General features: G+C 44.6%; 3 protein-coding genes across 4 annotated transcripts; 2 read left to right on the forward strand and 1 right to left on the reverse strand.

The window, feature by feature from the left end:
- The first annotated feature begins 1,336 nt into the window (after window positions 1-1,336).
- GPA33 (glycoprotein A33) lies at window positions 1,337-10,846 on the forward strand. The gene is made up of 7 exons (XM_059872221.1): window positions 1,337-1,506; window positions 4,894-5,045; window positions 5,920-6,130; window positions 6,665-6,823; window positions 9,095-9,208; window positions 9,659-9,782; window positions 10,213-10,846. Exons 1-7 carry the CDS (start codon window positions 1,458-1,460, stop codon window positions 10,295-10,297), a joined length of 894 nt encoding a protein of 297 aa, XP_059728204.1. The 5' UTR covers window positions 1,337-1,457; the 3' UTR covers window positions 10,298-10,846.
- A 6,273-nt stretch (window positions 10,847-17,119) lies between these two features.
- On the reverse strand, window positions 17,120-28,889 carry MAEL (maelstrom spermatogenic transposon silencer). Its single transcript, XM_059872208.1, has 12 exons — window positions 28,758-28,889; window positions 28,263-28,349; window positions 26,075-26,177; window positions 24,038-24,193; window positions 23,514-23,555; window positions 22,747-22,874; window positions 21,938-21,992; window positions 21,460-21,601; window positions 20,676-20,738; window positions 19,921-20,053; window positions 19,644-19,722; window positions 17,120-18,919 (listed from the first exon to the last, which is right to left on the reverse strand). The coding sequence occupies exons 1-12, from the start codon at window positions 28,887-28,889 to the stop codon at window positions 18,804-18,806; spliced, it is 1,236 nt and encodes a 411-aa protein (XP_059728191.1). The 3' UTR covers window positions 17,120-18,803.
- Window positions 28,890-39,881: 10,992 nt separating this feature from the next.
- Window positions 39,882-80,113, forward strand: ILDR2 (immunoglobulin like domain containing receptor 2). Of its 2 annotated transcripts, none has more exons than XM_059872239.1 (9): window positions 39,882-40,019; window positions 48,850-49,182; window positions 50,247-50,366; window positions 65,108-65,254; window positions 65,995-66,171; window positions 71,272-71,388; window positions 72,791-73,001; window positions 74,137-74,818; window positions 75,650-80,113. In XM_059872239.1, exons 1-9 carry the CDS (start codon window positions 39,974-39,976, stop codon window positions 75,683-75,685), a joined length of 1,869 nt encoding a protein of 622 aa, XP_059728222.1. In that variant the 5' UTR covers window positions 39,882-39,973; the 3' UTR covers window positions 75,686-80,113. The 2 variants fall into 2 exon arrangements, with proteins under 2 accessions (XP_059728222.1, XP_059728214.1); XM_059872231.1 differs by lacking the exon at window positions 75,650-80,113 and adding an exon at window positions 60,710-60,766 and having other exon boundaries at window positions 74,137-74,872.
- Window positions 80,114-102,962: the final 22,849 nt, after the last annotated feature.

Genomic DNA, 102,962 nt, shown 5'->3' on the forward strand with positions numbered 1-102,962 from the left:
CAAGAAGAATAAAATTTCTGTACTTTTACGTGCTATATTTTGCTTTCTGCTAACAGTCTGAAGAGAACTGAGGTTATACATCAAGCACAGAAGTACAGATAGAAGGTCCTTTCTATCAGAGGGATTGGATTTCCAGGTACTCTTAAGTTTCATTGTCTTGGAGGTATTTTGAACAACTGCCATATAGACCAAAAGGCAAATCTTCAGCATGGCTTCTGGCAGAATTACCACACAAGCCTGAGGTCAGCACAAGAGCAGGATACAGATCTGTGTTACTGCACTAAACACAGCTATCCAGTGTCAACAACTACTTTTGAGGAAGCCTCCTTCAAAATCCTCAACAAAGTTCATCAATAATATACTGCACTATATGATAATGTCATCTCAAAATGATGTCTAAGAACATGATGTCCCCATCTAGATGCCTGAAATGATCACTCACACCCTAAAAGTGACTTTCTCCCTCAAATGGCTAGAAATGGAGCATAGATGACTATCCCACATGGACACATCCCTCACTGCCTAGTGGCAGTGAAGTGTTTAGAACTGCCCTCAGTTAAACATAATGTCAGATGTTTGTCTCAGCTGCCATAAGTCCCCCTTTTACTCGTCAGTCAATTATAGCAGTGGTTATTTGTGACTTCCAAGTGCCCATCCAGAGCATGTGAGCAGTGCTGGCTGTGCAGTGCCCATGCCTTGACAGACCCATCACCAGAGTGCTGCAAGCCACGGGCCAGGTGATCTGTCCAGGCTTCTGCAGCAGACAGGGAGCAGTACCTTTGGTACCTGTGCCTGCTGTGCAAGCCACACACTGGGCAGTGGAACAGTGAGCATCAGAGAGTAAGAACCTGGCTGAGATACTTCTAAATAGAAAATCTTTAAGAGATTTTATATTTAGATAACTCATTAGTCATACAACTCCCATGTATTTGTATGAGTATTTAGAGTAAATGGAGTTAGGCCCCTCAGGTCCTTAAAGCCTGGATGTGGGCTGCTGCCTGCATTGCAAAACTCTTTAATACCTTTGTAACTCTGTTCCTTAATAAATATTTGAGAAAAATGAGCTTTATCCTCCCCTAGTTGCCTGTCATCACATGCATGACTTCAGCTGCACTGCACACTCCACTCCCAGTCCCACCACACCCTTCCCTTGCTCTGTGCACCTGTGTGTTGGGAGAAATGGGGAAAGGCCATTTAATTGCGGGAGAAAGTTCACAACTGGGGAAGGAGCTCACAAGTTTACAGTGAGCAGCAAGTGATGTCAAAGCCTACTGGTGATGTGGCTTGTCATTCTGGCTGGGAGGGGAGGGGCAGGCTGGGGCAGAAGCACTTTTAAAAGAGACTGAGGAAGTGAACCTGCGATGCCACCGCAACGCAGCCCTTCAGGGAAAGCCAATTACCTACCCAGCCTCCTGGAGATTACAAGGAAGAGCACCTTGAGGTGAAACAAAGGAGAGATGAGGGGGACGGCAATGAAAGGACTTGGGCTGTTCATTTTCAGTGCAAGTGAGTACTAATTTGGTTATGTCCTCAAGGGTTGGGGGGAAGGAAGCAGCACTACAAAGTATGAGGACTCCAGTGCACTTTGTATGTCTCTTTTTTGTTTAGTGAAGGTTCCTTTGTGCTTATGGCCAGACAAGTGTGTGTACCATCTCTGTGTTAAATGTCCACACACAGGCATCTCACAAACTGTTAGGAGTGGGAAAAAATGCTGTTGTTTATGAAGGTGGAAAGTATTTTTCATAAACAGTTTTCTTGGTTTCTGTTAATACAGTATTTATCTCTGAAGAAGGAACTTCCTCCTCTGGAAGTCTGAGTTCCACTGCTTTTTATCCTGTCTCATATTCTTCTATCAGTGTTCCTACACCTCATTCCAGGCTTCAGACCAAGCTACACACATGGGAATTGCTTGGGGTTTTTTAACTAAAAATCCTGAAAACCTCACTTCAACAATAAGACCCACAAAAAGGAAATTCACAAAGTTTAAAGTAACCAAAAAATTGGATGGGCTCCACATGCAACAAATGTGACTTGGGTCATGGTTTGATGATCATTATGTAACTTCTGCAAAGCCATTGATATTCACTCTTCTTTTTCATGGTTCTCACCTTTCATGCTATGTAAATTATGCTCCTTTTTTTTTGCTTGATCAGAATCTCAATTTATTTCAGCAAACAAAATATTCCTGTAATTGTATTAATTGCCCTTCAGTCTGTTAACAATTACTCAGTAAGGAATGTGAAAGTAGAAATGTCACTTTGATTTTCTTCTTCCTTTGTACAAATCTCTAAGCAGAGGGAGAGAAAACCATTCTCATTTTAAAAAATGTTATAAACAAACAAAATGTCTCTCGCATTTTTTAAAATGTCATAAACACACAAAGTGATAACACACAAAAAAGTAACTCTAGGGCTTAAATCTAGGTGACATTGTCTCTCATAGTATGTAGGCTATTTGTCCTATCTCCTTTTTTGGAGTTCTGTCAGAATTTGCTTCCCCTGCCTTCAGCCATAATTTGAATAGATTATGTTTCTGTTCAGAAAAAAATCCCCAACCTTTGAAGAATAAACCACAACTTTTGAACGTGCTGACTATGAAGTGAAACGTGGTGAGAAGTCAGAAGGAGGAAATGAGCCTGAGTCAGTGACATCCCAGAATGAAACTGCTCCTTCCCTGAGAGAGGGAAGGTCTTTCTGAGATGCAGAAAGAGATGTGGGTGACAAATGAAGAGCACCAGTGTTGGGTTCAGCTGCTCCCCAACTCTGCACCAAACACGTCTGGAAGAAAAGAAAGATCTCATTTATTGTAGGATTTGACTCATCCAATTGGAAGAAGGAAAAGAAGTCTGAGGGTTGGGTGGTTTCTTTGCCTCAGGGCTGTGTTTATAACCTGTCAGTGAACCCCAGCCCAGTGGAACCAGTTTCTGAGTGACAAAAAGATCAGGAAATGGGTTTTGCTCCATTTCCTAGTACAGACAGTGGTGCTTTTCACTTAAATGCAGGAAAGCATCTCTATCCAGTCACAACAAGCAAGGAGAAAGCTTTCACAGGTGTCTCTCATATGGAGAGCATATGAAAACAGCAGTCAGAAAGAGCCCAGGGGCTATGCAAACATGGGCCTTGCCCTGGGTGCTCCAGGGCAGGGAAAGATCTGGGAGTGGCTGCAATAAAAGCGTGCTAGAAATACTTTGCCCTGGTTTCCTTCTCATAACTGTCAGCAGTTGTAAATGAAATAATCCCCAAGAGAACAGAAGCCACTCCTGCCACATCACAGAGGAAGAGGTGAAAACACACCTCGCTAATGAACTGTGGGAGCCCACAGAACAACTCGGTCATTGAGAGCATGCAGAACCATGGGAATTTAAAAGCAGATCCCTGTGCCAGCCGTCCCATGGCACCTGTGTAATTACCTGAACTGTCACCCCAGGTTCTTAGTGCAGTGACAACACAACCTTTTGGGTCCTGACACTGTAATTTTCTAAGGGAATCTTGTTCTTTGCTAGTCAAGGATCTGGCAGCGCACAGCTTGCCAATGGCATTCACTTACTGACCTAGCGCAGAGGGCTGTGTGCTCTTCCTGTCTAAAAAAAATGGGTATTCACAACCAGTTTGCAACTCAGGGTACAGTCTAGAAATCCTTTGCTCTCCCCCATTACACTTCTAGACCTAACCTGGACAAAGATATGGCAGAATGAGGACCAAAAGTTTGCTAGGTGGCAACTTTTCAGATGAACCTCTCCAGGGAACAGTGACTCAGCTTTCTGAAGCAAACCTTCACCACCACATGCAGCATGCCCAGCATGGGGGAAGCCCTCCTCCTCTTTCCTCCTTACTGCACTACCTTCCTCTTTGCCATGGGAGCACCTCTGAGCAGCACTTCCTTCCTTGCCATTTACAGTTTTCCCAAATATTTTCCACAAATGACAGTGCCATTAAAAAAAGAAACAAAACCAAAACCTCAAAGCAACAAACCCAAACACAGAACTCACACAAACTGTTAGGAGAAAGCAAGTATTTTTAACCATGCATTCCCGCAGGCATGAAGGTCACCTATGGCAGGGCAGACATAAATGTCCAGCTCAATTCTGAGAATAACAAAGACCTGCCCACCAGGCAATGATCAGACATGATGAATTAAGAGCAAGTCAGAGGGAATTCAGTGTAAAAAAACCACCTGCCCTGTGCCCTACGTGCTTCCCCAGGGCACAGAGGGATTTCTGTTTTATTCAGCTCTCAGCTATTCCTGCGCTCCAGAGGCAGGAGCTAGAGTTTTTGAACAAAGGTGACTACTACCTTACTCATTTTTAGAAAAAACTAAGAGCTATTCTTCCCTTGTTTCTTTCAACAACTCTTTGCTTCTCTAGGTTTTTCTATTTTCAGGGATGAAAAACATGAACAGGTTTTGATTCCCTAGCACAAAATGTCACTTTTCTATGGATTTGGATCGAGGCAAGTTATTTGACAGTTTTCCTGATCCTTGAAGTTTGACAATATCAGTTTGTTAGTTTAGTCTGAATCCTTAAGACTGCTGATGCACTTGTAGTATCTGTTTATCTGTCTCCCTCTGTACATTCTGAACTGTCAAAGAGTGTCAGTCACACTGAAGGAGGGCTCAGGAAAAAAAATAAAGCATCTTTCTAAACTCCATGGCAATATACGAGTAGGTGAAGAAGAGGGAAGCAAGGAACAGAGAGCAGAGTTTAGCTCTAAGCCATACTGTGCAGCAGCTTCCCAGAGCCAATCAGCTGCAGCACACATCACCTCTTGCTCAGTGGGGAATGTCCAGGATGACAGGGAATTAGGGGCTATTGTGGCATCTAAGGAAGCCAAAGAGACTACCATGGAGTCCAGATGTTGTTGTTTTTGCTGAGTGCAGCATTTATTCTCTTCCTAGTTCTGGTATCTGCTCATGCCCTCACTGTGGAAGCGCCTGAGAAGCAAATTCAAGTGGCAAGAGGAAGAAATGCTACCCTGCGCTGTAATTTTAAAACAAACTCAGCTGTTGACAGAGGAGACCTGGTTGTCTGGAAGAAAATCAATAGCAAGGTAAACTGAGCTGCATAAAGAAACAGATGAGAGGGCATCCAAGAGAGGGGGGAGAGGGAAGCTGTTTGTGGGAATGGATGTTGGAAGAAAAAGACTTCTTCCAGACTTTTTTTTAATCCCAGAACTGCGCAAACAGAAATGCTGAGTCCAGATGCAATTTATTCCAAATTTATTCCATAACACTAGGCAAGCCCCCAACCCTCTTACTCCTCTCTCTTGGTCTTAAAACTGTTTTCTGGGGATACATCACTGTATGTACTGTGGGGTTTACATCTATTAAAACATGCGAAACATTCAGATAATTTCTAAAAATATATGCATATATATAAATGTGTATGTCTAATACACATATCTTTGATACAATATAATAAGTTTTAAGTTGATGACAACAGTACACAGAGAGATTCTTGAGGTCTCCTACATCCATTTGAAGTATTGGAAGGTTAAGAAACTAAATTTTAAAGTTCTTCTTGACTGCTTGGGAATTAGTGAGAGGGGAAGCAGCCTTTGGAAATCTCCTTGCAAGAACTGCCAAGGGTTTCTTCTCTGGACATCCCTGCTGGGAGAGTTTGTGCAACCATAGGGCAATCTGACTGACATGTGTCTCAGACAAGTCTCGGGTGTCCTCTCCTCATGGTGAGGAAAGGTGAATAAGCCCCAGCAAAAGAAATCAGATAAGGTGTGAGAAGGGGATTCCAGATGGAAACGGAGATCCTTTTGAATTTCTATGTTTTTCTTGGCCTTTTCTCTAAGTGCTGCAGTTTAAAGTCCTCTTTTCCAAGCTACTCCTTAAGAGTGGGCTGATTGATGGAGTTAGACGGCAGACTGACACAGAAGAAACAGGGAGTGACGCTGTGCCCTCGCTCTGTGCCAGGTTGACGCTGTGACGCGGTACTTCGACGGGCTCGTGCAGTATGGGGAGGGCTACGACCACCGCATCCAGTTCAGCGGTGACGTGGACAGCGGGGACATCAGCATCACCATCGGCGCCGTGACCATGGAGGACAACGGCACCTACGTCTGCAGCGTCCGCCTCCGGGCTGACCCGCCCCGCGAGTCCGCGCTCCTGGACCTCTTCGTCCTCGGTGCGGTGACACGGGCACTGCCACACTCCCGTCGCACACATCTGCCCTTCCTCTGATGTCCACATCTGTTTAAACAGATTTTCTAATAGCAAAAAAAACTGTCATTGCCAATTCCACCTCTGGTCTTTTCCTACTCCTGTGGAAGGACGCTGGCATGCGTAGAGCAGGCAACTCCCTCAGACACCCAGCTGTAGAAAACAGCCTTTAGAGCTGTACAGCTCACTCTCCTAATAACCCAGGCATCATTACAGGGCTTTCCTCATCCCCCCTGTGGCCTGTCATACTCCAGTTATCAAAGGATGGCTCACCTAGCACTATTAGGCATATCCCAGGAAGCATCTTGCAATTCCTTCTTAGCTTTCCAGTGCCAAAAAGGGAGAAACAAATTAGATCCAAATTCACTTTAAGTTCCTTTAAGAAGAAAGTGGCAGGTGCAAGACCAGCCTCTGCTTGCAAGAATAAAAACCACAGATGTAAATTGGCTGAAACAAGAAACTGCTTCTGATTAACACAATTCCTCTTTCCTTCCTTCAGTTGCACCATCCAAGCCCGAATGCAAGATTCTGGGGACACCAGAGTATGGACAGACAATCAACCTGACCTGTGCTTCTCACGAGGGCTCCCCAGTGCCCAAATACACCTGGAAAAGCTTCAATGTGCAAAATGAGCCCCGTCTGCTACCATACACAGAAGGTATGAGAAATCCAAAGACATCAAAGCATTGAGGTCTCTGCAGTTGAGGGCTGGAAAGATTCTAAAATGCAAATACAAAAACACTCTTGAGGCTTATTCTAGGATGTTCTCTGAACAGGAGTTTGAAAAGTTGTCCTTTTGATACAAGACATGCTCAGGAGTAACTTAGCAGGGGGAAAAGGACTCTTCCCTGAAGTAAGAATGGTCAGAAAGGCTTTAACTTCATCTCTCCCCTAGTGAGAAAGCTGGATGGCCCTGGAAGCAGCCAGAAATAATTATTTCTCAGTTGCTGGGAGTAAGACATAACATGAGGAACAACACTGAGTTTTCTGTCTTTACGTCCCAGCTTGCTTGACAATGAGCAGATCTCTTTCTAAACTGAAGGAAACAAAAGCTGACTCTGGAAGCTTTCTTCCAGAGATGACCCCTCACCTAGAGGAAGAGGATATGAGAAAGTTACACCATTGCTACTTTGAGCATGAAAAAGGCTTCTGATTCTTTAGGACTGACACACAGGCCCTAATATTTTATTTGCTTTCATTTTGAGTCAGAATCTGGAAGGAAAAAGGAGTTGAATTTCCACAACAGGACCTTGACAGAACTATTTATACAAAAATGAGGTTTTAATACTCTTCTAAGTGTATCAGTGACAGAGGACTCAGATTTACTTCATTAAACAACTTGGTTTTTTCCTGGCCTGTCTAGCTTCAGGAAGATTAGGTGTCTGTACCTACTGTTCCTGGTTTAAGGGAAGTAAACTAAAGATGATGAGACTCCACAGGATATTCCACACTCAGAGCCCATTCTTGCATAAAATATGTATCACCAGGGGCAGGAACTTTATTCATTTCACTGGCCACTAAGTGGTGCCAGTGCATCACACACAGCCCTGAGCACAGCCAGACTTGCAACAGCAGCAGCTTCCATTGTCACCCTGTTCTCCCCTGGGACAGGAGTCTCTGCTGGCCCATTCCCACCTCACTTCTGCTTTCATCAGAGCACCAACTGTCCCCAGGTGCCCCAGGCTGGCTGGGTGCCCTGTTGTCACTACAGGCAATTGCTTCTGTGCTAAGCAAGTCCCACTGCTGCAAAGCATGCAGAACCCCTTCAGGAGACACTTCAGAGCTCACAGTACCTGACCCACATTTTTCCCCATTTCACTCACTCAATCACTTTTGATTTATTAGGAGCATTTAAATTCCACTTCTAGACTGAGACTTTGAGAACTACAAACATTACACACACACACACAACCCTCCCACCAAACCACCACCAGGAGGGAGACAAGTAAACACAAGGAGTGTGTAGAGACTAAAAGAAACTAAAAATTAAAAATCAATCAAGCAAGCATATGGCCTGTCATTTCTCAGCTTGCATGCTCTTCTACTATCTGGCACTAGGTGCCAGCAAATCCTAAATATAAAAAAGTGAGATTCCCAGGGAAACAGCAAAGTCATTAAAAAGTATTCAGTCTTTTGCTTTCAGAGAAGGAATCTGGACCTCTCTCACAAGCCAAAAGCACGGACTACACATACCCATATCAGCTGGAGATGTAACAAACAAACTGACTTGCCTGAGCAGACAGAGCTAAGCTTCAGTCTGTGCTTCTGAGCTGTGAGGCTGGACAGAAAGAATCACCATCGCTGCAATCCTGTCACTAGAGTTCTTCTTTGTTTATTTACACAGCCTGTGTGGCTTCTCCCAGACTAGAAAACATTTCCCCCCACTGCTAAGTAATTCATATCTGAAATCCTAAGAGCTGCAGGACTGAAGAGGTTTTTCTTGTTGAACAAATTAATTCATCAAGACGGCCAGTTCTCAGAGCCAGGTCCTGATTTGGGCATCTGACATTTCTCAAAATCCAATGCCAAAAAAAACCAAAAAAACAAAAAACCCCAAAAAAACCACCACAAACAAACAAACAAACAAAAAACAAAACAAAAAAAACACACCAAAAAAAAAAACCAAAAAAGCTTTCTCTAAGCACAGACACTTCTCTACCCTCCACCTACAATTTTCTTTCTAAAAGGAATGTTCAAATACCACATGTTCCCTGTAATCAAAACAGTACACTTCTGTTTATCCTCCCACAAATCATTCTAAAACCTAGGGATGAGCATGGCAGCTCCTCAGCAAGACAGAGCAATCCATCAGCTTTAATAACCTCTCATCACTCCAACCACCCTGGGCTGGAACTGGAGCACTGCTGTTGCCACTTCCTTCCCTGCTTTTATTCTTATCTTTTTTGGCCTGATTTGTGTTTCACAACAGGGCAACAAATAACTCTGAAGAACATCTCAGCAGACACCTCTGGCTTTTACATCTGCACTTCAACGAACATCGTGGGAACGGAATTCTGCAACATGACAGTCAGCGTTGTACCACGTAAGAGATGGGGCTGCCTTGGGGAAGAGAAGTACCAGAGAGAACATCTCAGCTCAGAGTCAAAGCGTTAAAGGAGGGGAATGTTACCATTTGGTTTCTGAACACCTTTAAGAGAGACCCTCTCCCCTCGTTTACATGCTGGTAGAGCACTCACCAGCTCACTGGGTTAGTTCAAAAAGTGACAAAAGCTCTGTAGAGTCAGCACTGAATTTGCAATGTCTGAAACTAAACTTTATAGACAAAGAAGAGCAGGTGTTCAGATCCAGGGACCCCTCCCTGTCAGTAGCTAACTGCTCCTGTACTACCCAGTACAGAATTATTTCCAGTTGCTGTAGTCAAACATATGAGGCTTCCACTCAGTCTGGCTCTGGTGGGGGGGTTTGAAGTGCAGTGATTGTGCTGATCCCCTTTGACATCACTGCCCCTGCTAACTCCTCCCTTCCCACGCAGCATCCATGAACATAGCTCTGTATGCTGGCATCATTGGGGGAGTTGTTGCTGCCATTGTGGTGATCGGGATCATTGCCTATTGCTGCTGCTGCCGGGAAAGCAAGGACACTGACTACGAGATGACGTGAGTACCTCTCCCTACAGCAGTGAATGGAAGAGATGAAGGGTTCTCCTCCTCCCTTCAGCATCAACAGATGGAGTGGAAAACTGGGGAGAAAAGAAATCTGGGAAAGCATGCACTGCTTTCTCCTTTCAGTGTCCACCCCAGTGGCTCCCATCTCTCCTCATGGGAGATGCCCAGGAGTCCCAGACACTTTTGTGTCTCTGGGCAGAACCAAATTATTCAAACTTTGGATGTGAATTAGCACACATGCTATGAAAAATAAACAAGTAGCTCCCACACCTCCTGCATTACCAGCAAGACTGAAGTTGTGGACTTCAGCTGGGTGCAGTTCTAGATCAGCTTAGAGCAGTTTAAAAGTATCCTAACACAGAATCTCTTCAGCAAGGTTTCTGGCTGGTTTTAACATCTCTACTCCCAAACAATGTTTTAGGGCACAAGAAGACAGAAATGAACCCTCCAGGCAGATGCCTACAAGGCATGATGAGAGTGTAGGGGAGGATGTGGAGAATGAATGAAGAAACCACTGCCATCTCCAGGATCTGCTGAGGCACAGACATCACTGTAGAAAAGAAATCAATCCCTCTTTCTTACTGCAAGAAGTTGAATTATAAAATGAAAGCCAAGGGCTCTGCCTTCGAGTTCTGGGAGAGAACATTCTTGCTTCCCTGGAAATAAGTGCTTGATGAACAGTGAGCAGTAACACTCACTTTCATAGCAGAAAGATGCACATGGAACACTGCTGCACCCAGTCATCCAAAAATAACCAGTCTTCCAACTTTCTGAAAAAAGAAACTATCAGGTCTATTTGGAGAACAGAGGAACAGAGCTGCTGATGTATCCCCAGATCCACAAAAGGTCTGAAGGTCACCAACTGCATTTCATCAAGGAAAGGTGGTCTTGTTTACTGAGTCATGCAAATGTCACAGCTTTCACCACTGTTCAACACAGGAACTGTTTTTATGGAGGTTGAAGTAAGATGATTTTTAAAGACATTTTGTTAAATGTGTTTTTTGTATGTATTACACATACACATATAAATAAATATATGGAAAAAATAAAACCCATCAATGAACAGTGAGTCTCCTATTTGGGACAAGAGTGCATAATAACGTCACAGATAAGGTAAGAACTTAGATGGGCAGCTGAAGAGAACTGGAAACATTCTAGTAGCCTATTTACTGTCAGACTCCTGGATTTCTGAGTTCTAGCTCCCAGAGCTCCTAATTTTCATTACATTTCATTTCATTACTTTTTCCTGCTGATAGTTGCATGGGCAAGTCAGAAACAGTCCATTGCTCCTGCAGCTTCTGAAAAAATGACAATGTGAGAGCATGTACATGGCAAGTACATCCTTAATTTAAAAAAAAAAAGTGGGGGTGAGTGGAAGGAAAAAGGAAAAATAACTTTTTGTTCAAAACTGTAACAATTTAATCAGAGGCACTGCATTTTATGTGCAAGATGTGGAGGGAAATCCTACCACTGGTATCTTTGGAAGAGAATGGACTGTACCTCCCCCAAAGACTATCAACGGGTATTAAAGCTAATTGAAAGCTTTTTTTTTTAAGATACTTTTGCAGTAAAATATTTATCCTTTCAAAACTCCTTACTGCATCTCCAACTTTGGGAGTTTCAGCAATACCTCCCACATACCCTTTACCCCCAAACAGTTACTGTAATAAAAATCTAAAATTTAACTTCAAAGAAGAACCAGCCATCCTCCCACACAGGAGCAGTATTTTCTAGATTTCAAACTATGAAAACCGCCCTACCAGAACTGTAATTCTGGCTTGCTTTCTGACTACCTTTCTTTTACATAATACTTAAAATACAATTACTCATTTGTAGTAATAACAACTGCAAAGACCAACCACAGGAGTTCTTTACAAAGAACACACAAATTTCTCTGGCAAAGGATAACCTGAAATGCAAGACATTCTAAGGACCTTTTCTCATGATGCATGAGAAAACTTTGCAAAAACGGATGGCTAAAAAAGAACATTTCACAGGGAAGCTGAAGGCAGATAAAAATTGGTGCATAGCTCAGAAGCAGAGCTGGTATGTATTCCAATCTCATTGTAACAAGCAAGGATAGTGTGAATTATCTAATTACCATTGTAACACATTTCTACTGTGAAACAAAAGTTATTTCTTTTATAAATGTTACAGACATTAGTCAGCACAACCTGTTTCCTCCACCAGGAATAACAGTGAGGGATAACAGTGTGGATTCTCAAAGATCCTGACTGGAAAGTCCAGAGAAAGGACTTGAAAATTATCAGCAGAATAGTGCCAGAATATAGCCAGAAACTGGCAGTGGCCACTAAACCATTGTAACACTCTGCTACCTGTCCCACACTCTTCACTTTTAGGATAGGTGAAGCTTAATTGCTCTGTGTCACCTGAAGTCTTCAAGTAAGTAGCACAGTGGTCATTTTAGGCATGAAGGAAAATACAGATTAGCAGTAAGCAACTGCACTAAGTTGTCTAAAGAAACCAGCCACAGAATACAGAGGAGTTTACAAAATGACCCCCAAAACCAATTTAATTCTCTGCAAGCAGATTCCATAAGAACTAGCAGAAGAAAAGCAAGAGTCCAACTTGACAACATTTAAAACAGAACTACTTCAAGTTATGCAATGCTAAGCTCACTTCTGCACTGAGAAATCAAGTGATAGCACAAGGAGATATGGCTGAGATAATTCAGTGCCGCATCATTTTTTACCTTTTTAAAAATACCTTAGAAGTAGTGCATTTATTAGAATGCTTGATGTGTTTTTCCTCAACCACTTTGTTCTACTCCGCCAGCCAGAAATACACAAATACACATATTCAAATTCAGGCCTTATTCCAGGGTTTTCCTGTGACTGAATTAATTTTCTGCTTGTCGTGTATGTCTTTTGAAAAAGGAATAACTCCAAAAATTACCTCTAGTATAGCCACAACCTTATGCAAAATTAAATCAGCAATAATGAATCTGGAGGGAAGATAAATTAAGCTAGTGATACTTAACTAATTGAAAAGATTTAATGTGTGTATACCAAACTTCAATAATCACTTCCCTCAAAAGGCAGGAAGGAGGGAGAAAATGTATGACCAGGTAGCAAAGTAAATTCCCCCTTTATTCTTTACATAGCAATCAGTAAACTACTGTTTAGTTATCTTCATTCACAAACTTATCACAGAAAGCAGACAGGCTGGTCAGGCATGATTTAGCACTGGCAAATCCATGCTGACTCTTCCCAGTCCCCCACTTCTCTTTCCTGTACCCAAAAAACACATTCCAAGAGGGCTTGCTCCATGATTTTTCCAAAGAGTGCAGTGGAACTGAGCAGCCCAGGCTTTCCTAGATCACCCCTTTGACAGATGGGTGCAGTATTTGCCTCCCATTGCTCTGGATTTCCTGTGCTGACCTTCCAAAGGTGAGAGAACAGCCTCAAAAAGGCGTCAGTCAGCTTCCGCAGCATCCTGGGATGCAGCGCATCTGGCTGGAGGGACTGCATGGGTCTGGACTTTCCACTGCTGCTGTTCTAATCCCTGAACCCTTCCTGAGAACAGATCTACTTTCCCAGCATCCCTACAGCCCTGGCCAGTGTTTAGGGATTCTTCCTTTGTAGCCCACACCTGCTTCTCCCTCCCTTACACTGCACCAGGATGCAGCCACAAGATCCCTGTGAAGACAAGAGAGTCTTCCCAATGAATCTCCCTGCATTCCTGGATTGCTCTTGTGTTTGGGAGACACTGGCCTCAGTGAACTGCCAACCGTAATGCACACAGAGTTGGCACCAGGGATTCAACGCCTCCCCATTTCCCACACAACCACCAAGATCTGCTCTCACTGCCTTCCCCACTCTTCTCAGGATCTTGGGAAGTGTTTCCAGTATTACAGACACACAAAGGCTGGTGCTGCCACAGCCCACTTCAAGATTCAGTACAGTGCACGATTCACAACTTGTCAGGAAGACAGGAGTTAATTATCCCAGTATCCTTGTTGCTAGAGCAACTGCACTCCTTTTCTGTTTATTTGTACCAACTGTTCCAGGAAAGACACCGAGGCAATGTTCTGCCTGATGAAGTTCACAATACAATGATCAAACCTCCAAGATTAATTCTGGATATGTTAGAGCTCTACTAAAATTACTGCAGCCCAACATAAGGGAATTTGTAACTTCTGCTGCACTTCACCTGTTCACTAGGGATCAAAGGGAATAATTTGAAAATGGCAGAGAAGTTTAATGGGAATCTCTAAGACAGAACCACAGAAAAGTGAGGAAACAGAGATAATGCAGGGTTAGATTAACCGAAGTGTTTGGCAATTTTTTCATTTTACTAAATCATTGTAATAAAATTTATTGGCTGGCCACTCTGGGGTGACAGTGAGGGATGATAATCCTGCAGAAGTCATCAGGAGGGCCGAAACTAGATAACAAACTTGTTTTTTTCCTGCTCCGCCACAGAACATTTACTCAGCCAAAAGGAATGATGATGTTAAAGTCTTTGCAGTCAGCTGCAGCTACTTCTATCTAACAGCCAGAAAATAAACCCAGTTTCACACATATCCTTGAGTGACTTCGCTTTTGGGCAAAGTCTGAAATCCTTGCTAGCAGAAAGGATTAGAACTTTTTAATTCAAGTAACAGGTCCAAAAGCACAGCCCCTCTATGAGAATTGTGCAGGTTTTTTTAAAACTTAAAGAAAAATATAACTATTTTACAAGAAAATCAAAACAGGCTTTCCTAGAATAGAGGTTTTCATTCACCTACAAGAAGTACTTATTCAGAAGAATCTGACCTTCACCACCTGTGACAGCTCAAGAGCCAGAATCCCTGAAATGGCAGCAAGTTTCCTAATGGGGAATGACTCAGCATGGACCTCACTCTAGGCATGAGTACACATGGAATGAGTATCAGCTGTTGCTCTTACCCAGGATCACAGCACTGCTTCTTCCAGCCTGACACCTGACAGATCCTCCACACAGAAAATCCCCACCAAATTGCTGCCTTGTTTCTATCTTTTAGGATCTGGATGACTGACACATTGCTAAGGATGCAATAAAGATTAATCTTACCTTAGACACAGCAAACACTCTCTGATAACATAACAGCTGTAATGCAGACCTCCAGAACTGGCACAGGCATCAAGAGTCAAGAGTTAGTGTGGCTTCCCTTCCACAAATCACACGTTGTCCAGCTTCTTTTCTCACGCTTGGGAGGTGAGAGGGAGAGCTGCTGTCCATGTGAGAGAGCAGCTGGAATGCAGAGCTCCACCTGAGAACAGGCAATGAGCCAGCTGAAGCTCTTGGGTTGGACACAGAGGACAGGCAACAGAGGATGTCTGCTGCAGATAGTCCTGCCAGAGAGAAGCTCTCAAGGCCTTATTCAGACTCCTGTGAGAAACCTGATGCTCAGAAGTGGCAAAGGAGCCAAGGTGGTCCCTGCTGGACCTCATCCTTATGGACAAGAAATAACTGGTCAGGGATGTGAAGGCCAGGGGGCAAATTTAGCTTCAGTAACCATGAGATAGTGGAGTTGTGGATCCAAAGAGGGAGGAAAACAGCAAAAAGCAGCATCACAGCCCTGGAGCTCAGAACAGTCCTCGGCCTTGTTCATAGATCTGCTTAGAAGACTTCCGTGGCACCCAGTGCTGGAAAGAGGTCCAGGTGAGCCTGGTGATTTTTCAAGTATCACCTCCTCCAAGACAAAAAGCAAAACAAGCAGAGGCTGACCACAGAGCTCCTGACAGAACTCACCCCAAAAAGGAAACACACAGGAGACAGCAGCAGGGACAAGTGCCTGGGGAGAAACACAGAGGTGCTGTGTGTGTGTAGGTATGGGGATAGGAAAGCCAAAGCACAGCCAAAGCTGCATCTGGTGAAGCACATGGAGGGCAAAAAGGAGGATTGCTGTGGGTGCAGCTGAGTGGGAACGGGCAGCCGGTCATGAAAGACAAGGCTAAGGCCACATTCATCTTGAGCTTTAATGGTAAGATCAGCCTTCCAAAGCAAAATTCAAATAAAGATGTCAAAACCAGGTTTTGCTGTATCTACAGTACGTATGTGTGCTTCTGAGAGAATGCTGGAAGTTCCGACACGTCCCTGGTTCCTGCAGTTTCTTGGAAGGAGAATGTGGACAAGCCATCAATGCACGAGTAACAGTTAAATTAGAAGCAGCAGCAACTGCTGCTTACTCTATGTTAACACACTCTAAACAGAATGTAAAAGAACATGATTACAGGTCAGTGTACTGATGTAGACTAGATCAGCAGAGCTGTAGCTACAGCCATTGTTTTGATGATCCTCAGACAACTGTTCTGGCCAAAACCTTTAGAGCAGCAATGTACAATTAACCACTTGTCTACTACTATTATAACACGAGCAAAAATAGTAACTCTGCAATGTGTGTGTTAAACCAGGACAACTTCTTACTGATTCCTGTCATGGGAGAGAGTCAGTTGCTGCAACAGGAGGGCAGAAAGTCAGGTCTGATAGAATCTATCAGCTGTCTCCTTTACAAAACCAGCTCTTTAGTCACCAGATGTGCTACCGAACACTCACATGCAGAGAGTGTTGTCACCATTAGGTTTTATCCAGTGGAAGGTGCAGGTTTAGGGCTCCCAGGCTGCACCACTCCAACTCTGCTCAAGAGCCATCCTGCCCTGTCTTGGTTTTGTGTCCCCTTCAGAATTTTGTCATGCAAGTGGGGAGAATTTTGGCCTGATTTTGACACAGTTTGTGCCTTACCAGTACTACTTCTTGCACTTAAGAAGTGGGCTAAGGTTGCAATCCCTCATCTTTACTTTCCTTTACTTAAAGGAGAGAAGCATTATCTTATTGTGCTTGTTTTTCAGAATTTATTTTTGCAGAAATCAAGAGTTGCAAACTGCATATCAGTCAAGGACGCAGAGCTCCAAAATGAAAGAATTTTCTATCATCCTTCGGCAGCTGTTAGGGCTCTCCCTCAATAAATGCATAGTAACAATAGGAAATGGGCTACTTTAAGTTAGTGTACTCATTCTAATGGCACAGATCTTATGATTTTCACTACAAGAAAACCCCTCTAGAGTTGTTGGTTATTACACTAAGACAGTTACTGCTCCAGTTAACAGCCCACTGCCTACAGCATATAATTAGATCTTCTACATCTTATGTGCTATCTTAATTTACAGGTGGTAAGGTACAGATATACCACAAAATCTTAATGGCATTTTCCCACTTCTGCTCACATTCTTCATTTCAGTTTTGATATCTAATACATTAAGCTTCGTAAAAAAAAGTTCTTATGTTTATGTACTTAACACTGAATAAACGTTTTAACAACAATTTTTAATAAATTCTCTCCTGCCTAAGAACTGAAACAAACCTTTATTGCAACAGTGAACTCTGAAAATACTTCAAAAACAATAGTTCTGTACATTCTGAAATATCAATGCAGCAGTGGCTGTCAGTTAAGGAACCTGGACAAGTCTATACAAATGCAGAAAAGCCTTTAGCACTACTTGATAGACACTGTCAGTCACTGTCAGTTACAACATTCCCAGGTGCTTCATTGGTAAATTTCAGCCTTACAGCTTTAATGTCCCTTATTTGGTGAAAATCAGCAGGTAGGACAGCAGCCTCCAAGGAAGGAAATACAGAATCAATTGAGAAAATTCAGCGATAAAGGTGAACAGTTGAGTAAGAATAGAAATCCTTCAGTGATCCTAAAACACTGCAAGAAAGGGTTCAACTGGCCGTATAGCAACTGTAACAGCTTTCCAACTAAACCAGCACTTGGCCTTTTCTGACACACTGATCAGCATGCTCAAATAAACCTCTTATTTTGGCTGCATTTTGGGTTTTGCTCGCCTTTGTTTCGTTGGGTTTTTTCCTTATTCAAGGGAACAAACCACCTCATCTTGAGTTTCAGTACCTACAAGGAATGAAATCTTCACACAGTTAGTTACTATGGAAATAGTATTTCAAAACTGGACATCTGTTGGTACAAAATCTAGGAACAACTTAACAAAATAAGCTCTTATTTCTCAGAATCACTTGCTTAGGAGACACATGGACTAAGCACAAGCCTCAGACAGAAAACTTTTTGGGAATTAGTACAAGCACTACCTCCCTAAAAAGGAACATCTAACTTCCCTAGAAAATGTCAAGACACTTTTTATGTGCCCCCAAATAATTATGACTGGTATCTACCCAGCCTGACTAAACTCTTGTGAAATATATCAGTTTAAATTTGATACGCTTAAAAAAAAAAACTATCAAAAAACCAAAACCAAACCAACCCCATAACACCTACACTTCTCTTCAGTCTCTGAAGTTTGAGGGACACACATTTCTTAAAAAGAAAACTGATGCAAGCAAAAAAATCTATGCAGTACTTGTCTCTGATGTATATAATACAGCCTGTGCCTCTAAGAACATTAACAGATAGATAAATTGGCCACAGTATTTCTTTCAAGACATTTTACATAGAATCTGCTTTTTTACCTTGAAAGACCACTCAAATTTTTCATGGCTAAAACTGATCTATTACAGCAAACTTTGGAGACTACTGACTTTTAATTATTCCCCTAGGGTAGCCCTTCACACCTTCAATGCCCTCTCCCCTGCATCAGTTTTTGAAGCAAGACTGTTACACACTGAAATTCCATCTTCCACATGCAGGAGATGGGAAGGCTACTAAAAAAAGAAATAAAGCAAAAAGTTAAAGTTGTTTACACACTGGTCACTAAAGAATTCTTCTAGTTCAATTATATTGAATAATCAATCTTGAATTTGCACTCTGTTCATTAAGAAATACAACTAGTACAGCATGCAGTTTTAAAGACTGTTAGGTCCCTTCAAAATAAGTCTTCCTGTAGATAATGAACAAGATTCTTTAAATCCACTCAATGGTTTTATCATTCTAACAAGAACTTCAACTGTCAAGGTTTGCACAGAAGATGAAAAACTGCACTCTGGAGAAACTACTAGTTATCTTAGGGAAACAAAGAAAATTAGAATTTACAGCTGTCCTGGATGTGAAAGAGATTTTCAATTACTGGAAGACTTGGATAGATCAGACGCACTTCTCAGCAATCGAATAACTCCTCTTCCTTGTACAACACTTGTTCCACAAGGGGAGGTCTTCACACCACATGGAGAATCACCTAATAAATTAAATACAGTTTGCACATCAAATCATCCTTTAAAGTTTGCATAAACTAATGGGATTGTTCCTCATGCTGTGGAGCTGAACCTATCCAACAGCTCTGATACAAAAAGTCAGGCAGGTTGTGTCCTCCACAAACACTAAAACCATAAGATCATGATTTCCAGGTGGAACAGAGTTTAACTCAGCATGGATCTTATGCATAAGATACCAAACTGCAAACTCAGAATTCTTATTTATTTTGCAAACCTGTTCCTCTGAAGGTTAGCTATCAAATGCCCAAATAAACTGAGCTCAGAGGCCTTGTAGTAAAAAATCCTTTCTGCAAATAGAAACTTTAAAAGAGAAGTCTTTTAACTGAGTTGTGACAGAACACTTGGAGCAAGGACCAGCTCAGTCTGTACATAGAACAATTTAGGAACATGGAGAATACTTTAAACACAGCCCTGCCTCAAAGCACCTGGGCATGGGAATGGCTTCAGGTAACAGAAAAGCATAAATCAGAGGGCAACATTTCTAAGAAAAACTGAATTCTGAGAGATGTTTTTGACCCTAAGATTCTGTCCAGTCAGAAAAGGCCAGCTCTTCCTGCTTGAGTCTTCAGTGTGTGAGCTGTGCAACACTTTCAGGCAACATCTAAGCCCAGAAATTTGAAAAAGTAACTACTGGATTAAGCATAAAGAGCTCTTTCCACTAAAAAAACATGGAAGTTTCAAACTCACAATTAGAAGGAACAAACTCTTGATCCCATCTTGGAGAACCCAAAGGTTTGTTGTGTTCAGAACTCTCAGCTTTCTTTTTCTGTATGAAAATATAAATATTCAAAATAAGGTACATATACCTGTTAACATGAAACATACCCCACTATCTATAAAACCTATGGATCATGTTCAGAGGTCTGTCCAACATATGTCACAAAGGACAGCATCCAAAGACAAAACAGCTCGTGTGAAACTGGCAACTGGAAATATATCAGGGTATCAACTGAAAAAATCTGACCTGGGTATGTCCAGCATCCAGTTTTACAATCCTGGTATTTGTGCTTTGATCACAATTAGGGTCTTGCAGAGGGAGGTGAGCTGCTGTTAGTGGGACTCCATACACACTAGCAAAGGATTTACTGATGCAGTAACTTGACCAAGAAAAAAAAAGGAAAACAATAAAGGTCTAGTTAAGAGAGCTGGAACGCTGATGTGTGGAAGCACAGCATTTTATGTTCTTCAGCTGGCAAACAAAAGCAGCCAAAGCACAGAACAGATACCAGAGGGCAGAAGGACTTTCTGCCAGCATCCCTGCATCCTTCCAAGACCACCAGTCTGTTGTACAACTACACATGAAATAAAAACAAACTGTTTCCCCACATTATCAAATGCAGCACATAGAAGTGTGCGAAGCAACTTTTTTTTTTTTTTTCTTTGGGGCACAGCACTCCATTACGGGTTTTTTGAATGAAAGATTATTTATTATTGCCTACTTCTTCTGCCAACAGAGATCATAAATGGCATTTCCTCATTTCCAAACTATTTATTTTTCCTTTTTCCCCACCAAAAAGATTATAGGACCTTATGTATCTACATTATATGTCAGGCAGTATAGAAGTTTCCAAAGTAGAGATATGCCAGAGCATGAGAATACCACTGTTTGAATTAAAATTCAAACAGTGAATTCTAATGTAATTAACACTTTTCTCAGCACTGCAATGCTAACAAAATAAAAGGCATCATTCTGGAGTCAACTCCTCAAGCAATACTCACCTTATTTTCTTACAGGATGCCAGGGCACAGCAGATTATATCATTCTCCTCATGCCACTTGCACCTACATGAAATGAATTTCAGGCTTATTTCAGAAGCACCTACATTGTTTATCAACAAGAACAGTTGGTCTGGCCAGATGAAGAGGAACAAATATTAAAAATGGTATCTTTTTGTTGCAGTGATCATGCAGTACCTTTAAAATTTCACAGAGTTCAATAGCTTTGCCCTAAGTAGTTTATGCAGAGCTTAAAGGTCTGCTTTATCAGGCAATCTGCTTCATGCTGAGGTGGGGGGCAGGGAGAAAAGAGAACCCTAAGAGACAAATGGAATTTAAACCATTTGAACCATTTCAAGCTTCCCAATAATGTGAAATAGTTTCTCCCAGCATAAACACCCTCACTTTCCTCTCCAAACCTGTCTTTTAGAGTACATTCTTCCATCCTCCTCAAGGTCCCTCTCTAGGGTGAAGACACTCATGGGAACACAAAACTGCCTGACTATAAAAAGACAAAGTGATAACGATGAACCCAATGGATCTTAAAATCCATACTCCAAGCAGACTTCCAAGAATAATTTACATAGTTTTTTTAAATCTACTGAAATTTAAGATCATATTATTGGTTCTTTTCTTAAATTAGTAGCAGAGGAAGCACTAGAGTCTATTTCTAAATTAACTGCAGAATCACCCAATATGCTCCTGCAGCACTGCAAACATCACTTTTTGTACCAACATAGAAGAATCTGAAAGCAGGCACATTTACACAAAGAACCACCCAACACACCTGGTATTACTGGAGAAATCCCACAGGCAGACATCCAGTTTTCTATACACCCAGATCTTGGATGGCTCCTTTTGGTATTTCTTCTGGTACAGTTTCATTATCAGGTCTTCTACTGCAAAAAGCTCCCAGTGGCTCTCAATGCCTACAGTTCAGTGAAAATCCAAGCCAGGAGAACAAGAGTCACTGAATATCCTGCTCAGCTCATTTCTCATTCAGTCCCTGTTCACTGCCCAGCTCTTCATCACGGCATCAAAGCTCAAAGATATTCCACCAGTAGTTTTAATAAAACCTGGCTTCCTAGAAAGTGGTGGGAGAAAGGAAGAGGAAGGGCATGCAAAGGAGTTCTAGCCATCAGAGCCAGCTTTTATGAGAACTTTGAGACATGCTTTTCAGACAAATACAGCTGTCCATGGTTACCCAGCCCTTATTTCTGGGGATAAGAGGGGAAAAAGATGGACAGAAACAATCCATTCCCTACCTGTTATGCTGGCCATTCGACCAAGACACCAGTTAATTCGGAATCTGTCATTAAACTGGAGGAAAAAAGATTTCTGTCATCTCAAAGGAGTACAGCATAGAATTCTGACACTTCCATGACTTCTGTCCAGGTCTGAAAAAGCCACCTCCAAACCAAAATTGCTAGTGGCACTGAAGGCAATCTCCCTGATGACTATCTTGAAGAGGACCCAAATTTCATGCATACTTCTTCAGAGCCCTGTATCTGTGGATGGAACCCAGTATCTTGTCCCTCCCCACTTTTTAAGGACTAAGATTAGGTTTGAAATGAATTGAAATGTAATATACCTGTTATGAAACTTAAACACCTCTGAATCCTAACATTTTGTTCTGCTGCCTGGAAAAATGAAACTTGAGCAAAAATTTAAGACACGTGCTATTCTCATGGGGAAAAGAGTCACGAAAACGTAAAAATATCCTTTCAAAAAAGCAAGATTTATGACTATTATTGAGCACATCCAATTTAAGTCAAATCTTAGGAGCCCTTAACCAAAGTCATAACAATGTCAGAGAACAAAAGACCCTGTTCATCAGTAGATTAGAGCCAGAAGTGCAAGCTGAAAATAAAAAGGCAGAAAATTAGGTCTCTGCTTTATAAAAAGGTTGGCTTCTAGAGGCCATTTCTTCCTGCATGGAACTGGGACACTTTGGAAAAAGTGTCTTTCCCCACTTATATGCACACAGATTAGGTTTTAGAGTAAACTATCTCCTTAGTCATCCAACAGAAGTGGAAGCAGAAAGGGAGATTTAGAGCTTTGACCTTGGCCATACCCTGCAGAAGAAGCGAGGCTGAGCACCCCTGGCTGGCTGGGCAAACTCAACAAGTTCCCGCAGGACAACTGCGTAACAAGAACGAGGAAGGTGAAATCCAGATATAGGGATCTTATGGGTTTCATCACCTAATGCAGGGAGAAGGGGGACAGGGAAAAAAAAAACAAAAAAAAACAAAAACAAAAAAAACCACAAAATTGTGAGAAGTCCAGTTTCCTTAAGAGATACAGTTCCCTCCCTCCTTTTTATCTTTCTGTATACATATATATATATATGCACACAAACACACACACACTCCTCTCCACAGACAGAGTCTGTGTTTAAGCTACCAAAATCTTGCTTCTGTCAGCAGCCCTGGGCTGTGAGCAAACACTCACACTCCTGCCCCTTTTAAAAGGCTATTATCCAAGTATTAGACGTACACAGGCCAAGTTTGCTCCCTCTGTACACAAGGAGAGGAAGTGTCCTAATAAAAACAAACTGGAGTCTATAAACATTACTGAGAGTCACAAAGGAAACAGGCAGGCCAAGCCAGACACAACAATGGTGCAGATAATTTTAATTTTGTTAATATATGCCAAGCTGCTAAACATAAAGATACTACTTTATATTTAAAAGTTAAGTTACCCTGTTGTTAATTAGCACTTCGTGCTGAAGATACACACAAGGACTATTCAAGACTTAAAAAAATTTGGACAGAGGTCAGATAAGCTGAGTCTAAAACTGCACACCCTTGCACACCATTCTTTTTCTCCATTAATACTCACCAGCAGCCTGGCAGTGGTACCGAAAACCACGTGGTGGTACTTCTGCAAAAAAAAGAGGAGAAAGCACAATCATCATCTAACACCACCAAGGAGAGATCCTTAACTCTCCATTATACACCACAGCTTCACATACAGAAAAGAACAGCTTCATCTTCCCTTGTGGCCTTGAAAAAGTGCCACAACTATTTCTGGAAAAGCTATTTTCAGTTCTATGCATTTTAAAAAACAAAGCCCATTGCAGAGTGTGTTTCGGTCCAGCTAAGAAAACATTAATTGACATGAAATATTAAGCACGAACACATGCAGATCCTCCTGGGTTTAGCCTGCCCTCTTTGGAGTTACATGAAGTTCTGACACTAATTCTCTTCAGAAACAAGCTCAGCACTGCTCTGATATTTTAAGAAGTCTGACAATTTTTAAGCAAAGAAATAAACTTGTCTTAATACCAGAAGTCTAACCTGGGCAGCAGTGACTCTAGAAAACCTCCCTCTCACCTCAATACTTCTGACTTTCCTGGAACTCACCTGGATCTATGAAGTGGTGGAAATCAGCCATGATGCCATCTCGCAGGGAGTATCTGACACACCCAATCTCACAGGGAAGGAAGCGCTGCTCGCAGTGCGGAGGCAGCTTCCCATAGCTGTATATGTCCAGGAAGTAGAAGATGTCTGCAACCATATCTGAAAGAAAAAGAAAAAAACCATTTCAGACAAGCCACCAGAGGTTAGAGAAGCCATGCTGGTCTCCCCTCATCCAGGGAAAGCTTTGGTGAACTTTCTCCTATGACTGAGTGAAGAGTAACAACCAAGCAAAACACACAGCTCTTCCTCTGTATCCAAGATGACAAGATAACAACACTTATACAGAATTCAGGCACACTGAACACCTTCCAGAGATCCTACTGTGTGTAGAGATGGGGCAAAAACCACAACAAATATAAGCAACTAAAAAAAAAGCCAACCTCCAAACCCACATGATGTTAAGAGGCCTGCAATGTAACAGGAACCATTATGCTTTTTAAGGATAGTCTCTTTGCCCTTTCATAAAATAAGGTTAGGGAAAAACCAAATCAGTAGCTGCAAAACAGCCTCACAAGCTAAATTTGGCAGCTTACACCACTTAAACAAGTTGGTAGTAATCCTGTGGGGCAAGATGTGAAGTCTGCTAATTAAAAGGATTGCTTCTCCACCAAATGAGCTCCCAAAGAAAGTGGCAAGAATACCCAACACAAATGTTAAGGAACAGTTTTATCATTTACTAATTAAAAAGTATCCAACTATGACAAATATTTTACAATACACCTTAATCCTTCTCTTCACAACTGTCACAATGTTCTCAGTGAAGTTTAATACAGATATTTATTCCTTACTCTTAACTACTGCCCCTCATCAAAAAAGTCCTACTTGCTCTACTAGAGATGTGTAACTGTCTTCACACATAAATAATTCTGTATGCCAGTCTTTAGGACATTTAACACCAGTTGCCCTGAATAGTCAAGCTCCCTTATGCGGGTCTTAAACTGTACAAGCTCAGGGGTCATCGGAAAGACACCTCTCCTACCTTATGAAAAAATGGATATAGCTCCAGGGAACCATACAGAACTTTAACTGAGAAATTTTAAGAGCAGAATCATGAAATGTATCTCAATTATCCTTTATCATTATGCCTCTCATTCAGCTAAAAGACGAATTGTGCCAACTCAAGCCAGCCAGCATGATCAGCCCAATCAAATCTGCATTACAATGACAGGGGAGCATGACCCCTGGCACAGAGGGCACTAATAAGCATTTCACTTTTTATGGAGCTACTGTTTCTTGCTCCCCCATAACCATGACAACATGAAAACAGTTCAAGAGACTGAGGTAAAAAGCTGGAGCTGAGACTTAACCACACAGCAGATACAGCTTATATGAACAGGCTTCTTGACTTACCTTGTAAGCACTACCTTTTATCATTTTTCAGAATAATGTAATATTCATTGGGTAGAAGATTACAAACGTGTTCACTACAACCATCTGAAGACAGGTGCAGGTTAGAAAGGTTTAGTTTTTGAGAGTTCTTTCAATAAGGAAGCAAGTCAGGATGTTATAAAGGCACTGACAGAGTGCATATTCCCTCTTTTATTCTCCCAATGAGGCAAGGCCCCTGTTTAATATCTCTATCATACCAATTTTGAACATTGATATCTAGCAATTCTTAACCCTTTGAAATCAATACAAGCATTCTTTTATGCTGAACTTGGATTAGGTCTCATCAAATCATAAATGTAGGACTTGAAAACTTACCTTTTCCTTAAAAAACTTGAAATAACTGTTAAGAAACTGTTAGTGGCTATACTCCCATTGAGCTAAAAAACAGAGGATAGAATTCTTGGAGGTTGGAGGGGGGAACAGTATTTTCCTTGATGTCCCTCTACCTTTTAAAGCAGCAGCCCAGTAGTGTAAAATATCTGACACAGATGGCTTTTAGCAAAATGTAAAGTCTTTGTACAGGTACCACTGAGAATATCCTCAAAGGGAAACTCTCATCTACCAGGACCAAATGCTTTAAAATCACCATACCCTGATGATTCTTCCAAGAGAGAGCAGAGGCATCTGGCAAAGGAGTAACACTAGGCATCTTGGTGGTCAGAAGAGCAGGAACTGGATCAGGCACATTACAAGTCTGGAAAAGATGAGAAAGTTTAAAAAAAAAAAAAAAAAACAAAACCAAAAGTCTTCTCGCCCCAAATAAAATCCTTCAGCTCCTTATATCAGAGGAAAATGCAATATCCACTAATAGCTGTGGATAGGTGGAAAAGTTTTATATATAAAAGTGCCTGTATACTTGCAGGCCAGGAAAGCAAGATTTCTCTTCAGTACCCTTGTCAACCCCTTACTGCATGAAAGAACTACAGCTAAATTTACAAAACATAATACAAAATAAAAAGTATTTTCTTAAATTCAACCACTTGCCACAGGCAAGGAACTCTTCAAACTGGAATTTAAAACTTTTCTCCGTAAGTTTTATGAAAAAAGCACCTGGCACATGTGTTAGTTGTCTTTGACTAGGAAACAGGTTCATGAAAAGCTGATAAAGCCTCATTGGAAGTCATTTGATTGCTGTGAAAATCCATTCATGAACAATAAGCTCTTAATAGGACGGGAAAAGAAACCTGGCAGCCTTACAGAATCTGATCACTCAAACCCAAACTGGGAATAACATCCACACCCAGGTACACTGATTGCAGATAACCATCTCAGCCAAAGTTAACTGCTTATCAGTTTGAACTATTTAAAACAAAATGAGGAATTACTCCCATCTAAGCAAGCTTTGGCCACCTCCAAAATAGGAACATGGACTTGCACTACACAAAGTGACCGTGGCTGTCTGTGTACTGGGCTGGGATGAATAATACAAGAGCACATATACTCATACATCCATATTTGCCTGTTTCCACTGATACAGTAAGGATGGTGATCTTTACTCTGGTAAAGCAATTATTCATTCCTCTGCCTGATTACAATCTCCTAAAATGCTACAACTTGTGGAAGGAAACACAGAAGCCTCCGTTTGTGACTTACCTGCCATTTCACTTAGTTCTCTCTGACATATAAAAATGGAGTTTCATTAATTACACATACTCAGCCTGCTACAAGACAAAAGGATGATCACATTTTAAACAATCTTTTCCCAGACATTCAGGCCCCCAAAACCAGAAAACATTGCCTAACACCTCCCTTCTAGTCTAGACTAATTTAACTAATCCATTTTTACTAGTTACTCCAAACTACGATCATCCTGTCATTCCCTCTGTCACCTTGTAAGTGTTTTGAAGTCCTGGAATTTATCCTCATTATTGATTCATAGTTCACAGTCATTATCTAGAAATAGAGCATTAAGAACTAAATGCAGTATTACCCATTTACTCAGACAGTAAACGCGACCTTCTTTCCTTGGACACACAAGTTTTTACACTACTAACAAAGACTGAAATGAAATAAAATAAGCTCACATCTCACATAACTCAAACCTTTAAGTAACTGCTTCAGAGAAGTGCTGGGAAAGGAAAACAGACAGAAACAAAGGAGACCAACACCTTTTCAAGGCAGTAAATAGCAGGAATTATCTGTTTAGCACCATTTCAGACACAACCATACACACTCAACCCAACTGCCTACTTCTACATTGTTCTCCACAACACTGTTGTTCTCTCCCACATCCAACCAACTTAAAAATAATGACAGCGTGTAGTTATTCTATTTGTGCATAGGCCACATTTCGTTGATCTGGTTCACCACACAGCTCCTCCAGATCAACAAATCAGCTGCTTCTAAGATGTGACTTCAGGCCATCAGACAAGAAGTGCCTAAACCAATGACACCCAAAAAGCAAAAGCAACATGAACCTATGACAAGAAGTAACACCAATTTACAGTAAAAATTTCAAAAAAAAAGGCAAGCACTGCAAAATACTGTTAAAAATAAAGCTAGGGTGTTAGAGAACTACATTTTACTTGATACAAGAGCCCAAAGGAACAAGCTGTAATAGTTAAGAGGTATCAAGTATTTCCACCTTCAATTCAAGCCAGAACAATTACCTGCATAACCCGTATAATGATAGTTACTACTAATGCAGGAATACCCTCCAGAGGCTGGAGGATGTGGAGAGCAGGTGGAACTTGCACAGCATCCTGTGGAACTGAGCACAAAGAGCCCGATACCGTTTACTCCTCCTTCTTACTGAGGGCCTTCCATTATCAGCATTTACCTCCTTCACTGTCTTCTGAGGGCATTTCTTGCTATTCCATTTACGAGCCTTCTCTGAATATATGGTCTTCTCTTCCTCTGTCAGGGACTTGAAGAAAAATTAGCTGTTATAAAAAGGTTTCTACCTTTTCTCTACCTCCTTCTAGTAGTCCCACAAACCAACAAACTCCATGTGTAAGAAATCACTCCTGCCCTTCCAAAGGACATTACTACGGCCGCCAAGACTAACTCAAACACTCCCGGGCGCTTTTTTCCTAATAACTCCATAAGCCTTGGTTACAAACACCCAGCAAGGCCAAGGTGAAGTACCTCCGAGTGAGGGCAAGCCACAAACAAGAGACCTCCTGGAACTCCTCCTGCCAGCCGGGGATGCCGCCACCCCACCCACGGCACACGAACCAGCGCAGCCGCCGCGCTGAGGGGAGGACGGCACAGCCACCTGAAATGGCGCCGAGCCCACCCTCCGGGAGAGGCCCCGCCGGCACGCCGCCCTCACCTCCCACGCCTGGGAGCAGTAGGGGACGGCGTCCGCCACATGGGCCACGGGCAGCCCGCGCCGCTCCAGCTCGGGCAGCTGGTCGTGCACGAACCACAGAAAGGCGCTGCGGTAGCCGCCGCGCCGAGCCATGGCCTCGCCGAAGGGCGCTGCCCACACGCGGCAGCGGCGCGGCCCCTCATGAGGGGCGGGCGGGGCGGCGGCCCGCGGGCAAGGGCGGGGCGGCCATGACGGGCGGCCAGGCCATGACGGGCGGCCAGGCCATGACGGGCGGCCATGGCAGCGCCTTGCAGCCCCGCCGGGCTTGGGCCGTGCTTGAGATTTGCCTGCTCCTTGCCAGTGTGAAAATGCGTATTTTATGATTTGGCTTTTGGCAAATATCAAAATGAATATTATATGTGTTGTGTTGGAAAGTGGTGCTGTATTAATTTTCTTAAGTGGTGTGTTAAATGTAGTTTTAGGTTATAACAAAGTGTGAAAATAGAAACTGTGCTATGTAAGATGATACTCTTTTTAAAGAAAGGACTCGCAGCGAGATAGCAGCCGCAGGACACCTAAATCTTTCAGAGAAAAAGAATGTATTGCCTTCTTATCAGAAGAAATGAACGTCTTCCCGCCTCGCTCAGGCTCAACAACGCCGTGAGGATTCAGAGGAAGAAGTTGACAATGACCAGGCAGAATCCTGTGTTTTAGTGGAATTTATGCATCATGTGTGAGATGTATGAATATGCAACAGGTTATTGTTTTTAAGGGGTAATCCTCTGTTAACGTGTGTCCTTTTTTGGGCTTATGCTACCCAGAAAAAGGTACCCGGATTGTCTGTAACTCTTTGTTTCTATTGTCTCATCTTGTCCTAATCCTAATTGTCCAGAAATTTTATTACTGGATATATGTTAACTACCTTCATTGCAATGTTAAGAATCACACCTCCAGGTCAAAAAGATCTCTGTAGGTGAAGATCCTTCCCCTGAGCATGCATAGGAGTCTGGTGGGACTAAGTAATTGTATGGCAATTATTATCAATCATACTTGGGAGGTCACTAACACAACATTTTTGTGTGTAAGTAATGGCATGGAAAGCCCGGTGAGCTGTGCCTGATTTGTGAAATACCACCAGGCACCCAGGCTTGTACAGCTCCAAAATAAGTAAATAATCAATGTCTCTCTCAAGTGTGTAATTATTGGCTTGTTGCACACCATGTAGATGAATCTGAATTTTGCGGACAACAACCTCACAGCAGGTCCTGATGAAAGTGTGGTATGGCTGCTCTTCTTAATTTTTTTTTTTTTTTAATGTTCTTTGGGTGCTGAAGGATAAGAAATACCCATATGGGAACATAAGTTTGCACCAGGTTCAGGAAGGAGAAGGGGGAAAAGCAGAGACCAACTTCAGGTGAGAGCCCTGGGTTGAGTTTTTACATATATGGCAGGAAAGTAGAGGAGGTGAGTGGGCATGTGTGCACTTGGAAGGGCAATCTTGTTTATTAGAAATTACTTGGGAGCTCATGTTACATAAAACTGAGGCTGCTGTTCAGACTCTCTTTTTGTGGTTTTGGGCTGCTTTTTGTGGTTGTTGGGGTTTTTTCCCTTCATCTGTCTCATTGATATAACTGACACTTCCTTCACTGAAACTGCATATGGAACCACAGTTCAGATGAAATAAAAGCTGGAAATAATCTGATCTGCATCATCTTGATAAGTGGCACAGAGTTGCTTCCTGCCTTAAGCTTTCTATTGACTTCTCAAAAATCAAATGATCTTCACTGACCATAGTAAAAAAATAAATAAATAAAGATAAGCTAGCAGGGCAATAATCACAGCAGGTCAATAATCACAATTGGCTTTAAAATGAAGTTTAATCAGTTTGCAGAAATCTGGTTGCCTGGAACAGAGGACCCTACATTTGACATGACACAGGGATACTGGAGTGGTAATACTGGCATAGGCCCTGATTACCTTCTGGCCTGATTTTCCTTGGCCAGGGCATGTGATGTCTCCCACATTCCTCACTGCTCCCCTGTCTTTTGGGGAATCTCCTTCAGCATCCATTTGCTTCTCATCCAGCCATCTTCAGTGGAGTTATCCAGTCTCCATGAAAATAAATGGTGCAGCACTGACATGGAAGATTCTTTGCAACTCTCCATCCCAGAATCCTCTTGAATTTGCTATAAACTTAGACATGAGGATAAAAACAGTGATGAAACACATCTCTGCATTTCCAAATGACTGGGAAAATCTGCCTCTTTTCCTCAATCTAACCACTTTTTTTCATCTTTGGGTGTGTCTGCTCAGCTCAAAAGGAGGTTCAGGCTTAAACCTTTGACTTAGCAGATTATGTTTGTCCATGCTGGAACAGCTGTCAGGTAAACTCAGACCAGATTGCTCTTGCATCTCCCTGGTGTCTGGTTTCTCTGAGGGTTAAAAAATGCTGGCTCATTCGGGAGGCAGTTCTGTCTTGCTCAGATCTTGGGAAACAGTTTGGTTTGTGTTCCACTTAGGAAATTTGCTGTTAAACATACAGGAGGAGTCAATCACATTGTTAAAAATGTAGAAAATCATGATGTAACCTCAAGGTAAGCATTTTTAAAGTCACTTTTACTGCTGTGGAAAATAATTTATATTCCAGTCTAGTTACAGATACATTAATGCTAAGTCTCTGAGGAAAGACTGCAAGAAATGACTTGTATCTTGTAAATATAAACATCTGCACAGAGCCTAGTTCTTTCAGGCAGAAAGTCAAGTGTTTACTGTTATATTGCTGTAAGAGTCGTTGCTAGGAGTGCATCTGTGCACTTGTGTTTTATTTTTCTTCACATCATATTCTTTTCTCTCATGTGCAGCTTTGGGACCCACCCTTCAGCAGCCCTTCCTTTTAAAGAAATTCAGATAATGTGTGCATCAACTGTTTGAAAAACACAAGGCTCCAGTGATAGCTCTCCTAGGGCTAGAGGTGTGGTTGGAAAATAAAATTCATAAGCAGTAGAGAGAGAAAGGATTTTCCTCTGTGGGCTGGGGGTCAGATTAAAAAAACAGCGAACAGATCATCTTCAGAGCATCATACCATCAGTATTCTTCCCCAGGGCCCTGAGGAGAGCCCAGTGCCTCTGAAGAACTCATGTTTTAAATCTTCATTTGTCTGCTGTTTAACTTAGCGGGCAAAGGACTTTTCTGGACCATTTACGCTGATTTGAAAATAACATTTGTACCACTGGAGCCCTTCCAGCAGATAACAAGTGTTGTGCCAGTATTTATATATTACTTGGGGGTTTTTGTTTTTGTTGTTGTTTCTTTTAAGCACTTAATTTAGTTAATTGATATGCCAACACTTAAAGTCCTCTGTACCTGGCTTTGGAAACACAGCTCCTGAATTTACAGAATCAGTATAAATGGTCCAGAGAACTCCTCTGCCAACGTTTGCTTTTCCATCAATGCATGGAGTTTGCCAGCATCTCAAAATAGGGACTATGTACCCTGGTACTATATGGACAGAAAAACTATCTGGAACTTTTTTGCCAGTAATGTGTTTTCATAAATTCAGGATTCAAGGCTATAATCTTTCCTTGAAGGTTGTTTTTTTTTGGTTTTTTTTTTGTTTGTTTGTTTTGTTTTGTTTTGTTTTTTTTGTTTGTTTTTTTGTTTTGTTTTGTTTTTTTTTTTTGTTTGTTTGTTTTTTTTGTCAGAAAGAATGAGCAACGTTATTCTACAAAGCATGGCAGTGACTACATCTGCTGTTCCCCACTTACCTGCTGGTCTGATGCTACAGCACTCCCCCACAAAGAGAAATATTTGGTGTTTATCTTGGAGGAATCAGGCCAGATCCATCAGCCCAGGAGAGGTGAGGCTGATGCAACTCCACACTCCCAGGTCCAAGTGAAGGGAGGTCAAGTATGTATTCCCAGCCTAACCCAGCTCCTGCTGTGGTTTTCCCATTAGAGATCAGCCATCCTCTCCCCCTCCCTGGCTCTCAGGGCACACCACCTTCCCACAAAGAAGTCCAGCTGGATTGTAACTAACAGTGTCACGTTCACTCCCTCCTGGCACCACTGACATGAGGGCTTCTGACTGCTGGTCTGCTCTAGGGGACAGTAATCCTGGTCACTCCCTCGGGGCTCTCCAGCTGCTGGCACCCAGCCACACCAATGCCTGCAGTCCAGGCCCAGCTGGTGGCACCCAGACAGTCACTCATTCCAGCTCCTGGCCCCAGGGACATGTAGGGGCCCTATCTACCTGCAGTCCCACTCCAGGTGCTGGCATTTATGTTGGCTTACTCCTGTCTGTCCAGTCACTGTTGCCCAGGCACATGGACTCTCCCACCCATGGCATGACTAGAGGCTGGCACCAGACCCCCATACACATGGACACACCCAAACCAGAGAGTTGCTCACTCAGAAAGAAGTTATTAAGGAATTTAATAAGAAGAAAGAAACACAGTGTGCATGATGGATAAGCACATCACCCAGAAAACTTTTCACACCAACTGGTTCTTTCTATCCCCTTATCCATCTATTTATTTTACCTATTCCTTCCTAAATCACCTAGATCTCTCCCTTTCTTTGCCTTTGATTCTTTTTCTAAGCATCCCACGAGGGGTGCTATGCAATCCTGAGATGCTCTTCTGTCACCCTGTTTGTTTAAGATTCTTCTAAGCCTTCTGATGTTTACATTCTTGTAACGAACTTTCTCTCGCACTTTATGTAAATAACTTATTGTTTTGCATTCTTTTATGGAGGAGGAGAAATTTGATGAACTGTTGGTTTGTCCAGTGTCGTTGGAGAGGTAGCACTGTCATCCTCCAATTCGCTGTCACTTTTGGAAATCTATAAATGTTGAAGTCAGAATTAAACTTTCCTTCTTTTTTACCTTGGAGAGTCCAGTGTCTGCGTCGTTTTATTTCGTGTCCTAGAGCAACACTCGTCCCTTGCATCCCCTAATGAGTCCGAAATCTGTAGGATACAGGCCCCCTCAGTCCTAAAGTTGCTGTGGTGTTGGCTCATCGTGACAAGCTCCAGTCTGTATTCTGGAGCCTATCCTGGAGCCGATACTTTCCTGGGACAGCCCTAGGAAGAGCCTGGAATGGTTTTCCATTATTCTGAATTCCTGTCTGAGGGTTCCCATCTGCCACTGTGTCCCGGTGCTTCTTTGGACTTGTGAAAATGGGCCATTGATGAGCTTTTGTGGTGGGTGTGGGAGGAGCCGAGGCAGGCTGTTAGCTGGGCTGCCAACCACTGAAGTGCCATTGTCCCTCTGCACTTCTTTGTGTGCTTTGGAGACAAGCTTTTGTCACATAATCTCACGGCTGATTTCTTTCTCAGCCTGGTTATGGAGATTTAAAAACATACAAATTCTCTGGAAAGTGATACAAAGTATAGACCAGTAATTATTATTTTTCACATGTAATGCATAAACATCTCAGGGATGAGAGCCTGCAGGCCTCCCTTCCCTAAGTGAATGATTTAACCAGTCAGCTACAGCTGCCAGGTTTCTTTTTTGACCTTTTGACTTAGTGAATCCTGGGTTTCTTTTTGAACGGTGCCACGACTGCAAGAGTGCAGGGTCACTTACACCTCACCTATGTGATCAAGGATGTAACTTACACCTAGGAGTCAGGAGGCCTTTTTACAAGAACTCCCCTTGCCCTGCTCCCATGTAGGGTTTTGCTGAGTGTTGGACCTGTTGAGAATGTCCTGGACCAGACCTCATGCGTGGTATCAGCACCTTTCTTCCAGGTTTCTCAGGGAACCCAAATCAGAGCTGTTAATGCTTGTCTTCTCTCCAGAAACGGTAGCATTTGTGTTGGGGGTTGCAGGCATGGAACTGTGGGATGCACAGGACCTGCTGGGCAAGTGCTGTAACCCTGCTGACTAGCACATCCCAGGAGCACTAAACCTGGTACATGGCAACTGGAAGCCCAGGTGTGCACAGCTGCATCCCATCTATGCCATCAATTTCAAACACCATTAATGCCAGGGCTCCAGTGAAACCACTACATCGTTCCAAGTATCCTGGACAAAGTCTGGGAAATCCTTAACATCAGATCAGACCAGGTTTTTAGGTAGGAAACAAGGACCTGGCTGTGACACCCCAAATGTGTGAAAGCCTTGCCTCCGGTGTTAGTCTTCTCTGTGCTCAGGACTATCTGGGTATGCAGAGAAGAAAAACTGTAAGCCTTTAGGCAACTTTGACAGGACATGTGTGCTTTCAGTCTCAATCTGCTGCTGAATTGTTTTTTTTTAGATTTGAGTTCTAAATGTTAGGTACCAAAAATTTTCCAAAGTCTTGTTTTGGATCTGGCTCTAAGTAGGATGACCTGAGTAATTACAGAGCTGTTAGACTGACAGGGATCCCAGGCAAAAGAATAGAATCACTGATACAGGATTTGCTTCAATAATGAATTAAGGAAAAGTAATGTAATTAATGCCAATCAACATGGGTTTGCAGCAAATACATTCTGTCACATTGGTTTGTAATTGCATCAAAAAGATATTAAGTGTGGTTACTAAAGGTAATGCATTCAGACACATGAAGCATATGACTCGACCACACAACACTGAATTAAAGATACAGATTTATAATACAAAGACCATCCAGTCCCTGGTTAAAGAATTAGCTTAAGGTGTCTTAAAAAGTTATTTTAAATGAGGAATTGTAATCACGCTTTTTATTAAGATCTTTCTTAGGCTGTTTTTTGACTGCATACTACTAAATACTTGTTGGTAGCTTTCAACAAAACACGTACTCATCACAGTTACTTGCAAAAAATACAAAGATTGAAGGAACACTTAATAAGGTAGGTGATAGAGTGGGATATCGACCAAAGAGGAGCTCTCTAAGTGATGCTACATCATAAGGACTAACAGTATCATCCCTGGAAGGATAAACAAATATTAAGCAGGGATGATGGTGCTGTAATACTTCTGGTTTCATGCTTTTAGCAGCTGGGCCTGGGATGCTCTCTCCAGTTCCGCTGTTAGCTCAAGAATAAAACAAACAGTCTGCTGAACTTCCAGAGAGGATGTTAAGGGTGCTTTGATCACAGTCTGCCATTACCTCTTCAGAAGTGCCTTAAGGATGCCTTGCCCTCTGACTTGGCAGTACTAGAAAGTGAAGTTAGATTAAATTAGGGGCAGGGTGAGGTCCCTTCCTACCCAAAGTAATCTGTGATTCGTTTTTGTAACATACAGTCTGTAGTTCAAACTAATCGATGTAGTGTGGTGAAGTGTTGTGGCCTATTTTATTGGGAAAGCTGGACTGGAGAATCACAAAAGTCCAGGTTGTGAACTCCCAGTCCTTGGAGGTATTTGTGCTGCCCACAGTTCCTCTACAGCCAAAAACTTAGAGGATTTAGCAGCTTGTTACCTCCTAGGTTATCTATAGATATGCAAGCAGAGTTTGTCCCATTGTGTATTTTTGCCTGTAATGACACACACAAGATGGCAAGCTGGGATGATTCACTTGTGATCCTTTACCTATGTGATAACTTCACAAAACATTATTGCTGACACGCCATTAGTGTTTTAAATGAAAATTTCAGGTTCACTCTGAGTGTAGCAAAGGCATGCTGTGATTTTTGGTGTCTAAAAAGAGTCAGGAGCAGCATGGGAAATTTATACAGAAGAGTAAATACTGTAGGAGTATGCTGTTCTCTTGGGTTCTTCCTAATGGTGAATTTATATTACAGACCTGAAGGTTCATTGTAGCAAGAAAGCCAAATTTCTAAATATTCTAAGCATTTCTTGGTACAAACATAATGATTAAAAACAATAGCAGTTATATACACATATCACTCACTCCTGATGTTAATGGGACGTAAAAGCTCTGTATTATTGTGCTATCAAATGTAACCAGGCAGCTTGGGAAAAAAACAACATAGAGAGTGAATATATTTCAACAATGTCTTGCTGTGAAGCTATCAAGGATTAATAGGAGATTCCAGTGTAATGCAGCAAACGAGGAAAAGTTTAACTTAGTAGCTATCTGAAGAGACTCACTAAACGCTATGAACTGATGGTGTGTCACCCAGTAAGTTCTGCGACGTGCTGATCTCAGTCCTAAATGAAGAGAGCAGTGTCTAATGGCTGAGTCTAGCATGACATCCCAGAAAAGCTGTTGAAATCACTGTTTCTATGGAAATTTCTACAAGGGAAATCCAGGGGGCTGAACGACATGAAAATCTTCATGCAGGGATGTTGCCGAGGTGGGTCATGCTGACTGAGGTGCTGGTGTAAATCGTTCCACGTGGTGGTAACTTAAAAAGCTGACTCTGCTTATCAGCAGAGGAAACGACCGCAAAAGATTGGTACTGAAGATGAGACGAGGGAGGGACGAATGAAGTACTTGGCAAGGAGAGAAAAGAGCCAGCAGCTGCTACAGCATGAGTAAAAATTAGTTTGTTTGTTTCCCCATTGTTCAGCTGAATTTGTTCCTGATCCCACGGCTTAGAGAACTCCCTCAGGTGGAGTCACGGGATCAGCAATGAAATCAAACAGTGTTGCAGTGTGGTATTTCTCCGAATCTGCCCGGGACTAAATTACACAGGGCAAACACCGGGAGTTTGCTCATCCGCTTGTCAAGGTTGTCAAGTGACTGAGGGAGATGAAGGTTTAAGTCCACCAGTGTGTTTTTTTTTAAAGGACAGAGAATCCCTGCTGGGCTGTGGCTTGAAGCCATCTGGCTAATTGCATAGGAATTTCCCCACCGTTTGAAGGTGAAGTGGGGCTAACTGCGGTCATGCAGCTTTCTGTCTCGGGCTAAAAGGAAAGGCAACATCCCAACATTAACTATTAAGCCAGCTCGGATGTTGCAATCAGGAGATCAAAGGTCTACAGAGATCTGGAACATCTATTCAGGGCCTGGGCATCCATCTTAGGTGGATATATACAAATGATAGCTCGCATTAAGTGAGAAAGGACCCTACAGTAAGTTTATGAGAATTTCAAAGCAGATATAAATCCAACGTTACATGTGAAACAATGGTGCTTCCTTCTATTGAAAATCTTTCCTTCCTTTGTCGTGAGTCAAAAGTTTAGCAAAAGTGATGCATGCCAAATTTATTTGCAAAAGCTGGAGTAGATTAAAAAAAAAAAACAACTAACAAAACCCCCCAGTAGCAGCTGACAATAGTGACGCATAAGGGATTGTAGTGCTCCCAGTGTTAAACAGATGAGATAATATCAACATCAGCATTGTCTCAGGAAACTCAGGATCAGAATCCTGGCCAGCTAAGTTACCAAAAGGCAAGGAACCAGGATTTCACTTGAAATTTTGAGGGTTGTCAGGAAAAGTGGTTAGGGGAAGGAGAGAAAAATAGCCTTTTAGGAGTCTTATTTCAACCCATACAAACAGATTATATCCTACAGATAGGTAACAGTGGTGAGGCAGGTTCCATCGGAATTTTCTGGAACCGTAAGTTGCTGGAGGCTGAATTTGTGCCCCTATTGAGAGTTTCTACTTTGTCTTCCACCTGCAAGTATGCAGTAAGGCAGTGGGGTGTCAGATCAGTCTGCTGAAGGAGAACAGCACTGCTGCACATATATACATTATTTAGTGTAACAGGGATTTCTTAATAGTAACTTTTAGCTATTACTGCAAAACAGTTAAATTCATAATGTATCAGGTCAGAGGAACACGAGGACACTTATTGGGGTGGGTGTGTATTTTTTTTAAAGCAATGCTGAATAAAAATATACTTCCATGTGAAAAATATTTTTAAATAACATTGAATAGCTCCAAATAAAATACTTAAAACCAGATCAACTGCCTAAGGATTGTCTCCTTGTTTAATTCCATTTTACTGTACAAACAGAGGGACTACACCTGTCTGAAAACAACCAAAGATGTTTCAATACATTTTTTATCACAGCAAACATGCTGGTTTGGTTTTTCCTTCAGAAATTATTGATCTTTTTTATTTGCACTTTTAAAGAAAAGCTTATCTTGCCTGTAGAGAAGTTCAGCCTGAAAGGTGAAATGATGAGAAATCTACAAGTAACTGGAGAACACCTGCTAGAATGTAAACAGCTTGTGCAGATTTTACTGCAGGCACCCTGAGCACCCTGCCTTTAGCGTCAGGACACACCAAGCGCTTTGCTTTAGAAAAATCAGAATAGTTTCTGGGTTTTGGCATATTCCAGATGAGACAAAGTTGGAGACTACTCCCACCTCTCATGTGGATCACTGATGCCTGCAGCATCCCAGCTTTGGTTACAAACACCAGCCAAACCCCGTAAGAAAAGTGCCTGAGGATGAACAACACTCAAAAGGAAGCCGTGCTGGATGCTGTGAATAGGGAGTGCCATTTTGCACTCTGTGCTTCTCGCCGGTGCTGAGCCACAAAAGAAAGCATAATGCTATTTGAGCCAGCTATTTAGGCCCATGAATAATTTCACTGACTTATTAAGTTTTCACAGAAACTTTAAAAGTTTTAAGTACAGTTAATGTGTATCCACGTGGGTTTGCTGCAGCCAGGACCATTTAATTTCTAAGCAACATCCATATTCTAAAATGTCATTTAAGGCAGTATGTGACCCCTTTCTCACAAAAGAAACCCACAACAAAGCAAAAAACAAACAAAAAAATCCCCATCCCCTTCCAGTATCATGTTAGCACGAAAACTTAACACCCCGCAACTCGGCTGCCCATTGTTAACAGACAGAACACCTCCTCATCTAAAATTATACTCCTTTTTATCTAAATTTACAATAATTAGCTGCCGTGCCCATGCTGGAAGTGGAAACCCCAAGGGAAATTTAGAACAGGAACCGTCTACGCTCATTTCCCAAGGTATACGTTTGGCTAATTTGGGGAGGACAGATGATCGGCGGGGGCATTTTCAAGCGCTTACTAGAGAAGTTGTAAGACCCCGCTAAGCAGCGGGGATGCCGGGGGGCTGAAGGACTTGCAGAGGAACGTGCCGGGGTGCCCGTAGGCTGTGGAGCGGCACCAGGCAACCGAAACGCGCCTTTGCCGGAGGGAGGGAGGGCGGGAAGCGAAGCAGTTTCGGGAAGCCGCGTCCCCCTCCCCTCTCCGCCGCCGTCCCCCGCCCGAGCCCGGACAGCGGCGGGGGCGGCCTCGGGGAGCCGGCCCGGGGGAGGAGCGGAGCGGAGCCACACGGCGCGCCCGCTCCGCCAGCCCGGCCGGCTCTGCGGGGAGGCGGCTGCCCGAGCGGGGCCGCCCCCGCGCCTCTCCCGCCGCCCCGCGCCGCCTGGACCACTGGGAAGATGGATGGGCACGTCCTGGGATGGATCGTCCTCCTGTGGATCGCAGGTAGGGCCGCGGGCAGAGGCACGGGTGGCCCGGTGGCCCCGACGTCCCCGCGCCGTGCCCAGCCCGCCGAGCTCCGCGGCTTTCCTGAGGGCGAAAGCTGGGGGAGGTTTTGGGGAGATGCTCCGGAGGGAGCCGGCGTGGGGCCGGGAGCTGCTCGGCGGCGTCCCGCGGTGCAGTTTGCGGAGACTTGGCGGAGAGGGCTGGGAACGGGGGGGCAGCCGGTGCCTCCCGGCCGGCCGGGGCGCGGGGCAGCTCCGAGCGGCCCCCGGCGCTTCTCTTCCCTCCGCGGTCCCGGCGGCGCCTGGAGAGAGCGCGCCCGTCTCGGGGAAGGGGCAGCCGGGCCGGGGCTGTCGGAGTGTCCTTGGCCGCGGTGCGAGAGGGATGGCGACCAACCCCCGCCTCCCCCCGCCCGCCCGTGCCGTGCCGTGCCGGGAACAATTGCAGGAACTTCTCCTTCACCCGGTGTCCTGACCGCACATGCCGTCTCAACAGAGGTGTGAGAGGAGGGGGATGCCCTGCTTCTGCCCCGGCTTTTAGAGGGTAGAATTCTAGGGGGGCCTTCCCCGTGACGGTGCAGTCGCGCCCAGGCCTTTGTGAGCGCAGGACAGGGTTGCCCCCCAGCCCAGCTCGCCGCCCACCGCTGGCCTCGCTGGCTCCCGAAGAGGTCGGGCAAATCCCCCCTAGGGCAGGGGGAGGGGAGCCGGAGAGAAGAGCAGAGAGGGCTCAGTGATGGGGAGAGAGCAGGGGGGACAAGCTGAAAAGGGGCTGGGTCTGAGAGTTGGGGCAGCGAGAAGAGGGAAGGGATTACAGCAGGGTGAGAGCGGCGGGGCAGCCAGGAGCCGGGGAGAAAGAGAAAGCCGTGTCAGGTCAGGAGCAAGATCTGCCTCCTGTGAGCCGGTGCAGCAGCCAGGCACAGGCGGGAGCAGCAGGCTATAGGAAAAGCTGCAGTAGGATGACTTAGCCAGGCAGGCTGGTTACAGGCTGAAAGAAGAAAAACAGACACACTTGGGTTAAGTGGCATATATTTCCCACTGTCACCTGTGTATCCCACAGAAAAGACCTCAGCCTCTTCCCTCTTCCTATTCAGATTTAGGATTCAAAAGCAGTAAATTCGGCTTTTAGTCATAACACCTCTCTCCCACCACCCACCCACCCCTTTCCTTGCATTTTCACTCTGAGTCATCCTCAACACCGGTGCCTGCCTACTGCTCCCTTCCAGGGTTTCACGGCCTCATCTGGGGCTTCAGCAGCTTCCAGCTCATTCTCCCTCCCATCTCTCCCTTCCTCCTTCCCTGCCATTTGGCTGCTTCCAAATGTACCCCACTTCAGTGAGTTGGTCTGGAGTGCCAGCGCACCCACAGCTGCCCCTCCTTTCCTACTAGCCATAGTGGTGTGCTGATAAATAGCATCCAAGGACCTGCAAAGGAGTACGGGGTTTAGCTAAGCATGACATTACATTCCTCCCTCTTTCTAAAGAGCTTCTTTATCTGGACATGTCAGGCTAATCAGGACTTTTTTATCAAGCTAAAAGACCGGGCTGTTGACACTTTTCTCCTTCCACTGAGGGCAGTTCACAATTCCTGACAGGGAGCACTGTTTGGAGCATGCAGGGTCAATGCAGAGAGAGAGAGAGGTACCGCTGCAGTGGGAAGACCTTCCAGTTTCCTCTAGCCCTGTGGTTTCCAGACAGGACTGCCTGTGCAGCTGGTGCTGTGGAGAGCTGGCAGGCACTGGCTTCCGGCAGGCAACAGGTTATCCATAGCTGTGTGCTGAGAGATGGAGGCAGTCCGTGCTCGCTTGCTCCCCTCCAGCCTCCCGCCACTGCTGCCCAGCCATAAATCAGGTGCTGATGTCCTTTTTCACAGCCGACAGAAAGCAAATAAGCAAAGGTGTGTGTGTGCGTGTGTGTGCATAGAAAAGGAAGAGGGGGCTAGCAAACATGGATTCGAGAATTTCCTCTCCCCAGTGGCTGTGCAAAGGAATGAAAGGTCTGCATCAAGGTAAGGAGCCCTAATCCAGCCAGAGTGGTACACTCCACTCTGGAGAAGTGGGGGCTGGGAGGTGGAGGGGCCAGGGGACAGAGTGCAAGATGGGGAAGAAGCAGGGAGACAAAAGGGAGCACGAAAGAGGAAAGAGAAGGCTCTCGTTCCCTTCCCTCCCCTCCTCCTTCCTCGAGGTGGGCTGAGAAATTTCTAATCAGCACTTTCAGTCCCTTTCCTCCCAGCAGTAATTCCTCTCTGTCCTTTGTTTGTCTTTAATTTTTGGCTCTTGCATTTATCTTTTGTTTGGTTTTGCGCATTGTGAGTTCTTAGGGCAATTTCAAAAAATCCTGTGTGAGGCACAATGGATTTGGTTTGGCTTCTCTCCCTCCTGTCCTGCTCTCCCACGTGCCTGAAGCGAGTGTTTTAATAACAACAGCAAATGGATGAAGAGCAGGTCGTTCTTTATTCCTTCCTGTGAGGTCACGCGGGTTAAGATATGTGTGGAACTGTGCTCTCATTCTATAAAAAGAAGACACAATTTGCCAAGTATCCTTAGTCCCTGTGTAAAGCCTGTTCTTGTAAATTACTAAGTGCAGCTTGATTCTGGAATGAATCCTCCCCTTGTGTTTACCATTTTCTTATTAATGCTGTAATTTCTAATGCATTTGAAACGAGAGCATAGTGCTGCACTGGCGACTGAACTTCAGTTTTAGTACAGAACAAGCGGATCAAATTTTCCCTGCCTCACAACTTGGACTAAGATTGGAAAAATTACAATTAGAAGACTGTCCATGATAAAATGAGATCTTTTCTCTCTGATAAGTGCTTTTCCACCAGTAATTTAGCACTCAGTCCCTGTATACTGTTGCTGTACCTGTTCTTTCTCAGCCACAGTTCAGGAGGGCAGGCAGAGGGGGCATGCTGGGGCATGCTGGAGCACATCTGTGTCTTTGCTGTTTCTGGCCAGCTGGCCACACTTCTTGGGAAGGCAGGGAAATGGTTGGGCTCTTTTACTTGTCTTAATTTAAAGTGTTCATCTGACTTCCCTTGCCTGGCTTCACAGAGCATAGCAAGTGTAGCATAACTGGGAAGAAATCTCATGTTTTTCTTACTTTTTATTCCTGTGAGGTCACCATGAGTGAGACTGGCAGCAGTGGAAATCTCATTGCCATCATAGGGATGGGTATTAATGGCTTGGTGTTACAAGGCTTGGAGGGATTCTTCACATTTCTTTTGCTTTGTTCTTGGGCTTCTAATGAGTGATATTTCTGGGAATGATTTCTGGGATGCTGAACCAAGTCTAGATCAGGAGGCATCTGACAACTGTAACAGGTTTCAGACAGCACAAAGACAGGGTGGGTTTGATCTGGTGTCCAGAGCTGAGATAATTCACCTGAGAGCATCCAGGGTGACTTTAGTGAATGTGTGAAAGGGGCTGTGGTAAGGAAGTGTAACGAGCACAGGGAAGCTGATGAAGAGAATGAAGTGAGGAGCAGGAGGTGCCTGGGGAGAGCACCACAGAGAATGGGGAAGAGCAAGGAATAGTCCAATGCCTACTGCAGTCATTTTGCACGGCCTGGGCTGTCCTCCGTGGAGTTTTGTGTTGAGACTCTGTGCTGTGAGTGCTGGCTGTGCAAGGCCATGCTCTTCTGCAGCTGCTTTGGGTTTTCCCCTTTCCAGGTTAAGTAGCTGGAGAGCTGAAATTCTTGGTTTTCTATGGAGCTGTTGAAAGCAGAACGATGCTTTCACCTCAGCTGTGACTGACTTGTTGAGGCATTGGTTTCTTGCTTCCAAAAAAAGTTGACAATTAGTAGTCACGTTGCTAAGAATACAAGTCTGATAGGAACCAGACCAAGACATCCAATTAATTTCCCATAAGCACTGGACACAATCTGATGGTGATGGCTTTTGCTGATAAATTGCATAGATTGGATTTAGTCCAACATGAGTAGGCAAGAACCTGTACAATACAATCTCAGTGATCCCACTGGCTCTCCATTCATCTGTTTACACATCTCTTTATAATTTCTGACTTTCTGGTCTCGAAGTCCAGATCTTGCCCTTTCTGAGTCAAGCTTGATCCTCATATGAAAGTGTAAATGGTGTGCCAGTATTCAGCAGTGGAGGAGAGAGCACTTTGAAACGAAGCGTAGTATGCAAAGTACCAAAACCAATGTTACTTTTGCCCAACAGTTAATTTTATTTGGGAAGGGGTATAAGCTACCCTAAGGGCACTGTCTCTTACCAGGGAACAGATGGTTTTCTGCCAAAGCCCTGAGGTAAAGTCTAGGAGTAGCTTTCCAAGGTGCCTGGTTCAGGACCCAGTGATTTCCATTCTGCTGTGTGCACAACTGCCACTCCTGTCAATAAAGGTACATGAAAATGGGGGATGCAATTTTTGTAGTTTCATAGAATCAACTGTACTACCTCAGGCAAGCGGTAGCATGAGCCAAATAATTGCAAATAAAGAGATCAGATGGATGAACAGATAGGGAGACCCACGTGACTTGAAGAATAATCTGTGCTGCCTTCCTTCTCTTGGACTTGAGTCCTGTGTGCTCCAGAACGATGCTGCCTGAGACATGTTCCACTGAACTACAGCATTGGGCTTTGCCATTACTTCCAGGGTTTGGTGCTTCACATCAATTTTATTCTAACTACATGATATTTAAGGTCTCCTCCAACCCAAACCATTCTGTGATTCTATTCCTAGAGGCTGTGTGGTGAAGTAAAATCGTCCTGGGATTCATTTCATCTCTGGGAAGCATAGGCTTCTCTGGAGGTCAATGGCAGAGCAAAAGCCTCAGTTATCACCTCCCAATTGCCTTCCCTCTTGCTCAGGGAAGGGGCTTAGGAAGATCAGGCACACCAGGCTCAAACCCGCCCTTACAAATATCCCCTCTGTACAAATATCCCCTCTGTAATCGCTTCCTGGAATTTTCTTTAATCACCAGTGAAATGTATTAGTGGTAGCTTGTGTGTAGTGTTGATTGCATAGTTTGAATGCATAATCTGAGGATAGTTCAGGAAAGGAATCAGAGCAAGGAGACAAATGCACATTGCCAATTGAAACAGACAAACCCCATACAATTATATTTCGGAAGTGTGATTATTTTTAAGCTCTTTCTCCGGGAGTCTGTGTGTGTATATATATTTGTACAGACACACAAAATCATGGATTCTTTTTATTTTCTAAGAGAAAGGATAACTGTGTTTATAAGATGCAATTGATTAATATTTTCAGATCTTTTTTCTTTGGGTTTAGGAGAGCAAGAAGGGAGGAAAGCAAAACAGTCATGTAGTCATGAGATTCCCAGGAGCTAGATTTTATTCTTGTTGAACTTGAAACATTATGAAATTCACAATGAACAGGTTCCTTCTCTAGAGTGCAGGAATCGCATTTCTGTCATGACTTAGAAGTAAAGGCTAATTTTGCTCTGTCTGCATCAGTCAAAACATAGCACAACACAATTCAGTTTTTTTTTAGTCCTGTTTGTATTAAACTAGACAAAGAGCTACCACAGTGCTGTCACTCAGCTTCTCATAATTTTTCACATATTTCACTCTTTTTTTTTTCTCTGCTGTATTAACAACTTGGAGTTCTGCCCTGTGATACATCTGAGGCTCTTCTTGTCTTGCCTACACTACATTTTGAGGTCAGCAGTTTCTTCTTGGAGGTGAGGAAGTCCTATAATTCCTATTCCTGGACATAACTGATCAGTGTAAAGCCACCATCTTGTCTTCAGGCAGTCAAACATCTGCTGGCCTTTTTGGTGGACACTCTTACAGCAGTGACATACTACATGAATCAATTCCAGTAATTCTTTTTTGGCAGAGGAAATAACAGGTGTATAATTTCCCAATTCAGCCATATATAATTATATATAATTTGACTTAAATAGATCTAAAGTTTCCTTTGCTCCAGTCTCCCAGTCTGAGGCACTCTGTTGCTCTTAAATGCTATTCCTGGAAGGAATCCGAAAATAATACTTAAGAAGTTAATAAAGAGCTTGGGGTAGGATATAGAAAGTGCCAGATAATTTTCTGCACATCTCCAAAATGCTTTTTGGTAGAAAAAGAATTCCTGTATTTTCCCAAAAGCTGCTTTTCTTTTCTTGATATAGACATTCACATGGGGGTAGGGTGGGGAAAGTTAGTCAGAGGAGAATTTGCTAAAGCTCAGCTAATCATTTATTAAAGCAGTCCCTGGCTTGCCAAACTCATTAATCTCATTAACAGGGAAGGAGGGCTGTGGTGCATGGTTAGCTGAGAGCAATGTGTTTTCTAAGCAGTGTACTTGGTTCACAAGGGAAAGATTTAAATATTCAGTGTGTCACTGTTTTATTCCTGAAGCTGAGGTAACGTGATGAGTCACTTGATCAGCTCATGCCACATGCTGGCTTTGGCCTCACAGTGTGAAGGGTCATGGAGCTGCCAGACACTGGTCTGACATGGACCCATTGGGTTTTCAAGGTGTTCTTCATGTTTCTTGCCCTCAGATGCAACCCAGAAGGTGTGAATCTCTGGAGAGGAGAGGATTAGGCATCACCAGGATTTGTTCACCTCAAGAAGCAAGTGGTGGCATTCCCTTAGTGCCACATGGCCCCTGTGCTTGGTCCCTGGGTAAAGGAAGCCTGGCAGAAATGTCCCAGCTGTCACTTCCTGAATAATCTCTCCGCCTGTGTCTCAGGAAAGTGCAGGAGCTGCCTCATTTACTGTCTGTCCTGTGGGAGACCTCAGCTGTGCTTGGTGTTATTCTGGAGAACAGCCACACTTCAGCTTTTGGATTTGAGTCCAGGCACTTCTGGCAAAACTGATAACCAGTTTTGCCACTTCCACATGGCACAAGCGCAATGTGCATGGTGTCCTGCATTCATTATATGCATAACATAGCATTTCTGTGCAAGTGCCAGAGCACCCTTGTGCTCCTCAAGCCATCACATAGTAGTCCCCAAGGTCAAATCCTGTCTAGATTAGTAACTCTGTTAGTATCAGTGACCACCTTGCCTCTCGAAAATTAGCTTTCCCCTAGGTTCTGTCCATGCTGTATTTTCCTCTCCAGCTGGGATTTATAGACTTCATTGTGCTCTACAGTTCACTGCAGACAGTGTATCACTGCAGACAGTGATAACTTGTTGAATTTAATATTCACTGTTTTATCAGCCTCTTCACTTTCCTCTGGTTCTGAATCCTGATCATGCAATCTCTGCTCACTCTTGCTTTTCAGGTCTGCAGCTGTCTCCAGCTTGACCTTGTCTCTTCATGCCTGCTGTTATACAGTTGATGCATTTATTGCTCTCTGTCTGCTTCAAGCTCCAGTGCTTTAGTCTGTGCCTTCCCCCCCCTCCCCCATTCTAAAGATATCTCCTGTCATTTCACTTTCTTTTGCCAATTTCCATCTCCTTTTCATCTCTGCTTTCTGGAGTGGGTGGGTTATTTTGCTGACTCCATTTCCTCTCTTCTCTACATCATTTCTGAATCTCCTGCAACCTGACTGCAGCCCTTTGTACTTATTTTGACCTGGGCTGAGGCACCTTCTCCAGCTTCTTCCAACTAAATGCAAGCTTCCTGATTGTCATCCTGCTTATCATTCTGCTTCTTATATTTGCTCTGATACTTTGTCTTTGCTCTTTTTTCTTCTTTCTTGCATTTTCCCTTCTCTTCTACTGCTTATTGATATCAGGAAGTCTTTCTTTGTTCTCAGTGTTTTCATCCCTCACTAAGCTTCCTCAAGTCCACCAATCCCTTCTGCAGATGTTGTGTAGGCTTTCTCTTCTGCTTTGTTGTCTTGAATATTTCCTTGTATTTCCTCTTTTTCTCTGTTTCCCTGTGTATTCCCTCTTTTCCACTTGCTCTGGGTGAGGGGTGTGCTAACACCAACATTTTCCATACTGAACCTGATACCTTTTTTTTGATGTTGTGTGAGTGCTCTCAGACATTGCTGCCTGCAGCACAAGGAGGGAATCAACGACGGGCATGTGGGGGCATTTTGGCCATATCCCTGTGGGTGGATGGAGGGCCTCACTCTCTAGAAGGCTGGCATTGCTCACTGACTCTCCCTCAGCTACACAAGGGGGTAATAGCAGTCCCCTATGTCTTCTCTGGGGTCTTGATGCATCAGGTCCAGGCTGCAGCTCTCCTGTCAGCTACTAGATAAACATTACATGTTGAGATCCTTCTCCTCCCTGAGAATGTGAAAAACTTGAGGGTTTGGGCCCTTTTCCTCCACACCTCCCACATGGAGCAATTTGTCTCAGTGCTACTTGCCAGCCCTGGGAAGAGCTCTGTGATTTGGATCCACTCCTTTGTGCATCTCTGGAGTTTGGCAGAGCAGGCAGCACTAACTGGGCACCAGTGCAGAATGTGCTGGTCCAGGCACTGTGTGTTGCCTGACTTGTAAAGAAGAGGCGTGGTGCCACTGAAATGGGGAGGGAGGTGACTTATTCTGCAGGGGGACTGTCGTGAACTCAGGATCTGACCCCTTGGCTGACCTGCTGTACAAGTGGAGCATGGCCATCCCTAAAATACCTCTTCCTTATGTTTGAACCTGCCCCAGAAGCTGTGAATCATCACACCATTGTGTTAGGGCTTCTGTAGCACAAGGATGCTACATTTGAGCCTTCAGCCCTATCATGCTGTGTTTTTCCTTGTGACTGTAAGCTATGAAAAAGCAAACTTATTTCTGCTGCCAACATCCCTGCTTACATACATTGAGGAGTGTTGCTCCCTAGCACCTGAAACAGATGGACAATTTTATGTATGTGAGGAGAATAATGCTGTGATAAAATGCAGTAGCTCCCTCTTCAAGCAGTGCCAAGACATATGATACTTATGTTTTTGTCTTCTAGCTGAGGTGGAAGGGTTGCAGGTCACTGTGCCTGAGAAGAAGAAGGTGGCCATGTTATTTCAGCCTGCTTTGCTTCGCTGCCATTTCTCTACTTCTTCCACCCAACCAGCTGTGGTACAGTGGAGGTACAAATCCTACTGCCAGGACCGGATGGGGGAAGCTCTGGGTATGGTGACTTCTGGTTTGCAAACAATGAGCAAGAGAAACCTGGACTGGGATCCCTACTTGGACTGTGTGGACAGCAGGAGGACAGTCCGTGTCGTGGCCTCCAAGCAGGGGTCTGCCATCACCATAGGAGACTTCTACAAGGAAAGAGACGTCAGCATTGTCCATGGTAACTCTCCTACCCCAGGGAGGCTTGGTGGGGGCTGCAATAGACCCTCAGCAATTTGGGACACTGGAGTCTGGCAGTAATTGTTCACTTGACTCCCTCAGAAATGGCTGTGGGAAGGGAGCTCTTGTATATTAGACATTTAGGATTCAGCCAACCAAACCTAGACCGAAAGGTAATTTCTTTTGGTACTTCCCTTCAATTAACTCTAGGTCTTCAAATATGGTATCCTTTTTTCCCTCCCATGAAGTGGAAGCTTTTTATTCCTGACTTTGCATATTGCTGTGTATATAGATTTTCCTTAGCAAAGGGGTGGCAGCAAGAGATACAAATTCAGTCTCTGCAGGATAGGTTTTTCTTCCTTGCAAATACCACTGCTGTTTTCCTAGTTCTGAAATACCAAGATTATCCTACACCTCATGTTTGCTCAGCCACAGACTTCACCAGGTTACCCTGTCATGAACCTAAACCCCCACAGCCTTGGGCAGAGTGGAAGGAAGAGATTTCCAGGGGGTGAAGTCAGGTTGGGTGGAGATGAGGGATGGCAGGGTCCTTAAACATTTTTGTCTGGAAGGCTGTGTGAGAGAGCTTGTCCCTCAAAAGTACAAAGTGTCTGATTGACTGCAGAGACCACCTAGCCAGAAGTGGAGACTCCTTGGTGTGAAGGGCTTGTGATCAGCCTCACAAGGGGCAGTGTTTTCCTTTGTCTCTGTGTAACCTCTTCACAAATGACTGAGGTGCTGCAGAGGAGACACTGCCTAAGCCCTGCTTTCATGACAGGAATAGAGTTGGGACCCATGCCCTGGGTGACAGGAAGGACAGAGAGACATTCATGATCCCTTCTGCTCTTGGCACTTGCAGGGTGAGCTGCCTCTGCAGCATTATCTGTTTTCTCACCTACAGCCAGAAGTCCTGTCTGTTTTTTTTCCTGAATACTGTGCTATTCTGGATAAGGCTAAACCTTTCTTAGAAAGGAAATGAGGTGGATTTGGAACACAGAAATGGAGCAGTGCATTCTTCCTTTAAGTGTTGGAGGGAAAACTTGACTTTTCTTTTTTCCCTTCCAGATGCAGACCTACAAATTGGGAAGTTGATGTGGGGAGACAGTGGCCTCTATTACTGCCTTATTATCACACCAGATGATGTGGAGGGCAAGAATGAAGAATCAGTGGAGCTGCTTGTGCTAGGTGAGGCCTCTTGTTAGGCTGCTTTTTCGGCAGATACCTGATGCATCTTTCCTCCTGCTCTCTCGCTGTCTCTCCATCCCTGTGCACTGTATTACTATGGGTGTAAGAGCTATGTAAAACAGTCCCTGCAGCACTGTCACCATTGCCTTGCACCTTGTGCACTCATTCACACCTAGGCAAAGTGGGTGGCAAATGCTACCAAACCAGAATAGTAATGTTTACACCCACACCGCTCACACGTTACACAGGCGTAAATGACTGCAGAGAGTGCAGGGCTATGGAAAGGCAGAACCCTTGTTTTTAAGGGATAAAACAAAAAACTTGCAGCAAAATGAACACTTAAGACAGAGTCTTTTAACAGCAGACACCCAGAAGACATCAGATCCTGTGATTTTTGCAGTCCTCGTCCCACTCTTCTGACCTGTGAGGCTGTCAAGAAGCATTGTGTTGAATGTGTCAGTTTGTGAGATTTTTTTTGTGTGCCTGATAACACTTGTCCAGTTAGAGGTGCAGTTTCACAGTCATCCTAATCAGGTCTGACCTGGTGCTGCCACTAACAGGACCTACCCTCTCTGTGGTGTATGTGCTTGGCTCTGCTTCTGTTAAGTTCCCTAGAGCAGTGTGCTTAGCAGGATCAGTTTCTTCCCTATTTGCAGGGTTTGCTTTCAGTGGTGGCTTCCATGATTCAGCTCACTGTAAAGGTCAGAAAAGCAGCCATTCCAGCTAGAGGAGAAAAGCAGAGTGAAATGGGCCTTTCAGGGACTTTTGTTGACATGCCTGGAGCCAGCTGTAGTACTTCAACCCTAGATGCCCCAGGAGAGCAAGCCGAGTTTTTCCCAACTTCACTTAAGACCTCACCATGGCTCTTGTGTGCACAGATCTGTGCATCCTGTGATGGAAATATTAAAAAGCTTGGTTGATAGTGTATAGGTGATCTGTGGAGGTGTACAGTAGAACATGTCTGTCAAGCATTCCCTTGATCTCCTACCAAAGGTCAGAGTTTAATTGGTGTTTATATTTGGAGCTGTAGTTATCATCACCAAGTAAACCAGACTGAATGGGCGAGTGGCTGTCACAGTGCCATTGCCTCTCCTCGCCCCATTAATGTCAGCCAAACAATGGACAGTAGGAGTGGAAGGTCAGAGAGTGGAAGGTCAGTCTGGTCACTCCAGCAAACAGTGTCACTCGCCTGTGTAAATCCACAGTGTGACATCTGTGTATCATCTGCCACTTAGTAACAGGCCCAGGACCAACTTGTGTGAGTTCAGGTGAGGTTATTTCTGCCAGGTGGCAGTGGTAGCTGTTAAAATCCTCTCCTGAGGTCCTGTGTCTGTAGTGATGAGCTGCTGAATTTTTGTCCTTTTTTCACCTTCCTGTCTAGGATTTGGTGTCTTCCTCTTGTATATCTACAACTGTGCTCAGACACCAGTGATAAAACAGTACCATGGTAACAGGAAGAATTGGTTTTTCAGTGTGTACAGAAGGCTGTGGGGAGAAAACACAGAAATCCCCTCCTCTGGAGCTGGCTTGATGTCTCTGCCCCCAGTTCATTTTGGTTATGTTGGGGTACACATGTAGCTTAGGCTGCATCACCCTTGACCACTTCTGCTTTTCTGTTCCACCTCTGGGCCTGACCTTGCACTTGATGCAGCTCTCTGCCAAGTTTGGCAGCAGCATGAAAGCAGACTTGTCGTGGGCTTCCTTCTGCCTCATGCTGTTAGGCAGCCTCTGTATGTTGCTTTTCCTGGGTAGAGGCAACATTCCAGCTTTTGGTGCAATCCAGGATTACCTACCTGTTTTCCTCCTTCCCCCTCTTCCCCTTCCCACCTTTTTCTTTTCCTTCTGCCTTTGCTGTTACTTTTTTCTTTGTTTTCCTTTATCTCTCCCTATTGATGGCTAAAGGATGAAGCAGCCAGTGATGAAAATACTGTTCCTTAATATTCTGCATATTCTGGGATATTTTTTGTTCCCATTGCTTGGAGGGAGACACAAGCAATTTTACAGTCCTAGAGGACATGTGATAAAAGGGGTTTGTTTGCTGTTCTGCTGCTCTTTGTGTGGAACCCAGATTCCCTGTTAGAGAGTTTGGAGCAGCAGAGGGATAGTGTGTGAGAGATGCTACAATTCCCAGGGCACATTGCTGTTTGCTCCCTGCTGACAGTGGTCTCACAGATATAATTTACATTGCTTATTTTGGGGTTGCTGCATGATTTCAGCATAAATTAGAATTTTGAATAGAGCAGAGGTTCTATCCACTCACGTTATCCTTGGGGTGACAGAAAAATCAGAATGGAAAAAGAAATAGGAAAATATCCCTTCTAGTGGTTTCATATTAATGCCAGGATGAAAGGGCAGTTTAATATCACGTTGAAACCTTGAGAGGACTGAGAAGCAAAAATAGTGGATATCATACCAATAGCATCAATGAATTAATGGAAGTTTGTTTAGCTAGAAGTGCAGGGTCCTGCTTTTATACAGTGAATCATACCATGAATAATTGATCAAAAAGCACTTTATCACGACTTAGAGCAAAATCTAAAACCCGAGCAAATTGCAGTATTTCCTTTTTTTCTTAGGAAAGTGATCACAGAGACCTTCAGTGACCTCTTAAGTAGCAAGGGAGCCTGGGTCATGATGGGATTGCATGTTGGGTTTTGTTACCTGGACATGTCACGTTGACACACTGAGCTGCTGGTCAGCTCTGGGTAGCATCAGGGAATCCCATGTGCTGTCCTCATGTCACACTTATTTCAGAAAAGCATACAAGCATTTATTTATATCCATTTGTGCTCAGCAAAGCTGATAGGATTTGTAAAGCATACCTAATGTTAGGCATGTGCTTATTATGTACTTTGCTGAAAAGACCATTCAGTATCTTTTGCTTAGTCAGGGACTTTAACTCTCTCTGAGGGAATCAGTGCAGGTGAGGGAAGAGGAGTAGCAACCTCTGTCTCAGAAACACAGAAGATTGGTTGGTGGTGAACCTCCTCTAGACTAAGGAGAGAATTTAAATTAAAAAATACAATTACATATTTATTATATTTTAAAAATATACTTGAGACCTTATTATTCTTTGCAACTGTCTGAAAGGAGGTTGTAGCAAGGTGGGGGCTCATCCTCAAGCTGTGTTGGGAGGGCATTCAAGTTGGATATCAGAAGGAAATTCTTCACATAAAGGTTGGTTAAACATTGGAATGGGCTGCCCAGGGAGATGTTGAAGTCACTGTCTCGGAGGTGTTTAAGGAAAGACTGGATGTGGCACTCAGTTCCATGGTCTGGTGGTGTTTGGTCACAGGTTGGGCTCAAAGATCTCAGAGGTCTTTTCCAACCTAAAAGATTCTGTGATTCTCTGATATATGTGCATTTTGATGGCATTTTGGAATCTCCAAACAGGATGTAGTGTACTATAAACTGTATGAACTCTGCTTCTGCTGCAGACTGGTCCAGAACTTAGCAATTCAACACAGGAATCAAGTGATACTCCCTGCACTCATGTGTTTTATTAGAAAAGGGGAACCTTTGCTGACATTACAGCTGTGTTAATGAATCCCTTTGAAACTTGGTACATTTTATTTTTTAAGCTTTTTAATGTGATTGAATCTAAAAGGCTGAATCCTAAATTGAAGAAAGTCTACATTTCTGTCGTAGTAGCTGGCAGCTAATGTCCTGCTTCTTGAAACACAGACAGTGCTATTAATCATATTGTTATTTGTAGCCCCTGTGTATTGCTTTTTTATATGAGAATGTCAGTGGGCTTCAGTAAAGTAATTCATTGCAGCCTTTCTGAAGGGAACGGCACGTGTACCAGTGCAGGGATGCAGCATGCCTGGAGGAACCTTCAAACCAGAAGTACAGTGCAGTGTCAGTGTCATCTTAGCTTCGTGTCACCAGCTCGCATCAGGAAGCAGTCCAGCTTCATTCCATGGCCTTGCATACAACCCAGTAAGACTCCCAAGTGCCAGAATTTACTAACCATAGGTGCAGGGACCTATGGAAGCTGCTACACTGCTTGCTTCCCAAGCTGGAGCAGCTACAGAGCAGTGCCTGTACGTACAGCTCAGCACAGCTGGGCTCCCTGGAACCCATAGGTCTGTGCATGCTCATTGATGTTTGCATTCTGAGATTTTACATAGCTTAGACATGCTTCACAAAACAGTGGCTCCATTCCCTGGGAGTTTCTGGAAGAGGCCAGAAAGTACTCCACTAATTCCAATTGTTGGTTTGATGCTTTGCTTAGTGATCCATGCACTTTGCTAGACAGATATTGCCAGCTTTCTTTTCCATCCAATTCAGCAGCTAATTTTACATAAATTGTGTATCAGTGAAGTATTATTTTGTGGTTATTCATAGAATCATTAAGGTTGGAGAGGACCTTCAAGATCACTGAGTTCAACCTTTGATTGAAAACTACCATCTCAACTAAACCGTAGCACTAAAGTGCCACATCCAGTTGTTTCTTGAACATTTCCAGGGATTATGACTCCACCACTTCCCTGGGCAGCCCATTCCAGTGCTTAACCACCCTTTAGTGAAAAAATTGTTCGTGATGTCCAGCCTGAAGCTGTCCTGGCACAGCTTGAGGCCATTTCCTCTCATCCTGTCACTTCTTCCCTGGGTGTGGAGGTCGACCCATCTTTCCACATCCTCCTTTCAGGCAGTTGTAGAGAGTGGTAAGGTTCCCCCTGAGCCTCCTTTTCTGCAGATTAAACACTCTCAGCCACTCTTCATCAGACTTGCACTCCAGATCCTTCCCCAGCTCTGTTCCCTTCTCTGGACTCACTCCAGCTCCTCAATGCCTTTCTCAGAGTGAGGGGCCCAAACATAAACACAAGACTTGAGGGGCCTCACCAGTGCTGAGTACAGGACAATCACTGCCCTGCTCCTGCTGGCCACACTGTTCCTGATCCAAACCAGGATGCCATTGGCCTCCTTGCCCATCTGGACACACTCTGGCTGATGTTCACCTGCTGTTGATCAGCACCCCAGGTCCTCTTTCACTGCACAGTTTTCCAGCCGCTCTTCCCCAGCCTGTGACACTGTCAGCTCCTCCTGGAAAATGCTGTGGGAGACATTCCCAAAGGCTTTATTAGGTCCGGGAAGACATATCCACAGTCTTTCTCTCATCCTCTGGGTGGGTCACCTGGTCATAAAAGGAGATCAGCTTGGTCAAGGAAGACTTGCCTTTCCTAAACCCATGCTGGATCCTTCTGATCCTCTGGTTGTCCTGTATGTACTGTGTGGTTGCACTCAGGATCATCTATTCCATAACCTTCCTGAGCACCTGAAATTCCCCAAGTAAGAAGCTGAAGCTTCTCCCATTGTTATGTTTTAAATAACAACGATTAGCACTTGAGGTTTGTGTTAATTTCTGGAGACAGCTGGCGACTAACATTGGTAAGCTGATATCTTCTGCAGTTTATATAACTAGCCAGTATCCACATAGGCTGAACTCAAAACTTTAAAAGTCTCACACCCATAGTAATAGTAGTAAAGAATGTAAAGTTAAGAATGTAGATACATACACAGCATATTGTACAGTAATTAATGTACTAATAGAGACATGTGTTGACTTGCAGTGAGGATAAATCTCCACTGGGACACGTGTGTATGGTGTGCAATGCTAATAAGGCAGTTCTTACTCAGCAAAGTGACTCAATAGCTGGTATAAATATAGCCAGGTTTGGAATCTCTTCTATGCCAGGAGAGACTGTATAATAAAATTTGACATGATTTCGGAGATTGAAAAGTTCTTGGCAGAATTTTCCCTTACATGATGTTGGTTTTAGGATTTTGCTCTGATTTGCTGAAAAGCTGCCAGTAGCATCCGAGCTAGTGCTCGGTCATAGGAGTTGGCAGAGTTGTGCTGATGGCCTTGTGTTGGGGATGTGTTGGCCTACATCTCAGCTGGGAAAATGTCTGTGAACAGCTCCTTGGAGAGGGCTCACCCACCTTGAGCTGTGACCAAAGGTGGGTAGTGCCAGCAGGCGAAGGAAGTGATTGGCACACTTCCTCTTAAAAATCCTGGAGAAGTGTTGATGCACTGCCCCAGACCACTGTGCCGCCACCTTTGTAACCTGCTTCCAGGCCCCGTCATCCTAGCCCAGCCTACTCCTGGCTATTTATTTCACACCGATTAGAAGTGCTACTTGTTGCCAAGGTTTTTTACCCCTGTTTTCCTCCTTATTTGCCGGCGACAGCCACACGCTGCTGCTCACAAAGCAGACCGGTGTGATTAAAAGACCGCGGTTACTAAGGTAGCCATGGCAACAGCCTCCTTGGAGGTCTTTGTTGCCTGCTAAAACTTTGATCTCCAAAAGGGGCTGCTGCTGTTTCTCCGTCCAATTGAAGGGAAGGATGGGAAGAAAGGATAAAGTTTACTCCAAGCAGAGGGAGCACAGAGGGACACTTTGCAGAGCCATGCTCCCCCAGTAAATCTCACAGCAGCTGCCTTGGAAAAGTGTCTGATTTACAAGGGCCACACTTCCTCTCCTGTGCTTTCCAACCTCTCCTCAGGCCAGTGTCCCTTGCCAGGGGCCTCTTGCTGTGGCATGGCTTGGCAAAGTTTTCCGCCACTGAGAAGGAAATAATTCCCTCTGTAGTTGCTGTGTCCTGTGATCACGCTGCAGCAGGTTGGGCAGTGGAAGCAGCCTTCAAACAGGAAAACAGTTCAGCAGTTACTGCCATAGTTACCCAATATTTATCACATTTATGCGACTGCCAGTATTTGCCATGTTCCCATATTTACCCAATTGCCATGTTTCTGACTGCACCTGCTCCTACTTTATTCATGCCATCATTTCTTTTCAGCTGCACCACTTACCCTAATTATTTTTGTGTCTCTTCTCTGCAGAGTCTCTGCTAATTGTGTGCTTGACTCCAGGTCTTCCCTGCTCGGCTGCTATTTGCTCACTGCTCTGTCGCCTGCCTGCCTCCTGTGTATTAACTCCTGTCCTCGCTGGCCTCTGCTGTGTGTCTGCACCTCTTGGAGCTGCTCTGCATCCCCTCAGCTTTTCCTCTCCCATCCCTCCTCCTGTGCTCTGCCAGTGCAGATGGGGTGCTTGCAAGCTCCATTGCATTTCAAGGCTGGCAGGGGCCTGGGGCGTGTGAGGTGCCTGGTGAGAGGCCACTATGGGCAGGTAAAACCCTTCAGCAGCACGGTGGGAATAGAGAAGGCACATGTCCCAGATCCTTGCAGAATGAGGACAGGCTCCTAGCTCTGACACAGTCACCCGGGACAACCCTGGAAAACGGGGCCACTGTGTGTTCCCTCTATCCCCTCGGTGGTGGGAGCTTGCACAGAGGACACAAAGCTCTTGCGGGTGGGGGCACAGATCTGTGACTCAGCAGTGGTGCTCAGCCATGGCTTGGAGTGCCTGCAGCCCTTTCTCAGGTCGGCAGAGCTGCTGTGCAGAGGTGGTGTGGTCAGATGGTCTCTTGGCAGGATGTTTTCCTGAACTGTTTCTTCCCCATCAATTGCTATCTAGCCCCAGCATCCACTTTAAAACTTCCTTGAAAGAAACAAGAGAGAAGGAGGTGAGCTTAAAGCCCATGGAAGGAGCACCCTAGGCATGGAGAGATGGGTGGATGCTGGCCATGGGTGCTCTACCTCCTGCCTGCCCTTGCAGCCATGGGTCCAAAAGGACGCCCTGCTCTCTGTTTTGGGCAGTGTGTGACACACCAGACTGCTGCCCCGGGATCCCCTCTGTGGTCACCACCTGGCTCTGGGCCGTGCCTTGCAGAGGGCAGGAGGTGAGAGCCAGTGGCAGTGCTGCCCCCCCGAGCCACCCTGTCCCTGTGTCCCTGTGCCACTGGCTGGCAGGACAGGAGAATTTTTGCTCCACTTGTTGCTGGCAGCAGCAGCAGAGGGAGGAAGGTCGCCTTCAATGAGGGACAGTGGTGGGAGCCTCCTGTTGCTGGGGCAACCACAGGCAGCCTCAGCCTGCTGGCTCCCCTGAAGGAAGGGTGTGGGGAAGGGTTAATCAGGGGATTTATCCAGCCTGGCGTAGGGAGGGGCCTGAACTGTGGAAAGCTGCTGGGGGCACGGCAGTCCAGGGGTGGGCATTGTGCTCGCTGGCTGCCAGCTGGGTTTGGCGAGGCAGGCAGAGTTCAGGCTGAGCTGTGTTGGGATTTGCTGCTGCCTCTGGTCTTTCCAGGCTTTGTGCATCCCTGCTGGGGGCTCTGGGTCCCCAGGGCTGTGTGGCTCCTCTTGGCAAGGCAGGGATGCAAATTCCCCAGGCAGATATACTCTGACAAGCCAATTGAGGCTGCACAAGCAGGGAAGTACTGGCTGCTTGTGGGTACACAGAGGAGCTGCTTTGGTTGTGTTTGTTTTTACCAAGCTCTCAGGCACTGTTATATTAAGGGATGCTTTTTCACATGTTGGGCATGTGATTCCTTTTGGAGATCAGAAGGTACCCAGCACTAGCAGGGTTTGAGGCTCTCCAGGTAGGTTCCAAAGAAAGCAGGCACCCATTTGTCAGTGACCATTTGGGAAGGAGTTTCTGCTGTTTAAAGGTGTCATTTCCTTGCCTTTTTTACCACAAATAGACACCCTAAATTAGCTGTGTACCTCCATCAATTTGTCCAGTGGCATCTGCTCTCCTACTAGGGCTGCATGTGAGCTTGTGCAGAGGTAATAACACATGGGAGGTGAGCTACATGCTCATGTCTGCCCATATTCTGCATGTGTGTGGTTCATGTGGGTGCTGTTCACATATGCATAAAAGGCCTGCAAAAGAATTGCATATTGTTTAATCAAAATAAGGGATATGCTTAATATGCACGTGGAACATAACATGCTAGTTGTGAGTGGCTTGGACACTTGATCCTTGCAGGAAATTGACTGCAAAGAATGTCATGAAACTCTTTGTAGATGTAGATGAAAATGTTGCAGCAGACTGGTGGCAGGAGTCCTCCCTCAAAGTGGTAAATGGGGAGCAGTTATGTGAAGCATCACCATGCTATCTCTTGCTAAGGATTCTGGACCACTTCATCAGGATGGGCGTTCCTGTGAGTACTAGTCAGATCTGATGAGTTGCAACTGGCTGCAAAGCACTGCCTGTAGTCATGGTATACTCATTATGGCTCCAGCAGGCTTCCTTGTGGATTTTTGATTTCTACAGAGTCTCTGCTGAAGCACTGAGAAAAAACAGCTGGTGGGAATTTGATTGTAATAACCTTCAAGGACAGGCTAGAGGCCAAGGAACTTGGGATCCAGTTCATCACTGTGTCTGAGTGCTGCGTAGTGCAGGACCTGGAGGGTGTATGTGGAGGTTAAAGGTAGCTTTCTACCACTTTTGCATTGGCTTACCCTTAGCTGCTCCTGTTGCAATGCCCACAATCTCTGTGACTCCTCAGAGTGCAGCTCTCCTACCATATGCATGTCTTTTAAAATCCCAGCATGATCCTGGGGCTCTATGGGAGAGTTCACAGCACAGCTGCACTTAGGGCTGCTCTGCCAATGCACAGGTGTGTGTAAATTACAGCTGAGCACTGTGCAGGATGTTTGCTGTGTACTGGAAATATCCCAGGCATTCTGTGCCAAAACAAGCAAGCACCAAGCTGCCTTTGGGCTTGGAGTTTGTTTGTTTGTATTTGGTTGTAAATTATAAATTTGAAGTTGACTTGCCTTTTTATTTTGTTTTTTGTTTGTTTCCTTTTTCTTTTGCAAAGTGATCCCAAAAATTTCTACACGAATCCTTCCCTGGCTGGTTTGCTTCCATTGGGTGTTGGCCTTTGTCACACAGTCTCACCAAGGTGCTCATGCATCTCCAAATAATTAGCACATATGCACAGCATTCCTTCAAGGCTCCTTTCCTGGAGTTGTTGATGCACTCAGACCCCCACATGGAGAGCAGCATCCACGGGTTTTGGAAGCACGTGGCTGATTTATCAATAGCCTTGGGTTAAGTTAAAGATATTTCATATCTGTAGAAACTACATCAGTATGTTTCAAAAATAAACTGTGTCCTTTTGTTTAAGGGCTGCTGTGCATTTCCAGGAGCTTTTGCATGTGTAGAGCATAACTCCAGGAAGATGTTACCATGTAACTATGCTAAAGGGACTCCTTTTTCTTGTCATTTTGTGCCTAGATTGGAGAAGCTCTGTTCCAGATTCTTTCTCCCCAGCTCTGCTGATAAAATGCAAGGACACAGAAATGGCAGAAGTGCAGAGGCAGACACCAGGCATCGAGCAGGATGACATCTGTGGTTGATAGGAATTCACATAACGCAGAGTGCAAGTGGGCTGATGAGGAAGGGAACTGGAGGCTAAGGCAGGGGCTGGGGAGTGTGTTTTTCTTGCAGTAACCTCTCTCCTTCTTCTCCTCCTTCTGTCTTTTCTAGGCAGGACAGGGCTGCTTGCTGATCTCTTGCCCAGTTTTGCTGTGGAGATTATGCCAGGTATTCAGTCATTTCACCCTTAATCATCCATTCCTCTGTCATCTTGTCTGTTTATCCTTCTGCAGCATCTTTATGTGGTGTATGTTTCACTTGTGTGTGTGTTTTACCTGGGGATTTAAAGAGAAAAGCCTGTCAGTTACTGGGAAAGTGCTGGGTATGGACCCCAGAGAGCTGATGCTGGGCCATGCTGGGAGCCAGCATACAGAGATGATTGATGTCATGCCAGGATCAGTGTGAGAGCAGAAATGCCAGAGCTGTTCTGGGGACATTTTCTATCAAGCTCTCTGTTCTCCCCCTGCTAGCACAGAGGAAAGTGTGCTTCAGCCTGGGAGACCCCTCAGCCCTGCATGGCTCTGTGTGTCAGCTGCTCCTGTGCAGTCACTCAGCTCCCCAGGCCTGGCCTGTGCTCTGCTCCACCATCACCACAGATGGTAGCACAGCAGGTGCTGGGAACAGAGCATTGGCTAGCACCCATCAGTGGCACAGCCCCTCTTGTGCTGCATGGCCAGGCCATGTTCTTGGTAATACCAGCTGGCTGGCCTGATGTGAGAGCTCCTTGCCTGTGATAAATCCCTTGCTAGCCAAAACTAGCGAGAGCCACCAGTTCTGGCACTCCTTGCAGAGGAGACAGAGGCTGTGCAACAGATTGTTCTTGAAAGGGAAAAGCTGTGAGAATATTTAGCCCTCAAGTCAGCTGATCATTCCCTGGTGGGGCCCGAGGAGCATTTCTTTCACACGTTTGTGCAAAAATGCAACTCCACATAAATGTGTGAAGCTATTTTCGAGCCTGTCCCAGAGATGCAAACAGAGAGAAGGCAGACACTCACCGACCTCCAGTGTAACCCAAAGCTCCCTAGAATTCCTGCATGGCAGGAGAGGGATTGGTCTTTTCAGCACAGATAGATAACAGTTGGTTCTCTATTGTCTAACACTTTCCCCACCATTATTTAGAGTTTTATTGAATGGGTATAAAATTATGGTGTGTAGGCCCGATATCTTTCTGGTACCCTCACTGCATTTGTAGACAACAAGAAAGTGTAAGATGCAGCAGCAAACCACATTTCAGCTGTTGGTGTTGTCTGTTACCTGAGTAAAGAAAAGCAGATACTTCTGCAAGAACAAACCAGTAGTTTCCAGACAGCGAGGACACAGAGCATGTCAGCTTGGTAGTCATCTGAATCTCAGCATTACACAGTTGTATTGGGAACTGGTTGAATCCCAGTTTTGTTTTGTTTTAAAGGAAGAGCCAGCAGGCTCTTTTTGCTTTTTTTTTAACCTCATCAGAAAAGGAAATGGTCTAACTTCCTGTGAAGTAAAATCCTGACTCACAGGTCCCTGTGGCTGGGACACTGATTTCAAACATCCACTTTATATGCTGAGTGAGTATCCTGCAATGTGCAATGTACACACAAATCTGACCCCATTTTGTACTCCTAGGATGTGTTCAGGGAGACCACAGATACACTTCTAATGGACTTGCTGTCTGTTTTTTCCTCTACCAGGCTTTTGTCCTTTACGGAGTGGTTGTGAACTGTTCACTAATAGCTCTGGAGATCTGACATCTGAGTTTCACTGGATAGCTGTGGCTGGCCACTTGTGTCAAGCAGTACTATTTCACCTCTTTCTCTGTGTCCATGATGGTTGCAGAAAACACGATGAGAACACAACAAAGAAAAAGCCACTAAGATGTTGCTTAGATTGGCATAGATTAGGCAGTGCAGGACTGGAAAGGATAGTCTGGCTCCCTGTCTTGCATTCTCTCCCCAGCACCATGTAATTTCATCTTTCTGTAAGCTCAGCAAGCTTAGGTGTGGCCTAAGGTTTGGCCTTTCTCTTTCCCATTGGCCCACTTTCTTTGATGGGCTTCTTTTAGCTTCTCTCTACATCACTGATCATCTATTTCTGTCCATTTATGTAAGATCTTTAACTATAATACCTGCTTTTCCTGCTGCATTTATCCTCCTACCATATTTACAGGCAGGAGCTACATCTTCCCTCAGCCTTCTGTTTAATAGAGTAACTCAGCAGGCTTCAGCTCCCCTGCTGCCAGGCAGGCTCCAGAGTCCCTTCCTCCCTCAAATAAATCCCTGCTCTCCATCGGCTTTGGCCTAAATTCGTCTTTTCTGCTGCAAAGATGACCAGAGCTGTATAACATCAGTAACTTCAGATGCAGTTAAGTGCAGAGGAGGCCTTGTGTGATGGCATTATTATTTTCTTAATACTGCTGGAAATTCTTCTCTTATTTGGCCTATGATTTGCCATTTTTTGTGCCTGTATTGTGTGAGTGGTGACAGTAATGCTGTCAATACTGGATCATTTCTCTTGTTGTTCAGTTCTTCTCAACCAGTGAAGTCCTGTTCAGAACAGAAATTGTTCTTATCTTTGAACCTGTGACACTGCAAGTACTGCTGCATACTTTGAAATTCAGGATAATACTGCATTTCACATTTCCTGTTTTAGATCCAAGGACAACTGGCCTTTTGTATAACATGTCCCAGCCTTCAGTGACAATGCATCCCTACTGCTTACTGTCATGATATTTTAGCACATTCTTGTTTTCTATGTCAAGGTAATTTATGAAAATATTAAGCAAAACAGCTGCTAGAAGCATAACTTGAGGGACTGGGTCAGTAATCTCTCAGCTCTTGCTTTCCCATTCATGAATGTTTCCCTTCTGCCCTTTCCTTACTTGTTAGCTGAATTTTTCTCAGTATATAGTAAGTTCAACCCCAACATATTATTCCACAGGAACCAAAATTAAATGCAAATTTAAATTAAATTCATGTGTGTCAGCCAAAAAAGAAATAAAGGATAAAAAAAAAAAATCACTTCACACTTCTGAAGTGTTGATTTGTAGATGCCAGATCTTTGACTGACATTTTTCAAAGGAAATTTTAAATTCTAGATTTAAAATGGCATTTTTTAAAAGGGGAATTGTTTGTAAAAGAGTTAAGGAAAACTCCAGCAAAGTAAAGGATCATACTTTTGTTCAAACAGAACACTGTGGACGGATCAAAAATGACACTTCTTACTTTTGCATTGTATTAAGAACTAGGAAAAATTCTATATTGAGTGGACAAGGTGAAACATTTTTTCTTGACTTTTTAGCTTAGCAACACAGGTGAGGGATGTTCTGTTTTTCCAGTGTGATTCTCTATGCACATTGCTATCCTTGTATCAACACTTCTTCATCTCAAATAATACTGTACCAGGAGACTCTTTAGTGAATGCTGAACTTCTGCTTGGAAATAATGGTCTGCTGCTTTTTTTCCCCTGAAGTGGGGATAAATCCTTTCCCACTGCAGCTCCACCATGTCTTTATTTGCTTTTTGCCATGTTTCCTAGGTGGCTAAATAAACACCTGGGTCCACCTGAAGTCTTTTGCCCACCACCAGTCTTGCTTTGAGATTGGTTGGTGCATTTCTCTGACTTAAAACCAACTCCAGGCCTCCTGTATGTTCAGAGTCTTGTAATTTCTTGGTCCAGATGTGTTCACTGATCGTTCCTCAGTCTGTGGAACTCCTCTGTGGCAGTAGGTGCTGCCCTGGCACAGGCTGAGCCCTGCTCCCACCACATTTTCCAGCAGCAAAGTTTGAGAAACCTTTTCTCCCTCTGCTTCCCCTTTAAGCCCCATCCTGGGTTTTGTGGGCCAGCTCTTGCGTGCTTTCACTTGTAGAGTTTTTCAGCTGCTCCCTTTTGGGGCCTGGCACACATCATCTGAGGCTTCAGTGGGGGAGGAAAAAAGTGGTTGTTAGGTTTCCTGGCTGGCAGTGGCGCCTGAATAGGATGCTCGTTCGTTCGGCACATTCAAAAGAATAATTGCGCGCGTAGGCCTCGCATGGAAGGGGCAGGCCTGGCTCGTTCACTGGGCTATTTATAGCCCGCTTTTCACCATCGTTTGTCCCATTAAAACCAAAATGTGGCTGGGGAACAAACACATAAGCAGGGCACCAGCATGGCCAAGAAGAATGAGTCTTTGATGAGGGCCAAACGCTAATGGAGCACGTCCTGCGGCATTGGCGTGGGTCTGCTGAGGGGCGAAGGGTTTCTGGCCGGGGAGCCAGGGCTGCTGCCTCTGTGCTGCTCGCCTCTCAGTTTGCCAGGGATGCTGCTGGAAGAGACCACATTTTGGTAGCTCATTTCTCACTGTCATGAGCCATTTCTGCTCTGACAGAAGAGAAGGAGTAGACCCAGTCCTAGACCCACAGGGAGTCGGTCCACTTCTGTTATTCACCTGTGTGTTTTGTCCCCGTGCTCTCCGCTGGGAGGATGTTGCTGACGTTCTCTTCCACAGAAATGTGCAGTCCTGTAAGTATCTCCTTTTCTCCCCTTGTTTTCCAGAGTGGGTTTTTGTGGGCCTGGTGATCCTGGGGGCATTCCTGTTCTTCCTCCTGGTGGGGATCTGCTGGTGCCAGTGCTGCCCGCACAGCTGCTGCTGTTACGTCCGCTGCCCCTGCTGTCCCGAGTCCTGCTGCTGTCCCCGGGCACGTGAGTGACCCTGTCCTGCTGCAAATCTGCCCTACTACTTCTGCTCCCTGGCAGAACAGGAGGAGAATCTGCTCATACTGCTTCCTTTGCCCTGAGCACTTCGCTTGGCTAAAGGACTGGTTCTTAGGGAGTGAAGCATCTGACCTATTACTCAATGGTTGAATGCTCAAAGTTAATTACAAATGTAATTCCCCAAGCCCTCCCTGCCTTGGCAGCTGTGCCTGCTTTTCCAAAGTGTCATGCTCCCATTCCAAAGTTGTTGTTGTGTCAGTGAATGTTGTGGGTCAGAGCTAAGAGCATCCTGGGAGGTTTCTTCCTGGCAATGCAAATCAGCTGTCCTCTACAACAGTGCAAAATCCTTGCAGCCCAGCAAGGTTCCTGGTCAGGCTCAGTCAGATCTGTCAAGTTCCATGAGCCTCATCCTGCTGCTTGAGTCATCAGTTATTTTTAAAGCTGAACTGCCACTAAATCATGGCAGCAGTAATGCTGGCTGTAACACCCTGTCTTTCTGGGCATCTTGCAGTGCTGTTATTATTATATGCACTATTATTATTATATGCAGTGCATATTTTAAACTCCCCTCAGTACCCTTTGAGGCTTAGAGAAATTCAGGTTGGTCCTTGTTAATTCATTTGTCTGATTGTCTCCCGTGGGGTTGGTGGTGCAGGTTTTGTCTGTGTGTCCAGCAGGTCTGGGGGGGCTGGTCTGTGATGCCATTTCTTGTTCTTTTTCTTTTTCAGTGTATGTAGCAGGCAAAGCAGCAAAAGCTGGGTACCCTCCTGCAGTCTCTGCCATGCCAGGTCCATACTACATCCCCAGTGTTCCTGTAGCTGGCGTCCCATCTCCTGCTGTGCTGATGGACAAGTCACACCCCCCTCCCTTAGCCCCAAGTGAGGCCAGTGGAGGAAGCCAAAATGGTAATTTGCAGTGCCAGGCACAACATTCAGTCCTCTTACTGGGAGTGGGGCTGGGAAGGGGAGGAATGGTTGTCACTGATTGAGGGGTGTGAAGAGAAGAAACACAGGGAAACTGCATTTTAATCCCGTCTCTGACAATGACATTTGCATTAGGGCCACGTGGGCTAACTTTTCTAGGGCCATCAACACAGAGTCAGTTTGTGGGTGCCTAATTAGGTCAGCAGGGAATGGGAGGCCAAGTTCCTGTACAGGACCCCTCTCATTACTGCTGCAGACATTCACCTGCAGAGGACAAAAGGATGAAGATGATTTCAGGAGAGCAGAGGCAGGAGCCATTTTCCTTTTAGAGCTAATGCCTTGCAAGCTGCTTTCTCTTTGTAAACTGTCCTTCCAACCCTCTGTAGGTCACTGCTTGGACTCTGGCAGCAGTTTTTGCTGCAGCATGTTTTACTGTCCCCATGGCATTTTGGGCAAAGTAACCTATTGCTGTGATATTTTGGGGCTGGACCTTGTCCTCTACTTTACAGAAGTCAGTAGGTCACTTTTTTTGTTCAGCCTTTGCATTTGTGAAATGTGAGTGATGAAAGGCTTCTGACTAGAAAGGAGTTGAGATCAGTGTCAAACCTAGAACAACAGTGTGATGCCTCTTGTTTTGGGGAGGGTAATTTCTGCTGCTGCAAAGGAAGCTGCCATCAAGGAGAAAAGAGGGCAGCTATTTAGCCACATGCACTTCAGGATCAGAGGGGCTGTCTATATTCAAACATTCTGCAGCAGAAATGACTCTCAGCAATGTAGAGTCATCACTTACCCAGCTACACGTCTGATTTCAAAGCACCACACTAAGTATCAGTTGTTAAATTAACTCATGACAGTGTGTTGATAAAACACATCTGAAAAGACAAGATTAAGTAGCATAATTAATTAAGCTTCTGGAACAACCTACACATGCTTCTGCTGCCCCAGTCAGTATAGTAACCTTTCTGGAATTACGAAAAGTATTTTCTTTCAAAAATCATACTTTTTTTTGGTCACTGAAATCAAAACAGAGCTCTGGAATGGAGCATTTTGAAATAGGAAATAAATCAATCACTGGTCCAGCGCAGAATGTATCCAATCCAAAAACCTTTGTGAGAGAATGATGAATGACACCCAGTGCTTCTGTTTTTTTTCTCCTGTGAAAAATGTCACTGCACATAGATTGTGGTGTTGGTTGTGGGAACTCCAGGGATTTTTTAAGAGTCAGATCACAGCTCCCAGTCTTGTCTCTGCTAGCAGAGCACAAGTTCAGAATAAAAAGCAGTGGATGCATTTGGTAGCCAAATGGAATGGCTCTTAGAATCCCATGATCCTTACACAGAAGGATGCATTTAATAGATAATGCAGCCAAATCAGGTGTCTGGACTCAATCCCTCATCTCAGGACTTGACAGGAAATAGTATATATGGCAAATGAAAACATTATCACAGAGCTTTAACCTTTGTTGCAAGACAACAGAGATTCTTAAGCTTTTTAAAAAATTAGTTAATATTTTTTGCAATAATGTAGACAAACCCTTAGTCTGGATCATGGATCTGCTGTTCAAGGTGCTTCAGCTATGAAGCTGAGGGAGAGTTATAGCCTGTACTCTGTTCTTTTAAGGTCCTCCACTATGCCAGAATATCCCCTAATGACAGGCTGTAGAAGAGAAAACATTGTGTGGCTTTTCCAAGCTACTTATTTGCTTGTTGGCCAGGCAGCAAGCTAAACAAAACAGGTAATGGTTGAGTTTATAATAAAAGCCTTTCTCAGAAGGAGAATAAAAAGCTTCTGTGTCCTCCACACAGCTGGTGTAGGTCTGATATGAAGCTGTGTATCTTTGGGACTTCCACCTTTCTGTCAAGTCCATTTAAAAAAATGGGATTGGAAGTGCTGGGAGACAAAGACTGGAAGATTCTGTAACTCTGGCTTGCACTTTGCCCTAGATAGATTCTGTGCTTATAAATGACCCCTCTGAGGAGATCTAGTGAGAAAACTCAGGCCTGAGGATATTTAGAAAATTTGTCTGGGGTTACATAAAAGCCATGTAGCAAAACTCAGAATAAGCCTAGGAACTCTGTTCTAAACTTAGGGCTGAATTGAGAAATAAACTTCCCAAAACATTTAGCTGTCTTATTTTGAAGAGTGTTGACAACATAAAAGTTAGGATTTATGCTCTGTTTAAAATGCAGTGGTTACCTAGAGGCTCTTGCATAGATCCTTTAAACTCTGCACACAGGGAAGCTTTTGGTCCTAGATCTTTAACATGAAAAGGGTATAAGGATGAGACATCATTTACTTCCTAAACATACTTGTCTGAAAAAAATAGTAGTGCTGCCCTTTCTGGGGAGGGAGACAGCTTATAGTTTTGGCTGAGTTGGTTCCACCCACAGAAGAATAAAAATAGTGTCCAGTTAAATACAAATTAAACATTAGAAATTTATTAACTGTTCAAGAGAAGAAAATATGGCAAGAATGTTCCTTTCTCTTTGACTTCAGTGAGTGGTTCTGAACATGTGGTCAACATCTCTGCATCTTTATTTCTTTATAATTAAAATGAGCTTAAAATGATTCTGACCCGATTAAAGGATTATGGCAATTTATAAATGAAGACTGTGAGGAAGAAACTATAATATCTTTGGTTCTCAGCTGAAGGAATAATGAAGAGATTTAATAAGTTGAACATTTAGTATCATTATGAGAAGTATTTGATAAACAAACATAGAGACAAAACTGTTTCCTCTGTCATGGAAAATACTTTTTATGACCTGTTCACAGTCATCTTTGCAGATTTAAATCCAAAATTAATTTCTAGATGCTTGCAGAATTAACCAAGAAATTAATTTGCCTTTTGATACACAGCTGCAGTAGCAAGCTTAGTATGAAGCTAGCATGAAGCCTGGCTAATTCTCCATCAGTTCCAGGAGCTGTAGAGGTTGCCCAAATAGTGTTTGGCACAGCCTCAGTGTGAGCAGTGGCTCTGGGGAGACAGAGTCTGGAGGCTGCCTGTTCAAGTTCCCCAGAGGTTATGAGTAGGTCAGAGTGGTTTGCTTGCCTGTGTATAAATGAGGTGGCAGCTTAGCTGAGCTCATAGTCCACATATTGGAAGAAAGAATAGTGAGAGGCCTCTTTCCTGGCACAGTACCAGACAGAAGTGAGCTACCAGGCATGATGGTGAGGTGGAGAACTGCCCTTGTTGCTCATGCAGTGCATTTCCAGAGCTGTCACTTCTGAGGTCAGTCAGTCCAGTCTCACTTGAGGAGACCTGCTGTGCTTCCACTTTGGGAGGCAGAGGCAGGATTCCTTGTGTCCTGTAAACCACTGTCTGCATTTCCAGCCACTGTGCACTCACTCATTCACTCACTGGGATAATAAAGCACACACTGCTGTCAGCTGAGCTGTCTGGAGGCACATTAAAAGAAGGACCCTCACAGACCTCCACTATATTTTTACATCCTACACCATTCCCAAGTGCAGACACACAAGGTAATATCTCAAGATGTAATCACTTATCTTACAGGTGCGCAGTCCAAACCCACAGTAAAGCACTTTGCTTCTGGAGTCTGCCCATGGCACAGCCATTCCTGAAGCACAGCATGGTTATTTCCTAGTGCACAGAGACACATGCACAGCAGTTTAGGACAGGAGGTGCCTAAGAATACCTCTGCCAAGTCCTTGCTCAGCCCACACAGCACATACTATGCGACGTACTACCGAACCCATATGTTAATAGCTCGATGTGTTGCGGTGGTGAGGGATAAAACAGAAGGAACAGGTTGGCTCAGCAAGTGTATAAATTGTTCCCCAGCAGAAGCATTCATGCAACACTGCACTATTCCAACGAGGGAACATGTTAACCCCATGCAAGGCAGGCAGGTTCCATTTTGTAGTGCTAAGCGACTTGTCCTTACAATGGTTCTCTAATAAGGCTGAGTTTGAGGGTTGTAGTCCTCTCTTGTACCTAGACCTGAATTTCTGTCAATCCTGAAATAGCTCCAGGCTGACACCTTTCTTAAATAATCTGCTATAAAAACCTTATTTTCTTCAAAGGAAGGGTGGAAAGGTGGAGTTCTCTGCTTGCTGATCATAGACCCGTGTTAAGGTAGTCAGGCTGTTTGTAGCTATTTTTAGTAGGTAAAGTGTGCATGGACCTAACCTGCTAGAATTAAATCTGCTTTGGCTCCAGATGTATAGGGCTTTCTTTTTTGCACACAGGCACATGGACAAGTCAAAAAGCTGTCCAGACTTCCCAGAAGTCAGGCATTTCATGTATGTCTAAGATATATATGCCTTTTCTGTAAAGTAAAGCTTGTAAAAAATCCCAGAGCAGACAGTTTCACAGCTACCAGTGACCTGGTTGGCCTCATCCCTGGAGTCAGTATAAATCTCAAAGCAGTGTGGTGTGCTTTGTGGGACTTTGTGTTTCCTTCTATATTCTCTGGAGCTTCTGCCACATGCTCTTCAACCTGTGTGAGGAGAATTCATGGGGCTGGGAGGGTGGAGTGGTCTTGCACAGTGACAGCTCCCAAATGCTCAGCCACCTGCTTCTCCTGCAGACTCAGAGCTTAGAGGAAGCCTGATCTTCTGGGACTGCTTCTCCCATACCATGACGAATCCTTTCAGTAGTGCTGAGGAAGGAGAAATGAGTTCTGCTTTTCTCTCTGCCATCATCTGTGGGAGTTGGAAGTTGGAATCATTCTGTGGCAATGAGGGGGTTGCTTTTGTTTTAGCTGGGCAAAGTGGGCCAACCCCAGAGCGAGCCTGTCTCAGAGGAGGGAGGGTGAGGTGCTCTGAGGATGTCCCACCATGCTCAGTGTCCATCACTGGATGCACTGGGTTGTACAAATTGGGCATTTCCAAACCATTTTTGCTGTTCCTGCAAACTTCTAAAATGATGCAAGTTCTTACAACTTCACATCCCACACTGTAGACGAATTTCTTGTGAAGCAGCGACTGACTCAGTGTGTTTTGACGCAGCCTACCTGCCTGCAGACGTGAGCTCAACTATAGAATTAGCAGTGTTGTGGGAAAGGCTCCTTGTTCTTACATAGGTTTTCCTCTAATGTTTTCTTCTTCTCTCCCTAGCTGTGCGCAAAGGGTACAGGATCCAGACTGACAAGGACAGGGACTCCATGAAGGTGCTGTACTATGTGGAGAAAGAATTGGCTCAGTTTGACCCGGCTAGGAGGATGCGAGAACGATGTGAGAAACAAGCACGGTTTGATTTTTTTTTTTTTCCCACTGACCTAAGCAAGACTAGAAAATTCATAGTTAAAAGTTCACTTGGTTTGTCTCAGGGTCAGCTTCTAGGATATGATATCCAGGATGAGCTAATTGGGACAGATAAAGTCTAGGTTTTGCAGGTATGTTCGATTTTAAAAGTCTGGTGCTTACCTAATAATTCTTAGAGCAGAGTGAGGGGTACTGAAAAGCTCATGAAAATTGTCCACTTGTATAATTAAACTTTGGGATCACCAGCATCTGAAAAGCCAAGTCCCTGCTCATACCTTCTACAGCCTGTGGTGTGATAATAGCTGGGATATTGTTTTCACAATTTCTTAAGAGTGTGGTGTCAGTAAATTCCCAGCTTGGCAAAACAGGAGAGGGATGATTTTATTGAAAGTGTCTTTTGTGGGCTCAGTGACCACAATGTGGCTTGAAGGAAGAAGGAAGTTTGTTTGGAGTGGCTGTTGCCCTGCAGAAGGAGCAGGGTGGTGAATAGGGACATGGTGCAAACTCAGAACTGAGCTTCTGTGAGGAGCTCCCCACTGTCTTCTTTCCCATAGCCTTTTGAAAGTTTTATTTTCTTAAATAAAGGCCGAGGCTGCACTTAATGTATGTCAGAATACAAACCCAAGTGAGGATCTTTCCACATTAGGAGGCAGAGGTGCAGAATGGGACAAGGTGTGTAGGAAGGGCTTGCAGTGCTGCTCCTTGTCCTGTGGCTGCTGTGTGCAGAGGACAGTGGCAGGCTGGGGGCTCAGTTCCTGTGGGCAGCACACAGAGCTAACCCATGTTAGGCACTGCTAGAGGCTCGCTTAAAACAGACGAGTGGGATCCTGAAAATCATTGAAGGGAAGGGCTTGAAGGAATGACACTACATCAAAGCTCTGTACAGATTAGGCATAACGAACAAATTATATATACTTCTAAAACAGTCATTGCTGAGCACACTGTCTTCTCCACCCACAAGATTTACTATAAAAAGACCTCTGCAGATTGGTATGTCAGGCCTACAGATGTCAGTGTGCTTGATGGGGTAGAGACTGACAGTGATTCAGACAGACTTTTACTTTTTCCTTAATCTTTTTGTGAGGGGGTTGCTTTTGTTTCAGCTGGGCAAGTCAGGCCAAATCCAGAGCCAGCCTGTCTCACACCAGGAAAAGGGGAGGTGGCACAACTTCTGTGCTGTAGTGGTGTCCCACCAAGCTCGGTGACCACCTTGCAAGGGCAGGGAGCTCGCAGGTGGAAAGCTCTTCCCGAAGGCTGAAGTCAGTTATCTGGAACACAGGCATCTCCCGCTGTTTGTGACACCCTCAGCATCCCCGCCTGGCTGCCATCAGGCGATGCCCATCTCATTTCTTTCCTGCACCCTCCCCTGCAGATAACAACACCGTGTCTGAGCTGAGCTCGCTGCACGAGGAGGACCTGAACTTCCGCCAGCCCTACCGGCAGGCGCGGAGGAAACCTCTGCCGCCCGCGGGGGACATGGACGGCGACGCCGAGTACTGGGCGGGAGTCGTGGGCGGCGGCAGCACCTCCAGATCGCAGGCTGTGTCTGACTACAGGGACGAGCGGGACAGCTACTGGCACAGGTGAGGGACGCCACGCCAGGGGGCAGCTCTGTCTGGCAAAGTGGTAAGGAAAGCAGAAGGGACAGATGGACTGGTAGCTCTCCCCTGTTTCCTGCTGCCTTTGCTCTGCTTAGCCGGAGAGAGAGGCTAGAGAGAAATAGGAAATCTGGACTAGATTATTAGATGAGGTCAGAATGAAGCTGATTGCCACAATGTGATTGCAACTCTAACATGTAACAAGAGCTGCATTTGTGCTCTGGCAAGCAGAGCTGTAAAAATCATATATTCCTGCTGATATTAAGACTCATAATACTTTTTTCTTCCTGAAGTAGATATTTATTCTTATTTCTGCCCCTTCTGAGTATTGCAAAGCCATGTCCATTAAGGATCAACGAGCCTGCTGAAGGCTGGGCTAACTGGATAAAGCTAGGTACGAGCCCCAGTCCCAGTGGGATGTAAAAGTGAGATCAATAGGGAACCAAGTCACCCTTCCCATAGTGGGAAAATGCAAATCTCTCTCTTGAACTTTGTACCTGATGCCTCCAGCTCTTCCTAGTGTTGGTCTGTATTATTATCTAGGAGTCACACTCACACCCTCCTGCTTTGGTGCAGCTAGACCTACCTGTGCTCCAGGCCTGAAGGACTTGCACTCTGGTGCCTAAAGAGAGACAGCACAACCTTCCCTCAACCAGCCCAGTATTCCAAAAGCTGTGGCAGGGATTTTATTCCTTCAGTACTGGGCTATTGTACCAGCTCACTGTCTTTAAACCTGCTTCAAAACTGCCCAGCTGTGAGCTTCTATAGCTGGGCTCTTGGGTTTTTCCAGCAGGATATACACCTACAAGCTCTAGGATGAAGGAGAAGCAGGTCCAGCCCTGCATATTGGAGGACAGGGCAGGTGCACCCTGGGGATAACCTCAGGTAACATTAGACGTGAAGAACCTGAGCTGTCTGCACTAATCTGCCTTTACACTCAGCAGAGAGAACCCGGGGTTTCAAGGATGTGATAGATCCTCTTCCTGTGGAAGACGATGAAAACAGCTCAGATGATTCATGCCCTCAGGAGGGCGTGTATCCCTCCATTGTCTGTGCAGGCAGCCGAGGGGATGAGCGCAGCTGGATCCCGCCCTCTAACTCTACCTCCTCCCTCTTCCAGCCAGCAGAGGTCCAAGTCGGAGATGCTGTCCCGTAAGAGTTTCTCGGTGGGAGTGCCGGCTGTGTCCATGGATGAGCTGGCGGCCTTTGCCGAGTCCTACAGCCAGCGGCCGCGGCGGGCGGACAGCCAGGAGATGCGGCGCTTCGAGCGCTCCGAGTCGCGCGGCGGGGGGCTGCCCCACCAGGACAGCTCCATGGAGGAATACTACACCAAGCGCTGCAGGGCCAACCGGGAGCCGCTGACGGACTCGGAGCGGGGCTGGTCCTACAGCCCGCCCCGCAGACGGGCCCACGAGGAGAAGCACCTTCCCAGGCTGGTGAGCCGGACGCCCGGAGGGAGCCAGAAATACGATCACTCCTACCTCAGCAGTGTCCTGGAGAGGAAATCCCGGAGCTATGACGAGAGCGGTGACCATTGTGCCAGCCCCTCGAAGCTGAGCTCGCAGCCCAGCCAGAGGGGAGGGAGCACGTACTACGCCTGGTCGCCGCCCTCCACCTACAAAGCCGAGAAGTCGCAGCCGCCGCCGCCGCAGTCGTCGTCCCCCGAGCAGGACGAGGAGGAGGAGGACAGCCTGCCCCCCTACAGCGAGAGGGAGCTGAGCCGAGGCCCTTCCTACAGGGCCAGGGAACAGGCCTACCTCAATGCCTCTGACAAGAAGAGGAAAAAGGACCCCAAGAAAACAGTGAGGCCATGTCTGGTGGTCCTGGTCCAAATAGGCTGAGCGGAGAGCCACCAGGCAGGGGTTACTAACCAGAGTTGATGGGCAAGGGGGTTTTCCAGGAGGGTGACACCTGGAGTCTGGGTGTCCCTCCCTGTGGGAAGGGGGGAAGGAACTGGGGTGTAGGAAGCCAGAAAGGGTAGTAGCTCCTACACAGGCATCCATGATGGAGGGGAAAGCCAGATATGCCTGGCTTTCCCCTCCATCATGGGGAGGTAAGGGGATGTCTTTGGCATCTGTGGCCTGGTAATCCAAGGTGGAGGGAGTTTATCTAGAGTTCAGGAGGATCGTGGTAGGGAAGTTACTCAGGCCTTACAGAAATTACAGGGCTTTGCTTTGGTCTTGATCCTTGTTAAGGAAGGGTTGAAAGGCTCTTGTTCTTCTGGACTGGGACAGAACTGGTAGCAGGGGATGATGTAAGAGACATCTTTCTGAAAGGGGTGGGATCGCAGACTCCCATGGGTGCGTGGTCCCATGGGGGCCATTCATGCCAAAGGCATTCCTCACTCAGGATACCAGCAAGTGCAAAACATCCTGCCACAGCCCAGGCTGGTGAGGACTGATAAGTTCATGGTTGCTGGGGAAGGGGATCTTCCTTCTTGGCTCAGCTGGGGAAATCTGCACCGTGAGGGAGACCTTATCATTAGAGTAGCTTGGCTGTGGGAGAGAGGACTGGATTGTGAGTGGGCAAGGGTGTTGCTGTTTAGTTGTGTCTCTGTCAAAGCTTTGTCTGTCCCTTTGTTTGTTCAATGAGAGATTTCCTGTTGACACTTAATCTTCTCTCTTTCCTCTCAGAATGATTTCCCAACAAGGATGTCCCTTGTGGTTTGAAGTTGTTGTGGACCTATCATGTTGATGGGCTGGATATCATGAGGTGACTGCAGTAGAGAAGATGCAGAGCAACAAACAAGACATGCCTCTGTGAACCTTTGCAGACATCAGCCATGGACTGTTTCAATTTTTTGTTTCATCCAGGAGAGCTGAGGCTTTTGTAAGAGACAGACTCCCATGGACAGCACTCGATCTCAACTTTGGGAGTCTGCCAGGAAAATGAGGCTAGGGCTCTCTTTGGCACCCTGTTTTCCAGTGCCCTCCATTCTGCTCTGGATGGCAGCCACGTCCCTACGGCCTCTGCAGCCCTCCCTGCAGCCCTGAACTACAAGTGAGGCTGCCTTTGTGCCTCTCGCCCTGTCCCATGTGCAGAGGGAGGCGTGTGTACCTCTTGCTCTCTCTGTCTCCTCAGTTCTCTGTTTGGATCAAAATTGTCTCCATACTTAAAGGCTTTTCTGTATCACCCCTGTGCTGGGAGGAGGCCTTGTTCTTACAACTGCAGACTGCCTCCAGCTGATCAGGCCCTAAATCACGGAAGAAAATCCACATCCTTTCAGACTGTAAGAAAATGACTGATGAGGTGTTACCTTGATAAGGGCTGAATGGGGAAAGAGACAATTATGAGCTGGTTTGTTCAATATATTTAGTTCTGTTCGTTGTGTGACGAGAGTTGCAGGTGAGATTGATGTATTGTTCTGAAAGTGGGTCAAAGTAGCTTTTATTGTGATGAGAGCATGATTTGTTTCCCCCCTGCCCCCAGCTGTGTTTTGTTTTGATGCTGTTGCATTTCCTTGCAGCTCAACTGTGAACCTGTAGAGCTTCAAGCTGGAGTACCTACTCCACTGTTTTAAAAGCAGTGCTCTAGCCTTCCTAGTGCTCTGCTTCCAGTACCACCAGACACTTCTGCCACTCTAGTGAGTGGCCTTTTTGTTCCAAGGAAGCAAAAAGGGGACAGTCTCAGTGAGAGGGCAGCTGCAGACCTTCATCCTGTGCCACTGGTATCACTCCTTTCTGGGAATAGTTTCCCAGAAGAAGCTACTACTGAAGAGAGCAGTAACAGCAGTGGGAAAAGAACAAGCACTGTGGATGAATACAAGCTTTGAAAGTCACCCTTTTCACTTAAAACCATACCATTCACTTTGGTTGGGATCTGGTTTTAGTGGCTGTTGTCTCAGGAATAGCTTTATTTAGAAGTGAGTGCTTCTCACCATTTGGAAGCCTGACATTCTGGTTTTCATAGGGTATTATACAGTCATTTATTTAGCTGCTAAAATCACCATGTGAGGGAAGATGATGGGAACATTTTAAGGTCCAATATCTTGATCCCTGTTACACCTAGAAACAACTTGGTGCCCTGTTGTGTTATGGACATTATCAGCCTCTGAAAGGACATCTTTATTGTTCCTCTGGGAATTTGGGAAGCTGTCTGGCCTCAGATGTTCCTACTGGCAGTACTGTTTGGAACACAAGGTATATTAACGTCATTGCAGTTCTCCATAAAAATGATAGATTAATTTCTGTGTTACTTCTTTGCCAGATAGTTTACCCACCAAGAATGGTCAAGGGAGAGGAAGAATAATCTCCATAGATATGATAACAGTTTTCATGTGGGAAGGTGAGTTGATAAAAGGATGACATTCTTCTCCCACGCTCCTCTAGTGATGATTGTAGTTTTGGAAATCCCAGTACTCGGTCTTCCTGGCCAGAGAGGGATTAGCCAACAGGAACATACAATTGTGGAATTGCAGAATTGTTTGTGCAGGAGGTAGCCTTTCAAGATTTCAAGTTTTGATCCTCTGCCATGGGAGGGGATGTCTTCCACATATGAGGTTGCTCAAAGCCCCGTCCAAATGGACCTTCAACACTTTCAGGGATGGGACATTCACAGCTTCTCTGGGCAACCTGTTCCAGTGTCTCACCACCCTCAGAGTAAAGAATTTCTTCCTTGTATCCAATCTAAAATTACCCTCTTTTACTTGAAAAGCAATGCCCTGGTAAAAAGTCCATCTCCAGCTTTCTTGTAGGTCCCTTTAGGCGCTGGAAGGCTCTATGGTCTCCTCAAAGCCTTCTCTTCTCTAGGCTTAACAGCCCCAGTTCTCTCAGCATGTCTTTACAGAAGAAGTATTCCAGCCCCTTTGACCATTTTTGTCTCCCTCCTCTGGACCTGCTCTAACAGGTCCCTGTCTTTGTGTGGGTGGCCCCAGAGTTGAACACAGTACTCTGTGTGGGATCTCAAGAGAATGGTGCAGAGGGAGATTCCACTCCTTGGCCTGCTGGTCACTCACCTGATGCAGCCCAGGATATGGTTGGCTTTCTGGGCTGCGAGAGCATGTGGCTGGCTCGTGTCCAATCTTAATCCACCACCATAAAATCACAGAATTGTAGCATGGTTTGGAAGAGACCTAAAGATCATCTAGTTCCCCAAGTCCTTCTCAGGGCTCCCATTCTTCCCCTAGTGTGCATCAAAACCAGGGGTTGCCCCGACTCAGGTGTAGCGCCCCACACTTGGCTGTGTTGAACTTCATGAGGTTCTCGTGGGCCTGCTCCCCAAGCCTGTCCCATCACTCTGGATGGCATCCCTGGCAGCATTCAGCTTGGTATCACCCACAGACTGCTGAGAGGACACTCAGTCTGTGCCATTAATGAATGTTGAACAGTGTCAGCCTTGGTGCATGCCCTTGAGGGACAGCACTTGTTACTGATGTCCTTTTGGACGCTGAGCCATTGACTGATGCTCTGGATGTGGCCATCCAGCCAATTCCTTGTCCATCAAGTAGTCCATCCATCAAACCCATCTCTCTCCAGTTTAGAAACTGAATGTTGTGAGGGACTTTGTCAAAGGCCAGAAGTCAAGGTGCATGACATCAGATGGATTTTTCTTATTCATCAGTGCAGTCACTCTGTCATTGAAGGTCTCCAAGTAAGCAGGCATGATTGGTGAAGCCATGCCAGCTGTCTTAAATCATTTCTCTCTGATACATACGCCTTGAGATGGCTTCCAGGAGGATCTTTCAGGGCACAGAGGTGAAGCTGATTGCTCAAGAGTTCCCAGGGCCCTGTTCTTTTATCCCTTTAAAATGAGTCTGATGTTTCTCTTTTACCAGCACTGGGGACCTGACTGCCTGAGTGTCATGGCTTTTCAAACAGGGAGAGCAACTTAGCAACTGCATTTATTATCTACCTGCATTATGGCTGGAGAGACTAAAATTTTTAGTGTTTTCATCTTTTTTTTTACCATTAATTGTGTGTTCTTAGGAAAATCACAGCACAGTTAGCAAGAGGTGGGCAGGTGCGCGCTGTCTGAGGTCTGAGGCCTTGGGACATCTACAGAGCTACACTGCATGCTCTTTTAAATCCAACATTTCATTCCCGACATATAAGGGTTCGAGGAAGTTGATGTTTTGTTAGCCTGAAAACCTTGGCAACTCCTGTGCCATGAATTTCAAGGCAGCTTAGCCTGCTATCATTTCCATCAGACCCAGGAAGCAGTTGACATAGAAATTTGAAAATGCATCTGACTATCCCAAAAGGAGGCCAGACCAGTGGTTTTACAGTCTCTGAATACCTCTATATTTTAAATCATACTGAACGCCTGAGCATTGCAATCTTCTCATTTCAGTTATGTTCTGTCCCTTATCTCAGTCACTGTAGTTTATTTGATCAAGCCCTCAGGAATGAGCTGTGTGTATTAAAAATACAAGTCTTCATTTATTTGAGTCAGTTTTGTTTGTTCAGTGCTGGTACTTTAGGGCATCTGTACACTGTGTTAAGAAGTTGCCATTTGTGTATCTAGCTTATAAATAAGTAGTTGCAATCTAATTCTTTTAAGAAAACTGTTTTAATTGTACAAACAACTGTTTGTGAGAATTTGGAAACATCTCTTGAATCCAAGTACCTGGAAAAGTACTGAAGATTTTATGACTAGTGATTCTGTGAGTTTTACTGGATGATAAAAGTTTCAGCTGCAGAAAAAAAAAGGAGGTCTTAATTCCCTGAAGTCAGATCTGAGCAGCAGCAACCTTGCTCTACAGTTTTGGATTTCGTATCTTTCTGTACAAATCTGCAGGAATTTTCAGTTACTGATCATGTCTGTCTTCAGGCCACCTTTATTTTTCCCATTAGAATTGTGTCTGCAGCAGCAGCAAATGGACCAAATCAAGAAGTGAGGGGTGACAAGAGTATCTGAACAGCTACACAACCCTAATGACCTGTGACTCCTGCAGCAGGGGAGCAGGGGGCCACAGACTGACAGACAGCTCATGTTTCAGGAGAGGAGTAATGGTTTGTGTCTGTGCCATCTTTCAGAACACCTGCAGAATGCTGGTGCTGGGAAATAATGAGCCTGGTTACTATGGGGTCTTAAATTATAAGTTTTCCAGTGACGAATTTTTATTGCTGGCATAAAATTAAAATCCTTTTCTTACTGGATGTGGATGTCTGGGTCATGTCAAGGACGTGGAGAGTTTTGTGGTCTTAAAATGACAGCATCACAACAGTGATTTGCTAAGAAAACAGATAATGAGAGAGAATCCTGTAAAAATTTCAAAGAGCCCCTAGAGCAAAAGCAGGATCAAGCTTTAGCAGTAGATGTAGCTGTATTGTCAAAAAAAGTGATCTTGGCTAATGGAGAGAAAAAAAAAGGTTTTACATAATGGAATGGGAAAATAAATATCAATGGTAATGACTTTTCATCAATCCCATCATTCCTTCAAAGTACATTGTAAAAGTTCCAATGTGTGGCTTCAGTGTGAGCATCCTCAGAACACTCCATTTCCACTGAAATGGAAAATTAACAAAATTAGCACTCTGAATACTTTAAATTTTTGAGAAACCCCCAACATTTATGAGCTGTAACAGGCAGCCAGAATTGCTCAGGTCTTTGTGCTGGCATATGGAACAGGGGACTGGAGCTGTAACATCCCCACCTTTGTTACTGGAGTTGGGTCAGGGGTGTCTATCAGCAGTGCACCCTAGAGCTGCATCTCTGAGAGATAAAGGACAACTGCTGGGAGAGATCCCTGAAAAAGAGCAATCACAAAATATTTCAGCAGTCAAACCTTGCCACAAACTGTCCCAGGTACATAAATGCAGCAGCACGGTGTTTATCATGCCTGGGCTATACTAAAAATAGTTTTAATGATGTGGAGATTGTTGAGAAACTGCATGGAGCTGTCTTTTTCTCCAGGTAGCTTTCACACAAGGTGTGCATGAGGGTCTGTTCTTGGTCACCAGTTACAGGGTTTGGCACATGTGGAAATCAAAGCTAAAGGGGCTTTAGCCCATTTTTTACTGGAGCAAAGTAGAATCCAGGGGCAAAGATGCCTTTGGTATCTACCAGGTGCTGCAGATTTGCCCCTCTAATTCCAGAAACCTCTGTGGTGTAGCATCTCCATCAGTCTTTGCTGGCTGTATGTGCTTTCTACAACAGCTGTGATGTTGAAACCACCCTCATGTCACCTGGGGCTTGTAAAGTCCTTTTCTCATTTCCTGGAAGATCAGAGAAGGTATTTACTGCATAATGTGGAGGAACAGCTATCAGTTTGATATGATCTCAGAAATGCCAGCTGGATTTACCAGCATTAGAAACAGCAGAAAACTAAAGAATAAAGTTAGCTAATACTAAAGGAAGGAACCTGCCATGATTCCCATATGAATTCTCTTGTGACCTTTATAATTCTTTCTGACGTTCACCCCTGCCTGCACAGGGGCCTTTGCCAGGGGAGGCCATCACCTCCTCTCCCTTTTGCCTGTCGTTTTTTGTCATGCTTGTAATGCCTCTCTGACCCCTCTGCTTTCCTTTGGCTATTTCCAGTCAGCCTTCAGTGTGGTGCCTAGGGGTTCCAATGTAGATGTTTGGATGTAGAATGAGTGGCATTTTGTAAAAAGGCACTTTTACCCCCTATAAAAACAAAAATTGCAGAACGCCCACAACAAAACCCCAAGCTCTCCAGATATTCTCTCAAGCCTAAGCAGTGGTGTTACTGGAAACATTTTAAAAATGAAAGCTGAACATAATTTCAAAACAGGTCAGTATTGTTTCCAACCCCAGGGCAGCTGCAGTCAGAGGTGTGGAGTGCCAACAGCAGGAGCAAATGCATTCAGGTTTCTTTGTCCTTGGTGAGAGCAGTGGCAGAGAGGAGCAGCATTTAATGACTCAAAGCAAATGGAATTCCAAGGTGCTGTTACTCGCATGTGAGTTAGAAGTGTGAACTAGAAGTTGTCAGGCTTGGCTTAAAAGCAAAATTCAGTCCAGGGAAACTTGAGCCCTGGCCCAGGGGTACAATTCTCTTGCTGTTTACAAATGGCCGGGCTTTTTTCCTGCCTCTGTTGCTGCCTACCACAGCCATTTCCCAGCCATTACACAGTGAGTGAGTGGCTTTCTTTGCTGCTGTCATTTTACTTAGATTGTCCTCCCCTGTAATGAACTTTTTCAATATGAGGGGGAGAAGGACCTAACAATACTCTATAATGAAAATGTAACATTTTTATAGCTTTTTGGGAGACATCCACATCCCCAATTACCAAGCATTATACATTTGCCATGCATACAGCATTGAAGTCGTTGCCTTTGAGTTGTCACCATGGAGAATAAAAGCAGGAAAAGCTCCCACCAATCTGCCTTTTTATTATCCTGCAGGCAAATAATTTTCCCAATTTTTGCTAAGATATGAGCAGTTTACATGAGTAGTTTTCAACTCTTTTTTTTTTTTTTTTTTGATTACTGGGCAATAAACCAAATATTTTCTAGTGGAGCAGCAGACCCTCCATAAGTCGCATACCATTCACAGGATAACATACAAAAAACATTCTGCCCAGCATTTTCATACAAAAAAATCCATGCAGGTACCCTATGGAGCCACACTCCTTCAAAGAAAGGATAAACTCTTCTGCTCTTGCAGATGTAAAACTTTTTTTTTAAAATTCAGAAAACTTTAATCTTTTTATTACAGACATGTTATTTTCTTTTGGCCTCTTTGTCCTTAGGTCTGCAGTACTCTGGACTGATTATTTCTGTGTCACAAACAATCACCTTCATTGGATCCTGTCTCAGTGTTGTAAATGGATTAAGACTCACATTGTTTGTAGGTGTAACCTAGACAGCATTTACATGTTTAGATCGTGTCTGATAGGTGTTATCAGCAGTCAGGTGCAGGAGAAGCAGCTCCCAGCTCTGCTCTGTATTTCCCTGTGCAAGGCACAGCATCCCTTGGCTCTGAAAATTGTCACTCATCGTCTATTTTACCACCTGTGAAAGTGCTCAGTGTTTCTTTGGGCTTCTTTATCACTCCTCTGACCATCCCTCAATGCTCCCCCTCTGCAGAAGTCTCCAAGCCAACATGGAGCAGGAAAGGTGTCCATCCATACCTTAAAGACTAGTGAGGGAGAGGAAGACCTGACAACAGAAACACTGAGAGGTCACCCAGCTCAGAGCTCTGCAGGAAGTCACTTCTGGGTGGGAAAGTGTTTGTGCCAGCCAAGGAGAGGTGCCCTGCAGCTCCCACTGTAATTCCTGGTTACAACTTGCACACATATCCTTGAGCACCTGGTTGTAGGTACAGGTTTGTGATTCAGGACCATTTCTGAATTAGAGAAAGGAGTCTGAAAAAATTGCATCAAATGAAACAGGGCCACTTATTACAGCAGGTGTAGTGTTTTCATTTAGTTCTTGCTGTGAGACAGAAACCCTTTCTGCTTACATGTCATGTTGGTTTCCATCAGCCTCTCCAGAGCAGGTGGGAGTGATTTTCATGTCCCAGTTATCAGATCTTCTCTTTGAGCAACAAATCACTCAGTGCACTTGTCTCTGAATAGGTTCTCCATGGTAGTGAGAGGCAGAGCTCCAACTGGTTGCATTTTACAGTCAAGAGCCTGCTAAATCATTAATTAATTTAGTCTCTCAAAGTTCTCTGCTTCCTGGCAAAACCAGAATGTGTTTCTACAGGTTTCTACAATCACAAGTTTTGGCAAGGAGTTTTAACATCCAGTAGGGTGGAGATCAGGTAAAGCAGCAGCACAAAAAGCTAAAAGCTTTACCTCGTGTAAAGTGTGTAAGAGATGTGTAAAGTGTGTAAAAAGTGTAAAGATACACTGCCCACTGCTGTGTCCTTCCTAAGGACCAGTCTGTCTATTGCTCATTACTAAATTTATGCACAGTGACAGAAAAGACACCCACAGTCCTTGCAAATGGACCCCTCACAGGAGGATGTAGGGGCAAATATGGGTTAAAGCAATTCAGCCAAGTGAGAATGCCCAAAGGCCTCTGGGCCCTGGGGCTGTGCCCTGTTGGGAAGGACATAGCCCGGCAGGATTTACTGCTGCTGGCTCTGGGCTGCCTTCAGGGAACAGCCCTGCAGCTGACAGCATCCCTGACAAGGGGTTTGCAACCCCTCTCTCATCTTCACATCACTGATTGTGCAAGGAGGGTGAGGTCACTAAAATGAAGGCTATCTTAGCTATGTAAACTCCTCCTGGGTTTCTCTTTCAGGTTTTTGGCAATCTTAGACTTTGAAGAGTAGGCCTATGCAGTTAAAGTTTGAGCAATACCTGTCTAAAATGCAGGTCCTACAAATGTTCATGCGCGAACTTGGCCACAATTACTGAGTGCATACAGAAAGGGTGTGTGGACCTGGTACCTGGAATGCTTTTCCTTATAACTTGGAGTCCCAGCTTCTTGAGCTGAAGCTTTCAGCACAGTCAAGTGCTCAGGATTTCTGAGAGAGTAAAATGACTTAAACTGGTAAAACCACAGTGCACACAACAGCCCAGTGCAGCCAATTTACAGGGGCAGCAATGTGCAACCCTGGCAGCCAGAACCAACTGATGCAACTTGGAACTGCATCTTTGTGGAGCTGAGCTGCCAAGGCTTGGAGAGCACTTGGTCCCATGCACTGAAAGGTCTTCACCCCGTGGCCAGAGTGGCAGAACTTGTGTGGGCAGCAGCCTCTGAGCCTAAGGTATGTTTTAATTAGTTCTGGGGGAGGGAAATAATGAAATGTGTTTGGGTTTGTTTTTTTTTAGGTTTTTTTTTTCTCTTTAAATAGAAATACATATTTATATATATAAAATTTTTTGTCTTCGCTCCTCAGAAGTGAGATCCAAGGCTGCCTTCTGTTCAGGCCAGTAACATGCCTGAATGAAAAATTTCTCTCCCCAGTTTCAGTAAAATGCCACCTAGGCTGGTTCTTGTGAATAGCTGTAAAAGGAAAGTTACTGTAGCAGAGCTCTGTAATCAAGAGGTCTCCATGGAGAGGCTGTCATCCTGATCAGAGACACTTCTTAATTAAGAGAAGATACTGCATTGTAGATGAAACAATTCCTAAGTGTCCCAACTTCCCTCATCATATCAATGAGCCTGGAGTTACAGAGCTCCCAACAGCAAGGGGCTTTAGAGGATTTCAAGAGAGTTATAAGTATAAAAGTTCAACGCTTGAGCATGTGCAGCATGCAGAGGACAGATTTCAAAATGTGTTTGAAGAGCAGAAGCCTAGTTTTGTACTACTTCACAGACCTTTGAAAGGCAGAGTGTGGATAGCATCCCAAGTATTGCTGGGAACATCTGCCATCCACACACTTCTGTGAAAAGCTCAACCTCACTTGCAAGAAAATCAATTAAAAAGCTGCCCTTCCAGCTAAGCTTAACTGATTTCTCATTTGAGCATCTCAATTACACTTGATTTCATGATTAAACGAGTTCAGATTAATGGGAAAACAAAGTCATGGTCAAAATACTGGATGAACTGTTTAGGGGGGTGAGGGAGAACACTGGTGCTTGTGAAGCAGCCAGTAGGGAGAGTCTGGAAAAGGAAAACAGCTGCCTGCAGATGAACACTAAATGCAAGCAAAGGGAAGGGTAACAAGCTGGTGTGCTTTAGCACATCAAGTGGCAACACAAAGATGCTGCATGAGCATTGATCATCTCACTCAGCTGATAAGGACTCTCATGTTGTTTCATCCATGTGTAATACAGCCCCAGGGAGTGAACCTGGGTGCTGTCCCTGCCATCTGCTCTGCATAAGGTATTAGTGTACTACATTCTCTAGATATGGTATATTCTGGAGTAAAATTGTTTGCCACAGCCCACATTCAGTCACTCTCACTGCCGGATGAACAAGGCTGTCCGTGGGGGCACAAGGTGCACCAAAACCAACGTGGTCCAGGTCACAACTAGTTAGGTGGCAACCTGGCCTTTTTAGAACATTGACAGCCAGCTCTCTGAGAAGTCATGCAGTCAGGCAAGTCCTCACAGCAGTTTTGTTTGCCATCTCTAGAAAGAGGCTGATCCCAAAAGAGCACGCTGCCTGTTCTTCCTGTGCCTCAATGAATGACTAAGAGAGAATATGAAAAGTGTGGCACAGAACATGTCCTCAGATGTTCATAGTTCTCCCACTCTGCCTGGCTCCCAGCTAAGGGAACCTGAATTAACCATGCAACGAAACTGAACTGGATGCTGTGGGCTCATTTGAAAAATGAACAGAAACACAGAGCAGAAGAGTTCACCTGGGTTAATACTGCTTGATTCTGTGCCCCTGGCACCTTTTACTCTGTAAATGTCACCCCCCTGGCCTTGCTTTGTCCATTCCACAAATGCCCCTGGCACCTTTTACTCTGTAAATGTCACCCCCCTGGCCTTGCTGTGTCCATTCCACAAATGTACACAATTGGCTGCAACGCCAAATCTGAGGCAAGAGACTTCTTTTCAGCCACTTTACGGGGCAGAATTACCATTCAGAATAAATATTTTGGTAACAACATGTGCAGCAAGGACACCACCAAACTGAATTGCAGTTTCCATCCTGTGGTGGCAATGAACTTTCTGATGGGGGTAGCAATGCAGAAACAAAGGCAATGTGTCAGGCTTTTTCAGGTCTAGCCCTTCTTAGAAACATTAAAAAAAAAAAAAAAAAGATGAAGAAAAGCAACAAACCTCTAAAATGATGTATTTTTTTGGAAACTAACAGCAATACTTGCCACATTATTTTCTTCCTCTTTTTTTTTTGGCCTGTCTTGTCTCTGACAAGCCTCTCAGTGGTACCTACCCTGCTCCTCATGAGCCTGTGGTCTAGATTGCACTAATTGAGTTTGGAATGAACTCTGAGAATTTTGTCATTTAAAAAGCATGGATCATCTCATGGATCTTTAGAGCACAGCCATGTGAACACTTACTCAGCACAACTGTGTTATTCAGGCTCTCAGGGAGGAGGTGGGAGTAGAGACCAAAAGACTTAAACCAGATCTGCTGCCAATGGAGCAAGAAGTTGTGCCCTTGGTGGCAGCAGTTGGGGGCTGAGGGAGGCATGGATGTATCCACATTACTCAGACTGTTAATCCAGTCATATTCTGGTCACAGCCTGCTTGTTTCCTAGGGATCCTGTGCTCCTCATGCTGAGGAGTGATCTCCCCTGTCTGGGAGCTCACCCCTGTGTGAAAGCTCACTGTTTGCACCAGGCCTGTGTGTGGTGCTGAAAATAAAAATTCTGCAGCACAACAGATTTGGTGGCTTCGTTTTCTTGCCTGAAGCACACTGTGATTTCTTCCCCTGTTTGTCTTCGTGGGTGGAACAGGCATTTCAGTATATACTGCCACACTCATTACAGGGAGTTCTTCCATGCTAGAGATATTAACATCTTTGTTATTACTGCCAGTTCCCTCCTCCTCCCCCGTACCAAGCGGTCGCCTGGGCTAGAATTCCTATTAAGGACACACTTCCAGTTGTAGTATTCTCCTCTTCAAAGTGAAGAAGATCCCTTCAGAGGTCAGATCCTTCTGCTTTCTCAGAATCCTGCATCCCTCAGGTTCCTTAGAAAGTAATTATTAAAACTGTCATAACCACTCACAGAAACATCACAGAAATTCTCGGAGTCAGTCAAGAAATTGTAATTACCTCTTTGTAATCATTAACAATGCAAAACCATGGTATCTGAATTCAAAAGTTTTATGCAAAAAAAAATGTTTAACATTTAATATAAAATCAGTTCGACACAGTTTTTTTCCAAGTGCCATCATTCTTCTGTTCATCATTTTCCTGTTCATTTTCAGTTCATTAGACAATTAAAAGACCACAATTGAAAAAGTAATCCTAAATACTTTTTAAAGACTTATAGAAACATTCATAAAGTGCTACCCACAAAAGCACCTAAACAAAACTCTGAGAGAAACACCTATTAGGAAGTGAGTTTGGTTAACTGCTGCTGAGGACTAAGCTGTCAGACAGCAGGATGATCAGTGGGATTGTCAATTTAGCAATGATACAACCCAGCAAACACGCTGTTCCACAGACATGGCCCCAGAACAGCACCAGCTGGGCCCACAGTATGCACACAGAGGCACCCAGCACAGCGTTGTGGGGGTTTCAAATAAACAGATGCAAACACCATCTAAAACCAAGACTACTGGCACGTGGGAGACGTGGATTCTGTGGGAAGCAATCATTCCAGGCTGTGACCTTACTGTGAGGGAAAACACTGGCAGTTTGTACAGGAAACAGGTACTATTTTTAGCTGGTTTTTACTGGGATAAAAATCACTCCTCTCTAGAAGTAACAGAAAAAGACACTGATCCTCAGAACATCTCTAGGTTCCCTCTGTCCTTGAAGGAACCATACTGTATAAGTACCTTTTCATCCCCAAAAGAGAGGCTTGCAACAACCACTGCCCCACAGTGAATGTGCTCTAGTTAATTTAATTCATTCAGCAGTGGCCTTCATCCCTGCCCAAGTGTTTGGGCAGTGCTCACAAACAGATTTGGACAAATCCAACAGAAAAAAAAAAAAAAAAATTCAATAGGAAAAAACAGGGACAGGCTCTGAGGGCTTGCTCCACCAAAATTCATGCTCTTTACAAGATGTCCAGGGAGCAGCTTTATATCTTCCCAACACCATCCAGCTTCCTATGACCCAAGGAGCTTTCTCCTCTCCAACAGAAACAGGGCATCTTAACCTCCTCTTCCTCCTCACAGCCACCTTGCCAGGCTTCTGAGCAGCCACGCTGACTTCCAGGGCTGTCCCCAAACTGTTCCTCTCCTCCTCTGGAGCCTGCTGCCAGCACATCCTGCAGGTACACGCTTTCAAGGTGATCTGGAAGGGGGCCCAGCTCACCACCTGGGGAAAAAGGTATGGCTGTGGGAACTGGCACAGCAAACAGGCAAGCTGTTACCTTAGGGAGCCTTGTTTGCACCATGTAGGAGAAGCATTAAAGGGAAAACTGGGAGCAAATGGAAACCCAGCTGGAGAGGCTCTACAGCCTCATCACACGACCCTGAGCAGACATGTGCCATGAAAAGCAGAGCCAAGGGTAATGCTACAGGTGTCTCCTTATCCCCAAAAAACCTTCACACATTCCTAATATTCCTTTTTCCTACACACCCTTACCTGCAAGCTGACAAAGGCAAGCAGGCTGCCTCCCCTGAGGGGGAAAGAGCAAGTCTCAATGTGACCTGCATAAAAGAGAGTGGCTGAACTAGCACTGAGGCAGCCCAGAGAGCATTCTGCTTGCTCTGTGCCTGTGAACTTACGTAACTTGTTCCTCACCCATGTGTCTCTCCTCCAAGGCTTTGTATTCTTGCTCTTCTCCTTGGCCCATCTGTGCAGTTACATCAGGTTCAGCAACCAGGAACCCTTCCTGCAGGAGCAAACAAAAGCAATCTTAGTGGAATATTCAGCAAGAGGTCTTAAAATCTACTGCCCCTGCTGAATATTGGGAACAAACAGAGTGGTTACTCAAAGGAACGGAGCCAACCAAGCAACAAACATTTCTGGTCATCTTGTGTACTACTGAGGCATCTGGTGTCAGACTTTTTTCTTAAAGGAGGCTCAAGGTTGTCCCTCTTCTGATAAGTGATGCATGTCAGGACATGGCACCAGACGTACTGGGCTCAGAATTGGGCTCAGTAATCATAGACACAGGTGTCAGAAATGAGCAAAACCCAGCCACACTTACACTTCTTTCTTCAATAATGACAGCCAAAAGTCTAATTACTCTCCTAAAAGTATTTTAAGTAGAAGATTACTTCTTAGACACCAAAACCTGATTTTTGTATTTGCTATGTCTTCTTTCTCCTCCAAGACTCTCAGGCTGAGGCAGAAAAACCCAACAAAAAGCCAATCTGATGTCTTGTCTACTCTAGCTGAGTTCTGTCACTTCCCAGCCTGGCATCCCTGCTGAGCTCCAACAACCACCATGAATACAACTGTTGGGCAGGCTGCCCTTAAAAATGCCATCAACAACCAAGAAAGAATTTTTCTGTCAGTATTTACTATTTTGAGGCCAAACCCAGCCAAACAGTAAGCAACAACAGCTAGCATCAAGAGGGCTGGCATTAGCAGTTGCTGCAGAAAAAACCCAGAAGAACAGGGAAGATATAATAGTAAGAAAGCTCCCATTTTATTTTAAAAAGTAAGAATCAAAGATAGCAGGAAAGGGATACTGGAGGGGGTAAATCTAGGAGCAGGGAGTGATGTGTACCTCAGCTAAAGCTGAGATCACTCATGGGAATATTTTTAAAGCTTTTAAGACATTACTTTTCCCCGCCCTGCTTTTAATCTTTAGCGTTACTTGATTTCATCACTTCAAAGATGCTGCAGAACCACTCAAGCTCCAGATGGAAATGACTTACTGGACAGATGGGCAAAACACTGCAAACTGATGGGTGCCCAGACCCCTTCATCTACCACCAGCAATTTAACTGTGGGAACAAGGGATGGGATAGTGTCAGAACCAAGGAGTCAGCTCAGGTGAACAGGACAGTTTTGTACCTCAGATGCCAGGGATTACAAAGCCACCAGTCTTGAAATCTTTCATTCTCCAAGGCAAAGCTGGATAGAAGGAAAGTGAGCAAGCAAAAGAGAAAGGCTGCAATTGTGAGCTGCAGAATCATGAAAGAAAGCAGAAACAGATGAGCAAAATGAAAGCTTTAGCAAAAATCAAAAAAAACCACCAACCTTAATCTGAGTCCCTACTTCAAATATTTGCTGAATGCTGAAGTGAACCACCTGTGCAGATGGATTGTTTCCAGCAGTTCCAAGCTGATATATTAGGGGAGGCGGCTTTCTGCAGCCCTGCAGCTCTCAGGATTTTGCCACTCCAAGCTATTCACAGCCAGCCCAAGCCATTTACACACTGCAAGGTGCACCAGATGGGCAGCCCCTGCTCCAGAGCTGCAGTCACAACTATATTCACACACAGATATTTCCCCCAGGCAACTCACCACCATCAGAAGGGTTTTGCTCTGAAAGCTGTAGGGGGATACAGTATGGGTAAATGAAGGTGCTATGGAAGGCAATCTTATCCCCCAACGAGTTGCAGCTGGACCAATTACTACAGATTAGAAGCAGGTCTGATCTTAACAGACCAAACCTGTAGCCAAAAAAAAGCAAGTGGTATAAAAGAGTGGATTGGTGGGAGCTGGAGTCAGTGGATTGCTGTAAGGACTGGGGTAATCAGTGCTCAGAGGAGCTGCCAGTGAGAAACATGGAGGAGGTATGAGGCTCTGGTGGTATAGAATCCTTGCACTATAGTGGTGTTAGAACTTGTGCTATCTAAGGCAATAGAAAGCTGTGACCAAACAGGAACTTTGGAGGAGCAAATCCATCAGCATTTCAGAGGTGGTGCCAGCACCTGACAAATGCCCAGCTACCACTGCCCTGGGGAGCATCTCAGCAGGCAGACAGGGTAGAAGGAAGAGTTCCCTTCTGAACCTGCAAAAATTCCTAGTTCAGCTTGCCACTGACACACTGCTGCTATGCTCAGATTTGCTGTGGCAGGAAGCAGGTAGCTTCTCTAGAACAGGGTAGTCAGGAGGAAGAAAGAATTTCCTCCTTTCCCAGGATCCCAGTCATGTCTCTGTGAAAGGAGGACACAAACTGCATCAACAGGGGGAACACTCCTGCAGGGATTTCATCTGTTACTAGCAGAAGCATAGCCTTGGGTGTACCGAGTTAGTGCTTGAATGTGAAAACCAAAACAGGGCGATCATCTGTGTGTGTGAGGTTCCTGTAGGCAATGCCCACAGCTTTACTGAGACAAGGCATGAGGAGTACCCAATCTGGACCTCCACTGAGGCTTTGCAAATGCATCATATTGTTCCCAGGGCTTTGGCATTATTGTTGTCATAGTCTATTTTTGCATCTGAGTCCTACAATGGATGCTCTTTACCTTGGCTACTCAATTTCTCTTCCAGCCACTCAGCCCTGTATTCCTGCCATGGCTGGAGTAAGGTGTGGAGGTCATGGGACTCATCCCAGTGCAGAGCTCCACACTTCCTGTATTTGCCAGGATCCCTGATGAAGGAAGGAATGATCTGACTCCATGTTCTCAAAAGGCTAATTTATTATTTTATGATATTATATTAAGGAATATTATACTAACTAAAGAATACAGAAAGGATACTTGCAGAATGCTAAAAAGATCATAATGAAAAATTTCTCTCTCTAGAGTCTCAACATAGCTTGACACTGATTGGCCATTGAGTCAAAACAACTCTCACAGAATCCAATGAAACACTCTCCAAACACATTCTACACATGAGAACAACACAGGAGAAGCAAATGAGAATTTTTTTTCCTTTTTCTCTGAGGCTTCTCAGCTTTCTGGGAGAAAAATCCTGGGACAAAGGGATTTTCCCAGAGAATGTGAATGCAACACACACTTTCAGCTCCCCATGCTCCTGATGTGCCACTAGCAGCCCAGTGCTCTCCCCACTGTCATGCTGGGCACGTTCATATCTTCCCAGTGATTTTTTTTGGGATAGGTAGTGCTTGTGGTAAAATCAAAGGGTGATTTTTTTTTTTTTTTTTTTTTTAACACAGAAGGCTGTTAATTGTGTGGCTGTACCCATCGGTGTGGTGGGAACCCTCCAGGGGTATTATTAGTTGTTTTGTGACTAGGTTGATGAATCATAGTTGGAGGGTTGAAAGTGGGTTAGTAATTAATTGATTATCTAGGGAGGGTAGTGAGAGGGCTGGGAATGTTATTGAGATAAGAATTAGTGGGATGCCTAGGAAGGCTGGGCTTGAAAATTGGTCCAAGGAGCTTAAGTTCATGATCAGGTTCAAGGAGTAGTGCTTGGGGCAACAGGTGGTTTGCTGGATGGAGGATTTATTGGTATGAATGATAGGAGCTTAGGTTGGATGATTGGGGAGAAGGTGAGTCATGAAGTGAGCGTGATAAAAAAACAGGGGCTGGGGTTTAGTTGAGTCATATCATTAAGGAGGGGGAGAGCCCTCTAGCTTGAAAGGAAAATGCTGGTCCACAGCTTCTTAGTGATTAGGATGATATTAGAGAGTGGCAGAAGGGGCAAGCTGCTTCTCCCCTGCCTTCTGCTCGGCCGGCTCCGTCCTCCTCAGGGCGGGCACACAAAGGCTCTGCCATGGGAGCGGGATGAGAGCCCAGCTCCATCCCGGCTCCATCCCGGCGGGCGGGGACAGCGCCCAGCCTGCCTGCAGGGCTGCTCCGGATCCTGCTCCGCGGGCTAAGGGCGCTTCCTGGGCGGGCCGGGAACGGGGCAGTGCTGGGGGGTTCTCCTCTGCTCCGGCATACCCCTACGCATCCCCGGGATAAGCCCCCGCTGCCCCGGGTATCCCCCCTGCATTTTCTGGGCAGCCCCACCGCCCGGGTTCAGCGTGAGAAATAATATTGATGGCACACCGGTGCTTTGGTTTCTGCTAAATCGTATTTATCCCAAGTCAAGGATTTTTTTTTTTTTTTTTTTTTTTTTTTGTTTCTTTTTTGATGTGTGTGTGTGATGCTCTGCCAGTGAGGGGCTGCACGAAAGAAAACTGGCAGGGAGCATTGCCGGGATGGGTGACTGGAACTGGCTGGAGGGATATTCCACCCCACAGAACTCATGCCCAGTGTATAAACTGGGGGGGGTTACTTGGAAGTGGGACCAATCTGGTTTCAGGAAGGGGGTAGTGAACCATGGTGTTGTGCTCAGGTTTTTTTTTTTTTTTCCCTTTATATTATGATTTTATATTTACCAGTATTACATTTTACTTCGTTTTCAATCATGAAACTGTTCCTATCTCAACCTAAAAGTTTTACTTTTGATTCTCCTCCCCACTCCACCGAGCTGAAGAGGAGAGGGGGAGTTGAGCGAAAGGTCGTGTGGTGCTTCATTTCCAGCTGGGCTTACACCACGGAGCAAGCAGGGGCTGTGACAACTCCCTGAAGGGTTTAACTTCGGGGCAGAAAGGAATGCAGAATGCTATTCTGGGGGGGAATAGCACTTAATCAGTGATGGAAAACAGGACACGCGGGAGTTCCTTGCAAGGACACTGTGCTGTGCGAGGTGGGAGAAGAGGTAGGAAGTCACTTTTCTGGAATTATTTGCCTTATGTGGAGTTTCCTCAGTGGAAGGAAATGTACACGTTTTTACACTGTGCTGCCTGCTCTTCTTAATTTCTCCAGGTAACACAGACCTGGAGGGAAGAAAGAATTTGACTCTGCGTGTTTCCATGAAATGCGGTGGAAGATGTGAGAGCTTGGGTGTGTTTGCTTGAGTTCTTCCCACGCTGATGCTGGAGAAGTTCTTCCTACACGGGAGGTGAGGTGGGAAGGGGTTTGCTTAGGCATGGTAACACTTGGGTTTCCCTGCCACCTTACCCGAGGGCCGTGAGCAGGTTTGCAGACAGAGGAAGCCACCCTGTGGCCACAGGCATGAGACAGCAGATGAGTTTCCTGAAGCTGTAAAAAACCAAGTTGCTTTTCACCTTGGCCCCGGTATCACAACTGATGGATGCACTGCATTTATGGGTGATGGTTTTGCTCACAGCTTATAATACAGAAAATTACCCAGCCTTTCTAGGAGCTAAAACACTCAAGTATCTCGTTTGTGCTTAGCAGTGGTACAAAGCAGGCTGGCCACGAGTTGAGGACCCACAGGATGGCAAAGAAAGGAGTGTTTTTTCAGGAATGTGAAAATCTTTCATGATAACAAAGAGAAAAATACTCTAAAAGCCTCCAGATTCCCTTTTCACTTCAAGCTATTGTTAGCAGGGCAGTAATGATGTGAATTAGTCAGCAGCCTTAGTCACTGTGTACCCCAAAGTGTATGGGAACTGCAGTAAGAGGCAGATGAACAGGGTTCAGCATTGTCCTGCTGAGGCTTTGTTTGTGAAGGTTAAAGTACCAATTTGCATTGAAGACCTTTTCTGTTGGAGAAGTGATGACTGATACAGGCTCATTAGACTCCGTGGCTGTGTACAGATGGAGAAACAGTTGTCAACAAAACAAGATGGGAATACAGAAATAGAAGGAAAGGGAAAACATAACCCCATCAATTTACAAAACACTACAACTGACAGGCACATTGCTGTTTCCTCCTCGTGCTTGTGCCATGCAGCACATGTGCTTAGAAGTGTGCAGGGTTGGAGCTCACTGTGCTCACAGGCAAAGTAAGAATGTATGCAAAAAGACAAAAGGGGAAGCTGGCTGGTTGCTGGATCTCCATCACTGGAGGATTTTGGAGTGTGGCCCTATTGTATTTGTGGGGTGCCCTGTGGCATGAATGATGAATCTGACTCCATGTTCTGAAGACTAATTTATTATTTTATGATATTATATTATATTAAAGAATGCTATACTAAACTATACTAAAGAATACAGAGAGGATACTTACAGAAGGCTAACAAGATAATAATGAAAACTCGTGACTCCAGAGTTCTGACACAGCTTGACCCCGATTGGCCAATAGGTCAAAACAATTCACATGAAACCAGTGAAACAACCAGCTGTTGGTAAACAATGCCCAAACACATTCCAAAGCAGCAAAACACAGGAGAAGCAAATGAGATAAGAGTTTGTTTTCCTTTTTCTCAGAGGCTTCTCAGCTTCCCAGGAGAAAATCCTGGGCCAAGGGATTTTTCCAGAAAATATGACTGTGACATGGCCCTGCCTAACCTGATCTGGTGCTGATGATAGTCCTGCTTTGAGCAGGAGGTTGGATTCCAGAGGTTTCCTCCAGTCAGCATTCTGTGTATTTTTTCAGCAGTTTCTGAACTATTACAGATATTTTGAAATGCAAGAACTCTTTTATATTGTACTGTCTCCATCCTGCAGACAGTTCAATAATTAAAAGTTGGCAGTTTGGGAGAAATCTTCAGAAAAAGATTTGGCTGTCTTGAAAATGTGTAAAGCAATGAAATGTACAAAAGGGGTAATGTGACTGTAATTCAAGGAAAAGGGAAAGAAACAAAGTAACTCCAGGTTGATATAAATGACAAGCCAGCACATTTACTATATCACTATTAAAATAAAACTGCCTCAATCTAGAAGGTATAAAAAACCATCTTGCATTTCAAAATATCTGTAATAGTTCATAAACACCACCATATCAAACCTTGGCTCCATTTTTTTACAACATCAGAGCAATTTCAGCCTTTGATTACTTCAGCTGGCTAGTGATTTTAAAAATTGCCTTTCCTTTATTTTTAGTTTTGTTTTGACAAGGCCAATAAATCAGTTTTAAAAGTCTCTATGCTTTTATTGTTAAAAGTACTTTGTCTCTAAAAAGTCCACAATGCTTAAATAATTGAAATGGCCAAACTTTCTCAATTGGAGAGAAGCAATGGAAAAACCCTGGTGGGAACGACAGAGTTAGGAGAAGTACTGAACTGTTTTTCCCATTTTGCAGCAAGCTCTAGCTAGTCTTACTCTTTGCATTTCTCTTGGTGTTGCAGTGCTGAAAGGAACACTGTACCTACCCAGCAGCTTTTATAGAAATTCATTTTAGAAATGAATTTACACACACTTTTTTAGAAATTCATTTACACTGAACAAAACTGCCCTCTCTATAGAAGTAAGTTTAATAAAGGCATTTGAAGAATTGTGGCTGCCCACTGAAGATTGTTTCTTAAACTTAGGTATTGATCCACCATTTTCACCTGAAAAACTTTTGGCATGGAGTGATAAATCAATCACTTATATGCAGAGAGCACCAGCACTCTGAAGAGCTGCTAAAAGAGAAATAAACAGGGAGAACAGTTTGCTGTCTTTCTATTCTTCAAGCCCATTTGACAGCAAACCCTATTCCCAGCATTTCAGCTCCATCAACACATGCAGTATTTTGTAGCCTGGAGAAGATTGCTTGTTAACACTGCAGAAAGTGAAGTGCTTTCCAAGCAGATAATGGCAGCCCTTGGTTTGGATGTGAAGTATTAAATCTTCCTCCCCTCCCAGTGGTTTATGGTGTTGGAGTTAGAGACTCACAGGTTGGAAGGCAGTCCTGGACACCACCTAGTCCAGCTCCCTGGGGAAGCAGGGTCAGCCAGAGCAGGCTGCTGAAGGCCATGTCCAGTCAGGGTCTCAGGATCTCCACATCTCCATGGCATTTAAGGGGGAAAAAAAAAGGCAGAAAGCAAACTGACACCAGACTGATTGAAAAACTGGAAAGCAAACAGTTGATGTATCAATGCTAAAACACAGCTACCTTAACCTAGGCATGTGCCTGTGGGGAAAAAAAAAGTGAACAAGCAAACCAGCAGAAGCTGGGCAGCATCACCATGTCATGTTCCAATTTTTTTTTTGTAGTTCAGGGCACCTTCCCTGTTTTTTGAGGAGATGCACATTCTTTACAACACAGCAGGTGCCAGTACTGTGAGAGGATTCCATCTTAAGGTGTTCATATTGTGTTTGATTAAGAACTGCTGCTTTAAGCTTCTTAAATTGAGGTGAATCTACTAGCAGCCTTAAAAATGGGTGCAGAAAGAAGAGCTTTCTGTCAGGACACTCAAGGGCACCTGTGACAGACTGGGACTGAGGTGGCATCAAAGTGATTACAGACACATGGTGAGGGCAGCAAAGGGGTACCACAAGCTTCTTGCCAGGTTTGATTCAAGCTTACCCAGACTGGATAAATTGCAGATTTTCCAAATGAAAAATGATGGAAATATGTGCACATCTGTGGACCTGCTGTTTTTAATGCCCTGTTTTGTTTACAAATGATGAGGTGAGCTCCCTTTATGAAGAAATTGACTTCTGTGTTTGGCCAATTGCAGATGAAATGCAAAATCAAAGTTATGTTTGTGCACCAGGTTCACCACTTTGACAAGTGCCATGAACTTGAGGAGATTTCTCACTGGGGGTTTTCCTGGGTGCCCACTTGTGTACCAGCAGTCTGTAGCTGACATGTGTGAGGGTTAATGTAAGGAATCTGAGAGGGGCCCTTCCCTCACCCAGAACAGGGAGTAATTGTCATTCTGTGATTTTTCTTTTTTTTTAAGTAAAATTCAAGGAAAAAATCCTCTGTAGACATAAAGGAGTGTGACAGCTAGGGGAGGAGAATCAGCCAGGGGCAGCAGAGGCATTCCCAGCTTTGAGTAACTGGGAAAAAAAAAAATTAAAGAGAAGACTAGAACAAAGCACAAGTGAACACACCTGTGTGAATTTATCAGAGCCAGCTCCCAAGACTCCTGGGACAGCTGGCCAACACACTGCTGCATCTTGTCAGTGGAGGCTGTGTTTGTATCCCCAGAAAAGCTTATCAGGTACATTAATTGCCTGATTAGCTGTTACCTGGGTTTATGGCCATGCCCTTATAAAACCAGCTAAGGGCTGAGAGCTGGACAAACCCCAGAAAAGCATCCAGGGAAGCTGCATTGAGAAGTCTTTCAATAGATGCTCAGTTTTGTTACACCGAAAGAAGACAGACAAGGTTTGAGTAGCTGGCTGGTTAAATGGGCCCCAAGTTGCACCAGGGGAGGCTCAGATTGGATATTAGAAGAAAATTCTTCACTGAAATCACAGTAAGGCATAGAAAGGACTTTTATACTGACTCAGACTGAAGATCCTCCTGAAGATGAAGGACTGCCCTCAAGAAAGGCCAGTTGTTGGGTGATGCTTTCTTTGTGAGACTTTTCTAAGTGCAGCTTACCTGTGCCCTGACTGCTTGGCCCAAAGGTTTGCCCCCACCTTTGTGTTCATGTGGTTGTAGCATCAGGGCTCTCTTATGTTATAACTTATATTGTCATTTACATCACAGTTTTACACATTTGTTTTTGATAGTGTTTTCCTTGTAAATATCTGAACAGGATATTCTAGTGAACTTCTTTCTCAAGCTTTCTGTGCCTGCAAACAATGCTACCTACTGATTTCTTAGTTTTAATTAAGCTCAAAATGTAATCTTAGAGGTCTAGAGGGAGAACTCAACATATAAAGGGTAGAGTGCCCCTGAAGTGTGTAAGTTTTGCAGTGAAACACTGTGGTTGTCACTCTTGTTTTTCACTGAGGCATTTCAGACTGCTTGAAGTCTAATGTGGTCTCCCTCACTTAACTGACACTTGCCTGTGGGAGGAAAAAAGGCTTGTTTAAGGAATGTGGATGAAACACCCTCAAGTAAAAGGCAAACATCATAGATCATGGCCTGGAATTGTCCCTTGAGTCTGGCATTGATGAAGTTTGCTGTTGTCTGCCAGTGTATTTGTAATACCCAGACAGATTTCAATATTGTACTTGGTGATTTGTGAGCCAGTTCTCCAATTCTTTTCTGTTGGGGCTAAATGAATTAGGAGATCAGTTCCATTGGGGATGCAGAGTCTGTGTCAGAGCATTGATTAGGTATTTAGAAGAAAACATTCAAAAAGATCATGCTGAGCAGCAGAAGTTAGTGACCAGTATGCATCATGCATTTTCCCAGCAGTTTTTGGGGAAGTAGCAAAGCAGCTCTGATGTAGTTCTGTGTATGGAAGGACATCAGGCAGATAACTGCATTGGGAAGTCAGTCAGAGTGGGTGGAGGGAAATGTTGTGTACAGTTGTGGGAGAATTGGAATGAGGTGCTTGTTATCTGTATTTGACTTGTTTTCCACCAGAGAGAACTTGAAACTTGTTTGTAATCACCTTAACTCTGCTTTGTTAATTTTTAAAATTACATAAACGTCCTGGGGTGTACTAAGAAAGCTGTGTGATATCTGGGGAATAAGACACTCTTGTACTGAAGGGGTCAGTCTTTCCCCACTTTTTTCCTCAGGCAGTGTGTTGTTGAATGAATTTAGGTTATGGCTGATCTAGGGACTGAGCTATATTAGCATGGTTATTTGTTTAAATATTTATTTTCCCGGCCTCATCAGGGTAATCACATTATGCAAAGTGAAAAGGGAGGGGCCTGGGGTCCCGCTGCAGCTCCATTTCACTGGGAGCCCATGGGCTGACAAGCTCCAGGTGTATCTGTGCACCTGAAATTGCCTGCACCAGCCTTACCTGCCCAAAGGTAATGGCACATGCAAATTATCTGGGCTCCAGTGCTCCGTGGGTGCTCAGAAGAAATGATTAACAGTGATTGTGGGGCTACTGCTCTGGGAAGGTTTTGCTCAGCAGGCCTGCCAGGGGAGGCTGGAGTTATTCAGCTGGTTTTCTCCTGAGTCTTCTCTAATTACAGTGCCTGCATGAGGATCCAACCAGCAAGACAAAGCTTAAAACAAAAAGCTTAGGTATGGCTGCCTGCAAACACCTGCACAGGTACAGGCACACCTGTGCAGGCACACAGTTCTTCAGAGCAGGAGAATGATGAGGGGCACAGTGGTTTTAGCAAGACTGGGGCTGCAAGGCAGCATCTTTCCACTTTGAACCTGGTATAAAGCTGTAGCCAAAACCCCAACCTGCATTGCTCAGCAGGTCTTGCTGCTGGTTTGTGTGGTATGTGTGGGGTGACCCGTGGCGGGAAGGAATTGAGAATCTGACTCCATGTTCTTAGAAGGCTAATTTATTATTTTATGATACTATATTATATTAAAGAATACTGTACTAAACTATACTAAAGAATACAGAAAGGATACTTAAAGAATGAGATTATTATTATTATAAGATAATAATTATTCTCTTATTATTATAAGAGAATAATGAAAACTTGTGACTCTTTCCAGAGCCCTGACACAGCTTGGCCCTGATTGGCCAATAAGTCAAAACAGTTCACATGAAACCAATTAACAATCACCTGTGGGTAAACAATCTCCAAAGACATTCCAAAGCAGCAAGACACAGGGGAAGCAAATCAGATAATTATTGTTCTCCTTTTTTCTCTGAGGCTTCTCAGCTTCCCAGGAGTAAAATCCTGGCCCAAGGGATTTTTCCAGAAAATATGACAGCCCCAGGTTTGAGCTGTGCAAAGGCTCAGCCACTTACTGGCTGCCTAATGAATGTTCTGCCTTGTTATCCACATGGGGAACACCCCCAGTTGAGTGTGGCAGGCAGAGGAGCTGTGCCATGGCCAGCAGATCTGCAGGAGGGTGAATGGGTTGGTGCCTCTGGGGACCTGCACTGCTTCTGGAGGTCATTTCATGAGCCTTTGTGCAGATTGTTGTGCAAGGATTGATGCTGGGGAAGCTCTGAGGCTGCACTCTGTCCATCCTAGTTACAGCAAAATATGTTAATTATTGGTGTAGCTGCTCTCCTTCAGAGATCTTGGGAAGCTGAATGACATTTGCTGCCAAAGGCACTGACAGACATCCAGCTTTTATCTGGTTCCATTAAGCTGCCCTGTTCATTTAGATCTCTGCAGTTGCTGCAAATGGCTCAGACTTCTTGTATTTGCTGGCTTTTTGTGCTTGTTTCTTGCTGTTTTAATATTTAATTTGGTTGCTATTGTGTTGAAAGGAGCTGGTTTGTGGTTTTTCCCTCCCTTTTCTTATGAATATGTAATCATAGGTGGTTTGTTTCCCAAGTGCTGTGGTTTTCACAGCAGTCTCCATGTTTGCAGAAGTCAGGCAGTAAAGAGACCCACAGAGCTGTGGTCAAACACATCCCATGAAGGTAGCAATGAAAGTTATGGAGGCTCTGGTGAAGCCTCCATGTGAGAAGTGCTTGACTTGTTGATTGGATGGAAACACATATTTTTAGTCAGGCTGAAATGCTTGCCTTTGAGATTTTTCTCTCATTTCTATGTGACTGTAAACAACAACAAACAATTTTTCTGGATAGTCACTGTGAGGTGGCTGACATTTGTTTCATTTTAAGGCTTTTGGAAGTGTGCTCTTCCCTGACCATGAACTTGCTGAGTTGGGGTTCAAGGCACTGCTTAACAAGCAGGGAGACAGCCTGTTCTCCTCCTCAGGAGTTCTGGTGCTCATCCTGAGTGATAACCCTGCCCTGTGTGCAGTTTGCCTTGTTCCTTGTTGAAGGTAGTGATTTGTGCAAAGCCAGGAGGCAGCAAACACAGGTTCAATCAACAATTTGCTGCTCAAGGTGCAGCCTTGGTGCAGTGCATGTACTGCAGAGGGAAACTTCCTCCTGCAGGCTGCCTGTCAGGCTGGGAAATCAGATTCTGTGAGCTCCAGAAATAAATTTACTTCCTGAGGTGACTGCTCAGCTGGCAGAGAGGCGTTGGAACCACGGGCTTCTCCAGAGACTTGCAGGAGTTTGGCTTCTTCACATATGCTCCCTTGGCACACCAAGGAGTGCTTTGCACTGTCTCCTGTGGCTTCCTATGGCTTGTCACATCCAGAGGCAAAACTGGGAGCTGAGGAGGATGCATGGCACTGCTTTGGGTTTCTGTGTGAGGTCACACTCTTTTACATGAATTTTGTTTCCTTGGGGGAAGCCCTGATGCTGCAGGTAGCTGTAATGTAGGGGTTTTCTGAGACTTCTTCACATTTTGGATGATAAAGACCAGACACAAACAGCAGCTTTGGCAGTGTTAGAGCATTTTTGCTGAGGGCCAGAGAAGCAGTTGCCAGTCCAGACATGCAAGTCCATCTCTGGCAATTAATCTTCCTTGGCTGGTCTGCAGCTGCACCTTTGGGCTTCTTTTGGCTCTGAAGAAGTCCCTGATGATGTGAATCTCCAGCATCACGCTTGTGGCATGGATAAAGGGAAACTCACCCACAAGCTCATAGCAGACACTGCTGGCAGTTGATGAAACCAGAGGTGGTTTTTGTTTTTTTTAAATGAAGCAGCTATTCTATCTAAAAATTCTCTGCTCAGATGATAGTAAGAAAATAATTAGCATGCAAGAACACTTGGATCTAAGTTAATGGGATTTGAAGGTTACCTGATGAACAAGCCCATGAAGAATGGTATACATAGTTACAAAGAAAAGGTCACTTTTGAAGTGTTACCTATTTTTAAATGATTTAATAATTATTCATATTTTATAATAATTATTAAAAATATTAAATATTATTCATTACAAGCTGCATTGTGTGCACTTGTTATTTTTGAAGGTAAGAAAATGTATGTAATTCCTAGTAATTCCCTAGTAGCAGCATGTTTTTATGCTAATCTGGTTTGGAATATCTGGTTTGGCATGGATGTGTTCTTAGAGGTTTGGGCTTGTGGCTTTATTAGCTGTAGAAC

The sequence above is a fragment of the Haemorhous mexicanus genome, chromosome 2 (assembly GCF_027477595.1).
Source record: "Haemorhous mexicanus isolate bHaeMex1 chromosome 2, bHaeMex1.pri, whole genome shotgun sequence".
Classification (NCBI taxonomy): domain Eukaryota; kingdom Metazoa; phylum Chordata; class Aves; order Passeriformes; family Fringillidae; genus Haemorhous; species Haemorhous mexicanus.

What these genes read in the sequence shown, in the direction of transcription:
- MAEL (XM_059872208.1), bottom strand. Translation starts at nt 28,889, where the DNA reads ATGGCTCGGCGCGGCGGCTACCGCAGCGCCTTTCTGTGGTTCGTGCAC. An exon ending in TCGAATGGCCAGCATAACAG is followed by an intron (nt 21,602 to 21,937) that starts GTAGGGAATGGA and finishes ACTGAACTGTAG; the next exon opens with GCATTGAGAGCCACTGGGAG. An exon ending in TGGATGCTGGACATACCCAG is followed by an intron (nt 19,723 to 19,920) that starts GTCAGATTTTTT and finishes ATTTTCATACAG; the next exon opens with AAAAAGAAAGCTGAGAGTTC.
- GPA33 (XM_059872221.1), top strand. Translation starts at nt 1,458, where the DNA reads ATGAGGGGGACGGCAATGAAAGGACTTGGGCTGTTCATTTTCAGTGCA. An exon ending in GGAAGAAAATCAATAGCAAG is followed by an intron (nt 5,046 to 5,919) that starts GTAAACTGAGCT and finishes GCTCTGTGCCAG; the next exon opens with GTTGACGCTGTGACGCGGTA. An exon ending in TCTGCTACCATACACAGAAG is followed by an intron (nt 6,824 to 9,094) that starts GTATGAGAAATC and finishes GTTTCACAACAG; the next exon opens with GGCAACAAATAACTCTGAAG.
- ILDR2 (XM_059872231.1), top strand. Translation starts at nt 39,974, where the DNA reads ATGGATGGGCACGTCCTGGGATGGATCGTCCTCCTGTGGATCGCAG. An exon ending in TAGGAGGATGCGAGAACGAT is followed by an intron (nt 71,389 to 72,790) that starts GTGAGAAACAAG and finishes CCTCCCCTGCAG; the next exon opens with ATAACAACACCGTGTCTGAG. An exon ending in CGGGACAGCTACTGGCACAG is followed by an intron (nt 73,002 to 74,136) that starts GTGAGGGACGCC and finishes TCCCTCTTCCAG; the next exon opens with CCAGCAGAGGTCCAAGTCGG.